At 40.4% G+C, this 142,245-nt stretch overlaps 1 protein-coding gene across 2 annotated transcripts; it reads right to left on the bottom strand.

The window, feature by feature from the left end:
* Positions 1 to 42,847: 42,847 nt before the first annotated feature.
* LOC141806456 (protein jagged-2-like) lies at positions 42,848 to 127,482 on the bottom strand. 2 transcript variants are annotated; one of them, XM_074692005.1, is made up of 26 exons: positions 127,159 to 127,482; positions 126,067 to 126,390; positions 97,278 to 97,335; positions 82,684 to 82,938; positions 82,250 to 82,310; positions 72,687 to 72,817; positions 72,195 to 72,314; positions 71,996 to 72,109; positions 71,800 to 71,913; positions 70,325 to 70,438; positions 68,546 to 68,592; positions 67,879 to 68,052; positions 67,634 to 67,784; positions 65,340 to 65,504; positions 64,845 to 64,958; positions 62,752 to 62,865; positions 62,242 to 62,355; positions 61,956 to 62,072; positions 59,999 to 60,026; positions 56,214 to 56,299; positions 55,671 to 55,784; positions 55,327 to 55,442; positions 54,979 to 55,242; positions 52,703 to 52,834; positions 49,212 to 49,371; positions 42,848 to 47,023 (listed from the first exon to the last, which is right to left on the bottom strand). In XM_074692005.1, the coding sequence occupies exons 1-26, from the start codon at positions 127,225 to 127,227 to the stop codon at positions 46,509 to 46,511; spliced, it is 3,771 nt and encodes a 1,256-aa protein (XP_074548106.1). In that variant the 5' UTR covers positions 127,228 to 127,482; the 3' UTR covers positions 42,848 to 46,508. The 2 variants fall into 2 exon arrangements, with proteins under 2 accessions (XP_074548106.1, XP_074548107.1); XM_074692006.1 differs by lacking the exon at positions 70,325 to 70,438.
* Between the last annotated feature and the right edge of the window lie 14,763 nt (positions 127,483 to 142,245).

Below are 142,245 nucleotides of genomic sequence, written 5' to 3'. Positions count from 1 at the left end.
GGCTCACTTTTTTTTTTTCAGCTTCTGGGTACTTTCAGACAATTTACTTGCAGCTAACAGTAATCTGTGAAGTGCATTGTTTCAAGCTAATATATGACTAACAAAGCAGCTAAACTACAGTAATTCTTGAAACAGTTAGCTTTACTTGTGGTTATTCCTGCATTATTCAGTTAACAAAGCAGCTAACAATTAATCATATAGATGCTATCTGTAACTGTGTAGATATTGGTTAACATGCACTATAGTTATGGATATTAGCATGTAGCCAACAATACGTAAGTTAGATACTTTGTAAGTTAGTTAACAGCAGCTAACATGGCAGCCAGTAGCCAGCTATTGAGGTCAGATAGTTAAGTTTGTTAAGGCTGACACAAATAAACATGCAGCTAACAGTTAGCCGTCTAAAAGTCAGATATTTACTTCCGCTGTGTTTTTGGGAGAGTTTGTCTGTGAACAACATAACTCAAAAAGTAACAAATGGATCTTGATAAAATTATCAGGAAATGTTCAAAATGGGATAAAGAAGAAGTGATTAAATTTTGGAGCTGATCCGGATCACCGTCTGGATCCAGGACTTTTTTAAAGGATTCTGTATCATTGTGAGATAGGACCGTTTTCACCATATGTGTATATAACTCCACCATAAATGGTCAGATCGCTTTGCAAAACAATACAAGACAAGGTCACCATAATTTCTGACAGATTTTAAAGTATGATCCAGATCCTGACAATATTCTGGATACTAAGATCCAGAATATGAAATATGTACTGGGTCATCATAATTTTTAACACTGTCAGGAAACAAATTATCGTACAAACCTGCAACTAACACCAAATTGTAGCAGACAGTCTGCTGAAAGGGAGTATAACATTAAAGTAGGACTAAAGTGTTGGTGACAATCACAATATGCTTGGTGGAAGTCTGCGCTCTCTGAGTGCTTTTCTAGTTAATGGTGTAAATGGTAACAATTAGCTAAATGCATTAGCTACAGTAACTTTTGCTTTACATTTACTGTATTTGATCTGGTACCAATGTTAAAGTGAGGATCATTGTGAGAGAAACTAGCACTAGAATTTAAAAACTGATGAATTTAATTACAACAGCCTCCAGCAGTGTTATTAATATCAGAGATTAGGATTTCTCAATATGATAAATCTATCAGGGTGGAGTCGGAGTGGTTTGACTCTGCAGAGGTCAGGAGGAGGTGTTGTAACAGCCTCAGGTAGAGATGAAGGAGCTGTGCTTTGGTCTTTTCTTACCTGGAGTTTGGTGCCAGAGAGCACTGATAATGAGAGGGAGGAAAGGGTGTGTGTGTTAGTGAGTGTGTGTGAGTGTGTAGGCACTCTAATCACAGTGAGGTGTGTGAGACAGTGGTGCAGTTTGGTGCAGACTGGTGAGGCTGATAGATGTGTGAAGGATCATGTCAGGGCTGGGTTTTTGAGAAGTATGAGGAGCCGGTGTCGAGTCTGCCTTTCCAGACTGTCTGGAGCTTTTAAGCATGAAAGCAGTTTTCTTGGCAGCTTTTAAAACGATCCAAAGGTAAACGGTTTTACGTGAGCTTTTACTGCGCTGAGATCTGTCTGCAGGGCATCGCAGGAATGTTGATCAAACACAAATTGGTTTGTTTTGGAGGGAAATCTAACCACTTATTGGAATTCTGACACCTACCAAAACTCCCCCACCTACCTGTACCTGCACTGATCTGGAAAATTAGTGGGGTTTCTATTAATCAACTTCACAGAGGTCCTTCCTGGTTTATCTGTACTGTAATTTGTGAATTTCTGAGCGGTGAAGGTGTTGTGCCAAAACTGTGTCTCATTGAAAAACCGCACATTTATAATTCTCTGGCACATCAGGTAAGCAGAGTTTGGCTTTTCTGAAAAGGATCTTAAGATTTGATGAATTTTGGTGCTGAAGCAACTCATTTACAGGTTGTTTCAAAAGAAATTTGACTAATTGATTGTCTACAGATGACAACTTCTATAACACAGCTTGACACAAATTTACCATCCGTTTGCAAAGCTAGCATGACCAGTTTTCTAACTTCTTTCCAGGTTAACTTTCACGTGCCTGAGCTAGTTACACATTGTTCCCAGTGAGCGGTTATAAGCTAGGTTAACAAGACACACCTTTCATCCATGATACGAGAAGCAATCTGTCATCTGTGCTTGTTTACATCTGGGTAGTAGAGTGTTAAAACTTTATATTTAATGGCCAATAAGGGAAAATTATACACAAAAGCCTGAATAATCTTGTCCAAAAAATTTCATATTCTACAACCATACATCAGGCAGGAGCAGCTTCGGTGGTATTAAAATTCTTTTTTTCATAATCTACAAATAACTGTGTTTTTGTTGATTGTCCTGTCTTCATTTTTTGTATATAAACTTGCAGTTCAAGGGCTCTCGCAAAAACTTGCTGGCCTCACTCGTCATGTCCATTCCTGTTGTCACTTCGGCTTTGTTTGGTTTGATTAGCGGCGCATGTGTGAAGTATACAGGTCTCCACAGGCCAATATCAAAATGACTGTGTACGTCATGTAATTAATCTAATGATCGCGTTAAAGTGACAGCCCTATTAAGAATGATAGACTGTATCAATCATGGGCGTAGCCTCCCTGACGTCACCCGTCTGTTTCCGGAACAGATTTTTGAAGCATATTGGCAATCGCGGCCATATTGGTAGTGGCAAGGGCTTCACGCACAGCTATAGGGCGTCTGTCAGTCACGTGACCCTGAGCTGTGCCTTGTAGATTTAGTCTACAAGGTATAAAACTTTACCATCAAATAGTCATTTCTGTAAATTCTGAAGCATTTTTTAACCAAACTGGTGTTAAACATTGAAACACTTATAGTTTAAATAAATAGTACCTGAAGTAGTTTTATATGAACTCATTTCTGTCTTTTACTCAAAACATTACCAGTCTTATCCCACAGTAAAGCATGCAGGTTATTATATAACACTAATATGTTAATATCATCCAATCCAATCCAATCCAACTTTATGATATCATAATATATATGTTACATGTTGTTGCTAGGTGCCGCCCTGTTGGCTATGGTTGCCTTTTGCAGCAGCAGCTCTCTCTTCTTTGTCCGTTTCTTGTAATTTTTTCGTCTCTTTTTTGTAATCTTTGTACGAGGTGTGGATCATTACTTTGTGTGGTTCATTTGTTGGTAATGGACACCAAACTGGTTTTGTCTTCAGTGATATTTTTACTATTTTTTCTCCTGTGTTTGTCTGGATATCCTACATGTAACCGTGGCTGCATTGTTTATGTGTGAACTCAGTTGTTAGCAGCCTGTAGCATGTCAACACTAACTGGTGCTAGGCCGGATGTTTCCCACAAGGTGAGGACGACGTGCTGGTTCTCAGGTGTGAGCTAAGAAGTGACGACATGGACCTGTCCTTCCATCCATCTTTATTGGGAACGTAAGCTCTATCTCCAATAAGATGGACGAGCTAGCCATGCTAACCCAGCAACAGAGGGAATACCAGAAGGCAGAGTAGCATCATGCTATTCACAGACACGGCTAACAGAGCTAACACCAGACACCAACGCCACATTGGAAGAGCTTCACCTGCTGTGAGCAGACAGGATCCAGGAGACAGAGACTGAACAGACTGCTGAAGAAGCTCAGTCCTGGACCCTGTGGAGGTGGAGGCTGGCTGACTGGACAATGATGGACAAGCTGTCAGCATCTATTTTCTTATGGAGCTTTTTGCACTTTCTATAAACTTTCTGACTTTTGTTTTCTTGATTGCTGCTGTGACTTCAATTTTGTTGTACTTGTTACTATGACAATTGATTGGTATTAGTCGATAGCCAAAGCCCAGGTATTGGGACCAGAAAAGCATGGTCCGTGCATCCCTATATGCAAGTCAGAAGCAAAAACATTAGTGAGAATCAAATAAGAAAACCTGCTGCAAAACAAAAAAAAAAACTGCTATGACAGTTTCAAAAGTTTCTAAATCCCTTCACATGGGGAAAGAGCTTAGCCAAACTTTGAAACTTTACAAAAGTCAGTATATTTTTTTTTAACTGTCCCTATAATTCAAATTGTCCCCACTTTGCAGGTGTTTCGTTAAGTCCCCAGAAAGATAGAAACTACAGTACATACATTCTCACACACACAGGGCCCCTTTAAAGAGCTACTGTATAATAACACAGATGACATCAGAGTATGCTAACACTTTCACACACACACACCTTGCACCAGCATGTCAACACACAGACTCAGAGTTGCTGAAACATCGTGTCCATATGATAACAGAGTATACTGACACAATGTGACAATTATACACACACACACACACACCTCCCCTCTCCTGGCTCGGTGCCAGCTCTTTTCCAGATTTCAGACTTCCACAGAATTCAAACAAACGATGCAGTAAGTGGTTTTCAAACATGACGCTTAGCAAATCTTCAGAAACTGAGAGGTGATGATTACCGAGCAAACCACCGGAAAAACGCAGACACTCAGAGAGCTCTCCGCTTCACGCTGAAGGAAGTGCCTTTTCATTTTCTGAGCCAAACCAAAGAGAACATGTGGGAACAAGCGTGGAAGAGGCCATTACAGAGCAGAGAGAGGACTGTGGAGGAATCTCCACGGCACAAAGGTGGGAACTTTTCCACTCAACCACACGGCAGATTTACTTTATCCTTAGAAAGAAATCCACTTCCTCTGGGAACTCCTGAATGAGAAGGATACGGAACAATGGTGGTCATGAAAACGTCACTTTTCACATCTTAAACTTCGATATGAAAGATACTGAGGAGGGATAACTCATGTGACGACAGCCTCCACACCACAGCCTGAACTCTGAGGCTTAAGGTCGCGTTTTATGGGAAATCTGCTCAGAAGAAGGACTGAAAGGGGGCGCTGTTGAACCAGTTTGAAACACACATTTTCTCGGCACTGATTGAAGTAGATGGCAGATATTCAAATAGATTCCTTTTGTTTATAAGAATCAAAGAAAGAAGCAGTCATTAGGAGGCACAATCAAAGAAAAGTTCAAAGGCAGTTTTATCTGAATTCTCTCAAACATTATTACAGACACCGCAGATAGAAGATAAGAGCTTTCAGCTTTCGCCACCATTGTTTCATTTATTTACAATAATTATCACAGAGACGGTTAATTAGCTTTGATTTATTGATCTGAAACTCTTTGCACACTCAGGACTTTACCTGCACAGCCTGGGGTTTCCCTGAGAGCAGCGTCTTTGGCTCGAATTTTCTTTCCAACTCCTCACATTTCTTCCATCATCACCCTCACAGATTGTTATTTCCCTCAGGAGAAACATGAAAGCAAAGAAGAAGAAAGTTTAAGTAAAGGTGTACCTAGAGGATTGGATTTGGAATCTGATTCTCTGCACAAGGTCCTTCATCGTAAGCTCTAATCAATGATTGGCTGATTGCCTTTTTAGGGGCGGGACTTCGGATACAGTCGACTCTTCAGGCTTGGATGTTCCAGGTATGGCAGTAGCTCTGCTCTGTTTCTCTGATCAGGTCATCAGCCATTACTTTGAACTAAAACTCCCTTCATAATCCATAATTTTATTTTTTTAAAATTTATTTATTGTTTTTAAGTTAAAAAAATGTTGGGTGCAGGCTTTGCCCTTTGGCAAGGTTTTGGAGCAGGATGTAGGTTGAGCTTCAAAATGCAATTTAGGAAAATAATCAAAGGTCAAAGATATCTTTATTGATACTAAATATTGATTTATTGAAAACTCCATTTATCACAATAACAGCCATAAGAGTCATTTTACTTTTATTTTTATTAATACTTTTCATTTGTTCTAATTTTAATCAATTTATTTGTACATATTTATTTATTTATTTTTTTGATTAAACTTTTCAAATTAAAAAATGCAATCTTAAGAGTAACTGACTTTTCATAAATATCCATGTATATATATATATATATATATATATATATATATATATATATATATATAAAATCTATTTATCTATATATATATCATCTATTTATTTATTTATTTTATTAAAAGGGAAAAAGCATATCAATTGACGTTTCTCTTAATATGCCAGAGTTAGCTCTGTCCTTTGTTTTTCTCAAAAATATTTAATAAAAGTTTCAAAAAAGGTTAATTTCTAAGGTGCAGCTGATTTTGTAAAGATTACACTTAAAGGGCATAAAATATTTCTCATTTTATGGAAAACGTTTTAAAAAATGTCTGCAAAGTATGGGCCTGAGAAAGATGACAATAGCTCAGGCCTTGGAGACGCAGCGAGGTACAGACGGTGATGAGTCGGGTGCAAACGCACTGTCAGAGATAGATGGGTTACACTGTTTGAATCTAGCAGTCGAAATGATTGCTAATGGTAATTCTCATTTATCATCAGATCAAAAGACCACAGCCTTACAAAGCTCATATCTGACCAGAAATCTGTTTCTCGTGTTATTTTCTGTCGGGTATTCACTCTATGACCTCCTGATGGCAGAGAAAAAAAAGAGTACCTGTTGGTCAGTCCGAGGTTGGATGCAATAAGACAGTCACTCTGAATTTCTTCAAAGATCCAAACGGTTATGGATAAAAGAAGTCCAGAGGTAAACCCAAAATAAGTCACCTGAACTGAAGCCACCGAATGTCAAATGTCTACATTTCCTTACTAAGGATAGATATCTATATACGAAGACCACTGGTTTGACAGTAGCAGTGTTGGTCTAAGGGTCCTGAACTCATAGCAGTGATACTACTGAGAGTTTCCTCCCAGGATCAATCAGAGCCAAATCTGTTTCATCAAAAATCTTGTGACTTTTCACAGATCAAACCGTCTAAAAGTGGAAAACACAATTTGAACCACTTCAAATGCCACGGACATTTGAAGAATTCTTTGAACCCATTTCTCAGTTGGTGAGATCGTATCGTCAGAATGAATACCAGGATTATGTGACCTGGCTGCGAACTAAGCCTCGTGTCAAGGCACTGAAAGGTCAGAGCATTTAAAAGCATGTTTCTTTCATTCTTCTGCTGCATTTCTTGCAGGATCTTTGCAGGAAGTTGCCAGAGAAACCGTCTTTGCGGGCGTTTCACCGGTAGCCTCTCCTTCCCTTCAAAGGCAGAGAGAAAAGCCAAATCGCCCACTCATGCAGGTTTCTCTTGTTGAGTCACACCAAACAGAGCATGGGCCCCTGCAGCTATGTATAAAAGATGTTTATTCTGTGCCAAGGTATTTCACCCAGCTCTGTAACAGTCAGCGCGCTCGCCCGCCGGTTTGCCCAGACAAGCACAGGTAGGCACGACGAAGGCGACGTGTTTAGGCAGGGAAGAGGGTTAAGCTCGCTGACAGTGCTGTTCAAAAGAGGAACAAAGCGGCCCACCTCGGGGTATTAATCACTTGTAAGTATCTGTCACACTGACTTGTCCTTTCTTTCATTGGGGATCAGCCACCAATGGAGCGGGTGGTTTCTGTTTGAGTCAGTGCGGGAGTCCATTGGCTGCAGCGCTTTGTTGTTGGCAGGGTAATGACTGGATTAATACGGACGCCATAAAAATATGAAAATATGCTGCACCTCCCACGCCTGCTCCAGTTGTTGACATCCTACCCTATGTACACTGACAGAAAGTATGTGGCTGCTGGATTACAAAACTTCATGACCCGAGGACTCTCCTGTAAAGATGTAACCACATATCTGAACCACCCCTTACTAGGAACGACAGTCATAACATCCACTTTGTAGCAGTTGAATAACATCAATAGTCATGTTTCCATTGCATTTAGAATTGAGCAAAACCTAGATATTGCAACAAACGGAAACACAAAGATTTTGAAACACCTCTCAAAAGTTTCGATATTGAAGTTTATCTCAAAGGTCAATGGAAAGACCTTTTTTTTGCAAAACATGTCACCGGACGTGAGTAACAAAGGACTTTCTTCACCTCCTTGGTCACAATCCTTATCAGAAGTCCGTAGTACGCGTCCACGTCCACAAATACGGACTCTGGTTAGCCCCATTTCCACCAAGCAGTTCAGTTTGGTTCATCTTGCCACGCATTTTGTGGCGTTTCCACTGACTAATCCTGGGGAAGATCCTCAAATGTTGAGGTGCCAAACTAACCCCAGGCTCAGACTGAATTCTGTCCGGGTCCTGCATGTAATCCATATCATTTAATTCACTGTTGTAGGCTAACATTAGCCTGCTAATGTAGTTTAAGTGGTTCAGGTCTGGTTGCGGGAGCCGTACAGCACAACGGAAACAATCCACAAGAAGTCGGGCGCCGGAGAGGGTCTGCAGCAAGCTCCGCGCATGCGCAGTACTCTCTGGAGAGCTGACTCCACTTTCTCCTTTCTTTGAGGGGCAAACGTAAACAAAGTCTTCATCAGTTCAGAGGTCAGTACAGCCACACAGGGATGTCTGGAGTGACACAGACTGCAGCAGAGGACTAACCCGGAGTGGACCATGATGGAATATTGGTGAAAAACACAAGTTTTTGGACGATTAATGCAGTTTTAGGAGCAGCGCTGTCTATGCCCCGATGGATCCCATTATACGGACGTCTACTGCACGATTTTGGATCTAAATATCTCCCGAAGCACTGCTTGGATCAGGAAAGCCTTCTGGGTGAGGATTTTGTTCTACTTCATTCTATAAACAATGTAAAAGCTGTATAAACCAAACTTATCCTTTAAAGGGTTAAACCTCACCTGTCCCTTATGTGTCACTGATCCCAGATGCTCAGTGGTCAATTTTCTACAGAGTTACGTTCGGCGTTAACATCAGCAAACTCTGCTTCAGACCCAGGAACACAGCAGAAGTTTGTGTCTTTTCACTCATTAGCCCAGAGTTGATGGTTTTTACCAAACTCTCAGGTTAGTGTTGGCAGGGCACCAGCGTGGGAGAGGCTAATCGTTAGATCAAGAAACAGAATCCAAAGAAAAACACAAGAACACATCTCCCACACGGCGGATCATCTGGAGCTATTCGACATGTTGATGTTCCGGTCTGAGTCCGTTTATACAGAAAGAGTCATTAGTGGATCTAAAGAGCTGATCTGAAGACGCCCAACTCTTGTTCCCTTGACTCCAGATTAAGACTTAATAAAAAGGTTTAGCTAAATCAAAAAAGGGGATTATGTGGTTTTGGTGAATTCCTTGAGAACATCGATTGTGGTGAATCTGGTGAAACTACGACAAACAGCTAATTACAGTTATCTTACTATGGAAACAGTGAAAATGCTGGTTCCCACATTTCTGACAGACACATCGAGCTTATGTAACCTGTGTTAGAGGCATCATGATGCTGATTTGTTTTGGCAAGACTGAGCGGTAATAAGTAGATGAGTGAGGATTTGTCAGAGCAATGAGTGGATTAATGTAAAATATTTCCCATGATGAATTAAAACATGAAAAACAAACAGTATTAGCAGAGTCGTGGTTTCTCATGCTCACAGATCAAACACAGATACACTGTTGATTAATAACCTGATGTTTATTCATCATGAGAGTCTGTAAAAGTGGGTTTTAAAATAAAGAGACTCTTTGGAAATCAGCCCATCATGTTTCCAGGAAACTGATCCAAACAGACCCGACTAACCCGCCCTCGAGGAAGTGTGATGTGAGACGGGCTTAGAGGCGATGCAGCGTCTCAGAGTCTTGGCTGATTTACTCTAACGCTCAGTTTTAAAGCTAATCTATCATGCTTCCAAAATAATATGATGGGATTACATAACTGCAGACAGGAACCCGTCACATGAGGATGATTCTGTTAATGATTTATTTTTAACTTCCTGTCCTGACGCCCTTGAACGCATCGTGAAAATGCTGAAACAAGTGTTCGATCTCTGCTCATCCATCTGTTTTAAATGATCTGAGATTAAAACCAAACCAGGATCTGATGAGTTGTGTCTAGTCGCTGTGTGTGAGTCAGATCAGACGTGAAGTTTTCAAGACAAACTGTAATGATTACTTTGCTTTTGCACCCACACTCACACACACACCTACACACACTCACACACTAGAGAACAGCTGCTGCAGACCTCAAGTCTTAACAGCATGAATAATCAGGCATGGTATGCCTTCAACACACACACACACACACACACTCTCTGTCTCTGCTTTTTGACTGGTATTCACAAGTCTTGTTCCCAGCTTTGCATTTTTGAGATTCTGTCACTTTTAAAGAAGGAAGTTTAACTGAATATTCAATCTAGTCTCTTTTTAAAGAAGTTAATAAATGATTAAGACCATAAGGACAAAAACTTTTTTTCTATCTGGCTGTATGTCATTTTAATTTCGATGTAGAAACAGACATCTTAACATGGTGTTTATGGGCTTTCCACTGCTTTTGAGGCCAGCCTCAAGTGGATGCTCTTGGAACTGCAGGCAGCAGCATTTTGTTTTCATTTTTCAACACCACAGATATCAGCTTTTATTTTGCAGCCAAACATCTCTCTGTGAGGATCCAGTGAATGCTGGGTGATGGATGTGGACCAACCTTATGGTCAGAAGGCCTGTTAGTCAGATTTGAGAATATCAACTAATTCCAAACTAAATTTCTGACCAAAGGACCTTCTGACTAGGGATGGGTACCTTTCACACTTGAAACGATACAGTACCGATTCCCGGTACCTGGCAATCGGTACTGGTACTCAACGGTACCAATTTTCGGTACTTTTTTTTGTTTATGTGGTTAAAAATAACAATTTTTTTAGTGATTAAATATACATTTTTTCAACTTAACATATTTATTCTTTGATATGTAATCTTGTAATGCTGTGTTCATGTCCAGCATGGAAAATCACCTACTCTGCCACTCCTTCACAGTCACAAGGATGTGTTTAGGTACCTAAACATGGTACCTTTTGATTTTACATGTATCGGAACCCTGTACTTTTGACAGAATTCGGTCGGTACCTATAAAAGTACCTAGTTCGGTACCCATCCCTACTTCTGACTCTCTAACAGGTCTTCTGACTAACAAGCCTTCAGATTTTCTGACTTACTCGCCCTCTGACTCATGGGCCTTCAGGTTTTTCTAATAAATGGGTCTTATGTCTTTCTGACTAACAAGCCTTTTGACTTTCTGGCTAATAGGGCCTCTAATTTTCTGACTAGCGGGCTTCAGATTTCCTGACTTATAGGCTTTTTGATTAGCAGGTCTTATTTTCTGTCTGGTGGCCCTTCTGATTTTCTGATCAACAGGCCTTTTGATTTGCTGACCAAAGGGCCTAAAGATTTTCAGATTAACACACCTTCTGACTCTCTGACTAACAGGCCCCCAGATTTTCTGATTAACATGCCTTCTGACCCTAAAAGGCCTTCTGACTCTCTGACTAATGAGCTTTCTGATTTACTGGACTTCTGACTAATGGGCCTTGAGGTTTTCTGATAAATGTGTCTTCTGTCTTTCTGTCTAACAAGCCTTTTGACTTTGTGACTAATAGGGCTTCTGATTTTCTGACTTATAGGTTTTTTGATTAGCAGGTCTTATTTTCTGTGTAGTGGGCCTTCTGATTTTCCTATCTACAGACCTTCAGATTTTCTAATAAACACGCCTTCTTACTCTCTGACTAACAGGCCTTTAAATTTTCTGATAAAAACACCATCTGTCTCTCTGACCAACAGGCTAACTTTCTAACTAACAAGCTTTCTGACTTTCTGGCATTCTGACTAATAGGCCTTCAGATTTTTTATGACAAACAGGTCTTCTGTCTTTCTAACTAACAAGCCTTTGACTTTTCAACCCAAGGGGCTCCAGATTTTCTGACTCATGGGCCTTTTGATCTTTTTACTAACTGGCCTTCTGATTTTCAGACTTGCGGGCCTTCAGATTTTCTGGCTTATGGGCTGTTTGATTAACAGGCCATCTTATTTTCTGTCTAGGGGACCTTCTGATTTTCTAATCAACGGACCTTAAGATTTTTTAAGTAACAGGCCTTCTGTCTCTATGACTAACAAGCTTTTGGACTTTTTGGCCTCCTGATTAGTAGGCCTTTAGATTCTTCATGAAAAATGGGTCTGAAGTCTTTCTGACTAACAAGCCTTTTGACTTCCTGACCAAAGGGGCTTCAGATTTCCTGATAAACATGCCTTTTGACCCTATTACTAACAGGCCCTCTGACTTTCTGACTAGCAGGTTCTCTGATTTTCTGATCAAAGGGCCTTAAGATTTTCTAATTAGCAAGCCTTCATAGAACAGGGCAGATCCTGTGCTGTCTTCAGTTTTTCTTCCAGGAATAAAAACTTCACGTTAAGTTTGTAAAACTAAACGAAACAGACTTTCGTCAGCATGCATGAAGCTCACTTTCCACCTTAACTTCCGGCGACAGAAAGTGTGAAGATAATTATTTCACTTTGAGTTCAAACTCTATCTCGTGTATGTGCCCAGCCTCTGGGGAAGTGCTGTGGTTGTCCCTGTCCCGAAATCAAGTAGTTTTAAAACCTTAAATGATTTTAGTCCAGTAGCTCTGACCTCAGTTGTCATGAAAAGTTTTGATTGATTGGTTCGCCCTGTGATCTCAGATCTGGACCCAATGTTTGCATACTTCTATTTTTAGCTTTTATTTGAATTTCTTTTATTTCAATTTATTTTACAAACTTATCTTTTAAATGATATTCCCTCATATTGCACTCTTATTACCACTTAGTGAGGTGATAAATGGATATCCAAATTGATTTGTATGATGAAAACTTTGGGTTCCGAAGCGCTGCAAGTCTGCACCTCATTCCTGTTCAGTCTAACACACACACACATGAACACACACACACATGAACACACGCTGACTAAAGCAGCAGACTGACTCTGCTTGAATCAGCTGTCGCGGCTCGGCGCTGTAAGAGCACGGGGGGGATGTAAGTGGAGCTGAAAAATCAGCTCAGGGAACCCTGAGGTCAAAGTTCGACACATTAAATGACGTAAAAAGAAAAAGACAGATGATGACACTCAACGCTAACGCTCGGCCTCCAGCTGCTCCCGCGCCCGGCATCAGAGGAGGTATGCAGCCATCACGGCTTGTAATGTTTTCACTCCTCGCCACATGGATCTGGTAGCTATTTCCTGTTTGACGGGATTCACACATGGAACAATAAAAGGCTACGATTTGGAGACGGTGTGGAGGAGAGATCAGAGGTGGATGCTCAGGGAAACGTCAGGGCGGCTTCACACAGGAGGCTGCTGCAACACAAACACTGGAAAACACTGACTTTCTGAGCTCTTTGCACTGCATAAAACTGAAACCTTACCAAGTGTTTTTGTCTTATTTTAAGTAAAAAATGTCTTTTTATACTCAATATGAGCCACATTCACCTGATCAGTCCAGAAAAATGTCTTGTTTCAAGTTATTCAAAGACTTGACTTGACTTGACTCTGACTTGACTGGAAACCTATCTGATCCGGTGCTGTGGCGGAGACGGACTGGGGACGCACCTGGTGTATTTCAGCCGTCAGGAAGCAAGAAGCACAAACTAAAACAGGAAACACAAGAGGACCATACAAGTCAGAGGATCTCTAAAATCTAACATGAACACAAAATAAACCCACAAGACAGAGAAACATGAGGAAAATACACACAAGAAAACGACCAACACATGACGAGAAGTCAAGGAGAGCTACGGAGGACAGGATGTACAAGGTAATGTTTTTTCGATTGGTCTGGTTGTCATAGTGACCTGTGCGTGGGGAGGGGTGCCACGGATTTACATGGAGGAGGAGATCCAGCAACCGGTAAACCTGGAAGGGGGTGAAGAAGTTAGAGAGGATGATAGAGATGATCAAGTCCAACTAGAGGATGAGAGAGTGGTTCAACTGCCTTGATGCTTGAACAATGTCTTTTTATTTAACTTTAACTTTATTTAACTTAACAACAGAGAACACGTTGCCCAATCCACAAGAAAAAGTTTTTTAATACTTTAAAAGAAAGTCTGAGTGGTGACATTGGAAATATGTAAGTAACGAGGCAGAATTATGCATTTAGACATAAGATGATGAGTAATTTAATTAAATCAAAGTATTTAAGTAGTTAAATACTGGAAACTTAGGTATCATGGAATAACATAGCAGTAACGTAGTTAAACTCAGATATTCAGGTCCATTTTCTCCCTCATTCTAAAAGAAAACTACAAATCATGAGGGACTAAGTGCACCTTTTTACTCTGTAATTGTGAAAATACTAGTTCTGAAAAAAGGAAATTGAAGAAATAAGATGTATGTGTTTAATCGAGAAAAAATAATTGGCTTAATAATCAGTTATCTAAGTAATCGTTAGTTGCAGCCCTAGCAAGGTGTGACACATGATGTGAGTTTATACTGCAGGAGGTCCTTCACTGGATTTCGAACTTTACGACACCAATAAATATGTGTACATAAGAAAATAGAGAAGGTTTCAAAGGTTTTTGCTGCTCTGTTCGTGAGCTCTTACGACGCATTCTAGTTTTTGACGCAAAGTGTGTATGAATACACAGCTACGCCACGCTACTTGGTCATTAGGATCGTCCACTTTGTCTCAGGTCTCGAGCATATATTAGGTTATATATATATATTTTATTTTAATTGAAATGTCCGCTTTAATTATCCGTACTGTTTTCCCATGAATATGAAGTATAACACATGTATTTGGATACTTATTTAGAGATTAAGGGGATATTCAGGGTAAAAATTTGACTTAAGCAGAATTTCAGGTTATGACGCATCGTAGGAATGGAACTCGTTCGTAACTCTCCGACCGCCTGTATATCAGTTTGTTCTCTGAGGTGTTGTTCTGGGCTATGTAGCCAGGTGGTTTGCAAGACTTTTCTGGGGGAATAAGTGGTCCTTGGTCTGAAAAAAATTGAAAAATGCTGATTTAGGTCACACAGGTGGCCTGATTCGAATCCAGCCTGTGGTCTCTTTCTGGATTCCCACTCTCACCCTGTTTCCTCCACTATCCACTGTCCTCTCTCCTATCCAATTACAAGCAAAAAAGTCCCCAAAGTAACTTTAATTTAAAAAATACATAGATAACTAAAATAAATAAATAAATATGTAAGTTTAATAAATAAATAGATAAATAACTTTAATAAATTAATAGATAACTTTTATAAATAAACAAATTGATAAATAAACCGATTAATGAGTTAAATAATTAAACTAATAAGTAAAAAAAAGACTCAAAATGAAAAAATAAAATTATATCCTAAAAAAAAGTAAATAACTTTAATAAAAAAAATACACCAAATAATAATTAACCAAAAAATTTATTCAATAATTAAAATTAAAATATGACTCAAAATGACTAAATACATAAATACCTTCAATAAATAAATAAATTAATAACTTAATTAAATAAATTAATTAATCAATTTGCCAATGAAGTAGTCTATTAATTAAACCAATAAATGAAAAAATGACTCAAAATAAAAACATACATAAATTACTTCAAAAGAATAATAAATAACTTTAATAAATACATACATACATTAATAAATTAACCAATTAATTAGTTTCATAATCAAACTCATACATAAATAAATGACTCTAAAAAATGAACATATAAATTACCTTTAAAATGACTTGAATAAATAAATACATTGATTGATTGATTGATTAACTAATTTATTAGTTAAATATTTCAATTAAATAAATAGATAACTCAAAATAAATAAATACATAAATTACTCGAATAAATACATTAATCACTTATAAGTTGAAGCATAAATTAATTAATCAACAAATAACTGTAATAAATACATTTATAAATAAGTTAAATAAATTAATAGAAAAATTCAGCCACTGACCCTGTCCAAGGATACATTTATTGAAAACCATCTGAGTGGAGGTTAATTACTAAACCAACGTCAGCTACATGCTAATGCTGTTAGCTAGTTGGTTGACTTAGCATTTGTGCCCCTCCAGCATTGCTTTGGTCTCCTGACTTTTTAGGCACAGTGTTGGTTTTCTTCAGTTAATGAACTGACAAATTAAAGCTTCCTCTGCTCAGTTGTAAGTCGGCGTGTAAGGTTGAGGTCGATCGCTTCATTTGCTTAAAAAGCTTCACATCGAAGAGGCCCCGACAGTTTAAGGTTGACCTGAAGTGAACTGCTTGTTTGTCATGAGAAAACAATGTTCAGACCGTTTCTCGAGCGTGTCATCTTTCATGACAGTCTAAAAACCAAATTCAGCTTGCATGCTGGGAGTTTTTGTCCAGAAAGGAGCAGCACACTTGTTTTAAAGCATTAAAGTCATGAGAGTAACCACTCACCCACCAAATCCTCAAACATTTTTTAAACATGGGATCATCTGCATCTTTGAAGTGTTGACCAGACAAATTCCTGAAAACAGATCACGCTTTGAAATGAAAGCTTTCATTTTTCTCCTCATGAGTGGATCCAGCCTCCTTCTGCTGCGCACGTTTCTCCCAGGATCACGGCTGCAGCATGTGTGTGTGAATCAGAAGCAGGCGTGTGTGAGGCCTGGTAGGAGGAACGCCGTGGAGCTGTGTCTGAGAGGTGACGGCGCGGAAACCTGAGCTGCTGCTGCTGGACAATGAGCTCGTATCAGATGGTGCACGGCGGGTTTTTCTGTTTGCTGAGGATGTCAGTGAAACTAACGTCTACAGCTTTAAGGCGGGAACGACCGGGAGGATCGGCGCTGAAGGAGGCAGCTGTTTATATAAGCCATGAAACCAAAGCTGGGTTCCTCTGAGAACAGTTCTTTCAAGACCCGGTCATAGAAACATTCAGCAGCACTAACAAAACTTTACCTGCAGTGTCATCTTAAATGTCGGAGGTTTCTCGTGAGGTTATCATAAAGAAAAGACAATCCTGAAGGACTCGTGAACACTTAAATGGGAGGGGATGTTTTTGAGGCACTTGTGTGGAGAGATGATGAAAGTTTACAAGTGGCTGCGATTATTCTACATCTGCTTTGGTGAATACAAACTGAAAATGAGAAATTGTGCTTATTTTGCAGGGTTTTTGACGAGAACATGCACATGTATGCACAACCCCAGTCTCGAAGAACAGAGTAAAATGTTAATAATTTCAGGTTATGACGATTTGTAAATTGTTTAAAACTAGGGATGTCCTGATCGCGACTACTTGAGGAGCTCGAGTCACGTGACGCATGCTTTGTTTTCAGCTCATGTCAATTCATATATACCCATTCCACAGAAAACAAGTCACAGAGAGCAGGGAAAACATGTCCAAGAGATTAAAACAGAATACACTGGATGCATTTCTGGCAAAGAAAAAAAAAAGAAATTGACAAAGAGAAACATGAAACCAAGGAGCATGGAAGAGAGGATAGGGAAAGTAAGGTGGAGCACAGAGAGGAGAGTCATTAAGAAATGGAAGGGGAGCAGTTTGATGTTGAGATGCCTCTGGTCACAGGAGGACTCAGCTAGCCTTTGATGTAAAAAGCTGATTTGTTTTTTGGAAAAAAAAAACATTTTTTTATTTGGAAAATGCTGATTTCTACAGAAGCATATTGCATTAACTTGAAGAAGAAAAAAAATCAGGTTTTTCAGAGTAATTTATTTTTCGGTTTGTTTTTTGTGGTAATTTTGTTTCTCTGATTAATATTTTGTATTGGTTTGTTTTTGTTATAATTATTATATTGGTTGGTTTTTTGTTTTAATTATTTCTGTTTTATGAGTAATGTTTTTGTGGTAATTAATTTTGTTTTCCTGATATTTTTTTTTATTGGTTTGTTTTTTGTAATAATTATTTCTGTTTTTATGAGTAATTTTTTTTCTGTTATCAGATTACTTTTTTCCTGTTTTTCGGAGCAATTTTTTTCTGAAGTATCGAGATACTTAGAAATCCCGCGAGAACCTCAACCTGCTGTTTTTCGTGGTATTTTCTTCCCCCTGTTTTTAGGAGTACTTTATTTTCCTAAAGTATCGAGATACTTAGAAATCCTGTGAGAACAACAAAAAACAAACCGAAGAATAAATTTCTCTGAAAAACCTGAGTTGTTTCATTTTCTTCGAGTGAATGCAATACGCTCCCGTAGATTTCACATCATTTAAAGATATTTAAACAATAAACATCTTGTGTGACTTGTAGCCTAAAAAAATTGAATAAAAATAACAAATAAAAAATACAAATAAATTTTAAAAAAAAAACAGCAGAATTTTTTTTGGCGCTCGTCTGCGCGCGCATCATAGACGTCACCTACTCCAAAACCCTGGCTACGGTCCTGGGCGTCATGAAGCCAAAATTGATGTCTAAGGCCAGCATGTCAGTGAAACCGAGCTCTATAAATGCCCAACTTCATACAGTTGATGAGAGAATGATATGTGGTGTAGATCAGCAGCCACACTGAGCTCTTTTACACAACACAACTAGATAGTTACAGCAATAACATCTGCTTTACTGCACCCTACGGTAACACAATAGGGACAAACGGCTCAAGGCCGAAAACAATCTGTCAAGTCCGTTAGCTTAGCGCTAACAACTCCGTGGCTTCAGTGTCAATAGCGTGGAAATATATCAAACTAGAAAGTGAAGATAGTCCAGCAGCTCGATTAAAACATCCCAAAACAACAGGAAACGTCGTTCACTTACCGAGGAAAGGCTGCTCCGCTGTTCCTGGGCTTCAACAAAACGGATAAATATCCACGGAGGGAGGACGACAGCATCCAAAAAGCTCTGAGAAGAAGGTGATACGCAGGTTTATGCCATCCCAGTTATCCACGGTATGTGTTTCCGTTCAGACACTTGGCTTCACTGAATCTGTACAGCACAGTCCATTATGTGATGATCAGTTTGACAACAGAAGTGTGTCCGGTGTTTCTGCTGAGCCTCGCAGCATACTAGATCTGTTTAGGTCAGTTAAAGTGATAATCCGGTTTGTAGTGAAATTAATATCTCCATGAAAGGGGAAAAAATGAGATATTTCCGTTGGTGTCTGATATGTACGTTCAAAGTCTCTCACCGTCTTCGGAGAGATGCGTTCAGGGCAGCCTCTGATTTTAGTGTGCTGTATCACATGCTAACAGTTGTCCACCGTTCAGGCTTTGCTGAAAGACGTATGAAACATAGATTTGATTACGTCTATATTTAGCGAGCAAACCGGTCATTTTCTGCCAATTTTCTAAGAAGACATGAAATTCAAAGCTGTGTAGATGAAAGTCTCCTGTTTTCTGCATCATGTTAAGACATGTTTCCAGCTGCGCGTGTGATACATTCAGGTACCCTCGGAAATTTAAGAATCTGACGATAACCCCAGTGTTTTCAGTTTATGGATTGGGCAAACGGCATGTAAATGCCAGTCAATGAAAAATAAGTGGTATTTTGATACCGCCGACGGGTTTGGGATCCAGAGGATTTTAACAACAAAACTAGCTGGACTAATTTAAATGGACCTAATAAGCTTTAACTATTTTTTTTTACTCTTCAGTGTTATTAACACAAAAAAACTGCTGCTTCACCTTCTCACTTCTTCAGTAAAGTTTATCTCCAAACCCAAAAATCGGTTGGGACTCAGTACCAGCCAATACTCAATGTTAAATAATCAGGATCAGGGGCAAAAAATGCTGATCAGGACATCCCTATTTAAAACCTAAGTGAAATTGGTGTTAAAAGAATACATCAAATGTTGAAAGTGAACAATTTTCTTATTATAATAACACTATCTGCCTTTTCTAATAAGAAAATTGTTAAAAATATATTTTAAACCAGTGACAGAGACCAAAAAAAACCTTGTAGTTAATTTGCAACAGGACTCATTATAGGATTGGAATTTCGGATGGGAGGTGGTTCATTGTCCATGTAAACGTAGATATTTTTGTAAACGGGGCCTTTCAGTCACCAACAAAAACCCCAGTCTATGAACTTAGTGCAACACTGTGTCTACAACAGACACACCAGAGACTTCTCTGGACTTGAGCCCTTTTAAGGTGGACTGAGGGGAAGGGAAAAAAACCTGGTCCTGGGGTCTGAGAATCATGTTTGGCATTCGTTTTGGAACTCCTGGACACTGCATGCTCCCGTCTTCAAGGCATGAATACAGCTGAGCACAGCTATCCGTCACTGTCCACACATCATCAGAGAGGAGCCTGCATATTTCAGCAACCACATTCTGCTCAAAGTACAACAGCATGACTCCCAAGTAGGAGAGTCCAGGTGGTACACTGGCCCGCCTGCAGTCGTGACTGAAAACATGTGGAGCACCAGGAAAGAGAAATACAGTCTCTGTAAGCTGTAGGACTAAGTGTAAACACAACTAGATTTCACAAAATGCAAAAGTATGCCCCTGGTTTTCAGTAAGTTTGATATTAAGGCATCACTTCCAGCCCTCATGCCTCTGCAGTGAGTGTTCCCCTCTTGTTAAGCGCTCTACACGTCGATCAGGGTGTTTAAATCAGAGTTACGACGCACTGAGGTGAGAGGTATGCAGGGCAGCTTTCAGACACCAGGTCTGTTTCCAGCATGTCAGTTATTCAGATCCACCTCCTGGCACGCCGCTGGACTTCCACAAGAAGCAGCTGGGACTCAAACTTCGTCTCTGTCAGACTCAAGTTAAAAGTGAAGTCAGGGTGCTTTGAAGCGCGAGCCAACAAACCAACCTGCCCGCACTGGCCGGGCCGAGGTGTGGGATGGCTGCAGGGAGGAGAGGAGAGGAGAGGAGAAGGGGGATGAGAGAGGAAGTGCAGAAATATGCTCTGATTTACATACACTCTTTCTCCTCCCCTCTCCGTGAAAAGTGGGATGTTGAGCTTCCACATGTTGAAGCAGTATGGTGTGATGATTTATGTCACGTGGATCCATTCACAGGAGGCATTAAAATACCATCACAGCCAGAGGATGGAAGCTATTTGTGTTCAGGAGGAGAAAAATGATGTAAATGCACAGAGAGGTCTGAGTCAGGATGCTCCACCTTTCCTCACCGCTCTTTCATCCTCAAGTTTACCCTAAAACAAGATCCAGTCAAAGAAAAAACACACTTTTTCCTCCAAAATGTGATTTCTCTTCAAGCAAAATATACTGGTAAATTTTACCAAATATGGTTCATTGAATAAAGAAGGAGGTTGGCGACTAATTTGATCTAAAGAGTAGGTTAGTATCCCAGGCTTTGATGTTTTGATGTTTTTGCAGTCTAAGTAAACAGGTTCGATATGTTGCAATGCGTTAGCAAACAACAGAAAATGATGAGCTAAGTGATATATGTAATCAAGTTGAAGTATTCACTCAAATTTTTGTTGTTTTTGCAAATTTTTTTTTTTTTGCAAATTTTTGACATTTCTAACATTCAAAACAGTTTTTGAATTTTTTTCTATTTATATATTTTTCGCATTGTTTTTTGATTTTTTTTTGCAAATTTTTGACATTTCAGAATTTTTTGTGAATTTTTTGACATTTTGGAAATTTTTGCAATTTTTTTGACATTTTAGAATTTTTGCAAATTTTTGACATTTTGGAATTTTTGCAAATTTTTGACATTTTGGAAATTTTTCTTTGCTTTATTTCAAAAGTTAAAAGATATATATATATATATATATATATATATATATATATATATATATATATATCACATTTTTTAAAGTTTTTTAATTTTTGGAAATTTTTGCAAGCTTTTATGAAGTTTTTGCAACTGGATTAAAACAAAAAAAAACTTAGACATAGTACACACAATTTTATATATTAAAAAATATATATATATTATTATTATTGTTTTTAGGGCTGATCCTTCAGTACTAAACTTCTCCTCATTGTCTTGATGTTAATATGATAATTGAAATACTTTTCTATTTTTTTTTTACATATTTTCTCCTTTTCAATTTTTCCTTCAAATTTGTAATTTCATATTTTCATTATTATTTTATTTATCTTTTTTATTTTATTTTATACTGCAGCTGCTGTGATAAAAAAAAAGCCCTCATGGGGGATCGATAAAAAAAAATTAAATTCTATTTACTAGATTTTATTGTGAAGATAAAGTAGATTTTGTGGTTCCGTATGGACTTTAATCCAGGTGAACTGACATGCAGTGAGGATGAGGAGGAAAAGAATCTGAGGGTTCCCATTTCTTTTAAATGGGCTCATGCATCAGGCACGGCCAGTGTGACTGCGCCAGTAGTCTGTAAACAGGTCATCAGTGAATTTGGCGGTCTGAGACATGGATGGTAGCCACTTCTTCTCACTGCTCCGCGGGGTGGTGCACAGCTCCACCAGGGAAAGGGAAGGATGGACAACATCCTTTTTTAAATAAAGTTATATCATCCTGGTTTTCAGCTCATTCCTTCAAAACCTCAGCGGTGTAATCCTTGTAGAGTCAGATCTTGTGGCCGTCATATTCCAGACTACCATGTCTACACACTTCCCTGATAATTACATCCTTCACCTGGAACAGGTGGAAGGGCACTGCTTTCTTGGAGTTTTCAGGTGGATCTTTCTTTTTCTTCGCCTGCTTGTGATATAATCTAAGAACGACGGTCTTTGAGGACAAAAATACAGTTTTCCTCCTGGCTCATCATCTGGTGTGTTGCCAGGCTAACACTGTCATGCTAACCATTTTTGGCCTGCAGGAAAGACTGATATCAGATCTCTTCTGTCCTGGAAACAGAAACAAACATGGTGAAAATGTTCAGTTTTGGGCTTCAACCACAAATTTTCTCTTTGGTGGAATTTTTTGCCCTTTATACAACATTCACTTTTATAATCTTTCTTATAAATACTGTTACTTCATGATTAGAGTCAGAGGTTATGATAAGAAAAAAATTGTGCAACATGAAAAATGTCTGAAGACTTAAAGTGATTTGGTGTAAACATGCAGGAAAAACCCCCAGTGAGACAGATCATAGTCCGTCTTTAAGAGAACGATCCCCCTCCTCTAGTCTGAGCTGAGGTGGTCTTGAGGACTCTGCTCCATCTGTGTCACAGCTCTGATGTGTATCTTGAGATCTGACCTGGAAACTCAGGGGGTGAAGTGGCCCATTAACCCCCGTCTAAACGTCTGGAGCCCTCTTCACAGGAGCCACTTAGCATTTCTGCGGTCGTCTCAGCTCAGCTCCCTCTGGAGAGCAGTGACCCTCTCTTTTCAAGTGTAGTCATCCATCCCGCCCCTCATCCATCCATCCATCCATCCATCCACCTCTCAGTCCAGGACCAGGAGCAGCGCAGTGGACAACGAGCCGGCTAAGAGGTGTTCAGTTCAAAGGCTCCACAAAGCGTGGGTCAGCAGAAATGAGTCCTCAACGACCTGGAGAAAATCCGCTCAGGTCTTTGGTTTCACTTGCAGGATGGAAAAACACAGATCTATTCTGTTTGGGACATCAAAGCCGAGGCCTTAAGAGGAGCAGATTTATCTGCAGGTGGTGTTCCCCTGTCAGGTTAATCCCTGTTTATACACGACTTTTTCTCTACTTTGACAGCTGCTGTGGTCAGAGTTATAGATTACACAAAACCTGGCGAACCAACAGTAGAAGCCAGGATGCCATGCTAGTAGAAAATAAATACAGGAGCCCCACCTTTAAAGCAAAAAGCCAGAAGTGGATTGAAATATCCATGAGTCACCGATCACATATGAACCCCACAGAATGATCCCCATGCTTGTTCCTCTCCTCCTCTGATGAGTCTGGCAAAGTCAAACTCCATGTTTCAGAGTATGATCACTGACAGATGAGTCTTTCATACCTGAGTGATTCATCGGGTTCATCGCACGAAAGGTTGCATCACAGTTATGTATCAAGTGTTTGCAGGACACGTTGCAAAGATTTTAAAGATTCAGTTAAAATTTTTAAATGCATGAAAGTAAAAATCATATTTTTAAGTTATCTATTATCCAAACATTAAAGTGTATACCTAAAAATAAGTTTCATTCAAGAAGCAAGTTATCCTCAGGATCTGTCCTACCTCACCTCGCCAGGCTCTCTAACCCAGGGGTCTGCAACCTTTACTTTCAAAGGAGCCATTTTGCCTCAGCTCACCTCAGGAGCTACAAAATCTACTTTACCTTTACAATAAAAAACAAAAAAGTGGATAAAATTATACATACAGTTAAAATCCATAAAAACTTCAATCTAAACAAGGTTTTTTTTTAATTAAGGAAATTAAATGTGTGATGTCTCAGTTTTCTTGTATTATTTGATACATTTCTAAAAAAATAATTAAATAAATAAAACTAAAAAATTTTTTTAAAAAAACTTTGAAATTTTAAAAACCTACACAGTCCAGAAATTCCAAAAAATCAAAAATTTACCCAAAAAATAATTCAATAAATTAAAATCTGGTGGATTTGCCAAAATTTGAATTTAAGAAAAAATGCAAAACAATAAAACATTTTTAAACATTTGCAAAGATTTTTAATAAGAAAAAAAAATTGCAAAAATTTCATACAAAAATTTGAATTAAAAAATCTTGAAATTTCAAAAAACAGCATAAAAAGTCCTCAAATTCCCCCAAAAATAAAAAAAAATCCCAAAAATAATACAATAAATTAAATTTTATAGATATACAAAAAAATGAAACTTACGAAAAAAATGCAAAAAACAATAAAAAGTACAAATTGTAAACATTTGCAAAGATTTTTAATAAAAAAAAATGAAATTTCAAAAGTTTGCAAAAATATCCTACAAATTAAAATTATAAAACTTCAAAATTTCCAAAAACTTGCATAACAAGCCCAAAAAATAAAAATAAAATCAAAATTTTGCAAAAAAAATCAATGGATTTGAAATATAATAGATTTGCAAAAAAAAGAAGAATTTAATTAATTGCATTGAAGAATAAAATATAGAAATTTTAAACATTTGCAAAGATTCTAAATAAAAAAATTCAACTTTAAAAGATTTCACAAATTTTTGAAATTTGAATACTGTGCCAAAATTTGAACAAACTTTTAAGCACTTAATTCTGTCAGCAAGTTGAATGAATTGTTTTTGATACCCTACCTAAGTCTTGGTAGAGACTTTTATGTGTTGTAGGACTGACCTACTTTATGATATCAGTCATTTTCCTACAGTTAGGTCACCTGTAGCTTGTCAGTCTTTCCAGTTGTCTGACATACCCTACCTTTTCTTTTGTTTCTGATTTTTCCCAGACCTTTGAGGCGGTTGAGAACATGTTGTGTTCAGTCATCCTGATGTGTTGACCTGAGATGACATCGTGTTTAATCGTCTTGCGTTGCTATGAGTAGATTAATGTTGGTCTTATCTGCTGGCTCAGAGAGGACCCAGCTGATGCTTCAGGGTATCTTACGTTTCTGAATTTCAGCTACTCACTCTCCAACACTCTGAGGTCATCCCAGCATCTCAAGATTTTTGTGGCACAAGCTTTAATCCTCCTCTTGTCTGAAGCTCTTTCTGCTCATGTTCTGATCTGGACTCGTCTGGGATGTTCTCGTGCTGTACAGTTTGTTCTCTGGCAGATCTGTGGATGTATTTGGCTGCGTGTCACAGATGGGCACCAGAGGCAAACAGCGTTTCACATGTTAATCATCAGAAACATCATGAGTGTTTGTGTTTGTGTGTAGAAAACATCATGTATGGATATACATTTGGCCTGTGTTCCAGCGCTGCGAGGATCAGGGAAAGAGCCGAGTTAGAAATGAACATGTGCTGGTGATCAGACGAGGCCTCTTACAGTAATCCGGGCAAGTTGTATAACTTTGACCTCCTGATGGGTAAAATATCTAAATACAGGACACGTTTCAGCACTGTTTGGTTAAAAATCTCTTAAAAAAAAGAATCAAAACTCAGGAAACTTTACGTTGACAGCCATGAATCTGTGGAATACCGCACACAGCATTCAAACATCTGGATTAGCCAGGGGCTTGACTACTTCCTGAACCCAGACATGACTGAATTCTTCATTTCAAGCAGAAGCATGCTAAAAAATCATCAGAATTACACTTGTGGTGTTCTCCTCTGACAGCTGCTGTAAGGTAATTTCTCTTGCTTCTTGCAAAGTGCCTTTCATTTTTCTTTGCTCTCAGAAACCGGCAGATCTCAACACGTTTGACTGAAGATGCCAATTCAGCTCCTCCAAAATCCCGAGGGCAGTGGAGGAGGTTTCTATTGATTAGCTCAAGATAGAAAGGAGGCCGGGTTTCTTATGGCACCGATCTTTGATCATATCGAAGTGTGGCAGAGGAGCCAGCGCTTGTGGTGGAGCTTGATACCAGGGTATGAGTGAAATGTGCCCGACAATGATTTGTTAAAGCGAGGATGAGGTTCAACTTCAATATAAAGATGGAAGATTTATGAGGTGTTGCTTGGAACGAACCAAATCTAGGAGGGATGAAAGGAGGAGCATGGGGAGGAGAGTAACAGTGTGTCGTAAAACTTCCACGATAAACGTCATGACCTCAAGATCTGAACCCACATTTCACCAACCCTCTGCGCCCAGTTACCACAAAGTCTGGGACTTCCTCTGCAATATGCAAATGAATGAAAAATCACCAGCGACATGTTTGAACACAGAGGGAGCGTGAGACACCTGGCCTGTGGGCACAGACATCCAGAGGGCCGAGCGCCGGCCTACAGCAGCAGGAGACCTACTCAAAGAGATCAGAGTCTGCTCCAGCTGCTTTCCACATCACTGTGACCATGTTTGGGCTTTTTGGAGTAATTTTTTTTTGTATTTTTGCGTAGTTTTGTCATTGTATAACCTCCCTTTGAAGTTACTTTAATTTCATTTTGTCTGTTTTGCTGCTGTTTTGTCGCTCCGAAGCTGTCTCTCTGAATTTTTTTCATGTTTTTTGTCCTGTTGGCAGAGTTTTGTATGGCTTTGATTTTTCTTTTTGGTTTTCTGCAACTTGTTGATCTTTTGCCCCAGCACCCTTGTAAACTTTGTTGGCTCTTCAAGACATCCAAAATGAAAATAAATAAAATAAAATAAAATAATAAAATAAAATAGAATAAAATAAAATAAAATAGAAAATAATAAAATACAATACAATACAATACAATACAATAAAACAAAATAAAAATAATAAAATAAAATAAAATAGAATAAAATACATTACAATACAATACAATACAATACAATACAATAAAATAAAATGAAATAAGAAATAAAATAAAATAAAATAAAATAAAATAGAATTAAATAAAAATAAATTGCTTTGGAAAAAAAAAAATCCAAAATAAATAAAAATAAATTGCTTTGGAAAAAAAAAAAAAACATATTTTATTTTCTCAATTTTTTGCAGGTATAAGCCTGAGTGTTTTGTCCGTTTGTACTGAGATCAGTCTCTCTCAGAAAATCACATCTTTTTATTTCAAGCCTTCAACACTAAATGAACAAAGAGATTTAATCAAAAACCTTAAAACAGACCTCAGCTGGTCGAGATGAAATCAGCAGGTATTAAACCACAAACTGGAGCCCCCACTCATAATCTGAGTCTATCACTGGCAACAGCTGTTCTTGCAAAAGACTTTAAAAAAGCAAAAACATTATACCTTTAGTAAAAATTGGTGACCTATGTAACTTTGCAAACTTTCACCCTAAATCCCTTTTACCATGTTTTTCAAAAAATCTTGAAAAATTGATCCATGGAAGACTTTTAACTTGAAAATGAAGTTCTACATCAGTGTGGATTCAGAGAGGACCGTTCGACCGACATGACACTTTTACAGCTGGTAGGCAAAATATAAGCAGTTTTAAATGATAAAAAATAATGATCATAATAAATGCAAATGTAAATGTATCCACAAATGTATAAACTGATGGCTGAAAGTCTATGTTTTTTATTTCTACAAGACCTGAAAATTGACAACTCATCTGTCACAACTGAGGGGGGCCTCCCTATTGGCTGTCTGCAGTCACCTGAGTTTTGCTACAGGCTGCCAGGTGGAGCTGTTATTGTATCACCATGCTACAGCCGCTATGCGTTCCACACCCTCTTTGGCTCTTTTGGATTATTTAGTGGAGGTAGACATTGTAATACGTTATACTCCACAAAGACAGGCAACGTTAAACCAAAATTAAAAACTTTAACTTCTACTTGCACCAGTCGGTGAACGGTCCATCCTCTGACTGGAGGCAGGACTGAAAGGCACCAAAAGAGCAAAATCCACAAATGTGTGCACGTATTTCTGGATTTGCACGCACATTTGTAGCTATTTACACATTAGCAAATCTGTTCACACACTTGTGGATGCATTTACACACAAATAATTTAGCTACAACAATAGCTCCATACATAAGGATTTTTTTTGTTTGTTTGTTTTTTTTTTACATTTTTCTAAAGCATTTGACACAATCCTGAAAAAAAATGGTTGTACTTCTATCACTCTTGGCATATCATGGAGTGCCACAAGGATCTGTATTAGGGCCTCTATTTGTTTGTTCATTGAACCTGTTTGTGTTTGTTTTATTGTTGATTATTTGATTTCTTTTTTACACACAGATAAACACATGTAGGTATGCAAAGATTACTCTGTGTTTTTACTGTAATCTTTGATTTTTTTTCTTCTTTCTCATTTTAAAGTTGTTTTTTTTATACATTTCCAATTTGATTTTATTCCTTATTGTGGAAACAAAATCAACAAAAAAAAGTTAAAAGAGGATAAAAAATATTAATTCTTGTAATTTGTAATCCCATATTTAAGAACAGTTATATGGTTGTTTGGTAAAAACAGCTCCCCATATTGCCACCTCTTTGGGCGCTGAAAGAAAAAGCTCAATTAGTCAGACTAATTCATACCTCAGAATTCTTAATTAGGACACGAGGATCTTTTTGTTCTAATGTCACAAAGATGAATTGCTGAACATTTGGCCCGTAGCGATTAACGTGATTCTGATTGGAGCTCAGGGAGGAGCACACGGGAAGCTCAAAGTGGAACAAACTGTGCCTGCAGACAGAGGCTGAGGTAAGGGCTTTGACCTCAAAACTTAACGCTGAGGTTACTGGGATTATATTATATAATACATCACACAAAAAGGACAGTTTGACTTTTAACACACTGTTGATGTATGTGCAGCTCTGGAAGAGTCGTATCAGCTGATGAGGTGTGTCTGATGGGAGCTGAGGTTCACCGAGGATGTAACTTAAAATCACAGCTTCTGTGTGACGTCACTTTGTGGACAGCCTACGTCTAACTACACAGACATCTGGATTAACCCTAACATCAAGTTTTTAACAGTAAATTATGAAAAAAACAAGCCCTGTGATTGGCTGGCATCTCTCGTTTAACAGTAGCTGGGATTGGCTCCAGTGATATGGATAAAGGATTCACGGTGGAAAGAAAAAGTAAGGTGAAATTTGAAACTTTAAAAAATTTGCCAAAACAAAAATAAATAAATTATTCATAAATGTCAAAAATTTGCATTTAAAAAAATCCATCAATTTCCATTGAATAAATAAATAAAATTAAAAAAAAAACTAAAATGTAAATAAAAATTATACATTTGAAATTTGCAGAACTTAAAAAAATGAATTTAAAAAAATTTGAATTCATTTTTATTTATTTATTTTTAACTTAAAAATCAAAAATGTAAATTTAATTAAAAAAATATACATCTGAAATTTGGAAAACTTAAAAAAATTGAAATAAAAAAAATATTATTTTATTCAAAAAGTGAAAATGTAAATTTAATTAAAAAATATATATATGAAATTTGGGGAAACTTACAAAAATTCAACTAAAAAATTATTTATTCTTTTAATTTCAAAAATCAAAAATGTCAATTTGATTAAAAAAACATACATTTGAAATTTGGAAAGCTTAAAAAAATTGAATTAAAAAAACTTTATATTTATTTTTGTTATATTTTATTTTTTTTTAATTTGCAAAAGTTTCAAACAGATTGAAATAAAAAATGGAAATAATTTCACAAATTTTCAAAATAAAAAAAATGTGCCAACATTTAACAAATTTTGCAAAAATTTTAAAAGTTTCAACATTTTTGAAATAATATTTGAATCTGGTAACAGAAGTTTATACGTGGGTTGAAGTTAAGTCCTTGAGTCGACATGGCTTCAAAGATTTTAGGTGCTAAAACAAAACCAAAGGTTACTGTTTTCCACTGGAAACATTTTCTTGTTAATGACACTCTGAGGTTTTTTTCAGCTCATGTCTTTATAAGCTGTTTTAAAAAATGTACATAGCTCAAAACTTGTATGAGCATGCTTTAAACATTTTCCAAAATCCCACAGGGTCACATCTTTTTGGTTTTAAAGGTCACCAAACACTTTTGGACTCTGATCTTTTAGGTCTTTATGGATTTATTAATCAAATTAATCAATTAATCAAATTCTGCGTGGAAACCAGGATGTGATTAAGGAACATGGAGGAATTCACGGCTGAATAAAATCTAAAAAACAAAACTTAGTTTTCTCAAAGCCTCGTCAGCTGAGAGGAGTTTCTGTAAGAAGTGAAAGAGTCGGTGTAGCTGTGGGTTTGAGAAGCAGCAGACCCGTTTAAAGACGTAACCTCAGGGTTGATTTTTCAAATAGCACTCTGGCACATTTACAGTCTGAACCTTTAGTATCTGTGAGGGATCGTGGGTCGGCTGTTCGCTCCCCTGCAGGCTCAGTGTTTCAGACAGTTTGTCAAACTGAATGTCAGCCACGATTTAAAGGCAGCACCAACACAATCTGCTGACTCACGTTGAGCGGTCGCGTGTCGCAGCGTTAAACATGTCAGAAAACAGGAGCTGGTTAATTACGGCAAACAGCTGAAACTTGTGGATCCACAGTCCGGAGGGGCGGTGGCGGCTGGGTGGCGAGCTGGGTGGAAGGGAGCCACGCTGCGCTCACGGTTGACGTGCTCACTGGTAATGAGAGCTGATCTGGGACTTAATCACGCATTAAGCCTTATTGTTGCACCTCCGGCCGACTGATGACACAGTGGTCCGTCCAGCGCGCTGTCTCAACCCAGCCGCCCCGGGGCGCGACCTCACAGCGTGCAAATGGCATGATGTCAGGGCCGTGTCGTGTCTGTGTGTGTTTGGGTGTGTGTTACAGAAAGTGTGTGTGTGTGTGTGTAGCAGAGGGTGACAGAGAGGGGAGTGAAAGGTCAGAAAGTCAGCTGTAGGCTGGAGCTCTGCTCTACTGAGAGCAGAGTCAGTTAAACACAAACTAAACTAAATGACGTAAACAAAGTGTTGATAACGGCTTCATGAAGATATTTCCAGTCTGCTTTGGACATAAAATACACAGATAAAAGTGTCAACAAACTGAAGAGTGCTTTTTTAAATCAATAAAAACTTTCTAAAGTGTACACCTGAAGTTTCCAAACTTTCTCTATCCCCAAATTTTCGCCAATAAAGGAGACAGAGACCTGTTAAACCTAAAAGAGAGGGATGAGCAGACAACTTAGATGTTTTTATCCTGACACTGACTTTCTTTGGTCATGTTTTTATTCACCTGGTTTCAGAAATATCACCACAGCTGTTTGTGAAGACACGTTTTGTGATTTTGAAAATAGCATGTCTCCTGATTTTTTTGACTGGCAAGCCTTCTGACTGTCTGACTAACAGGCCTTCTGATTTTCTGACTCACTGGCCCTCTGACTAGAAGGCCCTCTGATTATCTGATTCACTGGCCTTCTAAAAAACTGTCCCCCTGATTATCTGACTAATGGGCTTTCTGATTGACGGACTCATGGGCTTTCTGAATATCGGGCCTTCTTATTTTCTGACTTACAGGCCTTTCTGACTAAAAGGCCCTCTGACTAACTGGCCTTCTGATTTTGTGACTAACACAATTTCTGACTAACTGGCCTTCTGGTTATCTAACTAATGGGCCCCCTGATTCATGGGCCTTATGACTAACTGACTCACTGGCCTTCTAACTATTGGGCCGTCTGATTTTCTGACTCATGGGCCTTCTGATTTTTTGACTTACAAGCCCTCTGACAAACAGGCCTTTTGATTTTCTAACTAATTGGCCCTCTGAATAACAGGTCCTCTAATTTTCTGACCCAAGAGCCTTCTGATTTTCTGACTAACACGACTTCTGACTAACTGGCCTTCTGATTATCTGACTCATGGGCCTTCTGGCTAACTGACTCACCGGCTTTCTAAGTATTGGGCCATCTGATTTTTTGACTTACTTGCCTTCTGATTTTCTAATTTACTTACATTTTGATTTTCTGACTAACAAGCCTTTTGATTTTCTGACTAATTGGTCTTCTGATTTCCTGACTAACACGACTTCTGACTAACTGGCCTTCTGATTATCTGACTAATGGACCCTCTGACTAACTGACTTACTAGCCTTCTTACTATTTGGCCATCTGATTTTATTTTGACTCACTGGCCTTCTGATTTTCTAATTTACATACCTTTTGATTTTCTGACTTTCAAGCCTTCTAACTAACAGGGCTTTTGATTTTCTGACTAATGGGGCCCTGACTAATAGGTCTTCTAACTTTTTGACCAACTGATTCTCTGACTAATGGGCTGAGATTTTGTCATAGAGAACAAAGATTAAATTTTCAAAGTTAATATCATATTGAGAACGTTTGGGAGGCTTTACTGAAAAAGAATTTAGGAGCAGCCTTGTTGCTGCTGGAAGCGAGTTTTCAGTCCTCTAGCGACTCTTTTTCACAAATCTAGCAACTCTGGTCCAGTCCTCCTGATTGAAATCACTCACAGGCCAAAAAGTCTTTGTCCATCCCGCATCTGTGCAGTGGTCCCTCCCAGCTACAGCCAGAGCAGGCGATTGCATACAATGAATGGACATGCGTGTCTCTTTTGTTGCTTTTGTTTCTTATTTTCTTATCCACTTTTCTTATAAATCAATTGATCAGGAGTATTTTGTTTTGTTTTGTACCTTTGAGGAAACCTCTGCTTCAGCTGTTAAAATATGTGTGGTGGAGTATAAATAGCATTTTTTTCCCCTCTGACTGTCAAAAATGAGACGGTGAGCTGAGATGAGGTGAAGAATTGGATAGGATCAGGATAAACTGATGAATTGAGTTTATAAAACACCTCATAGTGTCTCAGTTCCAGCTTTCTCTTTCATTAAAAACTGTTTTGTTTTCCCTAACCTCAGCAGCAGGCGTCTCTAATGATTTATTTAGGTTTGCAGAAAGAATGAAGTCATAAATCTCAGCACAGATACATTTCAGTCAGACTGTCAGGTACAGCCACTTTCAGTCATTTCTCTGCTTCTGACATGTGAAGAGTTTGACGCGGCACGCCTACGTACATGCAAACCACCCAAGGCTACACATTTTATAGACAAGCCTCAACTCAGAGAGGAACGCCATAATTCCCAATTTCATCCGCCTATTCTTCACAACAAATGGACTGGATCTGTTTCATGTCGGAGCGTTTACGGCTCACACTTCATGAAAGGCGAGGAGACGCTGGAACAGGAAGGAGATCCTACTGAGTTACAGTAAAACACATCACGTCCACACGCTGACACGCTTACCTGCACCACACACGGATCGTTTATTGGACGATGATGATGATGATGATGATGATGGTCTGTGAGTTACAGTAAGAAACAAAAAACAGCCTGAAGGTGAAAGCAAAAGTTCAGCTGCGGTTGATGCTGTGAGTGTTGTCGTTTCACTTTCTGCACGCGCAGGCACAGACGCCAAGCGTGTGCTTTAAATACATGATAACAGAACTTCTTGTTTGCTGATTTCCTCGCATGAAAACCCCCAAAACATCTCGTCTGTCTCTCCCATCAGGGGAAGTTTCATCAAAACTCTGAGCTAAAAGTGGATCCACATTCCACATGTGTACTTTTTATAAACCTACTGTACTCTAGTGTCTGTTACACCAGGTGTGCGCTGGCTGCGTGAGTTACTGCCGTCAGCCCCGCCTCTTTTTGGTATAACCCATAATAAGGCCGTAAACAATCAGAGCTCCACTTTTACTTACTGTCGACGTAGCAATGAGAGAAAACGACCGAGAGGAGACCAGACAGAAAGCTGGCGCTGGAAGATACCACCCTGAAAAAAGACGCTACTTCATTACTGACTGATGCTTAACCCCTTGGTGCCTGCTGTGGGGAATTTGCGACGTACCCCGTCAGGTTTTGATGCAGCTGAGATGGGGGGATGTTAAGGTGCACTGAGAAATTACACTAAGAATACCAAAGCGCACCAGAAAAAACATGTAGATCTTAGTGTCCTCTAACGTGGCCAGAATAGGCTGTATGTGCCCTCTTGGGGGTCAAAACATACTCTCTAAAGCGCCCTCTTTGACTCATTCCCTGCCATTGACGTCTATAGACGTCAATTCAATTACAACCGTTCACTGCGTCTATAGAAGTAAATGATGTTTTTCAGCAGGGGGAGGTGGGGTCTGGTGGAGCTTGTCAATCAAAATCCTGCTCGTAAACTACTGTGGGTGAGAGTGGTGTGCTCTTTGGATGAGAGCTCAGCATGGATATGAGGAGAAGATGTGAGACGCTGCAAGTCAGAAAAGTTCAGGCAGCTCACGCTCCAACTGAGGATGTGTCGAGGTAATTCAGAGAGAAAGAGCGGCGCCATCGTGAGAAAAGACGTCAGAGATCATGGAGAGAATCAAAGGATGGAGAGCCCCAGATGAACGCAATCAAAAAAAGTATGTTTTGTCTGTTTTTTATTGGATCGAAAACAGGAAGAAAGACATAAAAGAAGAGAGTCCACTCTTCTTAGGTGGTTTGGTGGTTTTATAGTCAGAGAGGGATGGAACGGTTCAGAAAACCCATGGTTTGGTTCTTATCACGGTTTTCGGTTGGGTTAGGTGTGCATCTTTGTTGTTTTAAACACCTTTATTTTTACAAATACCATTAATTATCCACTATTAACGGGCTATTTTTGACCATTTATGTTGTGTATAGCCATGAAAAACCTGAAAGAATGAGGCTGTTTCCCATTTCAAACATCGATAAAGCTGAGTGAGACTTTGCTAGTTTCAACATGCTAACTCCTCAGTAAGGAAAGTCACTATTGGCTGTCCCAGAAGTCACTTTAAGTTATACTCCGGGATGAAACAAGTTGGGTCCTATCACAAGGTTTAGGGCAGAAATTACCCCTACAGCAGTGTTTTTGTGCAGCAGAAGCCCAGAGCGCTCGCACCAAACACCCCCTCCCTGCTCCTCTGCAGGTTTCCTCTGCACTCAGACGGGGCCGTATTTTACTTGACCAAAACACAAATAAACAGACTCCCACCAAAAAATTCTGATATCGGTCTGCATTCACACTTTATTTAGAGAATTTTCAGCACATTTTTTGCTAATTGCACTGTTTTGAAACGTTTTAAGATTTGCTGTATTGTTTTTATTTTCACAAAAGTTCTGTTTGTAAAGTTTTAGTGCGCATTGAGGTAATAAAGAATGTATATGTGTTTATCTTCACAATTTATTTTGTGTTTATTTTATTGTATGTATGTTTGCGTGTTTGCAGCGGAGGGCAGAGGGTGGGGGGTGGCCCGTTTTTGTCTTTCGCCCAGGGCGCCTGCTGAGCTAGGGCCGGCCCTGCACAGACAGCAGAACGCCTCAATGCCACAGGTTCACCCTCTAACTCTGTCTTCTCTGTTCGTCATGTAAATGACACACACGCCTCCCCACAGCTGTTCTGCTGTATCCTTCACCTCACGTTACATATGCATATGATTGGAGCAAAATTTCTGTCTCTTAGCGGTGAAAACAAGCTAGGGGTTTTTTTGCACCTGCCCTCCAAAAAGTCTGTACACACCACTTCATGCAAATCCAATAGCTGCTTCCTTACTGAGGAGTTAGCACCACTTCTCATGCAGTCAGTGTGAAAAACATGAAGCTGTCGAAGTGTAAGAAGCAGAGCATGTTGGGAAACGTGCAGCTTCAAAGCAGATTCTGTCATTACCGCTGTTCGCTGATAAGAAAACTGAAACACCGCGGGCGTTTGTCAGACCCAGTCAGACCTGCCTCTGCCTGCTCTGTCCAGCACGGACGGCGTTATCAGGAGGAGGACGCAGGCCGAGCTGAGAGCATGTGTGGGCCTTTTCTCTGCTCTGAGTTCATACCCACAGGACACGCGCTCCAACATCAGCTCTGACGAGGGGCCCAACCCTCTCCAAGCCTCTCCAAGCCTCCTAAATCACTGCTGCACTCAGGAGTCTGGCTCTCCCCTCGGTGGAAGTGCTCATTGTTTGGAGTCCTCCTCCACACTTTGATGTGCAGGGGTCAAGCGGAGGCTCCCTCCTCGTCCTCGGGGAGCGGCGAGGAGCAGAATATTCAGTGTCAGGAACATCTGGGAGAGCGCCGCTAAGCAGGGCTTACTTGGCAGGCGGTTGGTATTGGCATTGACAGCCTTCCTACCGGGGGCCTTTCATCTCCGTTTGAACATGTGGACTCGGCCCTAACCCTGGGAGGAGTCGGAGGGCTCGCCGCCAGCGGAGAGGCTGAGGCGTGGTCGCTTCGAGGAGGAATCCGGCTCTCCTGCTGTCCTCAGGAGCTCCACCGAGCATTCCTGCTTCCCTCCCTGTCTTTCCATCCTCTCCTCCTCCTCCTCCTCGCCGCTTCAAGACCCCGGTGTTGCATCAGGTCTTAAATGTCAGGGGGGTTCACAAAGCTTGTACAAACCAGCTGCCAGCTTCAGAAACCAGCTCTGGATGAGTCCTTAAAGGGGTCAACGATGCCAAATGAGACTTAACATTCAAATTTGAACACATTTATATTTTTTATTCTGTTAATTCTTTTTATATCCCGCTGAAAAACAGTCTAGACTCTGTAACACAATCACAGCAGGAGCCGCCGTGTGTGTATTAATAGTCGATGTGGTCTGGAGCAGCTCTCAGACGTGAGCAGGATACTGACACACACACTCGCCGGGACCTGATCCAGCCGCAGTGGTTGAAGCCGTATTTCATCATCACCGCTCTGGTCTCTGAGGCTAAAGCACGCTGATGCTGATCTGGTGAAAACAGGTGTGTAAATGTGTGTGTGTCTGCTGAGGTCTGTGTGTGTGGAGAAAGTCACTGAGCCCCGTCAGCTTCTTTATATCGGGGTCATTGTGCCTGGGAGCTGTGTGGCGCCGGAGCAGCAGGTCGGGGAATACCTCAGATTTCACTGTGACGCCCCGACGAGGACCAGACTTCACCCAGGACAGATATTCAGCTTTGTTTGATGGGGATGGAAAGGTGTGTGAAACAGGGTCGAGGTCTCTGGGACGTCACCGTTACGCCTCAAATTCACCAGGTGCTTCTGCAGTCCGACTCCGTTACGTTACAGACTGAAGAGTTCCCGCGCTTCTCCATCTCTGGACAGTTTTGCATCAGTTGAAAAAAGAGGACTCGTGAGGCGATGGCTGCTTCACTCCAACAGTAGCAACAACTCATTCAACTCACCGACCACTTTCCCACGCTGCAATCTCCATAGCAACAGAGGCCCTTGAACTGTACGCTCATCCCCGCCTCTTGTCAAGCCCTGCAAAACGAATCAGTTTTATTGAAAAGATCAAAACATTTTAATTAAAAGCAAACAACAAAAAATAAGCCACTTTAAATCACTTGATCTTATACAACAGTCTGGGTCCTAACCCGCCTGTGGGTCGCTGAAGAAGATGGGGCTGATGGAAAACGTGTTTTGTTCTTGAAGTGTTCTTTTTGTAATCTTTGTATTTGGAGTGGATCATTACTTTGTTTGTCTGGAGATCCTACATGTAACCATGGCTGCATTGTTTACATGTAAACTCAGCTGTTAGCAGCCTGTAGCATATCAATGCTAACTGGTGCTAGGCCGGATGCTTCCCCACAAGGTGAGGAGAAGGAGGTGAGGACGACGTGCTGGTTCTCAGGTGTGAGCTAAGAAGTGACGACATGGACCTGTCCTTCCATCCATGGTTATTGGGAACGTAAGATCTATCTCCAATAAGATGGACGAGCTAGCCGTGCTAACCCAGCAACAGAGGGAATACCAGAGGGCAGAGTAGCATCATGATATTCACATACATGGCTAACAAAGCTAACAGCAAACACCAAGGCCACATGTGAAGAACTTCACCTGCTGTGAGCAGACAGGATCCAGGAGACAGAGACTGAACAGACTGCTGAAGAAGCTCAGTCCTGGACCCTGTGGAGGTGGAGGCTGGCTGACTGGACAATGATGGACAAGCTGTCAGCATCTATTTTCTTATGGAGCTTTTTACACTTTCTATACACTTTCTTACTTTGGTTTTCTTCATTGCTGCTGTGACTTCTGTGACTTCTGTGACTTCTTATTGAAGCTCTTCTCTCTCAGATGGGGTCTGATGGTTATTGGACTGCAGTTGGCTCCAGTATTGGCTCAGTTTGGATCCAGGATCATCCTGTCAAATGGTTTTGGTTCTACCTCTGGACTTTTTTTGTTCAACAACCCTTAGGATCTTTGAAGAAATCTAAAATGGCTGTTTTACAGCGTCCAGCCTCAGCAGAAACTTCCTGCCTTGCTGATGCAGCTCAATAATCCGACCACGCTCAGAGAGAGAAATGTTTTTCAGCCTTTGCCATCAGGAGATCATGACAGAGAGAATACCTGACAGGAAGTCACAGTGAGCCCATGTTTTTGTGGGAGCTGAGTTTAGACCCTGCTGGGTTAGTTTAGTTAGTTAGTTACTCATAATGCAAATCTTTTTCAAGCTTTTGTAGCAAACACAGAAAAACTTTGTGGGGATCTTTCTGTTAGTGATGACCGTTACTAATATTTTCAGATTGAGCGCAGCACCCAGAGTATGTAGAGGAATCAAAGATGTGCTGTGCCTGGACCTTTCCGACCATCCATCCATTAAAGTGTCTCTGCTCTGCTGAACCAGCCTCACCTGGTTCCTGGTCCCAGGTGGCTCCGCTGATCCAGCACGCCTGGTGACTGAGGCATGGCCTCCATCCTTCTTCTCTGCAGATCATCTGTCTGAAGACTTAAAGTTAAACATCAAGCTGAGTGTGCACGTCACCGTGGCAACGGCTTCGTATCAATTGGTTCAATTATCCAAGAGAACAAGCATCAAATGGAGCGTGAAATCTGTAACTTAAACTGGTGTTCGAGAAGCGCGTGGACGGATTCAGGAAGAAGTTTTGAAGAATTTCAGACACAATTTACCAACCTGATGGAGGGCGGATGCAGATTTTGATCACATAAGGCAGCTTTAAGATTTCATACTGATACACATGGGTTAGAAAAACATGCATACTGTCATGAAAATTTAACGCTTATGTGCCAATTTTTTTGGATTTAATTTCGATCTGTTTAATATGAATAAAGAATATATGCATATATAAATGTAGATCTATAGGCTCTTTGATGTGTCATTGCTAAGTTGAACAAGCTAACAGTCATCAGTGATATTTTGTTTTCCTTTATTAAGACTGGGAGGAGATGGAGTTGCATCATCCATAACTTTATACACAGGGAAAAAATGAAATCTTATAAAGTGTTTTTGTCTTATTTTCAGTAGAAAATGTTTTATTAATAATAATAATAATGATAATAACAATAATAATAATAATAAATAGTATGATAAATATATTATATATTTTATTTATAAAAAATATTATTATTATTATTATTATTATTATTATTATTATTATTATTATTATTATTTTAATATTATTTTGATATTATTTTGATATTATTTTGATATTATTTAAATATTATTATTTTAACTATTTTAAATATTTGCATTATTTTTATACATTTTATTTATGTAATTATTCATAGATAGATAGATAGATCAATACTTAATAATTAATTGGACTTAATATGAGCCATATCCACCCGACATGTCCAGAAAAATATCTTATTTCAAATTATTTTTGGACGAAAATGAGGTCTGAATTGTTTGTAACCAAAAAAAAAACCTCCAACTGGAGCAATAATTTTTCTTTTTTATAATATTTCCTTAAACTAGAATAATGTATTAATTTAAGTAACTTTTCTCTTGTTCCATTAGCAGTTTTTTGCTACTTGTATCAAACAATTCAGACCTCATTTTTGTCTTTAAATAACTTGGAATCAAACATTTTTTTCTGGACTGATCAGTTGAATATGGCTCATATTAAGTATAATAGACAACTTATCTTAAAATAAGACAAAAACACTTGATAAGATTTCAGTTTTTGCAGTGAACGCTCAGTGATGTTGGATGTAAACACGTAAACTTAGGTGTCTGCTGAGTTAACGTTTTCTCCAGTTGCAGATTATTCCATTGCACCGTGAGCTCCTTAAGCAACAAATGCTCTTGGTATGGGATTATTTCCTGCATTCTAAGAATGAGGTTGTGAGCTTTCGAGCATTTTTGTTGTAAAGCTTCATGAAGCCCAACACGCTGCGTGGACCAGCAGCCTCCACTTTAAGCAGCTCCTGTAGGAATCTGGTGTTAGCTTACACGCTGCATTGTGGAGTGACACGCGATCCCAACGCCACCACTGGCCCTTCCTCCTTCCTCCACTCCACCAGCTCCTTCTCCTTCATTGTTCCTCCCTCCAAGTAGGTCAGACCATCGCGCACCGTACGTGCATGTGACCCGAGCGCCTCGCCATCCAGGATTCCAGACACGTTTCCCATTCTTCCCGAAACAACTGCCGGGTTAATGAACACACAGCACGGCACATAATGTCTCACCAAGCATTATGGGTATCCAGCACAGCTGCTGGAAGGCTTTCATGCAGGGCGGGCTAATGTTAATCATTTCCCACAGTGCTGTTAAAGCGGCAAATGGAGGCGCGCCAAGGACTCACCTCATTGGACTGGCGCTAAATGAAGCGGGAGGTGGAGAGGGGGTTGATTGGCTACCTGCATTTTTCAGACAACACAACACAACACAATACGGCATCAAGCTGTGACCAAACTTTGATCAAACACTTCACACAAGTTTTTCTGTAACTTTTTAAAAACTATAAATACCAAAATTTCAAAAATTTTGTTGAGCAGAATTCATTTTTCACAGCTAGGTTTGCTGAATGTAGCTACCGTTAGCACAGCCAATACCAACACACTGGGCCAACAGATTGGTTCAATGCTAGGTTAGCCAAACACTGCTAACACACAAATTTAGCTTCAAATACCAGATCAAAAGTCACCAAACCATCCTGCGTTATGACATTCCAGTAGTCATCAGTGCTTGATTACATCCAGGTTGTAGAGCACCAAAGCTACACAGCAAGCTAGTGGCTAAGCTGAACAAAACAAGGAGTAAGCCTTTACTCATGAACAATAATTCATCTACTGAGCAAGGATATGAGGTATAGTTGCCTGCTGTAAGTAGCTTATGTTTGAATGTGATGCTAACAGCTAAGTGTTAGCAAGTCATAAGCTACACAACATCATAATACATCTATACAGTAATGGTACAGCTAACAAGTCTGTGGCTAACATGTCCAGTGCTAGAAAGAAAGTAAAGACCCAAACCTATTGGATTCTAGTGTCAGATATAGGCTAAATTGATGCTAGCAGACAGATAGGCTAACATTATAAGGTGTCCTGTAAAGTATAAACATTAATCAGTAAATTTGAAGTAAAAATGAATGCGTAAACAGAAAACTTTTCTTACCTCCTCTTGCTGAGTTGCAACCTGAGAGAAGTGCAGCAGTGACATCATCAAGCATGGATTCCTTAAAGTGACAGTACAGGTGTAAACACATCAGTCTCAGTGGACAATAAAACAAAGTGGAAATATCATAAAATGAATGTTTTTCAATATAAGTCACATTTTTACCAGGATCCGGTGACATTTCTTCATTAACAGGTTAACCTGGTTACACCTGGTTACACCTGGTTACACCTGGTTACACCTGTTAGCTTTAAACACTCTGTGCTCAATGTATATGAGTCATGTCTCATGTTAACATCAGCCTTTGTCTTTCATGTTTGTCATATCTGGGTTGATTTTGTAGTCACTTCTCTCCTCTTGTTTCAGGTCACTTCACTTCCTGTCCTGGTGTTTTCCCACCATTTTGATTGTCATCCATACTCCCCATTGTTCCTCCAATGTCCCAAAACCTCCTGTATAAAAGTTTGTGTCTTCATTAGGGTCCTCACCTATCAACAAAAAAGCCAATATAATACCAGACTTGACTCCAACATCCCATAGTCTGCTCTTTAGCGCCACCTAGGCACATTGAACAGCTCTAGTGGGCACTAGGAATGTCGTACAAGGATCAAACCAATGTCAAAATGTTCACCTCATTGAGACGCACAATTCATGTGTTGACATCCTTGACTCATCTCAAACAGGAAGTCAGCAATTTGCCTTTCAAAATAAAATTTGGCCATATATTTGGGCCTTAAACAAAATTTAACTGATCTGAAGCCATAATTGTTATTGGCTTGAAATTCGCTCAGATGACTCAGTGGGCCATGCTTTACAAAAGTTGTTCAGGAATTTTTTGCTTTAGAAACGGTTTTTGGTTGACGAGCCCTCAAAGTCGGCAAACCCCAAAGAAGCCCTCTCAGCTCCTCCCATTAGAATGAATGGGAGAGCATGATCCAGCTCCACGCAAGCTGTGACATTTGGATCTCACAACAAAAAAAGTAAACGTGGTACAGCTTCAAAAATGATACAGATGGATTTCTGACAAAATTTACTACAAAATGTCTTATTTTTGGATAGATTTGGTCAAAATTGTTGTATCTATGAGGAGTTGTTTCTAACCTTCTGTCATTTTTACCCCTGAGAGGGCAGCAGTTGGTGATGTCACACACTGATTGGGAGTTCCGTGCAGCTGGCAGCAGTTGGTGATGATGTCACACTGACTAGGAGTTCCGTGCAGCTGGTCATGTGACTCACTGAAGGCGGGAAAATGCTTTAAATGCTACTTTTCCTGACTCCAGCTGAAATTCATGACTCTGTATCATGATTTTCCCCCGATCCGCTGAAGACTTTGCCGCCTTTTTAAAAACTCTTTATTTGACCGTCTAGAGAAGTTAGTATGTAGCAACATTAGCCAAAAACAGGAACTTTTTTCATACATTTGACACAAAAAGGAGAAAAACAACAGACTTTGGTATAAAATACTTTAATAAATAAAAGGATTGTTCTAAGAACAAAAAAATCCACTAACAAACCAAGACTTTTACCAAGTTTTATACAAAATAATTACAATGTTCTGCACATTCAGCCCTTCCTGTGGGGCTAACACAGCGTAACATTTTCTGACAGAGTATGAATTTGGGTTTAACATGATTTGCATCAGTAATTTGACTAAACATAAAATATTGAAAACATCATTTTCATCCACAAATAGCGACAAGGTCTGACTGATTTTCCTCACTACCGCTGTGGAGGTAATGGTAAACTCTTTTCTCGTGTGTTCTTAGTGCAGAAACAGACTCTTAACAAACACTGGACAACAACTACAACAGGCAACATCAACAACAACAACACAACTTGTTCCCTTCATTAGACCAGGATAAAAACACGAGGAGATGAGGGGAGGAGCTGAAACGAAGAGGCGTGACGAGATCTCCAAACACACAGCACAAAGTTATTTTTAGCAGGATGGGGGTTCAGTGTCTCCCCCTGACCCCGCTCCTCATCAGCACAGGAGCCATTTGGAGTCCCTAAAGCAGAGCTCTGATCATATAAAGGTCAAAAAATGGTGAAACAAATGTTGCTGACTCTTTTCCTGTGGTTAAAGACTGAGTGAGGATGAAATGATGAAAAAAGTTATCAAAAAGTGCTGTGAAAACAAACACACTGCTCAGGTTTCTCTAACTGGGAACGTGAAAAGGGAACTGGGGTTCAGGCTTGTCAAACTTTTGGAAGAAATGCTTAAAGCCTTTTCTTTAAGATTCTTAAATAAAAAATAAACATCCTGGTTCGATGCTCAGCCATGAGAGGATACTAACAAACCACCTGCTGAGTTACAAAAAATATTGAATGTGGGGAAAAAACAGAAAAGACCATCACACACTAACGTCTGAGGTGTTTCTGAAGAGCTGGCTCACACGACTGAAGAGTGTCAGCGGAGAAACTCCAAAGCTACGTCATCTTACAACAAAAAAGGAGCTAAAGAGAGGAGTAATCTTCCTGGATTAAACTCAAATTTAAAGAGAAGATAAAGTCATAAATCTGAGATTTTGGCGAATTAGTCAGATTTCAAGACACACGTCATTTCATTTCACTTCGGGGACTTTTTTTGCACATTAAGCACAGTTTGTTGTTACTCTGCTGGAAGTCTTTGGTGTTTCTCACAGATCCAACGCCTGAGAAAAAAAAGCTCCTGATGTGAATTAAAATATTATAAAATCACATGAATGAAGGTGTGTCTGGAAACTTGTGAAATTCAACCTGATCTCACGAATTTACAACGCTGTATTTTCACAAATTTTTACCTTTTTTTCCCTAATAATTGAAAACATTTTAATATGACACATTTCAGATTTCAACACTTACTTGTGACTTTGTTATCCCTTCAATTTACGACCTTTTCTTCCTGATTTATGAATTTATAATCCCACAATTTTCAGATTTTCACACTTGCTTGTGACATTGTAATCTAAAAAAATTTCTATTTCCACTAATTTTTTAGTTTATCTCACAAATTTTCAACCTTTTCCCAAAAATGTAGGACTTTATCTAAAAAAAATATTTTTCACTGATTTGTGACTTTATCCCAAAAATTACAGTCTTTTTTCTCCCTGATTTATAAGATGATGTAATCTAAAAACTTTTTGACTTTTCACCCAGTACTTTGTGATTTAGTTTTCTTAAAAAAAAAATCGTACTTTTTTCTTCATAAGTGTCCAATATTTTTCTTACAAATACAAATATCTTAAATCAATAATTTGTAACTTTCTCATCTTACAAAATCAAAAATTTCAGACAAATTTCTGAATTTTCCCTTGTTTTATGATTTTTGTCTTAAAATTTTTTAACTTTTTACCAAGAACTTTGTAACGTAGTTTTCTCCCCAAATTCCCAACTTTTTCCCTTATAAACTTTTGTCCTTTTTTGCTTACAAATATCAATTTTCTTTCTCAATTATTTGTAACATTATCATCTTACAAAATTGCAAGTTTTCATAAAATTTCTGACTTTTCTTCTTTAGTAGTTTCAGACTTTATATTCTGACAAATTTTAGATTTTCACACTCACTTGTGACATTATTACCTAAAAGGTTTTCTTTTTCTACTAGTTTCAGACTTTGTTATCCCACAAATTTAAAACCTTTTCCCAATTAACAACTTAATCTTAAAAAAAAAAAAAAACATCATTTCCCACTGATTTGTGACTTTTTCCCATAAATTTACAGCCTATTGTTCCTATTTATGACTATTTACTCTACTAAAATTCAAACTTTTTACCCATTTCTTTGCAACGTAGTTTTCCCAGAAATTCCCAACTTTTTCCTCACAAACATTTGACTTTTTTTTCTTACAAATATCAACTTTTTTCCTCCATTTCTGCCTTTAATCCCAGAAGATTACTCTTCTCTGGCGCTTGTTTCTTTTCTTTTCCAACAAAATGCTGAACTCAAACTAAAAAAGTTTTAGGATCCATCAGACTTGGATTAATAGGACTTCAACCTTCAGACACAAACATTTACACATGTTGCAGAACGTTGAATCTTGCAGGTTGTATTTGTGGATTCTAAATTTCCCCAAACATCCAGATTCACAGATTCAAAAGACTGACGGCGAGGAGGAGGAGGAGCTTCCTAACGGGTGAAAATGAGAGCCAGGCCTGACGAACATCTCTCCAAACTCTGTATTTGTTTTCTGAACAGCTTGAACAAATAACCACAACACGTAAAGACAAACAATCATGATCTGTTTTCTTTCCAAACCATCGCTCATGATTCAGCGGGACCTCAGAAACAGCCCAAAACAAAAATCAGTATAAAACCTGTCAGAGTGTCAACAGACACGAATCAACGGAATGACATCAATAAGAAAACAACAAGCACAAAAACAGTCTTTAGAATAACTATGATACAAAGCATCACTTAAGTTACTAAATTCAAATATAAACAGCCTTTTTTTCATATTTACATATGTACAAAGAAAATAACCTTTACGGGGCATGAAGAGCTGTTACCAGGACATCTTTCCCTTTATATGATTTTAATCTGCATAAGCTCTTCAGGAAGAGAAAAAAGGAGATAAAACAAGAGCTGAAGGCACTTTTCTACCAAACCAAATACTGAAACCGTCACTGAGACTCACAGGAAGTGATCGAGTCTTTAAACGCAGAATGGAAAAGATGTTTGTGAATGTAAACAAACTAAAAACTCATGCCAGGAAACAAAAGTGGATCTCTGTGCCGACCAAAGACTTTAAGGTGTATAAAATATTTTTTTGTCATTTTTGTTCTTGATAGAAAAAAAAAAAAGACTGGACAGTGTAGAAAAGGCCCGCAGATTCGGGGCTAAGGCAGACAGGAACTGAATGCACCGAACAGAAATCAAGGTGTTAACAGCTGCCAGCCAATGACGGAAACGCTTGGTGTTAGTTCTGATGAAACGTCTGTAAACTGAGAAGAAAAACGAAGAAACCGTGGATGAAACTGAAATCCAGAAGCTGTGATGTTCATCGAGCCTTTTTTTTTTTTGGTTGTTTTTGATGTTTTTTGGTAAAAGAAGCCTCCGCGTCGCAGACGAAAACAAGTTAAATAAGGTTTTAAAAACAAAAATAGAAAATTAAAGCATCTGTTATCTTCACTTTTGGTGCTTTTAAGAGTTGAAAGTCAGTGGCGTTGAAGACATCGCAGTTTTTCCGTTCATACGTATTGGTCTTTAACGTCCTCGCTGAGCTTGGCGGCGTTCAGGTTTTTACACCGGTTGTCTTTGGGGCTGTACGCCGTCCGGTGCGGCGCCTTCACTGGACCGCTGCGCGACGTGCAGATCACCCCTCCCTTACCCATCATCCCTCTGTCCTGCACCGCCCCCGCTATGGAGCACTTCTGCGGCGGGCACTTCTCCCCCATGCCGAGCGCCCTCTCCTCGTCTTCCTCCTGCTCCCCCTCCTGCTCCCCTTCCTCCTCGCCCTCGGCCCCGTCGCACGTCCTGTCGGAGGGGCCCATCAGTTTCTTGCATTCGTACTGAATGTCTTTGTCGCGGTTGTCCTTGAGGGCATTGCTCCGCAGCGGCTCCAGCTGGTTGTTGACGGTAGTGTCCTCGGAGCGGGTGGCTCTCTCACGCTCTTTCTTCCTCTTGCGGGTCCACCAGACGCAGATGACGATGCAGAAGATCCAGAGGATGCTGAAGACCACACAGAGCACAGGGACCAGGTATCCTGCAGGAAGACGAGGATGTTAAAGGGACATTCCGCTGAATTTTACTCAAACAAAACCAAACTTTATTCCTCTGACGATAGACTGACTCAAAGTTTTATTCTTTTAAAACTAGAGACTGAAAATGAGACAAATCTACAGTTTCATTTAGCAGACGCTTTTGTCCAAAGGGATGTACAACACAAGCCAAATAACTTAAAGCATAACTTGTATGATATTTAACTCGAGACATCTTTAAACATTTTTTTAAGGTTTTGCAATTTTTTTTAATTTCAAGAATTTTATAAATCCAATTTTTTGCCAATTTTTGCAATTATTTATTCAAATTTTTGAAATTTCTAATTTTTGCAAATTTTCAAAAAATATAATTGCAATTTTTTTTTTTAGAAACAGCACAGATTTTTGCACATCCACTTCTCGGGCAGGTGAAGACAAAGAGTCCAAATTTAACAAAAGAAAACAAACAAAAAAAATGAATGGAGATGATCTATCACCATGGAAACCGCACAGCATAGGACTGGCGTGGTTATGGTTAGGGCTTAACATTTCAACATTCAGCATTTGTTGTTCTTTGATCAGATCAAAACCTTTTTTTTTTTTTTATTCAAAACAACTTTCTACTGGATACGACACGTGGAGTTTAGGTATTTATCAGCACAGTTATGTGGCCCTACATGACATCAAGCCAACATTGTAGTAGCCGGCTATATGTAGCGCTATCGGCAGCCTGGTGCTACAACATATCTGTAGGCTAACGTAACAACAAGCTAACTTTGTCAGTTTGTAGCGTAGTTTAGCAGCTGCTATATTTCTCTCTCCTCACAGCCCGGTGCTCTGAGACGTGTCTGTAACGTGTAACGTTAGTGAATCCTGGTTCTGTCCGACCAGAGCTCATCTACCAACTCCAACCTCACCAATCAGAGCTAACGTAACCTGGCTCTTCATTTTATTGATAGACTCTCAAGTTTGAACAGACCACTGCAGAATAACTGCTGACTGTGGGTTGGAGTCAACATTAGCACAAACACATTAACCTGGGTTTTAGCCTTTAGCTCGTGCTCTATCCCTCTCCTGTTGACTATCATTGACACAAGGAATTGGAAGAAAAGCCCATGCTTTAGCCTTTGGCCCCTTTTTTAGCCTTTAGCTTGTTGCTTAGCTTTTAGCTCCTGTTTTAGCCTTCACTTTGTGTTTTAGCCTTAAGCTTGTTTTTAGCCTTAAGCCAGTAATTTAGCATGTGTTTTAGCCCTTAGGTCATGTTTTAGCCTTTAACTTGTTGCTTAGAATTTAGCACATGTTTTAGCCTTTAAGCTTGTTGTTTAGCGTTAAGCTTGTTGTTTAGCCTCTAGCTCCTGTTTTAGCCTTTACTTTCTGTTTTAGCATTTTGCTTGTTTTTAGCTTTAAGCCAGTAATTTAGCATGTGTTTTAGCCCTTAGCTCATGTTTTAGCCTTTAGCCAGTGCTTTAGCCTTTAGCTTGCTGTTTAGCTTTTAGCTCATATTTTAGCCTTTTACTCATGTTTTAGCCTTTAGCTTGTTGTTTAGCTTTTATCTCCTGTTTTAGCATTCAACCTGTGTTTTAGCCTTTAGCTCGTGCTCTATCTCTCTCCTGTTTATCTTTCTTCTGCTCTTCTGTCCTTTTTCTGTCTGACAGTTAGGCTCCAGTGTCCACCATCACTACAAAATTAATCACAGAAGTAGTTTTCAGCAGAGAAAAACACAGATCTCTGTGTTGTAGCTCTTATCACTTCGTTGTTATGGTCGATAACCAACATTTACTGATATCAATATTGGTAAAAGATAAAAAAAAGTGCATTTTGTCTGTTTTTTTGGATCAAAAACAGGAAGAGAGACATAAAAGAAGAGAGTCCACTCTTCTTAGGTTTTGGTGTTTACATAGTCAAAGAAAACAAGATTATTTGGGTCTTGAAAGATCATTCAAGATGCTCTGAAGTAAATATTGGCCGATACTGATATGCTAAAAAAAATATTGACCAACATCAGCTGATACCGATATTTCCTGCATCCCTACTGCGGATCGTTAGAGTTCAGTAATTCATTCATCATTTGGAAACAACAGAGGAGAAGAGTCTGGCTAGTGATTTGGAGCCGTGCTGGGCTGGGAGCACCAGGCGTCTTTCACAAGCAGAGCGATCCACCTTTAAATCATAGACTAGGAGCATGTGACTCACCAACAGGCGGCGACTCCACCTGCGTCTCCACTTTGACCTCCACCACAGCCAGCATCACGGTGCTGTTGTGGCGTTTGGAAAGGGCGCCGATGATGGTGCTCGCTGCCTTCTGGATCTGTCCTCGGTCGCTGTCCTTGGACCGCCCGTCCTGCTCGAAGGACTAAAGAACAGAGAAGAAGAGAAGAGGGGTGAGTTTGATCTGCTTTTACACTAAACGCTGGTCTGAATCTGAAACCTGGAGGGACCTGAAGCTGCAGAGAAAGAAAAGAAGTTCACATCGGCCAAATGGTCGAAGCGGCTCGAGGCGATTCAGGACAGAAAAAACATTCATCCGTCAGAATAAAAGAGATTCTCATCCCAACATCTGGCAGGCTGCAGACCCTCCTGCTGGGCCCACAGAGGGTGGAGTTAATTGCCTAATAAGGTGCTGAGGGTGAGAGCATTGAGGTGAGAGGAGGGGTGAGGAGGTGGGGGGGGATTAGCTGTGTGCTGTGCAGTTCAATTAGGACAAACAATAGAGAACAGGCCAGCTGTGCTCCCTGCCCGGCCCGGGACAAACACTCCTCTTTTCTTCCCCCAAAGAAATCAGCAGCTCATTCACACACCTCTGACCCCGCCCCCGAGGTGATTGACAGGCGGACCTCTGCAGTCCATAGACCTGTAACCATGGCGCCAAGCAGCTTTTTGATTACAGGAGAGGGATGAAGCTTTGGAGAAGTTTGAGTCAGTGACTATTTTCTTTAAAGCAAATCTGTGTCTATTTATTTTATCACGCACCTGTTAGCCTTAACATAGCGGACAAAGCTACAACTGGTTTGTTTGTTTTTGGCCTGATTTTGATCAAACCGACCAAATGAAACCAGATAAGATGGATCGATCATTCTTAGTCACTGTTTTTTACTCTAACATTTCAAACATTTACATTGTAAAAAAATACAAAATGATTTTCACTTATTTTTAAAATGCACTTTATATCAATGACCATGTTTTTGTACGTTCAACACATGTTTATAAACATCTGAAACACTAAGAAATTTGATTGCACTATTTTAAATTATTTGTTTTGATGATGTTAAATTTTATTTAATATTTAATTGAATTATATAATAATTATATATATATATATATATATATATATATATATATATATATATATATATATATATATATATATATATATATATATATAATTATATAATTTTTTCCTGATTTTTTTTTTTACAGATACCAAATCAACTTTATTTTAATAAAACAATTATCAACAGCCTCAAAATAAATTTTTTGTGCTTCTAAAGGATGTTTTGCAACTTTTTTACATTTACAACTTCGACTGATATAGGTATAAAATTTCTGTATTTTCAAATATAAAAAAAAAAACATAAATGATTTTCATTTTTTAGGTTTATTGCACTTTTAAGGAAGTTACTGTTAAATTTAAGAGATAAGTCAACACATATAAGGGTTATATTGATATAAAATAAATTAAACTTGGGGTAGGAGGCAGCAAATGCTGAATGTTGAAATGCTGAGCCCTAACCGTAACCACGCCAGTCCTGCGCTGTGCGGTTTCCATGGTAATAGACCATCTCCATTTATTATTTTTTTTGTTTGTTTGTTTTCATTTGTTTAATTTGGACTCTTTTGTTTTCACCTGCCCAAAAAATAGATGTGCAAAGATCTGTGCTGTTCCTAAAAAAATTGCAAATAAAATTTTATTTTTGAAAAATTGCAAAAAAATGAAATTTAAAAAATATAAAAATATAAAAAAATAATTGCCAAAATTTGCAAAAATGTCTCCAAAAATTGGCAAAACTTTTAAAAATTCTTGAATTAAAAAAAAGTTCAAAAAACTTCAACATTTTTTAAAGATGTCTCAAATTGAATATCATACTGATTGTATCGCTCAGTTCATCACTTTTTGTTGTTTGCTAATGTCTCGCCAAATATCAAGCCCATATATTAAGATAGCATATTGGCAGTTTAATTAATCCACCCACAGAATTAGAATCTGTATTTTCTTCCAGATTTGCAAAATATTTTTTTTAATTTCAATAATATATTTTCAATATTTATTGAAAAGTACTTTTTTTGGCTCCAGAGTCGCAGGTTGAAGACCCTTGGTGTAGAGCAGGGGTGGCCAACCAGCCAGAGACCAAGAGCCACAAAAATTACTGTGGTACTACAAAGAGCCACATCACACACGTGGTCTTACAAAAAAAATCTCCTCTCACACAATAACAAAATGACATAAAATGAAAATCAATACATTTCTATCTATCTATCTATCTATCTATCTATCTATCTATCTATCTATCTATCTATCTATCTATCTATCTATCTATCTATCTAGATAGATAGCTATGAGCACATATAGAGAAGAGAAACCGAAACTTAAGTATAAATCTCATCACCCAAGTATTGATCAATACTGATCCCAACGTAGGCATCAATATATCAATATTTTAGATTGATCAGCGCACCACAACTCATAGCAATATATATGTTTTTAAGGAATGGATCGAAGAGCTGCACACTGAAAGGCAAAGAGCCACATGTGTCAAACACGGTTTAACTGCAATAAAATTATCAAGATTTTTTTTCTTTTTCAAGAGACTGACGACAAGTTTCTTCCTGTTAAAGTGTAATTTCCTGCTCGATTCCTCCTCTCTGACCCATCCCAGCCTCAGCGAATCACAGTAAAGCATCAGAGAACGCTCCACAAAGACAAACCTCGTTATTTCTGTAACATGCTGAACCACTCGTTCCCGCTGATCGGCGTCAGGGGTTCACAAACACGCCCTGAGCCTTCAGCAGAGAACAAACCGAGTGGACTGGATGGCTCGTTGACATTATAAAGATTTCACCCACATCCATAAAACCAGCGCTGACATTTTGCAGAAACAAACAAAAAGTCCACAGCGAGTGGGAGTGGGTGTTTTTATGAAAGTCTTATTGTGGGGATTGGGTGGATGTCAGGTTGGCCACTCCTTTTCCTGTATGTGTCGCTCAATGCGAGGCTGCAAACATCAGAGGAGCGTGAAGTAATCCTTCCTCCATTAAGAGCTTAGAGCCCGAAGTGACTGATTTCCCCTGAGTCTGGGTGGCCGGGGGGGAGGAGGGGTGAGGAGGGTAACAAAGGAGAGCAGAGGGAGAGGGCTGGAAAAGACGGCAACAAATAGAAAGAGAAAAGAAAACAGGAGAGGTAAAGTTTCCAGGGCATGAGAAAGGAGGCGAAGAGGAGGACGGAGATCAGCAAGGTGTCCCCGCAGAAAAACTAAATCTCATCCAGATGTTGCTTCAAACGCCTCTCCCTCCTGTTTCTTCTTCAAACACAGAGGGAGGAAACAGAAAATAGAGCAGAAGGAGCTCAGAGAAAAAGAAACGTTCGAGGAGACAAATTAAGACCGAGTCAATAAAAGAGGAAGAGGAGGAGGAGGAGGCAGCTGATGAAGCTACAGGTGTGTGTTTGTGGAGCTGGACGTTACACTCACCATCGCCACCTCCACGGCGTCGCTGTTGGTGTAGGACAGATCGCAGAGGATGAGCAGCCCTCGCTCCTCCGCCAGCGTCTGAGTCACGGGGAGGTACCTGAGCTCGGAGCAGATGTTCTCGACTGTGGTGCCCTGCCACACACACACACACACACACACACACATACACACAAACAAAAGGTGAGTCTAGTTCCTCTTCAGTCAGATCCAGGTGGTCTGAAGCTAGGCCCAGCAGAGACACGGGGGCTCAGGTCTTAGATCAGCGGATTCGTTTCATTCATAAAACCTGATGAGGATCTGCTCCAGGGGGGGTGTTGGGTGGGGATGGGGACTGACTGTATTTTATCCACTCCTGATTTTAATTCAATCATTTTTGAATAGTAAAAAAAGTGATGAATTTGGGTCATTCAGACTCTCAAAGCAAACTCTTTCCTTTGTTTTCATTAACTTCCTGTTTTTAGGGAAATCACAAATCTGAACTTTTTAAATAAGAGTAAGAAGAAAATAATGCAGACATAAAAGAAGATAAAAGAATAACAGAAAACACAGTGCAGATCTTAAAGCTGGTGACTCACGGCAGTCCCCATCACTCCCTGTGCGACAAAGCAGCATAAACGTTCTTTCCGTTTGGAAAACGGCGCCACGAAGCGAGTGAAACTACGGTTCCGAACACAACTGTGTTGCATTTTTCTTCTTTGTTGGATTTATCAGCGAGGTACGCCAGCGTACAAACACAAACAGTGAGTGTTTGGTTCCTGTGATGAGGCGTTACTCCAGCTGTGGAGGGGCGGGGTTTATAAAAAGGAGTCTGGAGCGTCCCCTCAGTATGGGAACCTTTCACATTTGAAATGATACGGTACCTATGCCCAGTACCTTGGTTGTAAGTGGTAAAAAATATCATGAAATATATATTTTTTAATTCTAACACATTTATTCTTCAATATATAACTTTGTAATGCTGTGTTCATGTCCAGCATGGAAAATCTCCTACTCTTCCACTCCCTCACAGTCACAAGGATGCGTTTAGGTACCTTAACATGGTACCTTTTGATTTGACGTGAATCGGTACCTGGTACTTTTGACAGTTTTCAAAGTACCTAATTCTGTACCCATCCCTAGCGTCCCCTCAAACTAAAGGTTGGTTACATACATCGCAACTAGTGCTGTCAGGTGATTAAAAAAAATTATCTAATTAATTTGTAATTAATTAATCGAATTAATCACGTTTTAATCTCATATCTGCTTAACCACCAAATAAGGAATTTGAATTCTAGGACTTTACAAAACTGTAGAGCATGACTAATCAAATAAATAAATGAAAAAGGGAAGATTTATAACTCTACATTTTTCCAACTGGCCAATATTAAAATATCTGTGTTCGTTGCCATTAGGGTCTTTAGGTGTCAATTTGATTACAACTGTTTCCTGTGTCTATAGAAATAAATTTTTTAGCGAGGTCTTGAAGAGCTTGTCAATCAAAATCCTGCTCGTAAACTACTGTGGGTGAGAGCGGTGTGCTCTTTGGATGAGAGCTCAGCATGGATATTAGGAGAAGATGCGAGACGCTGCAAGTCAGAAAAGTTCAGGCGGCTCACACTCTAACTGAGGATGTGTCAAGGTAGTTCAGAGAGAAAGAGTGGCGCCATCGTGAGAAGATCATGGAGAGGATCAAAGGATAGAGAGCCTGAGATGAACGCGATCAAAAAAATATACGATTTGTCTGTTTTTTGGATCAAAAACATGAAGCGACATAAAAGAAGAGAGTCCACTCTTCTAAGGTAGTTTTGGTGTTTACACAGTCAGAGAAAAGATATTATTTGAGTCTTTAAAGATTGTTCAAGATTCAGCAGATCCTCTGAACAGATTCACCTCCAAGAAACTAGGGGGCACTGTGCGTGTTATTCGTGTTGTGTGGCAGCCAAACAGCAGCAGCAGCTGGGTTTAGCTTTTTTTAACTCTAGTCAAATGTTTATCAGCGCTGATAAAAAAAGGGTGTGTCTGGAAATTTGCATCTGTCCAACACCCTCAGGATTAAAAGTCAGCTTTGATACGTGATATGAGAATCACAGAGAGGCTGTCGTCAGACTTTAAAAATAGTCCTGAGTGTTTTTATGTTTTCCTCTTTTAAAGCTTTTATGTGTTTTATGACCCAAAGAAACGGAAGAATAAAACTCTGTAAACTCAGAGTTTCCTCAAAGGGTCAGGGAGAAGCTCAGCTCCATGTGCCTTGCTCAAAGGCAGAAAACGTCCAAATAAAGTGGTGTACGGTGACTCACCTGCGGCACTTTGTCCTTCTTGAAGATGAGCGTGATTCTGGCGCAGCTGTTGTCAAGGTAACCGCTGTTGGGCTCGCACTGAGTGTGCAGCGGCGTCGGGGGGTCCGGCGTCGAACACACACCCCACTGATGACACGGCGGAGAGAAGCAGGTGAGGAACTGATGCTCCACACACTCGTGGCCGCCGGGGCAGGGCGGAGGGTTTGGGTCCGCTGGAGGAGGCAGAGCTTTGGGGAGGAGGCAGGGCCGGCGACCACAGCGCACCTGGAGGAGGAAGAAGGATTCGTTTACACCTCTCAGACCAGCCGCCATGTGCAAACTCGCCACAATCTGTCACGCCAGACTCACCTTGGAGCAGCGGACGAATCCGTTGACGCACTGGCAGGCGTTGCAGTCCTCCTCCCAGCGGCTGCCGTGAGGAAACTGCAGCCCGTCGTGACGGCACGACTTTCCCAGACCGATAACTGGAGAGGAGGAAAGTGTCAGCCTTTCCATTTCCCAACAAAACTTCCCACAATGCATCTGGACTTCTTATTTTACAGCTTTTATTGAAACATGTTTCTGTAATCACATCAAAACTTCTGTCGTCCACTCATTTAAAATATCATTTAACGAGCTGACATCTGTTTAAACCTCATGACTTTCTTCTGTTTAACAAATTAAAGGAGCAATGACACAAACAATGTACTCACACTTCTGGCAGCGCGCTCCAGCGTATCCCGGAGGACAAACGCAGCGGTAGCCGTTGATTTCGTCCATGCAGGTCGAGCCCTCGGCGCAGGGAGACGACTGGCACTCATCGATGTCTGTGAAAGAGCGTCAGGGTTTTAAAATCGCGCTGACGGACAAAATAATCTGCTTTGGAGCATCTTTTGTGTCTGCTTGGAGTGTTTCTCCTTCCTAAGCTGAGAAAGAAGCGCAGCTTTGAGAGTTTGAGCGGAGGATCTCAGAGAATCCGTCTCTGCACAAAGGCTTCGCTCGGATCACACTCCGCTCCTGAAAAGAGAGATTTCTCCCAGAGGGCCGCGGGAGAGCCCACTGACCCGTCTGACGCACCTCAGCCCTGACCCCGGCTCAGCGCCGAGGGGGAGAGGTTAAGACCGTCTTCCTAAAAGGCTTCCTAATCTGTCGCCCTGAAACAATGGGCTCACACTCCCCCGCTGCGACCTTTCACCCCTGACCCCACCGCCCACCTGACCCCTCCACACGCCTCCCTCCGGTTCCCAGGGACTTACTGATGCGGCAGTCTGGGCCGGCGAATCCTGGGGCGCATTCGCAGCGGAACCAGTTCACGCCGTCGACGCAGAGGCCGCCGTTGTAGCTGCAGGAAAAGAGAAAGACGGAGAAACATGAGTTCATCACTCATCTTCACTTTTCTTGCCTGAGGGAAAAACACTTTTCTTCACACAGGTGGGCTCCAAGGAAACTTTTAATCAACAAACAGGTGACTGAGCGACAGGTGAACTGAATCAGTCTCATGAAACTCTCGATGTTTCCATGGAAACCAGGTCACAACATGAGGAAGCTGACTGTGTTCACATCTGATTTTATGCCGCTTAAAAAAGCTACAGCTGATTTAAGGGTCGGTATCAGCTGATCTGACGGCGTCACCTGTTGGACCAACTCCAGTCAATTGTCAAAAGAGAGCAGGAAAAACATTTTCCAGTGACTGCTGCAAATTACGAGAAGGTCATGAAAAAACTTTAAAGAGGGGGTATCCTGGAGCGCAGATTGCCCGGTGGTTCCTCTCGCCCTGTTTCTGCTCGATCCACCGTCCGCTCTGATCTGATTAAAGGCATCAAAGCCCAAAAACAGCCAAAAAAAGAGGAAAGGAAAGAAAAGAGTGTGTATTCTGGGCCGACCAATCAGAGAGAAGGGGGTTTGTGGAGTGGGGAGCCTTAAAGAGACAGAAGCTGAAATAAGAGTTTTGTCTTTAGAGACTTTTTGACTTATGTAAAGTCAGTTCATGGTCGGTTGTAAAACAGTTCGCCAGCGTGACCACGTCCTCAAACACCAGAGAGAAAAAAACAAGGCTTTAAGCTGACAGCTCTGTTGTTACATCAACTTGTGGTGTTGCTAGCAGTTGCACCCCTTATTGAGGCTTAAATAAAAATCCATTCATTTATCTTCTACCGCTTCTCTGGTTCAGGGTTTCAGGCGGCTGGAGTCTGAGGGGACGTTTACACGACAACGGTTTTAGGGTGAAACGCAAACATTTTGTTGTGTTTCAGCTTCGTGCTTACACGGGAACAGCATTTCAGCCAACCTTAAACGCAAACTTTTGAAAACGACCTCCAGAGTGGGATTTTCCTGACGTCACACTCCGCCTCGCACGCGCATTCAACAGGACAACAGTCCTGTTGTTATTATCGTCGCAAACTACCGTGTTGTGCTTGTGTTTCTCAATCTGCTGAATCTTCTGACTGTCTTTAACAAAATGTTCATCTTTTGCTCCACTTCTGCTCTTAGTATTCAACATAGACTGTATATAGAGCGGACAACGGTTTTGAAGCCAAAATACCGCTGTCTCAGGCGCCACCATTGTAGCAGTTTGGAGCCAGAATCTGCGCATCTACGAATCTGAGTGGAGCTGGGTGACAAAACTAATAATTTTCTTTTTCTTTCGAGAGTCTAATCACTTCTTGACTCTGCCTCCCGACATATTTTACAATACCCCGAAAAAATAAACAAGAACGTCAGCTGTCAATCATCATTAAACGTGACATAAAACCTCGTTTTTAACCTCTTATAACTAATGAAAACAAAACTCTCCAGAAAATAGAGGATCTGAATACAAAGCAGCCAAATGATATCTTCAAATCACCACAACAATCAGACGTGAGAAACATTTCTACCAGGTGTATTAATTTTTTAAAGGTTGACCACAGCCCATCTGGAATGACTGGGGAGATGGATTTTTAAACCTATACTGCAGCCAGCCACCAGGGGGAGCAGTTTTTGTGGAGCCGAGCAAACGGATGTCCATTTTTTTTTTTTACAGTCAATGGTATCCCCCAATACACCAGATGATCAGCTCAACTCTACTTCAGAGGAGCTGCTTCTGGACAAGACAGTTATAGCCCCACCTACAGGCCTGGCATGCGTACTACAGCATTTTCAGTCCATCAGTGTTTCCATGTAAACGCAGATTTTTTTCACAGCGTTTTAGCGTTTTCAGATGAAACAGTCGTGTAAACAGCCAGCAAGAGGCAAGGTACACCCTGGACTGGCAATGAAGACTCACTACTGCCCCACCGTGCTGCCCTAAAATACTCAAATGAGACTATCAAGTGTCTGATCTTGTCAGAAAAGCTGCACAAGTTTAACTCTAATTCTTCTAGGTTATAACTGTTTTCAAACAGAGTTCACCCTGTCATCATCAAAGAAGTTACATCATAATAAAAATAAATCAAGATGATTATATCTAGTTTGACAGCATTTTCTGAGCCAATTCTTTTCTTTTCTGTTTCTCTTGGTGACCTGAAACATGTCACATGACTTTAAATAAAATTCCTTAACTACTGGTTTCATTGGCGGGAAAATGTAGAAATCGGATAGTGTGGCTTTAATTCATAACCACACAGCAAAAATAGATTTTTTTTGTCTTATTTTAAGTAAAAATTGTCCAATTACACTTGATATAAGCCATGTGTAACTCATCAGTCCAGAAAAATGTCTTTTTTAAGTTATTTAAAGATGAAAATGAGGTCTGAAGTGTTTTTAAAGAGTAAAAAAATCTGCAAATTGAATAAGAAAAATTTGCTTGATGCAGATTTTTGAATGTTACAAGCAATTCAGACCTCATTTAAGCCTAAAAAAAACTTTTTTTTTTTTTTTAACAGAAAATTAGACAAAAACACTTGATAAGGTTTAAATTTTTTACAAATTTTTTGCAAAACAAGAGTCAACACAGCTGCAAGCTTCAAACCGGAGCTCCCTGCAGACGCCGTCCCCCGCTCCTCAAATATCTGTGAAGCCGCGTTAACCACCTGAGGTCAGAAACTGCGGCGCTTACGGTCTCACGTTGTCCCCTCAGAGCCACAAACAAACCGAGTCTTTTTCTTTTTTCCCGCAGAGCTCAGAGCCCTCTGAGGGTCAGCAGGCCGGAGCTGATCCCAGATCAATGTCCAGACTTCATATGTAAATCCCCGCTGACCACATACTGAGCCGTCAGCCCCACAAACACCTCCACTTCTCACAAACACCCCCAGGTCCAGGCCGGTGAATGGCGGGAGGCGGGGTTTCTTCACACCCTCCTGCCCCCCTTCTCCCAAAACCCAAACCAGGGCTAATCCACCTGTCAGTCATTGTGGAGCAGGGAGGAAGGGGGGCGCTTTTGTCCAGGGGAGCTTCTGGTAGTCCCTGCTCGGATTCAGTGAGACATTTTGTGGCTCTTCCTCCAAAATGATGCTTGAAGTGAAAATTCTGACACCAACGAGGCTGCAAACCTCCTCTGATCCAAACACACACTCACAACGTCAGACCAAACCAACACACACCATCCCACACAGCACAACCCAAGGTACACACACACCTGCACTCACACTCACACACCCACACGGTTTATGGGAAAATCCGAAGCATAAAATCAGATTTGCAGGATGAGAGCGGAGCGTGGGAGTCGCTGGGAAACCCTGTAGCTGCTCGTATCGAAACAATGCATCTCAAGTTCCTGGAGCTGATCCAGAGTGACTCAGAAAATATGCAAATGCAAACTCAGCGAGCGTCCGATCCCAGCGAAGGTGAGGATCAAAGCGGCTTCACGATCTGAGGCTGCAGGATTGATTCCTGAGATCAAGTCGGGTCGAGTTTGACTCGTTACATAAGAGGAAGAAGTGGTTTTCAAAGCGCAAAGAGGTGACAAACTGTTAGAAATCAGAGGAAAACTGTTCAATCTGAGGAGATTCTTCACCGTCCTGCTCAACAATTCACCATTTTAAAAAAACACTTCAACTTCTTTAAAACCAGCGCTGAAAACATCACATCAACTTAATCTTTCAGTGAACAGAAACAGACTTACCAGGGGTGTGGGTTGCAGTCATCGACATCTGTGAGACAGGAAAGAGAAAAGATTTCAGAGTTTAGTTCCTGAAACTTAAAAAAGACCTAAAGTCATCTTGTTTGTGAGCGTTCAGAGTATTTAATCAGTCTCATATCAGAAAAACCAGAACGAAAATCTGATTTGGTGACATTCAAAGTTCAGATTATTTTGGACAATTTGAATCTGAGATTGTTAGAAATGAATTTTCAAAATACATCTGATAAAAATTAAACAGTTTTCAGTGCTCTGTAGTAGCCTGTTAAGTTTTTAATACTTTTTTTAAAGCTTTGGTTTAGTTTCAGTTTGTTTCAGGCCCATTTATGCTCAGCGTCATTCACGGTTGCGGACAAAGCCTTCAGTCCCTGCTCTGCGTTCATTTCAACCGTATTTCTTTATATTTCTACAGACCAAAGACCACTTACCCCCCAAGAAAAACAAGAGAAACAATGAATGCTATTCATTGGTAAGTGCGCTCACAAACAGCATGTTGCTGAGGTCAGGTGTGATACATTCAGGGACCGTTGGAAATTTGAAAATCTGACGAGAAAAACACTTTTTCCGTGTAGGACAAACGGTTTGTAAATGCTAGACATTTGAAAACAAGTGCGTCTTTGAACGCCTCGCGGGTTTGGGATCCAGACTTATCTGCATTAATTTTTATAACCCGTTAATTTGCGGTGTAATTAACTAATCTAAATCTACGATTTGAAGCTAGGTAATTTTTATTAACACCGTGATGGTCTGATGGTCCGATCTACACAATATAAAAACCAAAAAGAACAAAAAAAATCCATTCAGTACAGCAGCTGCAAAACGGCTTAATAATTGACCAATCTGAACCACCATTTCCCTCATTTCGGATTGGTCCGCAAGTCCATCCAATACCCTGTCTCCCCTGCTCGGCACCGTCATGCCCATGGTCCCACGTCGTCCTTCCCCACTACCCCTGTCACGTCAGCTAGCTGCTCAGTTACTGAAGCGTCATGGAGCCGAATAAGACCGAACCAGGAAGCTGTTACTGTCACCCTCCACAGGGAAGGGAAGAAAACGAAAAAGTTTCAAGGAAAAGGTTGAAGCAAGGAAGAATTATGAGCGATACAGGTGCCCACAGAGACTAAATATTGGAGAAATGTACGACCGGTGGAAAAAGCTGCAGAGGGATTTGGGACTGAAGACTGAGGCCGAGACAGCTGAGTTTCTGTTGAACAGGTAATGACTTTGTTTGTTACATTTTCTGCCGCTTCTTGCTCTGTTGGAGGGGGCGTGTTGTTAAGAGGCGAAGAAGGGCGATACAAGCTGGGGGGCGGGATCTTGGAACACGGAGGGGAGGGGTGAGTGAGGCTGCGTTTTTCAAATGTGTCTCATCAGCCAAACTGGGTTTCAGATCGTGGACCATCGCTTTAAGTCACAAAACACTGCTTTTTGTGCACTTACATGACTGCTTGCAATGGATTTTGCTTGCACTTGGGATTGCACTTAGCAAGTTAATTGTGAAGCGCTTGTTTAATCCTTCCTAAACCAGCAATGTGCGGTTTTGTGCAGATGTGTAGCTCTTTCAGTTTCACATCACAGCACAATAAAAAAATCTTTCTGCATGCTAAAACAAGGTCAGACTGGATAAAAATCAGTCTGCAGGAGAGACCAGATTGATCCAGGAAAAAGGAGTTCCTGCAGACTCCTCTTTCCCAGCCTAAAGGTGAATCTTTACATAAATAATACTGAGCTAACGTCAGCAGAATTACCCTGTTTGCTGTGATTAATGCCTCCTAATGGACTAATGGTGCAACGTTTTCTTTAAGATTATACTACCACACAGCAGGCATGCATCTGTCTGGACTTGTTCTTCACGTGAACGCTCTCAAACTGTGAATATCAGATTTTCTCATCTCCCTCAGTGTGAAGATAAACATGGGAAAAAGCTCCAGCTGTGACGTACTCTGTGCACAGGTAGGTCCCTCCCAGCCGTCCTTGCAGATGCAGGTGAAGCCGTCGCCTCCTCCGACGCATGTCCCGCTGTTCTCGCACGGGCCCAGGTCACATGTGCTGTTCTTGGCTGAAAGAAAGAGAAAGATCCTCTTTTACCAAACGCTCCACATCAACGGCTCGTCTCTGGCCTGTGGTCACAGGTCTGACGGGTCGTAAAAGCGTAACCTCACATTGTTTTATTACACTATTATTAGCAGAGCCATAAGAGTGTAATTAGAGTGCAGGGAGGGCCTGACCTGTGTTGCAGGTGCTGCCACCCCAGCCTGAGGGGCAGCTGCACAGGAAAGAGTCTCCGTGGTCGTAACACGTCCCTCCATTACTGCAGGTAGTGGAGTCGCACTGGCTCTCACCTGCACCGAGGAAGCATGGGAAAAAGATTTCAAACACTTGACTGTGTGCCAGAGCCGAACAGCGATTACTGAAGCTGTAAAGCTGAGTTCAGAGGAGCTGTCAGAGAGTAAAACAAGCCAGCACAGCAGCCAGCGAGGGCATCATGCTTCACTAAGATTAAGAGGCTGGGGTAGTTAAAGAATATAAGACCTGACATGTTGGAGAACATGGAAACTGGAGACAAAGAGGCCATTCATGAGTTTTGTAACCTCTACCTGAGTTTTTGTCCTTTTGAATACCTGGCACATCAAAACAACTTTAAACCGTTTCATGAGCACACAATCACAATTTGTCCCCGCACAGCTTGGAGTCATAAAAACGAAAAATCTCCACCACACGGAGAGGTATTTTCTTACGTGAGTGGCAGGTTTTCCCTTTCCAGTTGTCGACGCAGTTGCAGTAGAAGTCGTTAAACAGATCGACACATTGGCCTCCGTTCTGACAGGGGTTTCTGTTGCACTCATTCACGTCTGGAAAAAAGTCAAAGAATTAGTCAGGGAAGTTACTTCAGCTACAGATTACTCATTTCATATTTGATCACACACTTGGATTGAGAGTTCGGCAAAATTCAGAGACAGGCAGGAAAACCTGATCATCGAGATCGACCTGGGACGACTTCAGTAAAGCAAGTGATGACCAAGTAAGAGGTATGCTATTTGTGGAAACTCAGAATCTTTTGACAAAATTTGAGGAAATTATAACAAATACCAAACGAAATACGTCAGAAAAGCTGTTTTTGTCACAAGGAACCAGGATCTAAAACCTTCTACTCCCCTCGTTTCAACTCCTTTTACAGAAGTCTTTAGAATCTTTACTTTATCAATATGCAGGTTGATTTTTAGCATTTTCAAAACAAATCCATCCATGTTATTTTCAAAGCTGTACCACTTTTACTTTCTTGTGTAGAGGCCAAACTGTAGCAGCTTGTGTGGAGCTGGATCCATATCTCCCATTCATTCTAATAGGGGGACCTGAAAGGGCTTCTTTGGGGTTCACCGACTTTGAGGGCTTGTCATTCGAAAACCGTTTGAGAAACGATAAATTCCTACACAGATTTTGTAAAGCAGGGTCCACTCTGTCATCTCAGCAAATTTCAAGCTGATACCATTTATGGCCTAGGAGAAGGTCATTTTTGAAAAAGGTCCAAAAATGTGGCCAGATTTTATTTTGAAAGGCAAATCGTCGGTTTCCTGTTTGAAATAGGTCAGGGGTGTCAGCATTTAATGTTTGGGTCTCAATGAGACGAACACTTTGATGTTGGTTTGATCTCTCTACGACATTCCTACTGCCAATGAGAGCTGTTTTTGTGTACCTAGGTGGCGCTAGAGAGCAAATTATGGGATGTTGGAGGTCAATTCTTTTATCATTTCAAATTTTTGGCTGAATGTGAAGTGTGTGCTGATTCTAGTGAGTTTTTCAGCACGTACTGGGGGGTCAAATTAAGGCTCCAGTTACAAAGCCAAGTCCCAATGGACTAGGCTACTGCCACCCTTACTACCCAGATGTAAACAAGCACAAACTCCAGAAGCATGGTGCAGGTTGAGATGTCTAGATATGAAAAGTGGTGACACAGTTGGGTTGCGGCTGTCTGGTTGAGCCGGTGTATAGCTAGCTGCTAGCTTGACCTGTAGACTTGTTATATTAAATGTACTGTATTCTCTGAAGTGTAAGTTGCATCAGTCAAAAAAAAAATCGTGAAAAGGAAAAAAACATATTTGCTCCAGACTGTTTACCAGGTGTTTACACTATTTCCACAGAGAGGTTGAAATATTTTTCCTACAGCACCTCATATCTGTGACCATAGTTAAGTTTCGGTTTCTTTTCTCTGCATGCCCTGTTCTTACTTTGCTCACTTTTAAAAAGATACTGGAGTTTTGACTTCAGTTTCTGACTCAAATTCCCAAAAACTGTTAAAATGGAGAGTGAAGAAGATGGGAGTACATTTTTTCCAACCCTGTTCCTGGGCGCTAAACAACGGTAGCTGTTGGGGGCCGTGGAGATGTTTCCTCATCAATATTCCTCATGTGAATTTAATATAAGTCACACCTGACTCTAAGTCGCAGGATCATCCAAACTATAAAAATAAGTGCGACTTATACTCAGGGTAATACGGTAATGAGGAAATGAGTGGGCCCTTAATACTAATATAAGGAACAGTGTCATCTGCAAATGTGCACACCGACAGATTTCAGCAGCTTCAGGAAGTCGTGGTTACAAAACAGCTCTCAGATCAGTCAGCTGTTTCATTCACTGCATTCTTCTGTATCTCAAACACAAACCCATCATTGTCTCTGTCCTCTCTCAGATTCTCAGACTGATCATCACCCTCTGCCTCTCACGAAGTGTCTCCCAAAGACCAGGCGTGACTCACAGGCTGCATGACTCTGCTTCTTACCTAAACCTTGTGCACCTTTGCTGTTGCTCACATTTTTTGGGTGCGTACACTCACCAGCATCGCACAGACTGCCCTCCCAGCCGTCTGGACAGAAACACTGGAAGGAGTTGATACCATCGATGCATGTGCCCCCGTTCTTACAGGGTGATGACGCACAGTCGTTTATATCTGCAGGCAAAGTGATAAACTGTTAACTCCTTTATTCTTAAGAAAATCATTCGATTCCCAAGATGCTTCTGCTTCTTAGAATTACAGAAAATAAAGGAATCTGTTGGATTATCTTGATAAAAGTCAAATTGCATGTGAGGAAGTGCAGTCTAATTAGACATGAAAGGATTCTGCTGCAGACAACAAGCTCTCTGTTTGATTTCTTCTGCTCCTTCCCTTCCTCAGGATTTCCTTTTTGAGTTTCAAGTTCAGACTAAACTAAGAGAGTGATGATTGGTGAAACTAGACTCTGCATTACCGTAAGAATCATGTGCTTCTCAGTGAGGGTAACTGATGATAAATATAGTCCGTGTGTTGTTTGTACAGCTAATAACCACTCACTCTCATGGCAGTAGGTGCCAGTGAATCCCGGCTCGCAGGAGCAGCTGAAGTTCCCGGCAGGGAGGCTGATGCAACGACCGTGGGGGCCGCAGACGTTGGAGGAGATGTGCCACACCCGCTTTTGGGTGTCGTTGGTTGCAACGGCAACTGTGCAGCTGTCAATCACTTTGGGTGAATAAAAGAGAGAATTAGTCAAAGAAAGACAGGATATCTGTGTCTTTTTCCAAATTTGGTCAAATAAACTTAGCACAGATTTAAAGAAATGTGTGTTTGGTGGATTATTTCTTGCTCTTAAACAATAGGAGAGCCTGTTTGATGAGGTTTTAAACCAAGCCTTATTTGTAAGGGTCATGTATTTGTGGACCGAGTATGTGCCCATGAGAAAGTTGCCAAATCGTCTCTTAAAATGCCAAACACCAGGGCCCGTATGAATGACCAGCCATAAGTTGGGAAAACGGACCATTTGTACCCCACCATTACAGGCGCTAACAGTAGGATTGCAGCGCCTGTTCGGCTTTTTAAAGGCGGACATTGCGCAATGTGTTAGCATTTAAGTCGAAACATGCAAAGACAGTGGACAATCCTTTGGAAAGGTAAGGATGTGTAGCCATAAAGCTAATTTAGATTTAGAAAACGTCATTTTTGAGTGAAAAGATGAGGGAGACAATCAAAGTCTCAAACCGGCGAGGCTCACTGCCATCGGTTTTAAAAGTTTCATTCACTCTTTGCTTCATAAACAGCTTTAGATCAAAATTGCCAAACTTTCTCTTTCTCTTTGTTTACCTGATTGGCTCACTAATAACGGCTGTTCGTCCATGTGTATTCCTGTAATAAGATCTCAATTTCTCCAGCTGAAAAATGCTTTTCTTGATCTCTTTCATGGTGTAATTAGTTAACTGCCCGATTACTTGCAGTCGTGCATGCTGCTAACGCTGCCAAACGGACCATTCCATAATACAAAGTTGGGACTAACGGTCCCGTTTGTTTAATGACTGAACGTGCATACAGGCCCTGTTATACCCCTTTTCCACCGAGCTGGTTCAGGGCCACTTCTTTGGTTTTCAGACTAGACAGACTAAGCACCGGTTGCTAGCTATGGGGTTACGTCAGGGGGTGGGGGCAGGATTATTGACCAACCAAAGTAAGAACACGGAAGAGCAGCATTTTTTAAAAGACAAGTTTGGGGTAAGTGAGAGAGATTGGAGAGGTTTTATGTGACTTCATGGCTCTTAACGACTGGCATTTTTTTAATATTGTATTTGATTGTTGTATTGTTGTTTATCTGTGTGTCTTGTCTGGATTTGCTGAGTTCCTGCCTGCAAACCAAATTTACCGCAAGGTATAAAGAAACTTGAAACAAGAAGAAGAGACTCCAAGGCACTCTCTTGATACTATTAAAATGCCTTTATTATGTCGGCATGGTCATGTGGACCTTAAAAACAAACTTCGACGCATTTCAGCGTCAAGCCTTCATCAGGAAGTCATACAAACCTTGGCTTGATGCCGAAACGCGTTGAAGTTTGTTTTTGAGGTCCACATGACCATGCTGACATAATAAAGGCATTTTAATAGTATCAAGAGAGTGCCTTGGAGTCTCTTCTTTTTGTTTCAAGGACCTTTTCAATCCCTTTCCAAAGAGCACCTCAAACTAACTCTGCTGAGTCCAGGTTAGCACTCCTTCTCTTCGTCTTATAGATAAAGAAACCTTTGACCTTTGACCTTGAACAACAGAAGAAGAAAGTAAGTTAAGGCCAGCACCCGTTTTTGGAAAAGCAAAAGGTTTTTAACCAGTTCGCACTTGAACCAACTGCGAACTGGCTTGGTGGAAAAGGGGTATGAGTGACTCTTCTTTTGAGCTCCTGGTCCTTGGTTTGCATTTGACTGGCAGGACCTGTTAGCATGAGCCTTGCTACATTGGTCGGAAGGTGTCTACTCCAAGAGTGGGCACGCCTTCTTTTACTGGTCTGGATAGAGCCCTTGGAATAGGGCAACTTGAAACCAGTGTTCAGCCAAACCAAGTTGCAGCACCATCTGGAGTGAGAGGTAATACCACCTCCAGAGTGAAGACGGGGTCATGACATGGGAGTCCCAAGTGGACGACCCAATGATGATCCACCAAACAAGAGTCGATGGAAGAACAAGGTGTTTGGGATCATCAGAGAAGATTCGGCAATGATTCATGGGTGCAACCCAACAACACACCTTTGCAGATGCATGGTCCTAAGGAACGAGTTTCCCCGCGTTTTGAGGTAAGTCTGTGTAACCAAAAGAAAATCCTTGATGGGATATGTTACCTTGACACCTGTTGGTCTTGCAGTGGTCTTTGAGCTCTGAGCAGGTCTTGCCTTCGTAGTCGTCCGGGCAACTGCAGTAGAAATCTCCCATCAGGCTGTGGCATTGCGCCTTGTTGTGACACGGGTTGGGACTGCACGGGTCATTCTGCACCTGTAGAGGAAAAACAGACAGTAGAGGTCTCACTCTAGATCCGGATTAAACAGAGCCCAGGCGTATGTGCAAAGCAGGATCCAACCGTTCCCACCTCACAAGTGGTGCCAGCAAAGCCCTGCAGGCATTCACACATGAAGCCGTCCAGCAGGGCGTGGCAGCGTCCGCCGTTCCTGCACGGGCTGCTTGCACAGCGGTTTCTCTGAATCTCACAGTGACGGCCAACGAAGCCCGCCTGACAGACGCACTGGTAGCCTCTGGCCACCTCCTGGGAAGGAAAAACAGGAGGTCACAGTCACTTTGATGAAGGAGTTTACGCCATAAAGCTTCCCATTGATTATTTTTCTTCGAATAGCTTAAGAGAAGCCAAGCAGAACCATGATAATGAGTCAAAAATAGAAAATTCAGGATCAACTTTTAGATTCATGATGGGTTTCAACAGCTTTTTTGACAAAGTTTGGTTTCAAACATTCATGCAAAGATGTTGAGAAGTCGCCAACTCTTCTTTGTTTCATTCTGTTCCCATTCATTAATGTAAGACTGAAAGAAAACATCAGGCAGAACATGTTGCTGATGTTTCACAACCATAATACCCTTGAGCTTATTCTTTTATGCTCTGACAGGTACTTTGATGCTCAGCAATAATTTCGTTCCATCCCTATTAATATGTCATGTTAAAAAAAAGAAAGCTGAACTCAACAAAGACCTCAGTGTTCGTCAAAGCTGTAAAAACCCACACATTCATCATTTCTTAATCTTACCTTGCAGGTCCCTCCGTTCTGACACTGACCGTGGCAGCTGTTCACGTCTGAGGAGGAAGCAAACACAGAACAATGAGACTCCGCTTTGACAAATTGGGAGGATTGGAACATGCGTCGGTGCGGGAGCATGCAGCAGCTACGGGAGAGCGGTGGATTCAACCGAAGCAGAGAGATCCATGTTAGGTGAAACGTCAGACTGAGAGGTGCGGTTAGGACATGCAATGACACCAGACTCTGGAGTCTGAACTAACCCTCTAGGTGTTCTCTGAAAGGTTCACAGGAGCCGGGGTGAAGTCAGTTTTAGTCTTGGAGCTTAGGAGAGTTAGGCCAGGGTGTGGGAGCTTCTTACAGGGGGAGAAAGAGGGAAGAAGCCTCTTTGCTAGCTAGCTTCTGTTTCACTAGCATGATTCAGTTCATGTCTATCATGATTTATTATTGAGGTATTTTGTTTAGAATTGCCAAATTGGAAAATTAAACCAAAATTCTGCTTTTTTAAAGCGTTTTCATAGATTTTGCCTCTAGCATTAGCATTAGGGAAGCTAAAATATGTTAAGACCCTGTTCGTTTCACAAGATTGTAAACATTAAAACAGGTAACATATGAATGAAGATATTATTATGGTAGCACACAAAATATAGCACTCTTTAAGGTCTTTTTTTTAGCATTAGCATGCTAACAACTGTCACAGATCTGTAGCATCAATCAATTTATGGTTGGACTAAGTAGCTAATTTGAGTTGTTGTTTAGCTAGTATCACAAAAATGCGATAGATTATTCCAGAAATTGTTTTTAATAGCATTAGCATGCTATCTGAAAATTAATTATAAACAAGACTGAACAGTAAATTTGAGCAAATTAGCATTTTGTTTTGATAGAAGCAAATGAGTTTAGCTGTTAGCATGCAACCAAAGTCCAACAGAAGCTTCTGTATCTTGTCTTTAGGTATATAAATACAATTTTATTGGATTTAACAGTAAGCTAAACAATTCTCAATAATCACCTTTAATCCAGCTTTTAGCTGATTTTATTTTTAATTATTTTATGTTGCATTGATGCTTATTTTAACTCTTTTATTTTGTTTTATTTCTACATTTAAATTCAGATTTTTTGATTGGAATTTATTCTTTGTTTAATGCTTTTCCTTTTATTATCCTTTTTTAGCTGATTTTACTATGCATCTGATGTTACACTTTCTCATTTAACTTTTTTATTTATTCAACTTTTATTTTATATCGTTATATTATTGATTTATTTATTTATTTATTTATGTAGTTACACATTTACTTAACGCATCCTCTAGTATTTTTGAGTATTTTTCATTTTATTTATTTATATATTTATTTATTTTAATTAATTAATTACTATTTTTTTTATTTTTTTTATATTTTTGTTTTTACTTTATTCAATTATGCGATTTTGTGCTTTAAATTCCACTTCTTATTTTATTTTATTTTATTTTATTTTGTTTAATTTTTTTTGTAAGGTACTTTGTATTACAAAGTCCTGTATGAAAAGTGCTATACAAATACAGTTTGATTGATTGATTGATCTTATCACTTAGAAGCAGATATTATTATGCTAGCATTTGGTAGCATAGTTAGCATCGAGTTAAACCTCACAGTAGAAGTAATTTAAGTATTTATAGGAAGGAGAGCAGAGGTTTGGGGGGACAATTATAGAACCTAAAGGCACAGAAGCTAGTTAGCAAAGAGGGCTAAAACAGAGCTAAAGACAGATGGGGGAGGCTAAAGGCTAATGATTCACTGGGTTGATACTAACTTATGTCACAGTTCTGGCCCACCCATCCACGAAAGCAGGCACAATGATATCCACCAATCAAGTTTTTGCAAGAGTAAGCATTGAGGCAAGGCTTCCCCGCGCACTCATTAACGTCTGCAAAATGGAGAGCAGACACAGACAGCATGAGTGAAGAGAAGCTACCGAGAAGCCCCATCACCAAGCGCAGCTCCAGGTCCGACGACACCAAAAACTTTGGATGCAGTCAAACTTTTGCACAGCTTGATTTATGATCATTAACAACACTGGAAGGGGGGATTTTTTCCTTTCTCTGTCACAAAATTTTATTGAGACGTACATTTCTAAAAAGCTCATCCAAGGTCAGGAAAAAGAACAAAAATATTGTGGTTTAAAAAAAAATTAATGGGCTTTAAAACTGATTTATTTCCTTATAAATTAGAGGAATTTATATCGTGGAGTCTTTAATATCCGCCACGTCGTGAAGCCGTTCTCTGCTGATGTGACTGGATTTAATTACACGGGTTTTATGGGGAAACCAATCAGGGTCGTTTCTGAACATGAAAAACTGCCAGAACTTTTAAGTCCATATCAGACAGGGTTTCACTTCTTGCACGGTTTCCATCACCCCCACCCCTCCCGCATGGTTCCCGTCTCTCTGTTGCATTCCCCGCAGTCCGACCTGCGGCATTCCAAGTGGTCAGTTTCAGAGGCAGCTCTCGCCGGCCCTGCCGTGCAGCGTCTCTCACTACAAACCGGCACAGTGCATTAGGACTGCTCCCAGGAGGTAGGTGGCACCTGTTGGGCTGCTGAAACCAAACACCGCCAGCTCCTTCCCAAAAACCCAACCTTCCCCGACAACCACCACCCCACCCCCGTCGTGTCGCGCTCTCCCAGGTACCACCTCGCCATGAGAGCAGGGGGAGCGCTGAGAATCTGTAACACAAACCGGAGCATTTTGGTCGCTCCCTGTGCGTGTTTACGGGTTATGAAGTGTTTCCTGGCTGAAGCTGAAGGTGGCGAGGGCTCTGCTATGCCCAGGGTAGCGCTTCAATGTAGCGTACATACTCCCCGGTTACGCCCAGTCTGGAGCCAAAGATAACCCCCCAGCAGGGTATATTTGGTCCCAAGGCTAGCAGTTGCCAGGCGGGAGGTTATTTTTAGCTTTACTCAAGTCACCTGGCTCGAGTTGCAGATGATACCGAACGAGTGTCTCCTCTGGGCGTGCATTTACAAACACACACACACACACTGAGCAGAAATTAGTGTCCCATCTGCAGAAATACTACTGGTTAAACGACACGGCAGGATAAACAAACAGACAGGTATGCTGTCACTCTGCAGGCAAATGAGATTCCTGGGATATTCCAGCGATATCCTGCAGGGGCAACACACTCAAACACACTCCAGAAACCAAACTAGCAAACAAAAAATGATCCAACGTGCAGCAGGATTTCAAAAACAGAGAGTAACCCCTGATAAGAGAGTCTGAGTCTCACCGATCTGGCAGGTTTTCCCCGTCCACTGTTGAGGACAGAGGCACTCAAAGCCGTTCTCCATGTCGATGCAGGTCCCGCCCTGAGCGCAGGGGCTGGATGCACATTCGTCTGTGTCTGACATAAAAACAAGACTCGTAAAAAACGCAGGGGAACGTGCATTTTCACATGCATGTAGCTGCACAATCATAGCCCTCACCTTGAGCACAGGTCGGCCCAGACCAGCCTGCAGGGCAGTGACACTCAAAGCCTGATGGGACTTCATGACAAGTCCCTCCGTTGGCACACGGGTTGGACACACAGGCGTGCTCAGCTGCAGAGAGAAACAAAAAAGAGGAACAGTCAAACGCTTGATCAACATGAAATCAGGTTTTTAACCTTTGAATCCAGAGACTCACCGATCTCACAGTTCTTCCCAGAGTATCCATCGGGACAGACGCAGTTGTACTCGTCCGGCTCGGGGTTCATGCACGTCCCTCCGTTCTTACAGGGCCGGTTGGTCCCGCAGTAGTTGAGATCTGCACCACAAACAGGACTCGATCAGTATCACGTTAGAGCGTTTCCGTACAGCAACACACCACCCACTGGTTTCTCCCACAGGGTCCGTGTCATTGTCCAACAAAAGCTCTGATTGCAGGCTGCCAGGAGCACAATGTAATAACATATTTACAGAGCTCTGACTTCTGCTGCTGACATCTTGAACAATCACTGTTTCCTCCTGAGGTTTAAGTGATGCAAGCTGTGGGAGCAAAGATACGACACAACGCTGCTGCTGCTGCAAACACAGCAGATCTGTGGAAGTCACCACCAAACCCCTGCACAACAAAACATCGAAGTCTATTTTCTTTAATGTAGTTTTCCTGTTAAAAACATCATGGTAGGCGCCTGACCTTTGTCACACAGCAGACCTCCCCAGTTCTTCTCACAGGTGCACTGCCAGGGCTCGCTGCAGGTCCCATGAACACATCCAGGGTACGGCAGACACTCGTCACAGAGAGGACCCTGCCAGCCGTAGTTACACCTGAAACACAGAGAAACTTTCATACATTTCATGCTCATCTTTGGTCCAATATGTCTCCACATCCTTCTTTTCTCCAAGGGTTTCACTACTACAGTTATTTTGGAGTGATGTCTAATTCTAAGGATGATTTTTGAGCTTATATTTCACTCTCAGGTAATAAAATCCAGATGTCCAGGAACTTTCAGGGGCGGGGCCTACAAGGTGAATGTTTCTGATTGGTGTAGCAGCAACAGTGTTATTATTTCTTTCCTCTGTTCAGGTTCAGTTCATCTCAGTTCGGCACGCATTTTGTGGCGTTTTCTTTGACTTAAACTGGGATGGGTCCATAAATTTCAGACCTGTACCTTCCCACTTTTTGGTACTTTTGCAGTGGCTCTTTGTAACTTAAAAATAAAACAAATTATTTTTTTTTCTTTATGAGTTTGTTAATAATTTAATTCAATGACACTAAGGCTTTTAAAAAATTTTTTTTTTTCAGATTTTTGCCTTTTTTTATTTTCTGATTTTTTTTTATTTTTTTTTACTTTTTTCCCAAAAAAAGAAAAAAACATCCTTTTTTTAAAAAAATTGCAAATTATTTAAATTCCATCTTTTAAAAAATTAAGCAATTTTTTTTACTTAAAATTTTCATTTTTTTTAACCAAATTTATAAAATATTGACAAATTCTAGAAATTTAAATTTTTGGATTTTTTTGCAAACTTTTTGTAAATTTTTTTTCATTTTCTATTTTTTGAAAAAAAAAAAGGAAATATTTTGAAGTTTAATTTTTTTCAAAAAAAGTTGCCAATTTTCAAATGTTATTAATTTTACAAATTTATAAAATATATATTCTTTTAAAAAAATATTTATTAATTTAATTAAAATAAAAAAATAAGACTTTCCATGGAAAATATAATATAAACACAAAAAACATAATTATTCACAAGTTTTTTACTACGGTGAAGATAAAGTAGCTTTTGTGGCTCCTGCATAACTTTGAACTAAGTGAGCTGAGGCCTGCTGTAGTCTGTTGATTGATTGAAAGAATCATCACTTCCTGTGCAACAGCGGTAATAAAGAACAACACCTAACCCTGCCATTTTTAGATTTCCAGATGACGTGAAGAGAACTTGAAACTGAACAAAATGAAACCATGTTGGATATTTTCTTCTTCATTGGATTTATCAGTGAGGTACCCTGCATCGCGTTGCTATGGCATCACTCTATACTGACAAATGATAGTCCACAGGAGCAAAGCAGCTCCTGAACTAGACTAACTGAAAGGTTTTGGATCTTCTAGTTGGAAACGTGTATGTTAATGCCGCTCTGATCAGGATAAAACACACACAGTAACACAGAGTTCAGTGGGTGCATCAGAGGCTCACGGTAAAACAAATGCCTCTTATTTCACGAGCACGAGTGAATGTGCTCTTTATTTACAGCTCCAGCCTGAGGGACTATCAGGCACGCAGATGCTCTTACTTAATAACATAAGGGAGGCTTCAGCACGGGGAACAGCGAAAGTTACGCAGTGATAACAAACAAGTCGTTTAATACTTTTACGATGTGTGGAAACGGGAGAGCGCTTCATGTCAGGCGAGGTGCCAGATCAACGTCCCCCGGTGACAGAAAGGTGGCGAAAAATGAAATATGTGAGAGAGGAAGAGCTTTTCGAGAAGAGAAAATGTGAGAATATGTCAATAACAAGCACCAGATCCCAAGACATCCCCTTTAAACTGTTTGCTTTGTGAATTAATGAAGAAATTTAAAAGCATGTGGCGGTAAATCCTCAGGAAATCAAATGATCCCTGCTCTTAAAATCACTTTGAAGAGTGAAGGAGTTTAGCATCTCTCAGATTGGAGTCAGAGGAGTTGTTCTCAGTCGCTGCTTTTTGCAGTTTAATGTCTCCTCATTGCGTCATGTGTTGCGTGTCGTCTCCCAGCCCTCTTTCTGTGCCGGCAGCTCGTTCAAGGTCGCTCTTGGAATGAGCGCCGGGTTTGTGGAACGAGGGTTAGCCGTCTCGAAGGGGAGGCCAGAGAAGGGTTAGCTAATCTGTTGGTTTATGGCAGCACTCTGTTATTCCAAGGCCAGCGGTAACCTTGCCCCACCTGTCCTGTCATTTCTCCGTCGGGGGGCTATTTTAGGGAGCAGCACGCCCCCCCTCTGCTCCTCACTCCCTGTCTCCCTCCTCTGAGGCTCACAAACACTTCAAAATGGACGCCGACCAAACTGCGAGCGGTGATTTACTTGCGTAGTGAGCTGTGAGGTGCTGGAGTACAGTATGCTGGGGAGCCGGGGACAGTGACAGACTGATGGTTTCACGCTGAATTGAACCTCAGGGCGTCTCAGGATCATGTGTCGCTGTGGGGCTGCGAGGCGTCCAGCAACAAGTGTCGGCGTTAAGTGTCTGATCAGACTTTCATCATGGTTTCCTCTCCCTTTAATCAGCTATTGATTCAAAATTAGATTCTTTTATGGATCTCTCATATGAAAAAATTCACAATTGGTTCCTCAACAGAAAAACTATTAAACTAAAGAAATGTTTAAAGAGGGGGTAGTCGTCTTTCCCACATTTTAAAGCTGGGTATAAAGTAACAATTCTGGATGTTCAGACTGAGCGTGTGCAGATTTTGATGATGTCATCACATAAGGATCTCCATACTAGTTTATGAGATGTCAGAGGTGTGCACCTCAATTACTCAATCAGGCTTCCAAAGGGCTGGCCAATCAGAGGGAAGGAGGTTTTTTTGAGCGGGGGAGCCTTAAAGAGACAGCAGCTCAAAAATACAAGTAGAAAAAAATAAATTGAATTGAGCAGTAAATCATGTAAAAATACTACAGGGGCACCTGAGGGACAAACTAGAGCCTGAAAAAGCACAATACCCCTCTTTAATGACTCTATTTTTATCATTTATTTTTTTATTTTATTTTATTCTGATTGCTTCTTCTGAGCTTTTTATTCATTTTAACTCTTTTTATGTCTTTTAAATTGTTCCTTGTCTTTGAAAATTCATTTTATTTATGTTTTATGTCTAATCTTTTATCTCATATTTTATTTATTATCCTGTACAGCACTTTGTTTCAACTATGGTTGTTTTTTAAAGTGATTAACAAATAATTGATAATTGGATTGGATTGGATGCCAGTCGCCATATTGGGAATGCAGACCCCACCTTTCTACATGAGTTTGGTTTAGTTTAGTTTATTGGTTTAATGTACAGAGACAAAGCATGTAAATAAACATTTCTGTAAAAACACCAAATTAGCTAAAATGGCTAATTTTCGACCATAGTCTCTGGGGCAGGTGACATAAGCAAATTAAAACTGTACTATAAGCATATTATAAAATACACTGCAAAAATACATTACAAACATTACAAACTATCATGACTAAAAAAAGAGTAAACTTAACTAAAATATTAAATTTTGAAGCAAAACAAACATTTTAACTGGTGGAGTCTGTTGGAGCTTGGCTATCGATACTTGTGAATTACTGTAGGGGGCAGCGGTGCTCTCTTTGGATGCCTAGATATGAGAAGAAGCTGCCAGAGACATGGCGAGACATTGCAAGTTGGCAAAGTTCAGGTAGATCACACTCGAACTAAGGATGTGCCACGGTAGTTTGCGTATCAGCCACCCAATATGTCTGTTTTTGGAGGATTGGATATGTGACTGGGACCGATCCAGTTTTTACATGTTTTCAGCACCGTCACACTTTTCGGCTGCTGTAAATCAAACCACGTTGCAAACATGTCCTCTGTGTGTGACTACTTCTCTTTGGAAAGGAATGATAGTATCAACAACGTCATTTACAACAGAATCACCAAATGGAGTACAGGATTTATAAGAGAAAGGTATCGATATCATATCGGTATCTGCAAAAAATATCATGAAAAAAATGGATCGGATTGAGAGTAAGAAAAATCTGTATCAGGACATCCTTAGATCTGAGAGAAGGACTGTTGCGAGAAAAGACGACAGAGATCATGGAAAATAGGGATGAAACGATACAGTACCGATGCCCGGTACCTGGCAATTAGTGTCGGTACTCAACGGTACCAATTTTCCGTACTTTTTTTGTGTATATGTGGTTAAAAAATATCAATTTTTTCAATTTAACATATTTCTTCAGTATATAGGAAAGCTGTGTTCATGTCCAGCATGGAAAACCGCCTTCTCTTCCACTCCCTCACAGTCACAAGGATGCTTTTAGGCACCTAAACATGGTACCTTTTGATTTTACGTGAATTGGTACCCGGTACTTTTGACAGAATTTGGTAGGTACCTATAAAAGCACCTTATTGGGTACCTATCCCTAATGGAGAGGATCAAAGGATGGAGCTTCAGAGACAGCTCACGGGGAACATCCGGCCTAGCACTGGTTAGTATCAACAGGCTACAGGCTGCTAACAGCTAATCTTGTGTGTGTGAACGATTTGACACCATAGTTACATGTACACTGCAAAAAAATGAAATTTCATCAAGTCCTTTTTGTCTTATTTTAAGTAAATTTGTCTTTTTTTCCTTTGTTTCAAGTTATTAAAAGACAAAAATGAGGTCTGAATTTTTTGCAAAAAAAAAAAAAAAAATAGCAAAAAAGAAATGTACTTCAAACTAGAATAACGCCTTAATAAAAGAAACTTTTCTCTTGATTTTTCCAACTTGTTACAGCAATTCAGACCTCATTTTGTCTTTAAATTACTTGAAATGAGACATTTTCTGGACCTGTCAGGTGAGTGTGGCTCATATTAAGTCTAAAAAGAAAATTTTACTGAAAATAAGACAAAAACACTTCCAAAAGATTTCATTTTTTTACAGTGTGGGAATTCCTCAGCTTTTGGAGCCAGCCCCAAGTGGACACCTGAAGAACTGCAGTTTCTTTGCATTTCTTTGTTGGCTTTAATTGCACAACGAGAGAAAGTCCTCAGGGGATCTGAACTTGTGTTTCAGTCTTTGTTTGTTCATATTCTCACCTGTTTTGAACTCTGAATATCACTTTTATTTCTGCGTTGACGTCTCCAGCTTCAGTTTTGTTCATTGCATCTTAAAGTTATTGCTGTCGTTGGATTCTGACATGTGAACTTTTGCACTGAGAACAAAGAGCAGCATGTCAGAGGGTTTTCGAGTGCAAACTGAGATTTTGACCTCATGTTTGCTCTGCGTGTTATTTCAGGAGATCTTCAAAGTCATAAAATTACACCCTGGGGTTCTTAAATATCTGCGGCTAATTCTGTTGCAAAACAATCAGGCAGTTGTCCCAGCTGCTTTTAGAGCTGGTAAAGGTTAAAACTCTTTGTTAGGGATCCTGAGTGAGGATTTTAAACACTTCTGATTTCCATAAATCTGCTGCGGGATCTTGAAAAACTTGTCGGGAGCTTTGAGTTTCTGCTAAAGGTGGAGTTTATGAGTTGGATCGCGGTGATGAAAGCTCTGGTCGTGTTAAAATGTGCAGAAACACGCACGATTTGTAAGCTGGAACGGATTTAACTGCAGGCTGCAATAACTTTAATCTGATTTTATTTGATGAGTGAAGCCCGTTTCTGTGAGTGTGTGTGTGTGTGTGTGTTTGTGTGACAGTGCTGTGTATTGTTTACTACAGTGTGTGGCGTCCGGCGCTGCGGTCGCCGGCGCTGCCCTGCACACTGTCAGCCGTGCAGCCGTGGTGACAGCGTGGACAGTCTGTCTGGCTGCAGTGTGGGAGAAAGCGGGGGAAATGGTTTCAAGCAGCCACAGGCCAAGGGTGGCATTACCCACAAGCCCCGTCACCAGGGCCCGCCGCTGTCCCATCAATGGACGGGGCCAGACGGGGCTGAAAATACCCCGCCTGCCCACAAGCCCCCGCTCAGACAAACCACACCCAGGGGACGGAGCGGTGGGCAGAGGCAGAGGGGGCTTGGTGTGAGGGGATGTGTATGTGTGTGTGTGTGTGTGTGCGTGTGTGAGCAGAGTTTGACTGCTGAATTATTTACAGGCCAGCCTTGCGCCCAAATCCAGTGGACGGACTTAGTCCACTGTTGCCTAGCTACATGTTTAGTAGTGTCACATGAGGGAGCGTAGGTTGTGAATGCGCTGTGTGTAAGAAACAAGATACCAAACACACATTTTTAGTTTTCCTGTGCCAGCCTTTTTTTCTCTTCCTCTCAGGGATTTCTCCAACCTTCAGCTCTCTCTGCTGCTTTTTTATCACCAGAATCTTCAACCTTTCCTGTAAACTTTACGCTCTAACACCTGCACCGAAATCTGGAGAATATCCTGACATTTTTAGGTCAAAATGAAAGTGTTTTCCAATCCAAACTGGAATTGGTTAAAAGGATATATTGTAAACATTTCATGGAGACAACCAGAGAAGTGGGAATCAATCTCCACTAGGGCTGCAACTAACGATTATTTTAGTAATCGATTACTCTGACGATTATATTTGCGATTAATCGATTAATCGCTTAATCGAGAGAAAAAAACGGATGAGAATATATAATGGAAAAATTTGCAAAACTAGACATGTGTTGTTATTTAAGTTGATGACTATTGTTTGCTTAATGATACACACAACATAGTTAAACTGAGCAGATGCTACATTTATAAAGTATATACCATAAATATCTTGTTATTTCATCAGATTAAGAGCTTAGTGGGTCAAAAAGGCAAATAAATAAAAATGTGTCCTCAGTCTTTCCACCTGCAGGTCAAACAGTTCACCCCCTTTGTCCTACCACTACCTGTAGCAGCTAACGCTAATGCTAACGTTGGTTTAATGAACTCCTCGTGGTTTTCAAACAGGATGACGATTAATCAATTAAACGATTAATCGATTAATCGCATTTAAAAAAGGATGAGAATGTATAATGGTAAAATTTGCAAAACTAAACATGTGTTGTTATTTTAGTTGATGACTATTTTTTGCTTAATGATATACACAACATAGTTAAACTGAGCAGATGCTACATTTATAAAGTATATACCATAAATATCTTGTTATTTCATCAGATTAAGAGCTTAGTGGGTCAAAAAGGCAAATAAATAAAAATGTGTCCTCAGTCTTTTCACCTGCAGGTCAAACAGTTCACCCCCTTTGTCCTACCACTACCTGTAGCAGCTAATGCTAATGCTAACGTTGGTTTAATGAACTCTTCGTGGTTTTCAAACGGGGTGACGATTTAATAAAAAGACTAAATGAGTCCTTAAAGACATACCATGCATTTCACAGCATATAAAAGGAGTATATGTGGGATTTTGTAGCTCCTCCCCTCGCTGCTAAGCTCCCGGCTCGCCATCCATGAGGCCAACATTTTTTGCGTTTTTAGCGCTGGATCATTACAGTCGTATTGCCGCGTCATCCGAGGTCATTTTTGTCAATTAACACGCTGTGTGCTTTTACTCAGCTGATCTGTTTACATGTGACGCACACAGCCCCACATCCCTGCAGCCCTAAATTCAGCCATAAACCCAGCGCTAGAAACACACAGCTCCTCCAGCTACTTAAAGTTACATGCATGAAATTTTACATGTGTAACTATCATAGCAAGACCATAGACTGTAAAAAACATGGACATAGTCTCCTTGATGTCACCCGTCTGTTTCTGAAACGAAAAACGAAGCAGATCAGCCATAGCAGCCATATTGGCAGTGGCAAGGGCTTCGCCTACAGCCATAGGGCGCCTGTTGGTCACGTGACCTGAGCTGTGCCTCTTATCGGAGGAGCTCGCGATCTTAATATCCTCTGAACGGCCGCGTTAGAAAAAAATTCACCCCCCGTACAGTGTGTGCTGATAGTAAAATTAGCGACTCAGACAGGAGATGTTTTTTGAACCAGGCTGTAAATTGGTGTGTCTGTTACTTCCTGTACTTTCTGGAGCCAGCCTCAAGCTAACACTTGAGAAACAGCAGATTTTAGCACTTCAGCAGTGTCCCATATTCTTAGACTGGAGGTTGCCGCTTGAGCAAGAGTTACATCGACATGGAGGAATCCAAACAGGAAGTTCGGAAATTTGAGTTAGATGTCGGATTTTGACGATTCAAAGGGTACGTACTGGAACAATCTCATTCTTCATTTCTCTTAAGATCATCTCCGAATATAAAATGTGTATACTACACACATCAACAATGACATAGCCTAGCTATACAGCCCATCAGAAAAGCCCTCAAATGGGTGACTTGGGTTCAAATCCAACCTGTGGCCTCTTTCTTGCTCTTTTACGCCCCACTCTGACCCTGTTTCCTACTTTTTCCTCTCCAAATAAGACCATAAAAAGGCTAAAAATACTCCAAAAATCAGCAATGATACATAGGTATGGTCTTAGTTTTCATGTTTCTACTGTTAAATCCAGAAATTGTGCTACACAGGTTGGCATTCAGCAATGTGCTGTTTCCATGCAGCTGTGTAGCTCCTCACTAAAACAACCTGTTATCGCCACCTCAACAAAAACCCATAAACTGGTTGAGCTTGGCCTCTGATTGCACTTGTAGCAGTCTGTTTTTAATGCTTGATTGAAGGTGATGGCCGGTTTAAGCTAGCGGCTGTGTGTGAACGCTGCTTCAGTTTGATTCATGAGCGGAGTCCCCTTTAAATCAGCAACAAAAAGACTTTTATTCCCTCCAACTGAATGGATGTTATCCATCATCTTCTCCTGTCTCTGCAGTGTGTCCTGTACATATCTAAGTGTGTGTGTGTGTGTGTGTGTGTGTTCCCCTGATTGCGATGAAGCTCCAAATCACATGTTGAGACACATTCCAGGGTGTTCCTCTCTCTTCCATTCCTCCGGCCATTTCCAGAGAGAAATGTCAGCTTCATTTTTGTCTTTTTTATGAGATCTAAATCAAACCTGCCTCGGTGTGAAACCAGCACCCCTCAGCTCAAACACAGAGATTTTAAGAGTCTGTTTCTGTTTTTTAAAGCTCTCCTGCTCTTCTGTGTTCGGACGCACACGTGAAATCAAACCCGAGGATCTCCCAGCCGCTCCTCGCCGTGCGGCTGGGTTCACCTCCTCACCCCCTTCCCTCTGCGTCGCTGTCGTCTGCAGCTTGTTTGGTGGGATCTCCGCTCAGTCATAACAAGGCCCAGGAAAGGAAGAGGTGATGTGGGCTTCAGGGGGCACCGTGCCTCTCTGCTGCCGGAGGACGACGAGGGAGGAAACATACAGCAACAAAAACAGACCTCTTGATATGTGTGTGTGTGTGTGTGTTTGGAGAAAGAGTGTGTGCGGGTAGGAGCAGGCCAGCTTTAGAACAGGAAGTAGAACAATGGCTTCTGGATCAGAGCGGAGCTGAGGGATGGGGGGCACTTTGCAGGACTAGCATGGAGGGGGATGTGAGGGGTTAGCATGCTTGGTATGTTATCAACAACCCTCCCTCCCATCATGCCTCATCCCTCGCTCCCGTCATGAGGTTTCCATCCAAACACGAGTGTAATTAACGCGCCGTAAGACGACGACCAAAGAGAAGGAAGAGGACTCACTTGCATTCTCCGGGCACGCTGCATGTCCCGTGCTGCAGGCTGCATCCCTGCTTGCAGATGGCTTTAAAGAAAGTTAAAAGAAAGTGAAAAGCTTTGGTTAGAGTCTGTCACCAGCAGCGTTTCACAACAACAACACAAATCATTCCTGAGCTGTTGTCTGGCATGTTGTTTAGCAGATGGTGGAATCATTAACGTCCCATTTCCTGTGTTTTCTTGTTTGTGAGACGGCACAGAGCCCCGGCTGCATTAACAATGGATTGTAAAGTTAGTGTCGGAAAATTAAAGGTGACGAACGTTTCCGAACATTCTCTGCATTCCTGCAAGCTGACACTTCTCATGAACTCCTGTTAACTAGAAACAACTTTTCCTGTGGCAGTGAGAGCGCACAGACGGATGAAACTTCAAATGTTTGGTGCTTTTTCGTTCACACTTACCTGCTTTGCAGTCGGGCCCCGTCCAGCCCTCCATGCACTCTCTGTTCCCGAACTGGTCGCACACGTAGTGCCCGAAGTAGTCGTCCCGTGGTCGGCACACTTTGTTGCACTTGCTGCTGTAGTAGTGCTCATTGCAGCGAACGCGGATGGTGTACTCGAAGCTGGCGATCTGGCTGTTGTGCTCCACCTGCTGCTTCTCCTCCCCGGGGTTGATCATCCCTTTGTGGATGCTGCGCTCGATCAGCAGCTCTTCGTCTGAACAGATGGAAAAGAAACAAAACAGACAAGTTAGAAAAGTGAGAAGCTGTTATCATCTGCATATAAAGAAACGTAGCATGATTAGCAACACGTGCTACACACAGCAAAATTCTTTTCCTGCATATCACTAGTAAAAAATGCTGATGAGCAGATAACCTGTGCTAGAAGTTGTTAAATGTCGGAAATTTTTGCACATTTTTTACCCTTACAACATTTTTCAATTTTTTTTCTTCCAAATTGTTTGAAATTTTTTTCAACTTTCTGAAATGTCAATTATTTTAATATTTACATTTTTTTCAACTTTCTGAATTTTTTTTTTATATTAACATTTTTTTCAACTTTTTGAAATTTCAATTTTTTGGTAATATTTTAATTTTTTTCAACTTTCTCAAAATGTCATTTTTTTTAATATTTACATTTTTTTATCTTTCTGAAATTTCTTTTTTGTAATATATATATATATATATATATATATATATATATATATATATATATATATATATATATATATATATATATATATATATATTTTTTTTTTTTTTTTACTGAAATTTCAATGTTTTGGTAACATTTATTTATTTTTCTTTTTTAAATTTCATTTTTTTTTAGTATTTACATTTTTTAATTTAAGCAAATTTGTTTAATTTAGTTTTTTTATTTTCCCTTTTTCAAATTATTCTTTTTTTTTTTTTTTTACATTTTTTTACATTTTATTTATTTAATTATTATAATTATTATTGTTTTAAATTCATTAATTTTATTTAAAAAAAAAAATATATATATATATATATATATATATATATATATATATATATATATATATATATATATATATATATATATATATATGTATCACATGTACAATTTTCAAATTGAACAAAAATATCTAAACTCTTATAGATAATTATTTACTATATCTGAACAATGTATAGAATTTCACACACTTTATAGTCTTTATTGTGAAGATAAAGTAGATTTCGGGATGAATTTAATCCAATTGAGCTTGTGATGGATGCAACACCGTTAAAGAAAACAAGATAAACAGCTAAATGACCAATCTGCTCATTTTCAGCCACAATAGGAAGATTTAAAAAGAAGGAAACTCTCAGCGGCTTCAGTATTCGGGTCATTTGGATCGAGAAATCAGAAAAAGAGAAATTCCTGGATGATATTCCACTGAACAAGAATTCCAGTTATGGGATTTGACCCCACAACCCTGTGTTTAGTGAGATAAGACGTTATTCAAAGGACGCTGTCGTTAGCATACATCAGAGGAAAGGTGTATCCTCCACTCCAACATCCATCTGCTCCACAAAGAACGTGGAGGAAGAGAGGAGGAAAGAAGGAAACGGAGGAAAAGAGTCAGAAAATTAAGTGAGAAGAAACCGAGTGTGTAGGAGCGAGGTCTGCGAGGGCTTGATAACCCAAACGCTTTTTCAGTTTTCCTGCTCGAAGAAATTATTTTCTGTCCTAAACCCCCCCACCACCACCCTCTGTCCGCCTCACCGCCCTCTTTTCAGGATATCCAGCCTCGACTCCATCGGAGCCAGGCCGGAAATAATAAGAGACGAGGAAGGGCGACATAGGAAAGACCCTTTAGCTTGTTCTCAAGGAACAGAAGAACCATGACCCAGCAGGCTTTGCTGCTGCCGCCGCGGCTCGTGGAGCCCTGCGTGACCCCGACATGACAGCGCTGGAAGGAAGTACTCATCGTCATTGCTCGGAGTGTTGTTGTCTTCAGGGGGTTGAGGTTTGTTCCTCGCCTTTCACGGTTTAAAGGCAGGAGAAAAGAGTTTGTGACATTTAAAATGTGTAAACTTTCTTTTTTTTTGTATATTAGGGTTAAAACTTCACCCAAAGCTGAATATTCTGATATGTGGAGAAGTTTTCCACAGTTTGATGAGGCTGTCCTGATTTACCGAGTCTCTCTGCGAGCTAACACACTGCCACAGATTTCAGTCCCACACCCACCACCTGAAACACCCAGGCTCTCACTCACTCACTGCTGTTCATCTCCAGCAATTAGATATAAAAATATAGACCAATCATGAGCTTTCTCCGTGCTGGAGGAGACGCGCTAAGAGAGGCCGTTGTTACTAGGGAGAGCAGGAGCGAGTGGGCCATATAAAACCGGCTTACATAAACTAGAGGGGCTTCAGATCGCAGCAGCTGATCGTTTCCAGAGCTGCGTGATCGTCCGTGTGAAGAGAGGATTCATTTTATCAACACAGCCTGACAGGTTTCTTCTTCTGTGGTGGGATGCGACGGGCTGTTTGTAACTGGAGTGTTTTGTTTGAGGGCTGTGGCGCTTCAGCTCTGACCTTTGACCTTCTACAGCTCTTTGCTTGTCAGAGCGGTGACCGTTTAACTGAAGTCAGTGTTTGCACCACAGCTTAACATACGCTCATTAATCTGTCCTCCTCCACCTGAGGTCTGAGGCACCTGCTACAAAAGATCCATTCATACATATTCATCAGGTTTTATCACAGAGGGGTACACTACCTGAGAAGCATTTCCTGTTCTGGGTGGATTTGTTTTAACCTGTTTGGCGCTCCAGCCGGGTGGAGCTTAACGCATCAAGGCGCTTATGAAAGTGTCAGGGAAATTGTAAGGTGCAAAAATTACACTTGATTAATTTTCAAAGGCTGTGCTGACGGAGGGAAATAATTTAACTCTCATCTCTTAAGTTTTCCAATAAAGAAAAGATTAGAGTCATTAGTTTGTGGTAATGTGACTTTAAATCATCGTCTGATGGTGCAGGTTTTCTTCCCTGTGCTGTAACAGAGTTTTGACAGTGAGAGCTTTTTCTCTCTGACGTCTCATAAATAAACATTCAGAGAATTAAAAACACAAGACCACCGATATTTAAAATGGAATGGAAATGAATGGAGATCAGAGTTTCTTTTTAACTCTTCTTTTCTTTGTTCAAAATAACTTTTTACCAGATCCAACTCCTCCAGGTAAGGTATTTATCAGCTATTTATTAGCTCCTGTTTCAGTGGTTAGCTGTACATTAGCCTTAAGCCTGTGTTTTAGCATTTAGCTATTGTTTTTTGAGCTTTTAGCCCATGTTTTAGCCTCAAGCCTGTATTTTTGCCTTCAGCTCATGTTTTATCCCCTAGCTTCTTCTTTGGCCTTTAGCTCTTTAGCTTTAAGGTCATACATTTTAGCATTTAGCTTGTGTGTTTTGGCCACAAGCTCAGGTTATAGCCTTAAGCCCATATTCTAGCTTTTAGCTCCTGTTTAGGTGGTTAGCTGTACTGTAGCCTATGGCTTGTGTTTTAGCATTTAGCCATTGTTTTTTAGCCTTTAGCCTGTGTTTCAGCCTTTAGCTTATGTTTTAATCTTTAACCTGTGTGCTTTAGCCTTCAGCTCATGTTTAAGCCTTAAGCTCATGTTTTAGCCTTGAGCTCATCTATTTAACTTTAAACTCATATGTTTTAGCATTTAGCTTGTGTGCTTAAGCCACAAGCTCGTGTTTTAGCCATAAGCCCATATTTTAGCCTTTAGCTCCTGTTTTAGTGGTTAGACTTACTTTAACCTTTGGCTTGTGTTTTTTAGCCTTTAGCTTCTGTTTTTTTTTTAGCCTTGAGCCTCTATTTAAGCCTTAAGCTCATGTTTTAGCATTAAGCACATGTTCTATCCCCTGGCTTGTTCTTTGGCCTGAAGCTTATTTTTCCGCTTGTGTTTCAGCCTTTGGCACATTTTTAAGCCTTTAGCTTGTGTCTTTGCCTCAAGCCTTAATTTTAGCCTTGAGCTCATGTTTTATCTTTAAGCTCAACTTTTGAGCTTTAAGCTCACATGTTTTAGCATTTAGCTTGTGTGTTTTGGTCACAAGCTCAGGTTTTAGCCTGAGGCCCATATTTTTATTTTACTTTTAGCTCCTGTTTTAGAGGGCAGCCTTACTTTAGCCTAAGGCTTGTGTTTTAGCATTTAGCTATTGGTTTTTAGTCTTTAACCTGTGTTTTAGTCTCAAGCTCATGTTTTAACCTTTAGCTTATGTTTTAGCCTTAAGTCTGGGTTTTAGCCTTTAGCTCGTGCTCTATCTCTCTCCTGTTTCTCTTTCTTCTGCTCTTCTGTCCTTTTTCTGTCTGACAGTTCGGCTCCAGTGTCCACCATCACTACAAAATGAATCACAGAAATCATTTACAGCAGAGAAAAACACAGATCTCTCTTCTCTCTGCTAAAATGCTAACTTCATCAGCCGGCATGGAGTGGTCATGTGACCAACTTTCGGGTCACAACCCACCAGTTGAGAATCAGTATTGTACACCAGGAAGCTAAATAGTTCCCTTCAGTCTGTAGAGGTAAGAGCTGTGTATTTATTTCAAAATGCTGCAGCAGTAGTTTAATGTAACAGGATTTATCGTGTGATGCAGGAACGTAAAGTCTCGAGCATCAGCCGACGTTTCCTCTGACTCCTCTTTCTGCGTCTGTCAGGATTCTCCCGTACAGATGTTTCACTGGTACCAGCACAGCGTCTGGCACAAGCCCAGTATCGGTAAATCTTCACCCTCCAGTGGAGCTCTATGCGAGCCAAAAATCCACCAACCCACAGAGTCAACAACATCTCCGTCCTCTTTTCTTCTGCCATTTCTGTTTTGTTTTTAAACAGGCGGGGGCTTCCTGAAGCATAAACAGCCTTCACAAAGCCTTCTTTTTCCTGAGGCCTCTCCAACCTGCTGCCCAGACCTGTTCGCACAAAGCTCTCGCAGCACAGACTGTAACTCAGGGCAGGAAACGCGAATCACGGCGTCTCAAAACATCCAAAGCAGCTACTTTGAGGGGAAAACCAACCACATGCACTTTGAGACGTTTTGTTGAAATCCCATAATTATAATGATTGTTGTTGTGACGCCATCGTTTTGTTTTTATGGCAGACTGTCGTACTCATGAGGGTGTCTTGTGCTACCATCAGGGCATCCTTAATGGATCGGCACACAGAACACAAAGCACCGTCAGTTTTTACCGTAAACCTTTACTTTCCTTAGTCACAGCAAACACCAACACTGACAGGTCTTTAAATAACCCACTCTCACAGTGACAGAAAGAGAGCACACAACATTTTTCTTTACTATCATTACTGACACTTTTATTACTTTCAATGACTTTGGTTAAAAATGTACCCACGGGCTAAAATATCTTCTTCCAGGTGTTTGCTTTGTCATGTCGACACTCCCCATTTTTGACATGTTGACTTTGCTATGATAAAAAAAAAACGATCATATCTGACAAAGATGATTAACTGACCAAAAAAACAACAGAAATCAAATCATTATTTTGCAGTTTTGGTGATCCTTCAAGAAAAAACTTTCTCTGCTTTTATTTTGAAAAGGATTTTCTATGCAGCAGAGTGGTGGTGATAACTTCCTGTGATGCTAATTGACATCTTCTGTCTCACGTTTTAGAGAACAAGCAATAGAAATGTGTTAAAAATATAGATACAGCAATATACCGTGATACTTTGACCTCTGATAAAATATCAATATTACTGTTGATATTCACGTAAAAATAAAAACAACTTCCATACTTCCACTGCAGTAGATGGCGCCCAAGAGCTACTACACTATATGTTGCCTATATATTGGATAATAAATATCATTTCAAAGTGTATTTAAGATATTTAATTTTTTTATTTGATAATGTGGGTTTTTATTGCACTGAGAAAGTCAGTCTGCCACAGACATCAATGTTTTCCTTGGTCCGTTTAATTTTGAGTAGAATATCAATTTCCATTAATATCATTTCTATTTTTTTCTTTGTTAACTGTGTAAAATATCGCAATATATCACAATATTGGGTGACTCATCATGACATAACTGTATCGTGACCGAAGTATCTTGATGAATATTGTGTCGAGAGGTTCTTGCCAAAACCAATCCCTGGTTATCAAGGACTAAAAAAGGATAGCTCAACACAAGTAGGGCATCAACAAGCCGTTAAAAACTTGCTTACTGTTATATTTCATAAAATCTCATGTTCAAACTGCTTCATCTTTTCATTAAATAGATTTGAAAAGTAGATTATTTCCTTAAATTGGGTTGTGTCTTGTCACTTAGGGGTGATGGTGGGTGCTGAGCAGGACCAGTTGAGAACTAAAACTTTGGCAAATTCTTAAATACTTCCTGCCAAAGTTCTGAAATGCATATAGTGACATGTTTAATTAATCTGTCATGGCTGCAGAATGGTTTTATTTTGTTATTGAACCAATTAACTCATTCGAATTTATAGAAAATGGGCTTCTGGAGTTTTTCCAACCAATATTCAACAATTTGCCGATGATAAACCGATTTATCAAGAAAACAACCAGGACCACTGATGTGAGAATCATTCTATTATTGTAAGACATAATTTATGACTTTAATGATTAGCTTGTTGTTTTGCAGCTTGTCAAATGGATTTCCAAGAGTAGGTCACAGTTTTTGGTCCTGGGTCTTCTAGGGCTGCACCGATCCAGCTTTCCTGGTCCCAATACAGATACCTGGGCTTTGGGTATCAACTGATACTAATCCTGATCTGAGACCAGTGTTAAATAATAATCTGCATGCTCTACTGTGTCATAAGACTGGTAATGTTTTGAGTAAAAGACAAAAATGAGCACATATGGAAATACTAAAGTTAGTATTAATTTCAACTATAAGTGTTTTAATGTTTAACAGCAGTTTGGTTTAAAAAATGCTTCAGAATTTACAGAAATGATGATTTGATGATCAAGTTTTATACCTTGTAGATGAGTTCATAGTTTAGTTTTAGTGTCAAGTTTGCACCGTTAATCAAACTGTCCATAAAATATGTAGGTTTATTTTCAATTAATTTGCAAATACTTAAAAAATTTTGATATTCAACAAATGAGTAAAATTTTCAAAATAATATTAAAATTTGAAAAATTTGAAAAATTAAAAAAATGAAATTGAAAACTTTGCAAAGAAAATTTAAAAAATGAAATTAAAAAATTAAAATGTACCTTTTATTTTTAATAAATTTGCAAATATTAAAAAAAGGAAATTTAAAGATGCAAAATTTTGAAAAAAAAATAATTTAACAGATGAGCAAAAAAATCAGAATTATCAAAAAAATTGAAAAATGAAATTAAAAAAATAAAATTTACCTTTTATTTTTAATAAATTTGTAAATATTAAAAAAAAATGAAATTTAAAGGGTTTTCAAAAATTTGAAAAAAAAAAATTAACAAATGAGCAAAAAATTCAGAATTATCTAAAAAATTGAAAAATGTAAAAATAAAAAAAAATGGAATATAAAAATAGCTCAAATAAAAATGAATAAATAAATAAATCAAATAAAAGTAATAACTAGCAAATAATGCAAAACATTTTTGTCTTGCTTCAGAATTTAAAGGAATGACTCTTTTACTGTAAAATTGTTCACCTTGTAGACCAAATCATAGTTAAGCCTGATCCAGCTTTGAGGGGCTGGATTGGCACCAATACCTGATGCCAGGATCGGATTGGTGCATCCATAGTGTCCTTTTTGGTTCAGCAATGTGGCGTTTCCATGCGGCTGTGTAGCTCTTCCTAGAATCATGTTTTCACCATCCTTTAGCTGCCAGTACAGTAGTTTAGCTCAGCTAATAGTAGCGCTGATAGTTTAAGGCAGGGATGTCAAACTCGTGCCATGGAGGGCCAAGAGGCTGCAGGTTTTCCTTCCAACCAAACACTACACCAGCTGATTCCACTGATTACCTCACCTTCAAGCAGAGAGCAGGGACTAATCAGTGAAACCAGCTGGTGAAGTTCTTGGTTGGATAGAAAACCTGCAGCCTCTTGGCCCTCCATGGCACGAGTTTGACACCTGTGGTTTAAGGTGTAGACAAACATGCTTTAGTTTTGATCCAAGGACAATCCCCTCCCCATGGAAACCACATAATAAAAACAGGAAATAGTCATAAATACCATCACATCTGGTGAATAATGTATGAATTAAAGAAGAGTATGAGTAAAAGCCGATGCTGGCACACAATGAAACAACTGTAAACGGGCTCAGGGGCAGAATGAAACTTGATTGAGACATCTATAAATTTTAATCCCTGAGCACACCTGGCCTCCACAGATTATAACTTTCTCTCTCTTTAATTATTTCTCTGTATCACTGACGTTTGTTCCCTCAGCTGGAAGCAGCAGGTCCACGCCTGCTCCCTGCTGTTTGAAAATCTCGATTATTTGCAGAAGAATTTACCTCGTAATGTAATTTCATGCATATTTGAGCGTAACCAGCACGACTCAGGATGACGCAAGCCAGTAAATCCTCACCTTGACAGGACACTTGGCTGCTGACAGACTCGCTGACAGATCATAGGATCAAACTTGTAATCACGCAATGAGAGAAACACTCAGTCCAAGTCTACAAGACGGGACAAGGCCGTCGTGGTGTCAGCACTTCCTGTCAGTGCCTGCCAACCTCGCCCCTCAGAGGATTCACGCTGACACTTCTACAGGTGGTCCAGTCAGCAAAGACTTCAGAGTCCCACCGTCAGAGTTACCGTCCCAGCTGAGGCACGACAGCGCGGATGCCGACCTGTCAAGAGTGTTTCAGGATAATGAAGTGGCGTGCAGTAGCAGGACAGCTGCCACGATGCTAATTAGGAGCCGGACATCAGAGGGGTTAAAAAAGAGCACCGCGGCCGTAATCAGTGGCTTAACGATGCAATGTTCTCACAGGCTTTAAATAGAGGAGCGCTAAAAACATATAAGCCACATGTCAGGAGTCTCATCTGGACCCCACACTTCAGCTCAAAGGTTTTTATTTTAACGGCGGCTCAGGCTCGGAGATGTCAGCGTGAGAGCGACACGTCCGCTCAGGGCAACAATCATAAAACGTGGCACACGACTTCCATTCCTTTCATTTTAGTCAAGGGATTGCAGGTGTTTGGTATCATGACTCTGGGTTTACTGCTTGGCTTTGCCTTCCAGATCATTCCTCTTCAGAAGTGATGGCAGAAGTTTGGAGAAATGGAAGACAAGGGGAATTTTAAAGGTGGAGTGGGGAGGAAAGTTTTGGACGTTTGATTTTGTAAGAAGACGAACATCAGGGAAGCTGTTCTAGCAACTTGAGAATCCAAAGCAGCTCGTTATTTTCCCTTAACTGTAAGTGGAGCCATATTCTACAAAAAAATTCATCAAACTCCACTGAAAATGACTTGAAACTTGTGATTCCAGCCATCACGCGAAGTGAATAGTAGGTACATGCTCTTAGGACTTCTTTGGCAACTATTCCACATTGGTAATCATTAGCCGACCATTTATTTACCAATGATCTCCCTGAGGTTTCTGCACTTTAAAAGGAAGGTTTCATGAAGTGGAGCATGAGAAAATATTTAAACCCCTGTATTTTTTAATCTGTCTCTTATTCGACACGTCTCTTGTGAATTGTACACAGCTGATTGGTGCAGCACAGGCTGTCAGAGGTCTGCCACTGCACTACTGCCCTCCTCACTCACGGTTGCAATTAACAAAGGCATTCTGGGTAGGGATGGGTACGAAATTCGGTACTTTTATAGGTAAATATACGTCAATTCACGTAAAATCAAAAGGTACCATGTTTAGGTACCTAAATGCATCTTTCTGACTGTGAAGGAGTGAGGAGTAGGGGATTTTCCATGCTGAACATGAACACAGCATTACAAGATAATATATTGAAGAATAAATATGTCAAATTGAAAAAAAACAAACATTTTTTTAAATCAAATTGATTTTTTTTTACCACATCAATACAAAAAAGTACCAAAAACTGATACCGATTGCCAGGTACCGTATTGTTTCAAATGTTAAAGGTACCTATCCCTAATTCTGGGTTTAGCAGCTAGCAAAGGGCTAAGGTGTACTGAAGGTACGACTCCTTTCCGTTGCGTCTTGACTAGAAATAAACCGATATGGATTTTTTGGGGCTAATACCAATACCAATTATTTGTAGTAAAGGAGGCTGATAACCAATATTTGAAGCTGATATCAATTTTCAGTCAAAGTGAAAATATTTGTGTCAAAATTTTGAACAATACAAACTCCAACACTTAACTTCATTCCAATACCTTCAATCATGAGTCTATTAATTTTATTTTTTTTATTATATTAATTTTATAAAGTTAACTGAAAACGTAAAAAATAAATAGCTAAAGTTTTCTACAGTAAGTAAATTTTTCTAAAGTTTTACTGTAACTGCAGAAACTGTAAAGACTGCTCTGCTGATTGGCTGTTTCCCAAGCCATGGCTCTTCTTGTAACCAATCAGATGGTGCTGTGGGTGGGACAGTTCTGGGGATTGGGGAGTGACTGCATCAGAGCTGCAACAACGTAGTTTTAAATTTGTTTCATATCGGCCGTCAGATTAAAAAAAGGCTGATGCTGATATGCTTCAAAATGCCAAATATCAGCCCCAACAATCGGCCCGGCTGATAATCAGTCAAACCCTAGTCTTGACTGCATTTGTCAACTCACACCAGTTGCATGTTCAGTCCGACAAGCTGAATGACTGCCGGAAAGCTGGAGTCACAAACCCAGGAGTTCCTGCTCTTCCCACTTCTCTTCGTTCATGTTGGGCTGTAAAACCTCAAACCTGTTGACTCCTGGTCTGGCTCCGCACATTGTGTCCGTTTGTCGTGATTATCAAGCTAAATACGAACTGGTTTTGACACAGTTTAATTTATTTTGAAAGTCACTTGGTGTTTTTAGGTGGTTTCCAATCATGGCCTCCTGTCCCGCTCGATCTGTCACAGCTCTGTGTCTGGCAAAAATAGGATCCGGTATTACCTGCGACATGCAGCGGGACAGATCCAGTATAAGTTGTCACATCGACTTAAATGGAAAGCAACTTGATCCATTTGTCAAGACGGAGGGGAGACGGACTGCAGACGCATCTGGTGTATTTCAGCTCTAATGTTGAATGTTTGACCTGTTTTACAATAAACTGCTTTTTGGATCTATGTTGGATGTTTTAAAACCCCAAAACTGGCACTGGTTTCACTGCTATTTCAGCTTGAGCTTGGTGGATTTTTTGCTGGGACTCTGGAAAAACCCCACAAAAAAAGTCAAGTCTAGATCTGCTCATGAAACATCTTTAGTTGGACTTTTTTACAGAGTTATGACACAGTGCCGCCATCATAAAGCTTCCCTCCATTCATACTGACCACGTTTACACATCACACCAACATCACATGAGCTCAAAGCATCAACCCAACCATCGAGTATCAGATTTGGTCCACTAAAACCCAGAGGTGTTCACATGAAAAGGGAAAGTTGGCCTTAACGGAGCCAAAACCGAACAAAGCCAAGCGGACAATGCTCCATCACACCGATTACATCCCTCAATTAACCTTTCTTCCTCCCAGCGGGATTAAAAGGACGCGATGGCCGAGCAGGGCCCAGATTAAAGAAGTGTGGATAAACAGGATGCAGCTGTAACAAAAGACGTCATCGTGCAGGCATGTCAGGACCAAATCTTTGGCTCCGCTGATCCACTTTACACGCTCGTTCACACGTTACACGTTGGTAGCTTCCCAAAACATGTTCCCTGGTTTTATGATTGGTTTTTCATGCCAAGCCAACTGGAATACAGCCTGTGTGGTGACTTGCACTTATTTGTTAATCTGACAGTATCATGGTTGTGTGTGCACACTGATTTCACAAGAACTACCGAGCTGCAGCCCTGCCAATTGGATGGTTGGTTGACCAAACTTCAAAGAGGACTACCGTCTTCTTTAAAGATGTATTTACAGAATTCAAGGCTCGATCCGTCGTATACTCAGCCCACAGAGCTGGAAGAAGCTGGCAGTTATCTGCTGTTTGGTTCCTTCAGTCTTAGTCTGGTACTTTCCTTTCTTTTGGCCATTCAGACACTAAATTAATCACTCCACCACACTCAAGAAATAGGAGGATATTTCAGTCGCTTCCTAAACTTTCCTTTGGCACAAGAAGTTCAGACTTTGGCAGCACCAGTTTCTGGATGTTTACTGAAGACATGAGGGGAAGACATCCTCCTTCATAGATAAACCAACCAGCTTCATCTCTGTTAGCTCAGTCTTATCATGCATCAACAAATCACACCAAGAACAACAATCAGAATAAAGAGGTGAACCAACAACCGCAGTGGGAATCCGCTAAATGTCAACGGCTGAGATTACCACCAAATTGTTTGGATTTGGTGGAGTGCACCAGCCGAAGCCGTGATAACCGACCAGTCCGGCCAAAATGGAAGACGAAACCTGGAGCTGTGTGTTATCACATTTAATGGTTTGTGTATACACACAACCCCGATCCAAACAGGCTGGGTGTAAGTGTTGAAAGAAGAGATTTTGATGGTTTGCAAATCATTAACCTCAATATTTCATGAAAAAACAGGGAAAATGTGACACATATGAATAGTATTTTTTGTAAGTTTTGCAGCTTTGTTTTTACCAAACTGCTGGTAAACTTTAACGCTTTTAAACACCAACTTCAGTGATTTCATATTTACTCACTTTTTGTCTTTTACTCAAAACATTTCCAGTCTTATCCCACAGTAGGGCATACAAGTTAGTATTTTAACACTGGTATCTGATCAGCTGTCATTGGGCGAGAGGCGGAGTACACCCTGGACTGGTCGCCAGCCAATCACAGGGCTGGATTAGTGCATCCTTAGTTTCAAATTTAAAGCCAATGTCATGTTTCAAAAGTTGGGAAAGGGACAGCAAAATGAAAAGGAGAACAGAAATGACTGTACGCAAGAAACAAAGACAAGAACCAATATTGTGGCTGTGAGTTGTAGAGTGACAGGGTTATAGATAGGGATGGGTACCGAATTAGGTACTGACCAGATTCTATCAAAGGTACCAGGTACTGATTTACGAAAAATCAAAAGGTTCCATGTTTAGGTACCTAAACGCATCCTTGTGACAGTGAGGGAGTGGAAGAGTAGGTGATTTTCCATGCTGGACATGAACACAGCATTACAAGGTTATATATTGAAGAATAAATGTGTTAAAATGAAAAAAAAAATCTTATTATTTCTAACAAGTTGATATTTTTTACCACATAAACACAAAAAAGCTCAGAAAATTGTTACTGTTGAGTACTGGTACCAGTTGCTAGGTACCAGGCATCAGTACTGTATCGTTTCGAATGTGAAAGGTACCCATCCCTAATTATATATAATAAGGTCATAAAACTGTCAAAACTGTGATACTGAAAGTGTTTCAACATGTCTTGTATTCAGTTCAGTCTTTTATCTTCAATCTTCAATTAAAAAGTGCTCTGAGAACGCGTCACATGACCTTCGTATTTACATGGTGGTTGGAGATGATAACATTAGTGTTGAAGCTCTCAGGAAATATGTTAACTAGGGGTGCACCAATCACAATTTTCTCATTGATCTTTAAAAGCCTGACCTTACACATGACCAGTTACATATGTAAAGATGGGCCGATCACTAGGGATGGGTACCTTCTAGATTTGACACGATACGGTACCAATGCTTGGTACCTGGCAATCGGTACTGGTACTCAACGGTACCAATTTTTCGGTACTGTTTTGTGTTTATATGGTAAAAAATATCACTTTGTTGAATAATAAAATATAGCAATTTTTCAATTTAACATATTCATTCTTCAATATATAACCTTGCAATGCTGTGTTCATGTCCACCATAGAAAATCACCTACTCTACCACTCCATAACAGTCACAAGGATGGGTCTAGGTACCTCAACATGGTGCCTTTTGATTTTAGTTGAATCGGTACCTGGTACTTTTGACAGAATTCAGTTGTTGTCTATAAAAGTATCTAATTCGGTATCTATCCCTACCGATCACCAATTCCCCCCAAAATTAAGGCAATCGGCACCAATCGATCGGTGCATGGCTTATGTTAACGCTATGTCAGAGACATGAGCTGCTGTAACTGCTGCTAAAGGAGGGCAAACCAAATATTAAAGTTCAGAGTAGATAGAAACATAAAGACTCTCTTCATCTGAGATTTCATGAACTCAGAGCAAACATCTGCAAGTTTCAGGATCAGGATTTAGAGCCAAGAAAAGGTCGATATTCTTAGATCTGTCTGGTGCCCTCCAACATATTCCAACAAAATGGATGACAATACTGTGGCTCTGTAGTAGAAGAGTCCAGGTGCTGAACTGACCTGCACATTGTGAAGTGAGTAACAGGCTGATCCCTACTGGTTACAACAATTTGTGTTACATTTGATGTTTAAATTGTTTCCAAACCATCAGATTGTGTATATTTTAAAGAGTTTATCTTTTATAAAAGAGGGGAGTGTACGTCGGGCTGAGAAGGAGGAAAACTGTAAAAAGTCGGCTCTTGGTGACTGTTTTGTATCTGACAGAAGGTGATCCTTACCGTTGCTGTGTGTCCCATTGTCCTTGTCCCACGCCTCCACTATCACAGTGTACGCTCGCTGAAAGAGACAGAGAAAAGGAGGCCAGAGGTTATCACAGAGCACGCTCATTCAGAGACATCCACCAACACACCCACACGCTCAGACTCTCAGATATACCCACTCCAGGACACGGACGTGCACATGATGTGGGGTTTGCACAGAAACTCAGATAAGAGCTGCCGTCACTCTCACACACACACACACACACACACACACACACACACACACACACACACACACACACACACACACACACACACACACACACACTCCCGAGCCTTTCACACACTCACACCAACTCATATTTTGCATAAAAGGTGAGTAACGATGGGAAAATACGTCTCGTTCCCACGCTGCTGTCACTGATTAGCTTCCTGATGCCCGAGGCTGGTTAACGAGTGTTCTATCGAGGAACCAAACATTCACCCAGGAACCAGCACAACACTTTTTCATATTTCACAAGAAGAGTCAGACCGAGATGGGCATGTCCTCTCAGAGACAAAAAGTAGATCCATCAGGTTGAGATTTATTCCCATGTCAGCAGGGATTATCAAAAACCCGTCTCAGAGAGCAAACTTCATCCTGATCAGGAATCAATACGACATGTTTGGAAGATGAATGTCTGCCACAATATGAAACCAAGATAGCAACAATGGAAATAACGTTAACTTTTATTTAACACCTTGAACAAATTTGGACTCGATCAGCTGTTTTGCTCCAGTGTGTCCGACAGAAACAGGAAAAACGAACTACTATCTGAAGCTGAATATCTGTTTTACAAACCAAGCAGAAACTCTGGAAGTGCAAAAAACCTGCAGTTCCTTAAGTGTCCACTAGAGGCTGGCCCCAAAAGTCAAGGAATCTCCATTAACTCCCATGTTAGTAGGCAGCAAAATGAGACGTGCTGCACAAATGGATTTTGATTATAATTTTTTATTCCTACACACTGTTTTTGGAGTGAATCTTTATAAATCTCATCCACTTTTATTCTATTTAAGCTTAAAGTGGCGTAACTTTGCTTCATTAGCGTCAGCGATGACTTAATAGTTCACTTTACTACCTCTCCTGCTGCTTTCCATGTGTCTTTCGAGCCTCTCAAGCTTAATTTTGTCTGTTTAGATTTCAATCAATACTGTTTACTGAATTAGCTACAATTTTCTGCCCATTAAGTAGTTTTTTATTACTTATTTATTTCTAGTGCTAGTCTGAAGCTGTGATTTTATTAAAACAAAATGAAATAAAATAAAATAATAATAAAATATTTATAATAAAATAATAATAAAATAAAATAAAACAAAACAATAATAAAAATATTTATAATAAAGTAATAATAAAATAAATAATTATAATAAAATAATAAAAAAAAATAAACTCATAGTATAATAATTTAAATAAAAAATAATAAAAAATAAATAAATAAAACAAAATAATACTTTAATAATCATAATAAAATAATAATAAAATAAAAATGAATGTCGTTTTTTCAGCTGATCACTAAATTATTGTTTTTTCTTTAACATTATTGGAAAATGTTTCCCAACCAAACAGAAGCAGAACAGCAATAAAGTTCCTCTGTGACTTGGACCAGTAATATCATGAACCTGACAATAAAAGAGAAGAAAAGGAAGCAACAAAAAGAAGCAAAATGGTTATCAATCGAACTGGAGCTCTGCTTTTGTTTATATTTCTACACCAAGGGATGAAATATGCAGCTGACAATAGTTTTAAAATATTCAGTGACTGCAACTTTCAGGCCCTCAGGAAGCTAGGTATTAAAGCCAGACATGACTCTGTAGTGCAAATCCCCACATGGGCTTAAAATCACATCCAAAAAAAAAAAATCTTTGAACACAATCATCGACATTGAAATTGTTAGCCTTTATGCCTAACGATTCCCTTATTGATTCTTTACATCAGAGGTTTTCAAACTTTTCAGCCTGTGACCCCCAAAATAGCTGTGCTGGAGACTGGTGACCCCCTGCTGTGGGACTTTACTGATGATAAACCAAAAGCGGACAAAAAAGACCCCTAAGACACTAAATTTAGCCAATCTGGTAAAAATTAGACTACATTTGTGCACATTGCTGTGTTTAATAATTTGGTTTCCAATGGAGAAACGTGAAAAACAGATCCAACATTTTCTGTTTGCATCATTTTTTGTCAACTTGGACCCTAAATCAGTGTTACCTGACTCCCCTGAGGGTCCCAACCCCCACTTTGGGAACCACTGTTTTACATTACACCAGAGCTGCTGGATTTATTATCGAATATCCAGCCTTAGTTATCTTAGCTTAGCAGTTAGCTAACAGTTTACCAAGAAAACTCTAAATCAGGATTTTGAGACAACGTTTGTTATGATTCAGCGCAACATAAATAAAGATTAAGACGGGGAGACTAATGTAACAAAAACAATATTGAAAAAAATAGTGCTAGCTTGATGCTAACGTATAAGGGAAACTGCATTGATATGCTAGTGAGCAGCATACATTGATTTATCTTCAGTTTTACAATAAAATGTCAACTTTAAAGAAATGTTTCACTTTGAAAACTCAAAATGCTAAATTACAAAAAGGTAAGACAATGTTCTTAACAACTCAAAGCACTGCTATAACCACTTTGAGCCACTAGATGGCCTATCAATGTCAGGTGATGTGTGATTTTCACTTATTTTGCTTGTTTACGGCCAGAAATATCATCGTCCAGAGACCAATTTCATATTTATTTACTCAAAAACTCAAAAAACTTTGACACAGGTTGGTTTAAAGAAAGTATGAGTCAGCATTTCCGATATAACGACCACCATCGTCTTGTTTATCGATCCTTAAGAGACAAAAATGTCTTTTCCTAATAACAACTGATACCAGGAACCAATCTGGTCAATAAGCCACACCGACTTCTTTTTCCCTTATTGTGCTCATAACAAAAACATCTTTCCAGCATTGCCCAAAGTCGGCTCATGGCTGAAAGTTAATTGGATAAATTCTCGTCCTGCAGCTGTTGATTATTTGTTAATATGAAGAAATCTGTTTACATGCAGGTCAAACTCTCTGTAAACAAAGACTGTAACGTTCAAGTTTCATAGAAAACATCTGAAAGCCTCCAGGTCCATCTCAGGGTCGTCAGGTAAGTGCATTTTATATTCTGATCATGAAACGTTATTGGTGCTGTGATAGAGCGCGGTGTGAAAGCCCAGCACGCCTGCACACTATGTCCTACTTTCCAACAGAGACCAACTCGGCCGACAGACTCAGACTCTGAAATTGTTTCAGGTGCAGAGCTTTTTTTTTTTCTTCCCTTTTTTTCACGGGCATCAGCAAACAAACCAAAACGCAGCTCGCTGTCTGTGGGCCGCATGGGGCCGGGCGAGCAGCTGTGAGTTCCCATGACCCAAGTGTGACTCAGAGTGACTGAGGGCTGCAGGGAAGATTACAGGGGACGTTACAAAGTGGTGCTGGGAGTGAGATTAGAGAGGCCGGGGGAGCACAGGGACCTGAAATACAGAGGTGGACGAGGATCTCAGGATCTGTTCAGCTGGTTTTATGGGAAGAAGACGCAGGAGGTAGAAGAGGACGAGACAAATATGAGTTGTTGAGGTTCCTTCAGGGTGCGTTCACAACAGGCAGGTTGGATCTGCTATCAACGTCTGATGTCTTAACTTTTGATGTGATCAGGATAAAAATCAAAGACAATCAGACATCAAACCAATTATTATTTATATCAACTTTCAGTAAAATTGAACTAATTTTTTTTTTTTGACATCTCAATTTTGAAACGCCTGTCCCACAAGAATGCCGATCAAGGAAATGTCCAATTGAAAGCAAAACAGAATAGAATAGAATAGAATAGAATAGAATAGAATAGAATAGAATAGAATGGAATAGAAGGGACTATTCTTTTATCAACCCCCCCATGAGGGAATTTTTTTTTTGCCACAGCAGCTCACCACAAAAGTGCAATAATGCTATAAAATTAATAAAAATAAAATAAAACAATAATATAATAATCAAACTAAGGTCAAATAAAATAAAATAAAATAACACTATAATAATTATAATAAAATTAAATGAAATGAAAAAAAACAATATAATATGTTGAATAAAATAATGATAAAATAAAACGAAATAAAACAAAAATATAATAATTATAATAAAATAATAATAGAATAAAATAAAACACAAAATAATACAATTATTATAATAATACAATTATATCAAATAAAACAAAATAATAGTATAAAAATAATATTAAATAATAATAATTTAATAACTATAATAAAACAATAAATTTATAACTTTAATAAAATAATATTAAAATAAAATTAAATAATATAATAATTATAATAAAATAATAGAATAAAATTTAAAAAATATATAATAATTGTAATTAAATAATAATAAAATAAGAATGAAGGCACAAAGTTTCTCTGTGACTTGGACCAGTTATATCATGAACCTTACATTACAAGAGGAGAAAGAGAAGCTACAGAAAGAAGCAAAAAGGTCAGAAGAGACATGATGAAGCGGCTTAAAGTTGACAAACAAAACAACGAAAGAAACCGATTCAACAGTTCTGCAAAGACCTGAACAAATCCAGATCCCTGCTGTAACACTACTGATGCAGAAAAACTGCTCATCCTCACACACATCAGGCACAACAAAGTCCAAATGTTGGAAAACGAAAGCAGTCGACTCTTCAGACGGGTTTTATCACGCCTGGTTTACCATCCCTTCCCTCTGAGAGTGTACAAACTCATAAAACCATCAACGAGCAAGATTCAGCCAAAGATGAGCCGTTACATCCCGGACAGGATCACTGTGGTCTGAAATCACAGGCTCTAACTCCTCACTCTGAGGACAAACCAAGTTTTGATGCACTTCTGGAAACCGATCAATAAACTTCTGAAGATTCTGGAAAAGCATCACCTCAGTCACTTCAGTTACGTCACAGTCAGAGAAACAGACTCAGCAAAAACTACAGAGCTCAGTGTGTAAGAGATCCACCAACACGTCTGTCAATTTGATCACGGTACAAGAAATTAGTGGAGACAGGTACAGAGCTGGAAAGAGGGACGAGACCAAGGACATCTGAGGAACACAGTGATTGTGTAAAACAAAATTAGTTCTCTGATTCAATTATTTAGAGAAATAAACTTCTAAATGAGTGAACACACAGAAAGTAAACATGAATATCTGGGTAAGTTTACAAACCTCTTTGGACCTTAGGATTTACATCTTTGAAGAAATTTTGTTCATCTTTCTTAATCTTCTGAAAATCATCAGATTTATGGATTTTACTGCTATTCAAAAAATAAATAAACAAATAAAATCAGAATGGCTAACTTTAGTTAACAGAAATAGACACACTGTCCCTTTAAAATGAAACATGGAAAGAACAGAGTACACAGCTTTTATCATGTCTCATAAATGATGCTTCACTGCAGAATTTAGAGCCCTTCAAAATAAAAGCATCAACCATTATGATATAATTTGAAGGAAACAAGGGTCAATCCAAAACACTCGTAAAGTAAAACTAACAACAAGATTATTGGAGACCTATACATGTCATCTTATTCATTTAGTGACGTTTTCATTACAACAAAAATTGGCCAAACCTAAATATCGCTAGGGATGGGGACTTTTCCTTTATCAATTTGTTTAAGAATAAAGCTTTTATTTTTCAATTTGACACATTTATTCTTTAAAATATAATCTTTCAATGCTGTGTTCATGTCCAGGAAAAAAAAACCTACTCTGCCACTCCCTTACAGTCACAAGGATGCGTTCAGGTACCTACACATGCAGTGGCGATTGCTCTAAGACTGCAAGGGACGCTCAGCTTCCCCTAAAATGTCCCTAAAAAGTGTTGATATGTTCTGCTGTGTGAACATTTCATTGATAAAATCTGAGCTAGAATTCCTTCATCTTTAGTTCAGAATCAGCTCCTATCACAGGCAACTGGCTCCACCTCCTTCTCATTCATCCCCGCAGCGTCTCAGCGCTTTAACACAGTCGGACGCTGAGCGTCTTCTGTGGAAACTGGACGGTCATTGGATAAACGCTGGGCTTTGTCCCGCCCATCGGACGCTCGGCGTCTCTGGGGGTCTATGAGGCAGTGGGCTGGCCTGGACGCTGAGCTTCTGCATGATGATTGGATGATCTGTCTGAGGCTGAATCCCTTTTTGATTGACAGTGAAATGAGCCAGTCAGAGATCTTGAAGTATAACCCTCCACCAGAGCATCTTCTCAGTTTTACAGTCAGTTGTTTTGGACTGATCTGGAGGCTTTATCGATCCCCAGTGAGTTTACCTTTCCTAAAAATGACGAGCCTTGTGTTTAAAGATTCTCTCTCTTTTTTCACCAATAAGCAGCTACAGCTACAGCTGAGATCTCACGTAGCAGCTCCAGCTGCTAACAAGCTGACACGGAGGGTGGAATTTACGTTTAAATAAAAAAACAAATTTATGATTGGGCCTGAAAAAAATGAGCTTCCCCTCCTTGACTGACCAGCAGCCGCCACTGTACACATGGTACCTTTTGATTTTACTTGAATCGATACCCAGTACTTTGACAGAATTTGGTTGGTACCTATAAAAGTACCTCATTCTGTACCCATCCCTAAATATCCCAATTCAAAAAAAAGTTAATGGAAACATCAAGATTTAAACAAAAACTTTTCAAATTTGGATAAAAAGTTTTTACGCTGTCATTAGGTGTTTTGTTTTAGAAGTTTCAGTATTAAAGTTTACCTCATAAGTGAAATTATGTGCGTAACCAATCAGATGTTGGGTTACTCTGGGTGGGACAAAGCAAGAAGAGACAGAGTAGTGACTACATCAGAGTAAAAAAAAAACATGGTTTTTAATTGATTTTTAAACAGCTGTCAAATTAATAAAAAAGGCTGATGCCAATATGCTTCAAAATACCAAATATCGACGCTGATTATCGGTCTATCCCTACTCCCTGATCATTTGTGTCATTTTCACACAGCAGCTCTGATTCCCTCTGGGTTAAAGCTCTGACACTCACCAAATAAGCAAAAACGGAGCTAAAAACTGCTGCACACAGCTCAGGACTCTTTCTGGAGAGACATCAGTCAACCAAGGACGGAGGGTGAAAAATATTCGGACTGAAATTCTGCCACAACTTTTGTTATAATCCAGGTGAAATCACGAGGAGCTGTGAGGGAACTAAAGAGTGACGCTGAAAGAGACACTGAGATGTTTCAACGTAAAAGCAGCGTGAACATTGGCTCCAGCATCACCTGATCACAGCCAGGCTCCACCTCCTTCAGCTGGAGGTGACGGAGCGCTGATGGATGAGCTCAGCGAGCAGACGAACTCTGTAATGAGTGAAAATAAGTGGACGCCGTCATAATCAATCTCTGCCTTCGTCATCAATTTTAAATGTCACCGCCACCGGCTCCCAGACAGATGGGGCTGTCCCACGGCCTGACATGAGCGTGTGTGTGTGTGTGTGTGTGTGTTCATATCAGAGTGTGTGACTGCTCTCAAGTGTGCCGTTTGTGTCCTTGAAGGAGAGGAGCAGGAGGATCAAAGTGTCACGTCCCTGCTGTCTGCAGCGAGACGACCTTATGAGTCAAATCTGCATCTGTGTGTGTGTGTGTGTGAGTGTGTGTGCGTGAAGCAGTGTGTGAGAGAAGGAGGGGGGAGAAGAGGAGGGAGGGGACGTGTTGGGAGACACTTGACACCTCCTAACCAATTTACAGGAGTCAGAGGGATTTGGGTTTTCATTAGGCGAGGAGAAACCAGCCCACTCTGCGCTGCCTTCACCTGTTCAATGAATAAATTACAGCGTGAGCGCGGCGGGAACAGCCGCCAGCGACACACAGCTCTGCTGAGAGGACGCCATCTGACAACTCCAATACTTACTACCACGAACACATCACCACCGTTACTGTAAAATCACCAGAAAAACCTGCTGCCAGAATTTACCGTTATTCTACAGCGAGGTCTTTTTTCTTGTGGTGTTTTGTAACCGTGAGTGAGGAGGGAACACGGAGGATATGAGACTCTGCTGTCTGTGCTTCACATGACACAGAACAGCTGAAAACGGAAAATGGACCAGTACTTTTAAAGCACTTTTCTAGTTTCTGACCACTCAAAGTGATTTACCCCTCAATCACACATAAAGTGCGAGCGCCAATCTCGGCAGAGCAGATTGTAGCAAACAGAAAATTAGACACAAAAACAATCAGAGTATCCTGTCATTTCAAAATAAAGCTACTGATCGTCCATTATCAAAACTACATCACTGAAACAGGACCAGAAATCATCAGCAGGTCAGATCCAGAGGAAATCTGACGTTTTGGATGAGGAAAATTTCATGATGGAGGTGAAAAACTTCATAATTCTATACGACACAACACATTTTTTCTATAAGGACACCAACAAGAAGGAGGAGGATAAAAGGTGTTGAAGTTTGGGGAGGGCCAGGTGAGCTTCACACGCTAACATTGTCATGGGTGGGATTCCTGCAGGAACATGTGGTTCTCCTGTGATCTTGTTACCTTGGTTGTCTAGCTGCTATGGGCGCTGCCCTGAATTGGCATTGTCTCCTTCACCCAATCACACCACATCCACCCCCTGATGGCGGGGTTAAATATTTTACTACAGCACCTTATACCTGTGACCATAGTTAAGTTTCACTTTCTTTTCCCTATGTGCGCTCCTCTCACTCCTCCTTTGCTCCACTCCTCTGTGAGTGTTGTTGGTTAGACCAGTGGAGTGTGAGCTTAAATGAGCTCCATCTGATAAACATTCTCACTTTTTAAAACTTAGAGGACAAAGCAGGGAGAGGGAAGATACAAGCAAACTTTTTTTTATCTCTAACTGAAGTTACCAGGCGCTAAACACTGGGAGCTGGAGATGCAGAGCCTCCGTCAGCACAAAGTGCCGTCAGTGGAGATATTTCCTCATCAAACTATGAAAAAATGCCACTTGTATTCTGGAAAATACTGTACTTTTGGAGGTTTTTACATCTTTCATTAAAGAGGACAGAACCGTGAGTGGAGCTGGAAACAGGGGGGTGGGGAGTGACATGCAGGGCTGTCTCATGGGGTCCACAACAAGGGCCCACATGCACGTCCAGCCGTTAGCGATGAAAACAGACCATTTTTACTAATGGTGTACAAATTTATTTTAAAAAAAGGAACGCCCAGAGTATAAAATTTAATGGTGGTAGACCCCACAATAACAGCACCAACGACAGGATCATTGCACCGTGTTCTGCAAAACAGCTTCCCTGTTGCTTACTTTAACATTGAGATCATCCACTGTGCACTCAGAAACACCAAGAGGTATTTTGCCAAAGTTTACCTTTATCCTTTTTTAAATTTCCAACAAATGATGAGCTGATAACAGCAGTTTTTTCATTCTTTACTCTTCAAAAAAAATCAGGTTTTCTTGCTCTTTTCTCAGTGGCACTGTTATTACTGTTTACGCTCATTTTGAACTTGTTGAATTGAGGATTTCCAGGAAGTTCCCTGGACATATACCTCCTCACTCCCTAAGAGCCTTGCCTTTGCCTGAGATCCTCTAGCAGGGCCCTACTACTGGTACAAAAATCTAGACTGGTCACAGAAGGGGTCAGAGCTTTTGCTGTTCGAGCCCCCAAGCTTTGGGACTCCAACTTTTGCTGTATTGCTTTGTATTGACCTTTTACGACTTTTATGTTGTTTTGTTGTTGTTTTATGAATCGTTTTATTGTTTTGTTGATGTGTTCTTATCTGTATTGTGTTTTATTATCAAGCATCTTCTGACTTTGTTTTGAAAGGTGCTATTTAACAATTCTGGATTAGATTGGATGTTCCGCACCTGCCTCACCTTCATGGTGCAATTAGTTAACTGGCTAATTTTGGGGGTTGTGTATGCGGCCAATGCTACCACCAAATGGGTCGTTCCATCACGTTACCATACGACTAACTGTCTCGTTTGGTGAATGACTGGATGTGCGTAAAGGCCCCAGACCGGAAGCTACAAAGTGATGGTCGGTGAGGTCATTGTGTGCCTATATCTTTAAAACAGATGAGTGATATAGAAATTCCCCCTCTGTAAAGAGTGTGGGAATAAAAAAATCAGCTAATGCGACAGAAAACATTTCTGTACCAGGCTGTGAATTTGTTTAATTCTGCGGTAAAGTCTGAAGTTTTAACTCTGCTGTTAATGGGATGTTCTCTACTTTTGGTGCCAGCCTCAAGTGGACACTTGAGGAACTGCACGTCTGCTTGGGCTTCACTTTTCAACACCAGAGGTCACAGCTGTGTCTGTGTTAAAAATGCATCGTTTCTTCGACACACGCTCTGAGTTTAGTCATTAGTTCAACATTTGTTGTGAAGCTCGACAGTTAAAGCGTCTGATGGCTCATCCAACACGAGGCTTCCTGGTTAAACAACCGAGTAGGATGTGGCTGGGCGGCCGGTCCTCTGAACTTGTACTTTGTTAGCTTAGCTTAATGTTACACTCACATGTCCTGTGGCTGTCTTTTGTAGTTCAAGTCCACAAAGAGAAAAATGTGTAAAATGTGACTCCTCAGCTTCAAAAAACAACGCCTTTCAAAATAAAATCACGTCTACCAATCAGAAATGGTCACAAAGCGCTAAACATATATATAAATATGCATATTAGTGAGTTTAAGGAAGCCTGAAAGGATCAAATTTGATATTTAAAGGTGTTTTGTTGATGTTTCATGTCAGAATAATGAACATTTCTTTGGATAAAAAGAAGGCAAACTTGTATCTTTCATAAGCGTCTCCTCCTGAAACGCTAACAAAAAGAAGAAATTCTGCTTTCATTGGGACGATAAAGTTTGTAAATAAACCCTCAAAGTGCCCCTAGAAACTCAAATATTTGGCTAACTGTCACGTCAAACCAGTTTAACATATAGCGGTGGACTGAATTCAGGGGAATGTTCCTTTAATAGAAAATTCACAGCAGCAGGGAAACGTCGAGCCCGAGACCCAATTAACAACTTTCCTGGAGTTGTGATCAGAGAAAGAAATGTAAAAAAAAAACCGCAGCAGCAACACCTGTCACGTCACACCTGTTAGTCTACTGACATGAATAAAACATGTCGCTCCCGGCAGCGAGGAGCCGGGATGGTTAATTTAGCACATTATTAACAGAACCAGTCCCCGCCACCCCCCCTCCATCTCTCCACCACAACCCCGTCTCCCTAAGGAGGGCTCGGCTCCCCCACCCACCCCCTCCAGGAGGCCTCGTTCAGACAGCAAATCTAATCAAAGCTAATCTAATCAGGTCTTTATACCGAGCTGCAGAACGGAAAAATGACCCAATTCACTTTTCCCACACCAAACGCATGAGCAGCTATTTCTGTCGCTCCAGGTTACGACGGCTCCTCCAGCAACAGCCAGGAATCCTGTGAATTTGTCTTTGATGCTAAGTTGAAGCTGTACATGGAGCGTGGAGGGACAAAATACCACCTTAAATCCATTTGTGACTCCTCTGATGCAGAGACATGCAGGGAGGACGGCGTCTTCTCCGATTTTCACCCTAACGAGGGAGTTTTTCTCTGCTGCCTGTTCCAACACATTCTGTTTGTTCTCCTTCGGCTCAAGGTGCCAAAGATTTCAAACAATGATCTCAGTAAGTCACAGCATGTAGGGAGATAAAATCAGAGTACAACACTGCGCTCAGTTTTTTCTGTTTTACTCCCTTTTTGCTTCACTCAGAGGACTGCAACTACAAGCAGGGTCACTTATCCATCAGCTCTGAGCTAAAAAACGAGGAGGGAGGATTGTTTATGGATGCATCAGACTGTACAAAATACTTGCCAATTGTAACAAAATACTGTAAATGTACAAGAAAATATCACCGGTACAATCCTGATGAGTTTGAATAAAGCACAATAAAAAAATCACAGTAAAATAACGATAATAACTGGAAACGTATTTTACTTTTATTTTACAGCAAAGTAACTTTTGTTGTGATGTTGTTTTGAAACCATGAGTGAGGAGGAACCACAGCGGATAAAATACCCTGCTGTACAGTGAGATATTACACTGCGGAGTAAGACAGCCTGTCTGTGCTCCACATGGCATCCATTAGCTGCCCATGCTTCACATGACACGTACTGACTATCTTTGTACAATGTCCCGTACCGGATGTCAGTGCTCCACCTGGCATAGACTGACTGTCTGAGCCCCACATGACACCCTTCAGCTGCTTGTGCTTCACATGGCATAGATGAAATGGATGTTCAAAGGCTCGTACCGGCTGTCTGTGCTCTACCTGACATAGACTGACTATCTGTGCTCCACATGACACAGACTGGCTGCCTATGCTTTATATGACATGGATAAATAAATGTTCCACCAGGCATCCATTGGCTGCCCGTGCTTCATATGACATGGACTGACTATCTTTGTACAATGTCCCGTACCGGCTGTCTGTGCTCCACCTGGCATAGACTGACTATCTCTGCTCTACATGACACAGACTGGCTGCCTGTGCTTTACATGACACAGATGAAACTGGTGTTCAATAACACGTACCAGCTGTCTGTGCGCAACACAGCGTGCACGAGCTGCCTGTACCTCACATGGCACGGAGCAGCTGTCTGTGTTGCACCTGACACCCACAAGCTGTATGTGTTCCACCAGGCAGGGACTGACTGTCTATGCTCCATATGACACCCACTGGCTGCCTGTGCCTCACATGGCACAAACTGACTGCTGTGTCACACATGGCATGCACTGGCTGTCTATGCTCCACATGACACCCATACAGGAACGAGGAAATCAGCATGAGAAGGATGCAAAATAAGCAAAAAAGAAAATTCTTGCACCTAGTGGCAGCTCCTTCAGCAAATTAACTTGTAGCACTGTTGTCGCACTAACTAGGTTTCCCTTCTGTCTCAATTTTTGCTTATGTTGTACGTCACTTTGGACTAGGGCTGCAATGATTAGTCGACATAATTGAAAAAAAAATCATCAATGCAAATTTTAACAGGTGACGTGTCGTGCTATTGTTTTTATTGTTGTCATAAGGTGAAATGAAATACCAGGCGGTAAATGCTCATCTGTAACTTCAGTTTACTGCATGAAGCACCATGTTAACAGATAATTTTATGGGAAAAGATCACTAAGTTCATACATGAGGAATATTAATGAGGAAAAATCTCCGCGTCCTCCGTCAGTTTTTCAGGATCTGAGACACAAACTAGTGTCATAACTTCCCTAACTTTTCAAAAGAGAGGACATTTATCTGACGGAGCTCTCACTGCACCGGTAACACTTAGCGGGGAGGGGGAGGAGCTAAGTGCCCACGTAAAGAAACAAAACTTAACGCGCTGTCATGGAGAGCTGGGAGAGTCCGGCGGGATCATACAGAGAGCAAAGCAAACCCAAACCCATCAGACATTTGAAAGGCCAAATTAGGTTGAAACACAAAAAAATCATGATTAATCGACTAATCGAAAAAAATAATCAATAGATTAGTCGACATTAAAAATAATCGTTAGTTGCAGCCCTACTGGGAAAGAGTCTGTGTCCAGTTCAGACGCTTGGCTGGAGCCACTGATTCGATAACAGGCTGTAAACAGAGAGAAGAAGAAGAAAAGACCAAAGAGACAGAAAGAACGAGATAACTGAGCAGACTCACCGAGGAACTTTTGGAGGTTGTAATAAACAGAAATAATCCAAAGCTGAGCCACTTTATGCTCTTCATGATCAAAGAGCGAAAGCGATGTGTCTGAGTGGACGGTATGGGAGATAAATGAGCGCTGAGAGAAGAAACGAAACTCAGAGAGAAAGAAGAGAAAGCCGTTCTTTTTTTAAGGCACATATCAGTGTGAAAGTAGGAGCCTAAAACAGCAGCCCTGTGAATACAGGGTTAATGTTTGTGGTTGACCCTCAAACATTTGAAATAGACGTTTTCCAAAATGTGTCTAATCTGTCAAGGCACTGTCAGCGGTTTTTGCCCTGATACAATCAGATTGTTCAGTATTTAAAGGTCCCATATTATGGAAAAATCCCTTTAAGTCTTTTAGTGAAATTTGTGGGTCTTTGTCTTTCCTCCCAGCCCACAAAATGTGACATTTAATGACCAAACCTGTACTTAGTAGAGCTTGTGAATGAAATCCTGACCTAAAACCAGCTGTTTGGAATTTGGGGATTTGCCGACGTCAGAGATTCCCTTTTTTGACCAATCAGGAGCAAGTCTGACCTGATTGGTCCACCGGAGCAGATACCCCCGAACCCCCTCAGGTGGGAGAATGCCAAAGTTGAAGAGCCATCACTGCTCTTTTTTTGGCTGTAAACGGCCACATAGTTCCATGCTCAAGCTTCCCATCTCAGAAGAAGACAGACTAAGTGTCCAGAGTTCATTTATCAAGGAAATGTTCCAGCTACACTCAGTAAAACTGTGCACATGTCACTTCACGGCCAACTGCGTTTCCAAATTTGGACAGTCCAACAGAGGGCTAGCCAATAGACTGGTCCTGAATCCAGGCGCATTACCAACCATCCACCAACAAACCTGGGACCCTGGAAATGTGAGTATTTTAAATGCTGTGTGCTGTGGAGCAGATGGAAGAGCTTTTCCTCAGTGTCCCCCCTGTCTCTGTGTTAGCTTCAGGATGCTAACTGTAGCTGCAGTTAGCCTGTTGTTTTAGCCTGTAATGTTACGGTAAACGAGCTTCTCTGTTTTCTAAACATTGTGCACTCGGAGCTCGTGGCGCCGCTCTCAGTGACGTGGAAGAGCGGGGCGGTATCAGTGGTGGCTCATTTACATATGAAGGCCACGCCCACTAAATCAGAGCGTTCTGAACAGAGGGGCTATGAGAGCCTGGAAACAATGCTGCTGTGCCTGATTTATTGGCTTTTTGGACCAAAACATGTTACTACCATTTCATGAAGACATCAATGATCCAGATTAAACTGCAGAAAAGGAGCAGGAGATGGGAGCTTTAATATCTGCTGATACAGAGTCCTGATCCCAAACTTGGGTTTGCAAAGTAAAAATAAATGCTAGACTATGTCTTGAGCTTATTAATGCTAATTAATCTCGAGCTTTGATGCTAAGGTTATCTGATCCATTTCCGTTTGTGCTGCATTCACTGATTCTTGCTTGTGTTACAATAATAGTCAGCTGTTTACATTTCGCCCGTCACATCATTTTCCTGATGGATCCGTGGCGAAGAAGCTGTTTCTTTGAATATCACTTCCCCCGTCCACACACGGTGAGAACCAGGCTTGCGTTGACCTTCTGGTTGCCGCACCTTTCAGCTGGGAACAATGACTTTAAACCTCAGCTTTGGGAGCGCAGATATTGAGTTATCAAGATGGAAACATAAAGGAGAGGAGATAGAGGAGGGCGGCCGCTCGGAGTCACGCCCGCTTCAGGTGACTCGCTGTGAAGCGGCGTGCAGCTGCTGGCAGACGATGATAAGTCTGACAGAGTGTGTCACTGACCTTTTGGTGTTAAAGGATCGTTTCATAAAGGGGTCCTATTGTCACAGACTGGGAAGAAGGGGATTCTGGGAAATATATGAACTAGAGCTGGAGGGTTGGATGAAAACAGATGATGTATTTGAGACACTTTGGCTCAGTTGGCTCTTAGAAGAAGTCTTTCCTGTATCCGCAAATCTCAACATTACTAATGCAACTTTTTCCACTTATATGCTAGAAGACAACTTAGACAAAGATTTTGCTTTATAAAAAATAGTTTCCAAGTGGTTCCTGTCACATGACATCATCTGCTTCCTGCTCGTTCCAGCGAAAGACATGGCGAGTACAAATCGTCGTGGAAAAAGCCTAAATTTCTTATGATTTTGCCCCGAAACATATTTGGAATGATTTAATAGTTAAAGTGTCTAGAGTAACCCTCCCCCAAAATTATTTTTCCTGGGATAATATTTTTTGTTCATGGGCTTATTTCTGTGAGTAGCAACAGAAGTTGCCGGTGGGCACACAGCTAATCGCTAACTAAAGGAAAACACTGCCTGAAGTCTTGCTCATAATTTACTTATTAGGGGCAATTTTCTTGACACACAAGTGCTTACCACAGCCAATGCCCACACCTACCACCCCCACCTTTTTAAAATTTATGATTATTATTATTATAATTGTGTATTTGGAGTGGGTCATTACGTTTTATGACTCATTTTTTGGTTGTAACACCAAACTGGTTTTGTCTTCAGTGATATTTTTTCTCCTGTTTGTCTGGAGATCCTACATGTAGCCATGGCTGCATTGTTTACATGTAAAATCAGCTGTTAGCAGCCTGTTTTATGTCAATGCTAACTGGTGCTAGGCCGGATGTTTCCCCACAAGGAGGTGAGGTCAGGTGTGAGCTAAGAAGTGACGGCATGGACCTGTCCTTCCATCCATCGTTATTGGGAACATAAGATCTATCTCCAATAAGATGGACGAGCTAGCCGTGCTAACCCAGCAACAGAGGGAATACCAGAGGGCAGAGTAGCATCATGCTATTCACAGACATGGCTAACAGAGCTAACATCAGACACCAAGGCCACATTGGAAGAACTTCACCTGCTGTGAGCAGACAGGATCCAGGAGACAGAGACTGAACAGACTGCTGAAGAAGCTCAGTCCTGGACCCTGTGGACCCTCTCTGAAAATCTCACGTATCTTTTGATTGCTGCTGTGACTCTTCCTGAATTTTCCCTCAGGGATAAATAAAGTATTTTCTATTCATAAAAATGCAAAATAAATACATAACATGATTTAGAGAGACTCCACTGATAAAATTATACGCCTTACGTCTCTGAAAAAAACTGGGCATAAATGGGTTAAAGTGGGAGGTTGGGTAACTGAGGTTACTGACAGAGATCTTGGCCCAGATGTGTTGAGAAACGGCTGAACCTTCACCCGATCCCTCTGGAGAGAACGCTTACAACAAGCTGCACAACATCCACTTTCAGCGACTGCTCTGACAGATTAATTCATCGTAAAACACCAACGAGTGAAGCAGATCGCTCTCATATCAAGGTCTCAACCTGAACTCTTGAGGTCGTGCTGCTTTAATTTTGTCAATCAGTTCGTTAAAGAGAATCTGCCATGAGTTACTGATGTTGGGAAACAGAAACGACCTCAACACGTCTTTAAAACTCAGGCCGTGTCTTACAAAACCTTTTCTGATTCCACCGAGCTCTCTGCTTCACAATGTGAGCCTGAACGAGCAAAACACAAAAACACAACAGGCCGATCTTTTCCCACTCCGTTTCAGACCAAAGAAAGCAAACTGTAGGTGTGATCACACCCTCAAAACAAGCTAACAAAAGTGGAGCTCAGGAGCCAAATGGTTTCTAACACACCAAATATGTGGCTACGGGGTTTTCTCTTAGTGCAGACAGTGGGAAAGATGGACAAGATAAACAAAAGATACGTGAGATTTTCAGAGATAAACAAATAAAGCAACAATGAAGGGTTTGGTCGTCTTCAACCTCCATCTCCTTCTTTACAAATTTCCCATCATCAGGCTGATGTTCCTGCATTTCCCTACCTCTATCTCTGCTAAAAATACCCACAGGAACATATATCATGGCTCCGCAGACAGAGACCCGATTGATGCCTGGTCTTAGCATGTCATCTGTAAGCAGACACCTCATCTCCATGCAGGATGAGTGTGTTAATACAAGGTGTAAATGCATGCTGAATGCATTGCAGCTGGTATGCTACAGGATCAGCGAAACCATATCTGCACGAGGGCCGGCTCGCACCGTGATCAGGTCTCAGCAGGTGTGAAAAACATCTCCTTTGAGCAGCTTCTTTGAGGTTTTCTGAAGCAAACTACGCCTGATGTGCAGACGAAATCAAAACACTGAGAGTGAAAGTTCCTGTGCGTCCTGAGAGGCTCACACACCTGCTCCATGTACAGTAAAACGCCGTCCTGGACACGATGTACACACACGCTAAGATGGCTTGGATGTAGTTCAGTATCAGATCATGTGTGTGGTGAATCCTCGTCTCTGATTGGCTGGCAGGTGTCCATTGACACCGTATATCAGAACATGTTAAACATAGTGTAACGGCAGCAGCTCTGTGTAGAATAAACTACTAATGTTTCACTCGGCTTAAGGAGAGGAGAGGCAGTGATATACGAGTGAAAACAGAGTCTGAAGCCATGAGACGTGAAAGATTTCCACTGCAAAAAAATGATCTTATCAAAGTGTTTTTGTCTTATTTTCAGACAAGAGAAGAGAAGAAGACGAGGCAAATTTTTCTTGTTCCATTTGCAGATTTTTTTATACTTGTAACAGCAATTCAGACCTTGTTTTCGTCCTTAAAAAACTTGAAACAAGACATTTTTCTGGACTGGTCAAGTGAATGTGGCTCATATCAAGAATAAAAAGACAATTTTTACTTAAAATAAGACAAATAAACACCTGATAAGATTCCAGCTTTTGCAGGGTACATGTAGCTATGGTGTCGAATCATTCACACAAGATTAGCTGTTGGCAGCCGATAGCATATTGATACTACCTAGTGCTAGGCCAGATGTTCCCCATGAGCTGGGAAAAGTAGGCAAGGGGGATGTGCTGGTGCTCGCTAAGAGGAGACATCGTTGACCTGTACTTCAATCCATCGTTAGGAGGAATGTAGGATCTATCTCTAAAAAGTTGAGCAAGCTAGCAGCGCTAACCCAGCACCAGAAGTCATACAGGAAGACTAGCATCATAAAATCCACATAAGCACTGCTAACAGAGCTGACACCAGACACAAACGCCATATTTTATCTGTATGTTATCACTCTGTGCACATTTCAGACTTAGTTATTGGTAGGGATGGGTACCTTTCACATTTGAAATGATACGGTACTGATACCCAGTACCTGGCAAGCGCTACCGGTACTCAACAGTACCAATTTTCTGTGCTTTTTTGTGTTTATGAGCTAAAAAATATCAACTTGTTTAATAATAATTATATATATATATATATATATATATATATATATATATATATATATATATATATATATATATATATATATATATATATATATAATTTTTTTTTTTCTAATTTTTTTTTTTTCCAATTTAACATATTTATTCTTCAATGAATGTAATGTAATGTAATGCTGTGTTCATGTCCAGTATGGAAAATCTCCTTCTCTTCCACTCCCTCCCAGTCACAAGGATGCATTCAGGTACCTAAATATGGTACCTTTTAATTTACATGAATCAGTACTTGGTACACTTAGCAGAATTTGGTCGGTACCTGATCCCGTACCCATCCCTATTTATTGGGTCTTTAAATGTTTCTTGTGGTTGAATATAGTCCTTAACATACTGTTTTTCTAGGTTATACTGATGATATTTCTATATCTAATACATTCTTATTGCAATGTTTGCACTATACACTTCCTCGTTTGCTGCTGTAACTCTTTAAATAAAGGATCATTTCCTTTTTTTATATATAATAATTGAAAAATAAATAAACGATCCCAGTCATTCTGAGTAAAGTTGTTAAAAACAGCTTCAGTGCATCTTGTGGAATTTAAAGCTCCTGTGAGAAAAATTGTTCCAGTTTTGATTTGGCGCCCCCTGTAGACAATCTTTTCCCCAATTTTATGTGCTTTGTTAAATAATATATTCTGACAATAATCTCTTTCTGCTTTCATTTAACAGCGCAAAAGCGTCCTATTTGTTAGCCATCAGGCAGCTGGCGGGATACCTACCCCCTCTGAGCATTTACAGACACTAAAAAAACACAGGATAAAAATCATAAATCTTGATGCAGATGCTCCAGTTTGCTATTTTTAGGTCATAAAAAGGCATCATTATAGATTTCAGTCTGTTATGCAACTTGGTAGAAATCCTTTACAGGAGCTTTAAGTTGCAGATTCAGTAACATGCATCAGGTTTGTTGTCACTAAATGACTCTTCCATGAAACTTTAAAGCACTAAAAATCCGATCATTTAGTATAAAAATGAAGCTAAGCTAACAGCAGCTGCAGACGACAACAATTCATCCTGTAAATTAAGCTCATTTTAAGAAAGTCTGAGCCAAACATTAACGTTACTGTGCGTGTGCGATCCCCAACACGAGTGTCAACTACTGAAGAAAAGCTTTAAAGTCATAATTTTCTTTGCTAAACTGAAGATGAAAGTAGTCAGAGGAGAGTCTGTTTTCTGTGATACTGAATCAACTTCTATTTATGCATTAAACCAACTTACACTAGAAGTTGCTCAATCATTACGCAACTGAGAGACAGATTTATGTCCCCACTCTGTGATAAACACACACAAACACAGCGGTCACACTCCAGCCTGAATCCTCCAGCAGCATCAACAATCGATCTGCAGGACACACTGAGCAGCTAATCACACATTTATACGCCCCAGGACCCGGTCAGCTGACTTGGACCCAGCGGCATCGTGGGAAAGACAAGCAGGCCCGTCCTGACCGCAGTTAACCGAGCAGAGCGCGTTCAACCTCCTCGTAACGGAGCCCTGCTGTGGCCGTCCTGCAGGCTTTCAGCGTTATTAAAGACACAGGACGCAGAGGACACGCAGAGGGAGCCGCTCGTGGCCTGGATTTGTTGGTGTGCGCACAGAAACAAGTTCCAGGTTAACCTAAATAAGTCATGAGACGGCGCTTTCTGAGCTTTCATGACTTCAAAATGTATAACAAAGAGGAAAAGAGTTAACGGGACATCTTTTTTCCAGACTCACAGAAATCCAAGATCAATGTTTGTCAAGAGAAAGAGAAAAACTGTCAGAGCAAAATCTAATTATGAAATAAAACAAACTCAGGCCAACAAATCCCTCACAGTGACATGTGTCAAAAGTGCAACAACGCTCAAAGCTTCGCTGAGGAGCCAAAACAGACACAGAAACTGAGCTTAGTTGGACAGTTGAGCTCTTTTTACAGGATTTATCAGAAGCTGATTGTAACTGCAGTCATGTCAAGACGCAAACTAGCTCCAACAAGCTTCAAACAACACCGAATAAAGACTCCCAAAAACTCTGCCTCCAAACTAGGTAAAGCAGAAAAAAGAGGGAACAGGGAAAGGACAATCCTACCCCAAAACCAGTCTCTGTGAAGATGCTCTTGAACAAAGTGTTTGGTGAATTTATAATCAGTAAAACACCAGAAAAGGAAGAATAAGGTGTTTTCTTGTGGTTGTAGTGTGAAAAATTGTGTATAAATACAGACGACACGCCCCCCCCCCCCCCCCCATTCTTGAAAGTGAAGCCAAAATAAAACTTTGTTTACATATTAAGTTCATACGTAGAATCTTCCAAGAGTTTGATATTGACACTATTTTTCCTCAGATGTGGTCATCTGGTCAAAAATGGAGCAGAGGTGGAGCCATTATATGTAAAGTTGCGTCCACTTCCTTTTCCACACCTTAAAAAACAAAAATAACTATAAATATTAAAAAAGAAAAGAAAACAGGCATCATCAGATTCACAGAAGAGCCATGCTTTTCAACCAGTTAAACACCAGAAAAAGGAATAATATGATGTTTTCTTGTGGTTGTGTTGTAAAAACTGTGTTTAAATATGGACGACATGCTTCTATCTCTCATTCTGAAAAGTGAAGCCAAAATAAAACTTCGTTGTCATATTGACTTCACAAGTAGAATCTTCTACAAGTTTCTTATTGATGCCATTTTTCCCTCAGATCTGGTTATCTGGTCAAAAATGGAGCAGAGGCAAGCTGTCACTTCCTGTTTCCAAACCTCAAAAATAATAGTAATACTAATAACAAACTTTAAAAAAGAAAAGAAAACAACATGCACAGAACAGACAGGCTTTTCAACCAGTAAAACAACAGAAAAGGGAAGAATCTGTCATTTTCTCTCGTGGTTGTAGTGTCAAAAACCGCATATAACTAAGGACGACACGCCTAAATCTCCCATTCGGAAAAGTGAAGCCAAAATAAAACTTTGTTTACATATCAAGTTCATCAGTAGAATCTACCACAAGATTGATATTGACACTATTCTTTCTAAGATCCTGTCATCTGGTCAAAAATGGAGCAGAGGTGGAGCTGTCAGTCATGACATTGCTTCCACTTCCTTTTTTCACAACTTAAAAAAATTAAAAATTATAACAATAAATACAGAAAAAATAATAATAATAAAATAAAATAACTTGCATCATCAGATTCATAGAACAGGCAGACTTTCCAACCAGTTAAACACTTAAAAAAGGAAGAATATGATGTTTTCTTGTCGTTGCACTGTGAAGAACAGTGTATAAGTATGGACGACACACCTCCATCTCCCATTCTGGAAACTGAAGCCAAAATAAAACTTTGTTTACATATCAAGTTCATCAGTAGAATCTTCTACAAGTTTGATATTGACTCTTTGACACCTCAGATCTGGTGATCTAGTCAAAAATGGAGCAGAGGTGGAGCTGTCACTTCCTGTTTCCACACCTTGAAAATAATAAAAATGATAACGATAAACTTTGAAAAAGGAAAAAAAAACTTGCATCATCAGATTCACAGAAAAGGCAGGCTTTTCAACTAGTAAAACACCAGAAAAGGGACCAATATGACGTTTTCTTGTGGTTGTTGTGTAAAAAACTGCATATAACTAAGGACGGCTCGCCTCCATCTCCCATACTAAAAAGTGAAGCCAAAACAGAACTTTGTTTCGTATGAATTTCATAAGTAGAATCTTCCACGAGTTTGTTATTGACAATACTGTTCCCTGAGATCTGGTCATCTGTTTAAAAATGGAGCAGAGATGGAGCTGTCACTTCCTGTTTCCTCAAAAACCTCAAAAATAATTAAATAACAAACTTTTAAAAAGAAAAGAAAAGAATATGCATCATCAGATTCACAGAAGAGCCAGGCTTTTCAACCAGTAAAACATCATAAAAGGGAAAAATATGACATTTTCTTGTGGTTGTAGGGTAAAAAAAACTGTGTATAAATATGGACGACACGCCTCTATATACCATTCTGAAAAGTGAAGCCAAAATAAAACTTTGTTTACATATCAAGTTCATCAGTAGAATCTTCCACTAGTTTGTTAATAACACTATTCTCCCTTTAAAACTGGTCATCTGGTCAAAAATGAGGCAGAGGTAGAGCTGTCACTTCCTGTTTCCACACCTTTAAAAATAATAAAAATATTAATGACGATAAAATTTGAAAAAGAAAAGAACAGGTGCATCTAAAAAAATTATAATGCATAATCAGATTCACAGAAGAGGTTTGCTTTTCTGCCACAATATTGCATCAAAGTGACATTTTGGCTTCACTTTAGGGGTGCTGTCACGTCGCCCATGTTTTTATACAATCTGTAATGAGATAAAGTATGACAAATCTATATAAAATCATGACAAAGTAAATATTTAACAACTGGACTCCGTGAAACAGGTGTTGAGACTCCTCCCCCTGATGTGTTCCTCACCTCTCATCCTGCCTGTTCTTGTTTTAGGGCAACAGAAAAACCAAAGAGGCTCAAACTTTATTCCAAACTCTAAAACTTGGATTCAGAACGGTCCAGATATTTGACCTGATGGATGTCTCTCAGGTATCTACCTCGTCTCTGCACCAAAATGCCAAATTTTAAGAGCTATTGTCAATAAATCAAGGGGCAAAACTAGCATAGTAAATACTCTGCAGCATCTGGTGCTGGTATCCCTAAACAAGACCAGCCGTGCAAGCCGGGCACCATCCTACCTTTCCTTACACCGTCACACCCTCCTTCTCTTTTACCAAAACTAATCAACCATGAAAGCATCGCCAAACTTAGACGAGCTCCCGCAGTGCCAGGGACGCACTCGGCAAAATGAGCCAAAGAGCCAAAGGAGAAGCCGCCGCTCGCTGCTCGCCGTCATCCAACATCGCACTTTGTGATTGCTCAGTGATACTCCTCCGAGTGAGCTGATCTGTAATCATAGCTGTTTTCCTAATGCTATTTCACTAAAACATTTATTCTGAGAGGAGGAGGAGAAGGAGGAGGAGGAGGTCTCTAAACAACAGCTGTTCCACCTCTGTCCTCTCAGATCTGCCAGGCAAAGGAGGAGGAGGAGGAGGAGGAGGAGGAGGAGAAGAGGGGGCACGGGGGAAAAAACGGGCCATGAAACTGAAGGAGTACGCACCCTTGATCCTTGATTTACTCACAGAGGGGTGAGGGGAGGACAGCAGCTCTAAAAATACCCCATAAGGAGAGAGGGAGAGGGAAGGAGAGACTGGAGGAGATTTGGGTGAGGAGGGGGGCGGCAGAGGAGGAAGAGGAGAAGAGGAGAAGAGGAAAACGCTTGTTTTTGCTCCGCTCGCTACTGTAAAAAAAGACATCTTAAGTTTCTGCGTCCTAAAAATACACCTCCCTCGTGACAGAAAGCTGTGTGGATTTTCTTTTTGTGTTATAACAGGAGGGGGCTGCCTTCCTCTCTCCTCCCCCGCGTCTCCTCCCCCCAACCCGTCCCTTTCATGAAAAAGATGTCACTAAAGACCCAAACAGCCAGAGGGGTTAGCATGAAGGGGAAATGATTAGTGAAGGGGGTGGCAGAACAATGTCCTTCTTTTTTATCTCCTCCAGTTCTTAATTCATGTCAGGACCAGTGGCCCAGATACCGACCGACCGACTGAAGGAGTCCACTATAGCAGCACCAGAGGCTACAGGCCATGGCCCCGCACACACACACACACACACACACACACTCACACACTTTAGATGTGACTGTCAAAGCTGTCTGTCTGTGAGACGACAGCATGCCACAGAGCAAACTCCAGTCTGTTGGTGAAGACATGATGAATCACTCATTCATTCAAAGAGACGTAGAAAAAAAAAAAAAAGAGTGTTTTCATTCACAAGTTTCAACCGTCTCGCTTTAATCTTTCAACTGAAGGATGTTTTTAAACTTCCAAACCTGCATTTAGGCGAATAACAGCTAATCCTTGTGCAAATTCAAACCAGTTTGCACCAAATTGCATCAAAACTGCACCCAGGACATGCAACACAAAGAGCTGGATCAGATCTTCCTGTAAGCAGGCAGAAACCTTCAGCAAAACCTGCGCTACACCATTGAAGTCATCTCAAGCCTTTAGTAAAGGCAAACAGTGTCAAGTAAAAATGTCAAGGAAGGCAGAAAACCTGGGCAACACCAGATTTATGAGTGTCAAGTCATCTACTAACTAACTAAACTATTTTCTATGCACTATCAGACTTTAAAGAGCAAGTCTAGCAACAGTGACAAGAGAAACTAAATCGGAACAGGCAGAAAACCTGAGCAGGACCAGATTTATAGTAAAAAATCATCTAATTATAAGATACATAGCAACATAACTCAACAAGATAAGCACACTTAAGGCCACAGTTCTGAGGAAATACACCCCCAACGCAAGCAGAAACCTCAAGCAAAACCAGAGTCACAAGTGGAAAGTCATCTGCTGAGACCAGATAATATTAACAGCAAGATTTATAGCCACTTAAACCCTGTATCATCCAAGTATTCTACAGCCCACCTTAGCTTTTTTGTTGTTCATTTGGCTGACAAAGAGTCAGAGATCATGCCTGGAAAGCTCATCTTCATTTTTTTTCAAAAAACATTAAAATCTTTTTTCTTGCCCAAATAGTTGAAGAATTACGGTAATGAGATCAGCCTACATCACAGTTATTGCTTGTAAATGAAACATCACTGCACATGGATTCCTATGCAGTGTTGTAGTGATATCACCATAAAGCTCATCTTTTTTGTCTTAAAGGAGCTGTTTGGACTATCTCACTTGCTCGAATAGTTAAGGATTTACGGTAATTTACAGCACACTTGTAAAGTAGAAGCGCAACACTACAAATGGGAGGTCTAAATTGCAGTCTTTGGATTATTTTAGACAAGAACCAATGTTGATGCCCAAGGGAATGGCATTATTAGTAAGTATACAACTTTTCAGCAGGCAGCAACCTTAAGCACGACCAGAGTTATGGGTGTCATCAGCCTGACCTAATAACCACAGTCATTTACATTAAATCAAGTCTAGATCATTGTCTTTGTAATTCTGTTCTAAAAGGATCAACACAAATAGAAAGAGCTATGCCAAGTTCACTATAACAGGCAAAAACTTTGAGCAAGACCAGAGTAATTGGTAGGATGTCATCCGCCTGATGATTAACAGTCACTATACTTCACATAAAACAGGCCTGGATCAGTATCTTTATATATGGAGACCCAATCCAAAGAGCTAGAAACCTGAAAAATTCACTCGAACAGGCAGAAACCTCAAGCAGGACCAGAGTGATTGGTAGGATGTCATCCGCCTGACCATAACCAATCAAAATACTTCACATTAAAACAGGTCTGGATCAGCATCCTTATATATGGAGACCCCTTCCAAAGAGCAAGAAACTGGATAAATTCACTTGAACAGGCAGAAACTTTAAGCAAGACCAGAGTGATTGGTAAGAAGCAACCTGCCTTACTACAAACAATCACAATACTTCACATTAAAACAAGTCTAGATCATTATATTTGTATATTGTATATGGAGACCCAATCCAAAGAGCAAGAAACCTGAAAAATTTACTGGAACAGACAGAAACTTCAAGCAAGAACCAGGGTGATTGGTAGAAAGTCATCTGCCTGACCATAACTAATCAAAATACTTCACATTAGAAGAAGTCTGGATCAGTGTCTTTGTTAATTCAGAGACCCAATCCAAAGAGCAAGAAACCTGAAAATCCACCTGAACAGGCAGAAACCTCAAGCAGGACCAGAGTAATTGGTAGAATGTCATCTGCCTAATGATAAACAATCACAATACTTTAAATTAAAACAGGTTTAGATCAATTTCTTTGTGATAGAATTCAAAAAGACCCAATCCAAAGAGCGGGGAATCTGAGAAATCCACTCTAGCTACCAGGCAGAAACCTCAAGCAGAACCAGAGTGATTGGTGGGAGGTCATCTGCCTGACCATATAACATTTGTTTGCAATAAAGAAACCCAACCCAAAGACCCACTTTTGTAAAAAACAAAAAACAAATCTAAAAGTAATTCATCTGTTGCGGTGGCCACAATGGCAGAGACCTTATTCAAAGAGGCAGAGGCCTTGAGCAGAACCAGAGTTATTGATGGACACCCATTCGCCAGGTTGATTTGTCAAGCTAGTGCTGTCATTGAGACTCCAAAAGTGCATTGCCGGGTCCCTTTAACTACCTTTATCAACAGAAATACAGGAAGTGGGAGTGTTTGGGCCACATGACACCAGGTGCTAAAATTCTGCCTCAAAAGCTGAACTTTCATCATTGCAATCAAACTGACGGAGAAAACACTGGATTAACAAAAACACATTATACCAACAGAGGACAAGTGAGTATAATCAGATTATCTGGTTGATCTGACTTTTAAAATCACTTATCAAACATCTCTGGGGGTTTTTTGCTCTGAAATGCAAAGAAAAACAATTTTCCAAACCAATAAAAACTTCACGAGATGTCAGACAGATTAAAAATGATGAAGCGTAATGACGTTTTAACGACTTTGTCCTTGACAGCCTCATCAGAAGAAGCTGCTGAACACTGATACCCTCCTTCTTTTGTGCCCCCTGACACACACACACACACACACTCCTCCACCCCCTTCCGGGTGGATAGTGGAAAATACTGACCCCACACACGCCGAGTGAGACAATGACCCAATAACGGAGAGAGCGTGAACCTGAGAGGCGGCGATGTAAAGGCATCCCCCGGCCCAGATTGAGCGGGGATCTTCACTTGTTTGAGTAGTTGGTGACACCGATACCCTCCGCCTGTGTCACACACAACTTAGTGGTAACCGTATCCGCCCGCGGGGCCCCAACTTACTACTTCCATCTTCCCCTCTGCTGACAGCTGACCATGGGGAGTGATGAATGGGGAGGTCACATAGCCGGCCGAGCACACAAAGCACTTGATATGTTCGATATGTGTGCATCTGACATGGACACTGCTTTTTACTGCAACTATGTCTGCAACAAGTCTGCACGGCGGGTTGTTCGATTGTTTGAGGAAGCCTCAAGGAAACAAGTGACCACACAAAAAGTCATCAACTCCAAACGTTTCATCATTTGGTTTCCTCTCAGTGTGACTCACGATGACCGAGGACTCTTAGTTTGACAGCTCACTCAGCTGGAGTGGGAATCAAACCTGTGACAGGACATCACCCTGGCTATCAAACCTCCCTGATACACATCTCTGCCTGGAACAGCCGCTCCTTAAACCTCTCTGAATCTTTCTTAAAACACTGTTCCTGTTTCCCACGCCGCTTCTCCAAATAAGGAGCTGGAGCAGGTTTTGATTGGCTGCTGCTCTGTTTGGATTAGATAATGAGTTACCTGCCACTTCTTTTTTCAAAGCAGCCTTGGAAATTTTTATTTTTCAGCCCTTCAAACACTCACACTACACCCACCTCCTCCTCCTCCTCCTCCTCTACTCTCCACAGACATGCAAACACAGTGTAACTGAAGCCACACACAAACAGCAGCTTGTTTGGTAACTCATCAAACCGCAGTGCGCTGCCGCTGTGCGTAAAAGTCGTGCGTAACGCGGTTTGCTTCGCCACAAACACACAGATTGTCAATCAAAGGAGCTGAAGGAGAAATTAAACCTTCATCACGAGATTTTCAGAGGATTAGAGAGGGTAGAAGTTGCGCACAAGCATGGAAGGAGGAAGAGTGACGCGCAAATGTGCCAAAGTGTTCAGACTGTGCCATGATTCATCACCAAAACATCCTCTCAAAAGTTCGCATTTTTTGGACACAACTGCTTTCAAACTTTACTTAAACTTCTCAATTTTTGATGCACTTACCGGCCACGCGAACTGAAAAGGGATGGTGATCTTCCCAGCCTCGTTGTTCCGGTTCTGTCCGGTTTTCTGGCCGCCTTTGAACTGAAAAGTATTCCCACCGATAACCTTAGTAGTTTCCGAGCCGTACGTGCACGGTCCATTGGTATTGACCTCCGTTTGGTATTCCTTTAAACACACTCTGAAATAAGTGTCGCACTCGTCCGCGCCGCAGTGGCCCTCCGCTGCGCTCTCCTCTGAGTCGCAGCAGTCGCCGTTGAGGAGCTGACCTTTGGGGTTCTCCACCGAAATCAGCTGCAGCTCGAAGTAACCGGTGGACTGAGACACCTGAGGAGGGAAAGACAGGCTGGTGGTGAGTGATTTCAAGGTGAGGAGTCCAAAAAGTGTGCCACTTCATTCATCCATTACGCATTTCTGATTAAAAAGGTGAAAACATCTACTCTTCATCGTCAGATTTAACCCAAAAGTTCAACTTTAGATCGCTCTGGCAGCGTGCAGCCCTCTCTACTGTACATTTTGGCACAGTGGCACCTCAAGCTCTGCGTTACGCAGCATACCAGTGCTCCAATTTAGCCCAGTCTACATATTAAGCAGCAGAACACCACATTAAGTCCACTTTCTGGAGTTTTAAAAAAGAAAGTCAGGTAAAAAGTGGGGCACCTGGTTGTAAATTGGACCAAGAAAAAGTTCAGACACTTGTTCGGAATTGAAAGCGAGACATTTACGTGCAGGTGAAGCTGCGCTGCAAGCACGTTAAGCTAGAGCACTGAGCTACTTTGCGTAATTAAGCTCACAAGGAGTAATTTACGCACCAAATATTTGCTCTGATCCTTCTATGTTCAAACTTCACAGACAGACAAATAATCTTTCTTAACTTTGGCTTAGAATCACTCGAAAATGCATCAAACATCTTCACTTCTTTGGATGTGAACCGGAAAGTTAATTTATCCCCTCGAAGGAAGCAAATTTAGAAAATTCCACGATCACATGATTCGACCGCCGAGCACGCAATTCAATTAAGGCTGGAATTTAACCCTTCTCCGAAACTTCTCATCGATTGATTCTTGAAATAAAATGAGTGAAGAAACTTCTCACCTCAGCCCACAGCGTCAGGAGAAAACACACCAGTAAGAAGCGGTGCAGTTTCCCCGCTATATTCCACATGTCTCCGGCTGCTCGGTGTTGGTTACCATGAGGGAAATGCTGGATATGTTTGTCTCATTGACACAAAATGATCATGAAGAAGAAGAAAGAAGCGCGTATCCTCCTCCTCCTGCTGTCCGAGGCATGCACGGCGTGTCAACCCCCCGGGATGTCTGCAGATCTGGAGGAGGAAAGAGCGCACCGCTGCTGCTGCTTCAGCTGCTGCTGCTGGTGTTTGGTCCACGGACTCGCTACAAGACGCGCGAACTCCACGTCCCTCCGCCGACCGACGCACTAACCAGCAGAGGAGGAGAGAGCGGCGCGTCTCTGTTGGCCGGAGCAGAGCGAGGCGCTGCCGCGAGGACGGACAGCCGCGTGAGCCAATCACAGGCCGTCAGGGTGGGACGTTCGAAAGCTGACGGCCAATCAGGAAGAGGGGCGGGAGAGGGAGTAAAGGGGAGGACTGATGATAGATTTATTATAAAAGTTTACTCACACAGGAGGTTGTGTTTGAGAAATTTGTTGAAAATGTGTTAGAGTACTTTAAAAGGAAAGAGTTTACTTCAAATAAACCAAATTTAAAAAATCAGCCTCAAGCTCTTAGTGAGATTAAACCCAGAGGATTAAAATAAAACAATCAAAAAGTTCAGACTTTAAAATTTCAAACATCAAAAACACACAAACACAGAAGAAACCTCTGAAAAGTTTGTGGACATGCTGTGTTTGGTTAAGGACACCTGAGCTGCTCCTCACTGACCTGCAGCCAGAGGAAACATGGCTGTTAGCGCCCTCTACTGACCAGAGGAGGGACTCAGATACTGTCAGACACATTAAAGCTTCCTGAAAACTTCTCTAACTCCATTCACTGCTTCATTCCTTTCTTATAATCCACATTTCTTAACATAATCCCTCTGTTTTTACACTTTAGACATAACAGTACGATTATAAAATATTAAAATTAAAAATTCTGTTAATAGATATAATTTTATTTATTGAAAACGTAGGTCAAACTGAAGTGTAGACCAAGTCAGAGTTCATGTTCTTAAGACGTATGTTTCTCTAACACTTTTTTATAATAATTCCTTTAAAAATTGGTTTAAAAATACAAAAAGTTGGAGGTTAAATTTCCTTATATGTCAAATATCAGGAAACAAAATTCCATTATAAAAATAAATAAATAATAATAATAATAATTATTATTATTATTATTATTAATAATAATAATAATAATCAAAATAATAATAATAATAATAATAATAAAAATAATAATAATAATAATAATAATAATAATAATAATAATAATAATAATAATAATAATAATAATATGATAATAATAATAAAATAATAATAATAATAATAAAAATAACAATAATAATGATGATGATGATGATAATAATAATAATAAAAATAACAATAATAATAATAATAATGATAACAAGAGGGCTTCGCCCCCCGATTCTCGGGGGCTCGGGCCCTAATAACAAATGTAACTTTAGTTACAGTAAGTAAATAGTAAAGTTCTTTAAGTAAATTTAAAAAATGAAAAAAAGAGATTTTTTTTTCTTTTAGTAAAATAAAATTCAATTTCTAAACACAAAAACAGAAAATATGTAGCTGATGCATTTCTGATTTCTTGTAAAGTCCCTCTTTTTGGTTATTAATGCGTTTTAAGACTTTCATTTTGAAGGGGTTGTCAACTTTAACCCCCTGATGTCATACCTGCAGGATTCATGCCACTTTCCTCAGACTGGAAGTTGACCAGAAGAGAGGTGAGATCATCAGTTATTAAAATATTAAAAACACTTGTTAAAGACCTTTATGTTGATAAAACATGTAGTGTATGTTGTCCACAGACTTTAGGTCCACCTGGTCATGTTATTTTTATTTGTTTTGACAGGTTATACAGTTTTAATCATCAGGCTAATTCATTTGTTTTAAGCTAAAAACAACATGGTTTGCTAATCTGCCCTGTTTTTTTTTAAAGTGGTTTCTGTGCTGTTGTACTCAAAGTTCATGTAGTACCTCTTTTTTATTATTATAAGTCTTATGTTGTTCTTTTAAAGAAAAAAACTGTTGTTTAAATCAGTTGTATATGAAAAAGCAGGGAGTTCGAGGGAAGGGTTTTTCTTAAATATTTGTTTAAATTGTGAATTTAAAGGACAATTTGTATATTGTGAGAAGTTTATTCTCTTTCACACACTGAGGCCATGTCCACACATAGCCGGGTATATAGGTAACCGCATTTTTGTACGTTCACGCCTGTCATCCATACAAAACTGCAGCTCAACATCACTAAAAACTTTGTTTTCTGAAAAGTGAAGACTTTAGAAAACTCTGGTTTCATGTTTCGTGTGGACGCCGGTAAACAGAGTTTTCAGTTCTTAAACGTCACAGATAAATGACGGAGGCTCGTTCTGATTGGCTGGCACAGGTTTTACGTCTGGAAAACGCTACCCAGTGTGGGTTTGACACGGCTCGAGTCGCACTTATCTGCAGATTGTGTGTGAACAAAAGTATTTTTACAAAAGAATGAGGGGGAGATACTCGTTTTTGAAAATACACAGCTACGTGTGGACATGGCCTCAAACTGTGAGTTGGTGCTGAGGAGAGGTGTTTTTTTTTTTTTTTAACAGGAGGTGATGTTGTATTCTTGAGTATCACAGAGACCCTCAAAAACAAACCTCACTAACAGACCAGGCAGCAGTTATCATTGGCTGTGTTTACATGCGGTCATTAACCCTACCATATTCAGAATACGAGCCATAAACTGGTTACATATGATCATTTAAACACTGATAACCGGATTATACTCATATTTTGTTTTTGTTTTTTTTAAAAACACAAAAATCCCCCCTGGGTTCCTCCTTTTCTAACCTAAATATTTGGTCACTCCTATCAGGATATCCTCATCCAAAGGAACATTAATCTGTGTTCTGCACTTGTTCTGTTTGAAGGAATCTTGGTCTTTTCAGTACAGGAAGTCCGCCATGCTGCTGCTGTTGCTGCTGTTGTGGTTGTTGCTATGGATACAGCAAAATGAAGCGGAGATGACATGCATTGCATCATGACGCTCACCTTGCGTCTAGATCATAGACTGTAAAAAAAAAAGGATGTCCGCTTGCGCGGCTCGAAGTGAGGTCTCCACAAAAACTGCTCCCCCTGGTGGCCGGCTGCAGTATAGGTTAAAAAAATCCATCTCTCCAGTCATTCCAGATGGGCTGTGGTCAAACTGTAAAAAATTAATACATCTTGTAGAAATGTTTCTCACGTCTGATTGTTGTGGTGATTTGAAGATATCATTTGGCTGCCATGTTTTTGTTTTCATTAGTTATTCGAGGTTAAAAATGAGGTTTTACATAACGTTTAACGGTGATTGACAGCTGCCGTTCTCATGTATGTTTTTCGGGGACTGTAAAATATGTCGGGAGGTAGAGTCAGGAAGTGATTAGACTCTCGAAAGAGAAATAAATATTATTTTTGTCACCCGGCTCCACTCAGATTCTCCCAGAATCTCTCATCATCTCGACATCACCCGTCTGTTCCTGAAACCGTGGAGTGAAGCCAATCCACAGACACAGCCACATTTGTGATGACGCTGGCTGTAAGTTTTTTCCTCTTTTGACGGCTACAGGGCACCCACCAGTCACGTGACCCGAGCTGTGCCTCTGATTGGACAATCAAACAATCCTAATAACTTCTAAACTGCCAAGTTCGGACAAATTCACTCACCGTACAGTGCGTGTTAAAAGTGAAATCAGAGTTTTAGACCCAGGATGTTCTCTGAACCAGGCTGTAAATATGTTTTTAATGCCGTTTTTTTTGGGCAGGGTGAGTACATAACTTCCTGTCTTTCTGCAGCCAGCCTCAAGTGGATTCTTGATGAACAGCAACTTATCTTTCTAAACTGGATGTTCGCCCTTGGTTGGAAATTTCGTTGAGTCCGTGGTTAAACTGATGTCTAAAGCTAATCCCAGAAGAGTTGGAGTGTTTTTCTGACGGTCGCTCATGAAGAGAAAGCAGGGGGATCATAAAAGTCTGCAGCATGTGTTTGCAAAGTTGGACTTCATCTTGTCGAGTTATTCCACGTATGAGAAACCATCAATCTGTGACTTCCAGCGTGCAGAGAAGATTTCCTGTTCTTTAATATCTGACACGCCACGCTTTCATTTGAGCAAACGATGCGAGCCGACTGTGTCCGCCGTGGGACGGTCGGATAGGACAGCTGTTCCTCTCCGTTCAGACCCTCCTGCTGCAGACTGAGCGCGTGCAGACAGTGGATCTCTTCTGCAGCGACGGCCGGTCAGCGGAGGCGGACAGGTGGCCTCTGACACCCTGCAGCAGATGTTTCCTCCCAGGGAAGCAGGTGCAGACACACACACACACACACACACACACACACACATTTTGTCATTTGCAAACACTTGTGTATATATGAGTCATTCACATGCCTGCACACAGACACAACCGTCTCCTGTTCATCTCTTTATGAGGCGGCTTATCAGCGCTGATAAGGAAGTATGGGAAACACCGCGAGCAGATAAAGAGGGAAGTAATGAGGCTCATTAAGAGCATTAAACCAGTTTTTATCAGAGGATCAACGGTCACAACACAGGTCTGTATGAGCGCTGGACTCAAGTTTCAGACACTTTCACTCTGTACAAGGATTCATGTTTGAGGGGACATCTTTTTTTTTTCTTTTTTCTCTTTTTTCTTCTTTTTTTCCCTTTTTTTCTTTTTTTCTCTTTTTTCTTCTTTTTTTCTTTCTTTTTTCTTTTTCCCTTTTTTTCTTTTTTCTTTTTTTTTCTTATTTTCTTTTTCCCTTTTTTTCTTTTTTCTCTTTTTTCCCTTTTTTAATTTTTTTTTTTAATTTTTTTTTTCTTATTTTCTTCCCCCCCCCCCCTTTCTTTTCCTTTTTTCTTTCTTTTTTTCTTTTTTCCTTTTTTTTTCTTTTTTTTTCTGTGGACTTTAAACCATGCTCAGTTGGTACTAAGGGGCCCAAAGTGAGCCAAGAAAATCTCCCCCACACCATTACACCAGCAGCAGCAGCCTGAACCGTTGATACAAGGCAGGATGGATCCATGCTTTCATGTTGTTGAGGCCAAATTCTGACCCTACCATCTGAATGTGGAGCAGAAATCCAGACTCATCAGACCAGGCAACGTTTTTCCAATCTTCTATTGTCCAGTTTTGGTGTTGCTGTGTGAATTGTAGCCTCAGTTTCCTGTTCTTAGCTGACAGGAGGGTCACCCGGTGTGGTCTTCTGCTGCTGTAGCCCATCTGCCTCAAGGTTGGACGTGTTGTGTGTTCAGAGATGCTCTTCTGCAGACCTCGGTTGTAACCAGTGGTTATTTGAGTTACTGTTGCCTTTCTATCAGCTCCAACCAGTCTGTCCATTCTCCTCTGACCTCTGGCATCAACAAGGCATTTTGTCCCACAGAACTGCTGCTCACTGGATATTTTCTCTTTTTGGGACCATTCTCTGTAAACCCTAGAGATGGTTGTTGGTTAAAATCCCAGTAGATCAACAGTTTCTGAAATACTCAGACCAACAACCATGCCACGTTCAAAGTCCCTTAAATCACCTTTCTTCCCCGTTCTGCAGATCGTCTAGACCATGTCTAAATGAATAAATGCATTGAGTTGCTGACATGCTCTGTTTTTTCCTTCAAGTATCAAGACGTGACAAGCAAATAACAGACAGGCACTTTTGTTGTTAACGAACCACATTGCAGTATTTGGTTCATAGCCCTTTATGTTCAATCCTTAATTCAGAAAAGTGCTCTGAGAACTCATGGTATGGCCTGGTTGGGAATTACTGGTCTACATTATCCATCAAATAGTACTAAAGAAGGGAAGTTGTAAGAAGAAAAATCTGTTTATACTCTTCAAGGAGGCTTCAAAGTGAAAGTGAAATAGTCTTCGAGAACTCTCACACCGTGTAAGGTACAGCGTCTTCCAGTTTTGAGATGACGGAGTACATCTTTGTTTTTTTCCCCTGCAGCCGAACACTTGAAGGATTAAGAAATTCAGCTGGAGATAAAGTCCCGTCTCTCGGTGCTGGGGCCTGTATTGCTGAACAAAGACTAAACAAAAGCTCGGCTGAAGTCTGCACACTCTGATCTGATACGTCCTGCAGATACGATGCTGCTGTTTACGAGCACGACCAAAATAACTCAGAGGTTTTTCCCCAGATATGAAAACAGTTTTCATGGTTTGGTCTCAACACAAAGTGGAGCTCTGTCATTTGTATCACGAGCTCTGGTTTGTCTCTGCACAGGTAAGAAATTCCAGCGCATTAATCACAGCTGGTGATTAAAGTAATGGTGCCTCTGATTACTGTACTTAACCATATGAGTGGACGAGAAGTCCTCAGACTCTTCTCTCTGTCACGGCTGGAAATCCTGAGTCAGCGCTGCAGGTGAGTACAGCCAGCGTGTGCTTACCTGCAGCCGAGGAGTCCGGGATTTCTGACTCCCTTTTACTTTTCAGAGCTACATTTCATAACATGACTGTTGTACTTTGGTTTTGCACCAGTGATTACTGCCTACATCAGGGGTAGGCGACCTTTCCATGACTCGTGCCCAAAGTGCCAAGACTTACTTCTTTCATAAAATCATCAAGATGTATTGAATGGTTTTCCATGTTTAGCTCTGCAGTGACAAATGATATGACTTCCTTGTTCCTGTTGCCTGGTTTTTAACAGTACAGAAAGTTTTGAAAATGTTGCTCTGTTTCACAAACTTTGCTAACGTGTTTGGTCTCAAAAAGACGACGCACACTTGACGTCCTAACATACCACACTTTTACAGCAAAGGGTCCAAATAGCTCGATCTCTGGTGATAAATCCACACTCTCTTGTCTAATTATGTTGGAAAGAATGACTAAAACTTGGTTTGTTTACCTTGAAAACGCAGCTAAATGGATGCGAATGCAAGCTAGCAGACTGACCTCTTAAGACTTTTGCGGTGCGCACTTGCGGGACACATTCTCGCACTTGTAACGTCATGATTTATACTTATTAATTAACATTATTTGGTAAATTTATTTATTCATTTATTTTGTCCTCTGCCTCATTGTAACTAGGGATGGGTACCAAATGAGGTACTTTTATACTACCAACTGAATTCTGTCAAAAGTACCGAGTACCGATTCAAGAAAAATCAAAAGGTACCATGTTGCGGTACCTAAACACATCCTTGTGACTGTGAGGGAGTGGAAGAGTAGAAGAGTTTCCATGCTGGACATGAACACAACATTGCAAGGTTATATACTGAAGAATAATAATGTTTAATTGAAAAAAAAAAAACATTTTATTATCATGTAAATTGATTTTTCTACCACATAAACATAAAAAAGTACTGAAAAATTGGTACTGTTGAGCACCGTTACTGATTGCTAAGTACCGGGCATCTGTACCGGTTATGGCACCCGTGCTTTTACAGTTATAATTTCAATATGAGAAACTACACAAAACTACACAAAAAAAAGATAAAGAACAAAATTTAAAGTGTGTTTTTTAGTTTAAACTGGATATTTTGAAACATTTTTTCTCAGTTCTCGTGTTTTTCGGGTCAGATTTTACTTAAGGATGAAAATCACTTTTGTGACACGTAGATGGACCATCAATTTTAAGGCACTACGCCAACGTTTTCCAGAGGAAGGAAACATCTACTGTCTCACAAAAACAGGAAATATTTAATTTTTTTTTCTGTTTTTATGAGATACTATCCCGTAAAAACAGGATTTCCCATGATCGTCTGCTGCATGACTCGCTGCATGACTCGCTGCTAATCAGACGTGTGGGGTCAGTACAGGTAAAGCAAGCTTTTCAATGTGTTTCAGTGAACAGTTGCATGTTTCATGTTTCTTCATCAAGATGACCGTTAAGGATTTTCTCTTTACTTTTTAGATTACAGTTTTTACAGTAAAATCGAAATCGATATTTTCTGATTTAAGAAGATTGTGTCTCATAAAACAAGAAATTCTAAAACACGGGAGGTCCTTGACTTACATTGTTTTGACTTTGATGCCAATAATTATATGTACGTAAGAAAATGGAGAAGGTTTCCAAGTTACGCCGCTCTGTTTGTAAGTTCCAACGACGCGTACTAGTTTTTGAAGTGGAGAGTGTGTGAATACACAGCTACGCAGTCATCTGCAACGTCCACTTTGTCTCGAGTCGCGTCAAAGTGTAGATTGTCTGTTTTATTTTAAATGTCTGTTTTAATTGTCTTTATTGTTTTCCCATGAATATGAAGTTTGATAAGTGTATTTGGATACTTATTTAGAGATTTGGGGGGTATTAAGAGTAAAAATCCGCCTTGCGCAGAATTTCGTGTTATGACACGTCGTATGAACGGAACTCGTTCAAGAACTGCCTGTAAATAAAGAATACTTCTTTTTTTTTGAGATAGTTGTGTCGAAAACAGGAGGATTTTTTCATATTTTTGGGTGACCGTAAAGATCTCTTCTTTTCCCTAAAGAAAAGTCCCTCATGGCTCTGTTTCTGGGAGTTTCCTTCCTTTCCATGTGCTCACGTGGAACGCCAAGACCTGAGGTGGGTAAATTTGCTGTTTGGACTTCACAACATAGACATTAATTTATTTTGTTGTAATAATTTCTGATATTTGAGGTTATGGCTTTGTTTCTAGGAGTTCCCTGCCCTTCCATGTGCCTACGTGGAATGACTGTCATTAATTTCCTTTTTTCCCTGACATTCCCTTTTTAAATTTACCACACTACAGCTCCTGTTTTTTGAGGATCTTGCTGAAATCAAAGACTTACATGTCCCCTTTCACCTTCACCCACAGCTTCTGCACACAAACACGCTGAGGGCTCACAGGCTGCCATAGAAACGTTTACAAGTCCCGTCCTGAAGAATGCAAACAGACCTGGACGGGGCTCTTATCTCTGGAAAGAGTAAACTTTAGATTGTCTTGTTGCGGCTTGCCTGTGTGGTTGTTGGACGATGATTTTTCACTGCTTGTAAAAACTCTGATTGGAGTCAAAATGCTCTGGAGTTTACAGGAACAGCAGAAACTGGGAGGGTAACACACATTCACACATTCACACACCGTGGAGCTGGTGACGTTCAGGGAGTGGAGACGCTGACTGATTCACATTCCCAGCAGAGATTCAAACCTGGGAAACCCACTTCCCAGAGCGAGGCTGTCCTCTCTGACAGATCCCTGTTGCTCATCACAGGGTGGGGTTGATGTCTGGGTCAAACAGGAGCTGGGAGTCAATTGATCACGTCATGTCAGATGTGGATCAGCGTCTGGAGGCAAAGTTGGCGCTATGAGGGAAAATTTGAGAGAAAATGTTGTCTGACCTGTTCTCACGTGTTAATATCTGTGGAGTATTAATATACCAGGAGGGGAACTGCGACAAGTCAGGGAACAAAGAGTTAGCTTAACCAGAATGATTGAGCTAAGAGGAGGAGAAAAGAAGAGGAAAGTATGATTGGTAGATAAAGACTCCATTTCCCATGAGCACCATCACCCACTGTCGAGAACACGCGACTCTTGCCAAGGTGTGCATTTGTTTTGGAGAGCAGATCTTTTTTAACCCAACAAAAGTTTGAGAGGCACGTCGCTTTACACAGAGCAGGTTAGGCAGGACAGGAAGTGAGGCGATGAATCCACAGTAACACCTGGTTACTTTCAAAATAAAATATGCTGTGTTGATAGCAGGATCATATCGACTTAAGTACAAAAAACAAACCAAGGGGTTAGCGGTTTTAAATGTTTTACAGTTTAATTAAGACAACATGGATGAGGAAAGACTCTCACTAGGATGAGACTTGGAAGTGCTACGTCACAGAAAAGGTGCTACATTATGACAAAGGTTCTAAGTCGCTACGTTACGGCAAGGACGCCAAGGTGTGCACAAAGGTAGAAGAGTACATAAAGGGGCTACTGCATGGTAAGGCTAAGACTAAGGTGCTACAGTAACGGTACAGCTAAGGTAGTGGTACGATACACTAAAGAGCCACAGTATGGCTAAGACGCTACACTAAAGCAAAGGCACTTAGTCTATACCAGGTTATAATATACATGCTTGGTGTGATATAGCATCAGCGAACAACAAAAAATTATGAGTTGGGCAATAGGATTAATGGATGTAATCCCATTTGATTAATATCAGAAAGATTTTTAAGTTTTTTTTAAAGTGTATATATATATAAATTTATTATAATATATATAAATGTTATAAATTTTTATGTATCATATAAGTATAAGTAAAAAAATTGTATATATAATTATATACATTTTATTATATATATATATATATATATATATATATATATATATATATATATATGTTATTAAAAAAGTATATAAAGTTTTGGGGGAAATTTCAAAAATTGATTGGATTTCATTCTTTTATATTTAACCAAAATTACACAATTTAAAAAAAAAAAACGATATTTTTGTCAATATTTGAAATTTTATATCCGAGTTGTTTTTGGCAAATTTATCAAAATAAAAAGCAACACATGACGTGAAATTTCATAAATAAGACAAACTTCCTGTTTAGATAATTATTCACTACATTTTAACTATTGATAGAATTTATAGAATTTTATACACTTTTTTGCATTTATTGTGTTAAGATAAAGTTAATTTTGTGGCTCCTGAATGACTTTAATCCAGGTGAGCTGAGGAAAAAGGGCTCCTATGAAAATAAAGGTCGCAGACCCTTTATCCACACAGTATGACAAAGGCAGTAGGGTAAGCAAAAGGTACACAAAGGTACTAAGATGCTACAGTACAGCTAAGGTGCTATGATTCAACACAAGAGTGTAATAGGCGTAACACAAAGCAAGCAAAGCAACATAGAAAGGACGCTGCAGACATTATTAGAGCTCTGGGACGCCACAGTTTTAAACTTTGACAGTACAGACTTAAAAATCAGACCATATCATTTTCTATTTTAAATCTATGGTTATAAAAAAAATCCCAAAATGGTTTATTTATTGTTTTGATTCCAACCTGCTCCCAAACAAACACAGAAACAATGATAACAAATATCCACTCCTGCTGAAGTACCTTTGAGCACTAACACTGCCCTCTAAGTGGTTTGACCTCCTGAAGGGAGACGAGGTCAAGATGGTAGAAACCCTGAGTGACCTCAGTCTGCAGCTCCTCTCGCCTCAGCTTCACAGGCTCACACCTTCACAGGAAACACTGTTTGATCAGCTGACAGCTCACTGACAGGCCGGGGGCCCACTCTCCACCTCTGCACATACCGAGCAGGACACACTCACACACACACACACACACAGGCTGGAACACACACTCAGTGTTATCTCTGCTTCAGGACTGAAGTGTTGGAACAAGCATTCCAAATGAGGCGTTATTCATCATTCCTACGCTGAGTGTTTGAACCACACACACCTCACTCACACACACACACACACACACATTTACCTGCTTCTCTTGCAGTGTGAAGAAACATCCTGATGATGCAATAATTGTGGATTACTGTCATTTTTATAGACGTGGGCCGATCCACAGGCTCCAGTTTCACATCAGATCACAGTCAGATCAGAGACGATGTTTTTAAACTTGTTTTCCCTCCAGCCTCAAAGACAGCTTTTTATTTTACAGCTGATGTCCAGGATGAATTTGTTTAGTGAATCCTCGTGTCTTTCAACATTTAAACATCAATAAAAATGTCTCTGATTTTGAAGTATTTTTTATTGATGTCAAGTGGTCCATCAGCATAAACTTTGTGCCTGTAGCTGTGGCCTAAAGAGCCAATACAACAAAAGGCTGCCCCTATTGACAACAGATTCGGGAACTGCTTTCTGTGCAAAATACTTTCGCTTCGGGAGTTTGTATCTCGGCTCCAATGTTCGCATCAGAGCACGAAAGCCCTCGTTGTTGACGACAGCATATGGACGCAGGTCCTTGGCGATAAAGGTTGCAATGGATGATGAGATTGGTTTTGCCCTTTCAGAGCTGCGAGGAAGTTTTGATCGTCCTTCTTCTACTGTTCGCTGGTTAGCAGCAACAACCAGAGGATTCCTCTCCCGCTCTAATTAGGGGTGGAAGTGTGTGAGGTGCTGGCGCATGTTCGTTGTGTTTCTGCTGTTCTTAATTTTGGCCTTACACGCCTTACAGATGGAGTAGGTTTTGTCAATGCCCTTTCCATTTTCCTGGTCATAAAATCTGAAATGTTTCCAAACACTAGCTTTTAATCCAGAAGAATGAATCTCACGCTCTGTGACTGTGGCTAAAGAGCTAGCTGTCACCAACTGGTCCGTCACTGTAGATGTCCGGGTCGTGCGTAGGAACAATACTTTGGTTCCGCACGTGGAGTCCGTGCTCCTGGCGTCTAGTTATTAAGAAAAATCATCGATTTTGAGTATTTATGAATCGTAATCAAACCAGGGTTCCCGTGGATCCTTGAAAAGTCTTAAAAGGCATTGAATTCATACTTCTAAAAATAAGGCCTGAATTGGCATTAAAAAGTCTTAAATCCAAATTTCAGAAGTCTTACAAATTTGAACACATTGGTAAGATTTATGTTAGTTTGAAGTAAAAAAAAATATTAAGTAACGTTTATCTATTTTTCTAAATAATTTCCTGATTTACTCTCGTGGCAACATTGTGTAATCACAACAGTGGAACTAACAAAACGGTGATCTGGTTGCACCAGAAGCTTTTAAAACTAGCGTGCCTGTAGAGAGAAAAAATGAGGAAAAATTGGCAAAAAAAAATCCAAAAGTGGCTAAGGGAAATTGATTATGGCAGCAAAATTGAGAATTAAATTTGAAACTAAATTTCAAAAACCATGTAAAAAATTCAAAAATGGTTGTGACAGTGGCCAAAAGAGATGAATGGGGGCAAAATAGGCATAAAGTTGTAAAAATGGGGTTAAAGAAAGGTAAAAAGTGATATTGGATGTAAAATAAACATTGGGTCAAAATTGCCTCTAACCCAGGTAATTCATGTGGTGTTTTTGTTTGTTAGTTTTGTTTGTTTCAATTGTCGTTCATTGTTGACTTGTTTTTAAATTTGATTTCCAACGTCATTAAAAAGTCTTAAAAAGTCTTAATTTGCCTTGAGCTGTAGGAACCCTGCAAACCATTAAGTGTTGCATCGCGATTAATCTAATGATCGATGTATCAGCACACCTCTATTAGCGACACATGCCTCCTGTTCAGTGATGCATGCTGCTCAATCAGCAACTTATGCCAGTCAGTCAGTGACACATGCTGGTAGGCCAGTGGCATAGGCCAATGGGTCAGCTGCACATGCCGGTTAGTCAGTGACGCATGCTGTTGTGTAAGTGACACTTGCTATTGGGCCAAAGACATGGGCCAACGAGTTCATCTTTTTCACCTCAAAGACTTGGTCGTTGGCATGGCAGCGTATTCACATTAGAATCTGAGTTTAGAGTTGGCATGTTTGCAATATAGCAGAAGGAAGTAATGGATTGTTTTCCAGAATTAGATGTTGATCCAAACCATACCATATTACAACCAGACACTGGTAAAATATTAACAGTAAACATTCAGTTTTTAATGAAGTAAAGAATATTTGAAGTTTTTTGGAAACAATGAGCCATCCCTGATGCTAACTCTGCTAATGCTAGCCACACATGAACCTCATACACACCTTAAAATCCTGCAACCCACAGTCACACATTCCTACATACCTACGCACTAAAACCTGATACAACAAGAAAACACTCTTTCTTATTAACTCGTCCACACCTTTGCATTTAGCGCACAGATGCTCATACAGAGCAGGTACGCAGGTGAGCAGGTGTTTGACGGCGGGTGGATTCGGTTCCTCTGCGTTGAGGTTAGTGGGTGAGAAGGAGCAGCAGGTGCAGCTGCTCTAATCCAAAGGTGTGTCTGATAACGCTGGAGCCGAGATGGTTTACTGCCTTTATCAGCTGCTGAGAGGAGGCGGCTAGAGACACAAACCTTAAACCCCCTGTCTGTCTGTCTGTCTGTCTATGAAAGGAGTCATAGTTCACCTCTGCCTGTTGACACTGTGGAAAAACATGCGTTTCTGCCTCAGCCTGGTCACAGCAGATGTGTCTCACCTCCCTGCAGGTCTGTGGAGGCTGCAGGCTCTGATTTCAACACTAAAACCTCTTAACAAGGCCAGAACACAAAGCAGGTCCCTGTCATCTTACACAGCAGCATATGGGCCCCGGTTCCCACACCCAGCTCCATGTAAACACCTCATTAAGCCGTGCTGGGTGGGGAGCCCTCAGCTCTATAAAGAAAGGAACAAAACCACGGCAACAAGCCCCCTCCCTCCTCACAGACAGTGTCAATTAGGCCCCCGTCTGAGATTGCTGGCTGGTGGTGGAGCGGGTCTTGTGAAGCTGCAGGTAATGACTGCAAATTAATACCTGCAGCAGCTCTGTGAACTCTGTGCAGCTTTTAAAAAGCTTCCTCCTGCATCCTGCACGGCTCTGAAGTCAGATCAGTGAGCGCAGTAATGAGTAAACGACTGAAGAACATCAAACAAGAGGTGAGAGGATGGCTGATGTCTCTTTTTCTGCAGCTGGGATCAGAGATGTGATGGTCAACTGTGGAAGATCGGGAGCTGAGGGCTTCAAATCAAGTCCACCACAAGAGCTTTCAGAAAGTGCTTTTCCCTGCAGAGATAAGGGCCTTTATTTTCCCTTAAAGAGTTCCTCCATTGAGGAAAGGCCGAGGAGTGCAGGTCCTCATTTTCTGACTTTAAGGTTTTAACTTTGCATGTAATGCACTTTCTTCATGCAGGACGATTTTTTCCCATCTGACACCTTTTGGGGATCAGATCTTTTTTAACTTTTCTCTGTTTAAGGCAACTTTTCACTGGATGCAAAGCATCCAAGTAATGTATTTATTTGTTGTTTGAAACATGAGAACATTCACTCTTAAAAAGCCAGTTGATCAGAAAATCAAAAGGCCTGTTAGTCCAAAAAAAAAAAAAGTTGGGATGCATGAATATCGTTACTTATACTCTAACACCCAAAATTGTTTTCTGACTGCTGGATCCTTTGATTTCCTAACTAACAGGCATC

This window comes from Halichoeres trimaculatus, unplaced genomic scaffold (assembly GCF_033239565.1).
Source record: "Halichoeres trimaculatus isolate MK-OKI-2021-1 unplaced genomic scaffold, fHalTri1.1 fHalTri1_scaffold_17, whole genome shotgun sequence".
In the NCBI taxonomy this organism is placed as follows: Eukaryota; Metazoa; Chordata; class Actinopteri; order Labriformes; family Labridae; genus Halichoeres; species Halichoeres trimaculatus.
The sequence above is the reverse complement of the archived record's forward strand: the minus strand, read 5'-3'. Positions and strand labels throughout refer to the sequence as shown.

What these genes read in the sequence shown, in the direction of transcription:
- LOC141806456 (XM_074692005.1), bottom strand. Translation starts at nt 127,227, where the DNA reads ATGTGGAATATAGCGGGGAAACTGCACCGCTTCTTACTGGTGTGTTTT. An exon ending in GGGGCCCGACTGCAAAGCAG is followed by an intron (nt 82,311 to 82,683) that starts GTAAGTGTGAAC and finishes CTTTCTTTAAAG; the next exon opens with CCATCTGCAAGCAGGGATGC. An exon ending in AGAACGGAGGGACCTGCAAG is followed by an intron (nt 68,053 to 68,545) that starts GTAAGATTAAGA and finishes TTTCCTTCCCAG; the next exon opens with GAGGTGGCCAGAGGCTACCA.